The sequence below is a fragment of the Pipra filicauda genome, unplaced genomic scaffold, assembly GCF_003945595.2.
Source record: "Pipra filicauda isolate LSUMZ 115617 unplaced genomic scaffold, ASM394559v2 scaffold223_size1779592_pilon, whole genome shotgun sequence".
Classification (NCBI taxonomy): domain Eukaryota; kingdom Metazoa; phylum Chordata; class Aves; order Passeriformes; family Pipridae; genus Pipra; species Pipra filicauda.
The window spans coordinates 254377-398555 of NW_024104336.1; the positions used below are offsets into that span (position 1 = coordinate 254377).

At 37.7% G+C, this 144179-nt stretch overlaps 1 protein-coding gene across 5 annotated transcripts; it reads left to right on the forward strand.

Annotated features, from left to right (window-relative positions):
- Positions 1-1326: 1326 nt before the first annotated feature.
- STIM2 (stromal interaction molecule 2) lies at positions 1327-68152 on the forward strand. Of its 5 annotated transcripts, none has more exons than XM_039381437.1 (13): positions 1327-1677; positions 37783-37913; positions 49826-49940; positions 57070-57181; positions 57844-57959; positions 59103-59280; positions 60203-60380; positions 60930-61097; positions 61299-61399; positions 61653-61891; positions 63585-63671; positions 65471-65678; positions 66480-68152. In XM_039381437.1, exons 1-13 carry the CDS (start codon positions 1470-1472, stop codon positions 66958-66960), a joined length of 2322 nt encoding a protein of 773 aa, XP_039237371.1. In that variant the 5' UTR covers positions 1327-1469; the 3' UTR covers positions 66961-68152. The 5 variants fall into 5 exon arrangements, with proteins under 5 accessions (XP_039237371.1, XP_039237370.1, XP_027568146.2 ...); XM_039381436.1 differs by lacking the exon at positions 63585-63671 and adding an exon at positions 65950-66098 and having other exon boundaries at positions 65474-65678; positions 66480-67026; XM_027712345.2 differs by lacking the exon at positions 63585-63671 and having other exon boundaries at positions 65474-65678.
- Positions 68153-144179: the final 76027 nt, after the last annotated feature.

The following is a 144179-nucleotide window of genomic DNA, read 5'->3' on the forward strand; positions in this document are numbered from 1 at the left end:
CCCTAAAGTTAAACAAACTGAACAAGCTTTCTTAAGATACAGGCTTTACATTGTTCCCTTTGCACAAGATCTGCTCAGATACTGTTGGTCTCTAAAGGCTGTTGTATTAACCAACAGAAATAATAAGGCTGTGCACGGACTTCACAATTCAAACACAACTCATTAGGTTTAGACACATTTTCCGAATCTTCATATGATATATGAGTACTTTAAAGTTTTGGTATTTTTTTTTCCCATAAAAATATGATTCAGCTGGGATGGAGTATGCACGCCAACTATGTTGCTAGAGAAATTGTTTCCTGCTGCATTTAATACTATTATAGGATTTCACAGTTAGCTTCACAGATTTTGCTGACCTGCAGAAGTATCTTGTACCACTCCATTTCATGCTCCTGTCTGCTTAGGGTCTACGAAGCCCATAAAGGCTTTTCTCAAGACCCTTTCAACCCCCTTCTGTTATTTCTTAGGTAATTGCGACAGTTAATAGGAAATGTAATGTTTATATAGTTTTTGGCATCTGTGCTGCATTATTTTCTCATGTATTGTGCACCTAAAATATTAGATTGAATTCGATCTTTAAAGGCTATGTTATTCTCGTTAAATGTTTCTAAACAGAATGGTGGAAAATCCCACAGGTTTCAACAGGAGAAACAGATTTTACTCCCATTCAATGACTTGATGGAAACACCTTAAACAAAAGCCTTTTTTTTTAGTCAAGGTTTTAATCACAATGAAATCGGGGTTTAATCTCTGTGAAGACTTAGTTTTCTTGATTTCAGTTTGTCGGATCATATTTGAAACACCTCTTTTTTTTTTCGTTTTGTTATTGTTTTGAGCGTGCTGCAGCACACATCGAAACTCCTTTCGTACTTCCCGTTCAGAACGCTCCTCTCAGGTGCCTGACCGCCGGCGTAAAAAGGGCAATTTTAACAAAGTCTAAGGTCTCGGTTTTGCGCTGTAGCCCAAAATGCCTTGTTTTGCCGTTGTGCCTTTCCTGAATTCGGCCAAGCACCCGGTTTGCTCTGAGGGGTTCAGCGGCCCGGGAGAGCGGCCCCTCGGCGGGGTCCGAGGCGGGCTGGCCGGGGCCGCTTCTCCCGCAGCCGGACACCGCCCGCCGGCACGGCCCCGTCTTGCCACACTCCGGGCGCGCCGGTCCGGTGTGCCCGGGGCTGGGGATCGGGGTCGAGACCGGGAGCGGGACGGGAGCCGGCACCGAGAGCCGGCACCGGGACCAGACCCGCGCTCCGCCCGCCACCCCCTGCCGGTGACGTCACGGCGCGGTGACGTGTCGCCCGGCGGCGCGGGGGCCGCCGGAAGCGGCGGGTGGTGGCGGGGCCGGCGCGGAGCGGGTTCGACCCGCCGGGGCGGCAGCGGCGCAGCCGGAGCTCCTGCCCCTTCCTTCCTTCCCTCCTTCCTTCCTTCCCTCCGTGCTCGTGTTCCTGCCTTCGCTCCGCTGCAGGGCGGCACCGATGAGCGCGCTCCGAGCGCCCGGCGTGCGGCCGGTGCCGACCTGGCTGCTCCTGCCGGGGCTGCTCCTGCTGGCGCTGCTCCTGCCGGGGCTGCTCCTGCCTGGCGCCGCCGCGGGCGCGGGCTGCGACCTGGAGGCTGCGGCCGGCGGCGGCGGCCGGCGGGGAGGACGGGGAGGTGCCGCCGCCTCTGCGGCGGAGCCGGCGACAGGTAACGGCCCCGCGGGTCCCGCCGGGCTGCCGGCGAGGGGAGGGAGCCTTTCCCGCGGTGTCCGCGGCGCTCCCGAGCGCCTCCGAGCCGCCCCCTTTCGCCGCGGGGCAGCCGCGGTGCGGCTCTGCGGAGGGCGCCGGGCCGGGCTGCGGGGGGTCCGGCTGCGGCGGCGGCGGCACTGCGGTACTGCCCGACGCGGCCCTTCCCGGGAAGGAGCCCGCCGCAGGATGTGTGCCGGGTCCTGTTGAATAGCGATATTGTTGGGAGCCGGAGCCTCCGCTTCCGCGTTGGCTCCCGCGGTGCCGCCCGTGCGGGGTCTGTGTGTGAGCGCCGAGCGCGGCTGCGGGGCCCGGGGCCGGCGCGGCGGGACCCGCCCCGGCACCTCGCGGGTCCCGCGGTATCGGAGCGCAGCCCCGCGCTGCACAGGCAGGGATGTCCATCCCTGCCCTCAGGGGCGTTCAGTTCTCCAGGAAAGTGTGGAAAGCATTCCAGCCTTCACTTAATTCTGTTAAGAAAAGTGAGTATGTTCATACTCAAGTACTTTAGGGCAAATGGTAATGCCTGCAGTTAAAACCAGCAGTTGGGCTGAAAACGTTTAAAACAATCTAATTTCAGCAGGCTCTGATGGCTTTGAATTGCTTAGACGCATTCTGAATCTGTCTTGTAATGAGTGGTAGGAAGCTTTACAGTTTTTCAGACAGTTCACTTAGGAAAATGGGATTTGCATGGAGGGAAGTGCTGTAAAACATTCAGGAGTTTGTCATATCTCATAATGTGCTTTTTAAAAAGCTCTGTAATTGGAAAGAGGAGCATGGAAGGTGGAAGAAAAAGAATAACCCGTACCCCTTCATAATCACAGTAGTGTGGTTTCTTATCAGAAAAAACTTCTGATGTTGTTTGGAGTAGTATTGACACCCTGAGCTAAAATGACTGAACTTCAGCGGATGGGACGTGCATGATTTCTTCCCAGCCTAACACCTTAAAAACGTGAATTTTAATTATAACTAATGAAACTTCAGCAGTATTCACGAAATAACTCTGAGATGGAGATGCAAGGCTACGTGATCTAGCGGTCTTGTTTGAGGACATGACACTTCTGAATTCTGAATTGTCTAATCTGTTGGCTTGCTGTATAAACTAAGGAAGTTGGAACATCCGCAGTCTGTGAAGCAGCAGTTGTACCTCCCAAGGGTGCTGTGAAAATGCTATATCGGAACAGCTCGATCTCTCTTGTTTTTTTTTTTTTTTAATCGTAATTAATCTGGTTGTAGGTGGTATTAAATGTTTCTTACTATGTATAGTGCTGATGCTTTCTACATTTCGTGCTTAATCAATTTTGATGTGTCTGTATGGAAAAAAGTAATTTTTTTTTTTTATGTTTTATGGACTAAAATACTGAGATACCTGTCAGCCATGCCCTCTCCCTCTCAGCAGTGAAGAAATACAATTATTTGAGAAATCTAACATGTTATAAGTGGGCTTATTGTGTTACATAACATTTTGGCCTGGAAAATAAATATGGTTAAAAGCCATCTTAGAATCAGTTTTAAACTTTAGGAGGTTTCAACGTAGTTCCATGTTCATCTGGTTGATCGATACGGTATTTCAGTTGATCCTGTAAGTTTGCATGTCAAGTAACTAATCCCTAAATAGCTTTAAATTACTTTTTGCAAAGCTGGAAGATCTCTTGAAGGTTGGGAGAAAACCAGATGACTTGTTCTGGGGGTGATTTTAGTTATATTATCTATCATTTTCTTGAAAGTTAAAAATTGCACATGTGCCATTGAGTTAGGAGGGAATGCCAACACTTGTCTGGAGAAGAATAGAATAAACTTTTAATTCAATCATTTTAACAGGTTTGGGAAGTACAACCCAAAAGTTAAAAAGCTGCTATGTACAAAATGCCACACTAGGAAGAGGCTGTAGGATGCTCAAATACAGATGTTTGGGAAGCAGAGGTGTAGGAAATAATTCAGGACTCCTAGTCACAAATTGGTCTGTGAGCAACATGTGGATGGCAAAAGTGGATGTTATCCTTGGATATGTGAAATCGATTTAAGTTACAGAAGGCTTTTATTTTTTCTTTTTGATTGCACTTTTGTGTGTAGTCTTGAGTATTAAACAACCCAAAAAGTACAGAGGAAAGTAGCAATGTGGATTGAGAGGCTCCAAACCCATGAATAATTTCTTTTTTTTTGTTGAAGTATCGCATTATTTTGGTGTGGTGGAAAAGACTGTGGGATGGGTATGTATGCATGCAAGAAATAGTTCACAGAAGCACAGTTTTCTTTTTAAACTTTTTTTCCAGGTTTTTTTTTTTTTTTTTCTGTGGTTCTGATGTAGATTAAGAGGAAGTAAATTTTAGTGGGCGAGATTTAGATTAAATATAGGCTGGAAAGTTTTTACCTATAACAGTCAAATTACTTAGATTTTTAAACAAGTTCCCATTATCAGAGGTTATTAGTGGGTTAGAGCAGAAGCTGGCAAAGATAATCTAAACACTTGACAGAAAAGGGATGTAAAATGAATTTTAGGACTAGGGAAGAGCCTAAGATTCTATTTTTGCCGTATTTCCTCAGGTATTCAAGGATTTATTTATTTGTTTATATAGATTATCATTACTGTTGTTTTGCCTGTGTATACGTGCCTTTTTAACAGTATTTTTAAATGACAGCTAAATAGGTAACATCTGGCACTGTGCTTGAAGGTATTTAGTTGTGGTTATGAAAGTCGGATCAACAAAACTGTGTCTCCACTGGATGGAACACCATGAGGCTGTTTCCCTACTCACACTGGCTCTGCTTGTTCCCTAGTTAATTTGGTAGAAAGTTTTAAGGAACCTTCTGTTCTGAGCCTGCAGATGACACTGGGTTTTTGCATGCTGTTTATTCATTGACTTTTAAGTTGCTTTGTAATTCTGGATAATTTTGGATAATTCTGGATTCTTTTCTTGTTTAAATTTAATCCATGACTGTGGATTAATTTGCTGCCTTTGAGGTGAGACAGAGAACCTGAACCTGTATTTGGCTAATAAATTTCTCTCAAATTATGTCTTATAATGAGCTAGATCAGTTTTTAATACAGCACTACACTGTATTTACTGAAAAAAAAATGCACTGCATAACATAACCTTTCCTTAAAGTAATTCAAAGATTTTTCTTTCAATTGAGTTTCTATTCTGGAATTAGCCATCATCTTAACACTCCGAGCTCTTCAAATTAATCAGAGTTTGGCATTTGAGAAGTGAAGGTTTCTGGAAAACGGGTTTTTAGATGCAGTGTTACAATTGGCTTGAGCCATTCTCATGTGGGTGACTGTTGAAGTGTGGCTTTTTTCTCTGGAGTTGACCCCAGCTGGCCATGCAAGCAATATTGTTAGCACAGGAGAGCTAGTAGGAGTAGGCGTGCTCATCCCACTACTTGAAACCCACGAGGAGGGAAGGAGTTCATGCTCCCTTTCTGCTTTGTACCTGGGTTGCCCCTAGTGCCGATGAGCACTGTCTGTTGCTTTAACTTGCTTGGATGTGAAAAAAACCACAGGCAACTGGAAAAATTATGAATTTCTTATCCTGACTTGCTTTAAGCACTAGCACCAGTGCAAAGAAGAGGGAGGACCGTGTGGGTAGGGGTCAACAGGGGTGAACAAGGATGGTCTGCTCCCTGTGATGGCATCAAGTGATGGTCTGAACAGAGCTGCCCGTAGAATTGTATCACTAAGGTGCCTGTGAAACTGTGGCAGTGACCTTTTGAGGCTTGAATAATGCATTTGGAATTTGGTGGTTGTGTGTTAGACTTCATGTGTGGTGGACTAATATAAAGAGGATGATGAATTTGGTCTCATAGCACAATGCTTTTGCATGATTATTTTGGCATGCACTGGTCTTAAAAGTTTGTGAGCTGTGAGATTTCTGCTGCTTCCTTAGTAAACTGCTTTTTACGGCTAGTAGATTTTGCTAGTGATGAAAACTCAACATTACAGGTTTGGGATATTTTTAATTCCATTACTTCTATTTGTTTGTCTCTAGTTAAACTTATCATGATCTGGTCTTACCATTTCTGTTGAGAGGACAGAAATTTCAAGTCCTCTCTCCTCTAAAGGATGATGACTTCAAGCTGTCCTTTACTTTTTGATAGCATCTCAATGCAGTCATCTGTCTTGGAAATCCAATTAGTTTCTCAGTTTAATTAAGTTTTTAGTTTCTTATCATATTCTTTATTTTTAGTGATAAAGAATAAGAGAAATTCAGGAGAGATCTGTGTTTGGATAGCTCAGTCTGCAATTGACTTGTTGTAACTATGGCATATAGCTAAAAAAGCTGTGGATGACTGGATTTGCAGAGGATTTTGAAGCAAATATGAAAAAACAATTAACCAGGAAAATTCTTGGCCTTTAAGTAACTGAGTGGCATTGGACTCCCATGCAGAGTTAAGATATCAAGCACTTGTAACTTCCTTTGCCCATAGTTGAGTATTTTTGCCTTCCAGCCTTCCAGTGTTTTGACTGTAACTCTTCTGTGCTTCTGCTAGTGCATTTTGCATCTTCTGGTGTCCTGTGAGCTTTTTTCCTTGACCATCAGCTTCACCTCTTCTGAAGATTCGGTCTTACTGTTGTGATTTAGTCAGATTATTTAGCTGGTATTTTGTTCTCATTTTACAGTAGTAATCTGTAGTGGACCCTTTCTTAAAACCCCTCTCTCCCTGAAACATTTGGACTCTGTGTCATCCCTCCCTCAGCAGGTTTTTGTGTTGCCCTTTCAGCTATAAGCTTTCTGAAGACAGCTCTGCTTTTCTGAGGACCTCCTACCAGATTCTGGCTGACTGGTCCTACGCAACTTGGGCATGACTCATTTTCTTCTGCCTAACTCCAGGGATACTGATCTATCATGACTAGATTGAGCTGCCATATGTTTGTCAAAGGAGGACTGTACCCAGTGACAGGCACAGTTGATCTGGATAAGATTTCCCATGATGATACTATCACTATGAAAAACACCTAAAAATACAGGGGTTTTCTAATATTTGTGTGAAGTAAGCAGTTTGATACCCTTTAATTGATTTTTAGCTTACCTGCTCTAAGTTGTATATCTTTTTTGTATTTAGGATCTGTTTTCAATCAGCGTTGAGGAACATGTAGCAAAGAGTTGTGATGTGTGAAAGCTAAGAAAATTAGTAGTGCTCCCTTTTTTTTTTTTTTTTTAAGGCATTGTCAGAGAATGCTCAGAAGTCAAGAATATCTTATTTTAGACATAAGTGCTGAGTAATTTACTGCAGAAATCCTGATGTCTGAAAAGACTTCATTGGGATTAGTCTGTGACATCCTATCTGTGAAACTGACTTATTAAAATACAGGGATTTGAGATGTTTATTTTGACCATAATAGGGTGTGTGTAAAGAATAAATAGCCACTGTGTTTGTTGTCCTAAAATAAGCACATATACATTTTAGAAACCAAGGTGAGTTTCAAGTTATTACATAAGTTAGTGCTATTCTGCCTTTGGTTACTACTAAGTCTCTCCTGTTACTATGGAAACTGTCTTTGCATATCTGAAAGGGGAGGGGTGAATAAAATGATAGTGCCTTGTTAAAATTTAGAATCAGCATAAACAGAATGTGATGATTGTGTGGGTACTAGAAAATTTGCATTTGTTTACTTCATTCCTCTGAGCACTTCAAACAACTGAAGGGAGTTTTATTTGTGATAGCTTTCTTCCCCCTACCCTTTTCTTCTGGATCTTGCTCATTTTCTTTCAAATCCAAAAATCGTGGCATTTTTCAGAGACCTGGTACAAATATCTTGAAATCTGTGTAATGAGAAGTACTCTAGAGTTTTAACTAAAAACTGTCGTGGAAATTGAAGGTAATGTGCTTGTCAGAACAGTTAAGAATTTGAGCTCACAGTGCTCAGAACTGTTGACTCATTTGATTCAACAGAATTTGAATTAACAGGTAAGAACCACTGACCTTTTAAGTCTTATTCCTGTGGTCCCTTGCAAAGATCTTGAAGTATATCTGGAGAAAATTTACTCTCTATGCAGACAGTGTTATGCTACTGCAGATGAATCTTGCTTCTCCGGTGATTCCTGGATGCTGAGGTGGGAAGGAAATCCATCATTGACTTATTGCAGCTTGTATTGCCAACCACAAGCAGCACCACAGAAGCTTGTGTACACTGGAATGGTTGTTGAGGCTACTTGGATTGTGTGAAGCTTTAACTTTTGCAGTAGCTGAGAATTTATAGGAATGCAAAGATAGATTTGATCTTTTTCCTCTAGGGAACACTTTCTGTTTTCTCCTTTTTCTTCTGCATCATGAAGCTTTTAAAAGTGAACAGCAGCCCAGCCCTCTGGTACTGTCTCCAGTTAAAATTTTAATACCTGATTTTTTTGTGTGTACCATATTTCTGTGGTTAGTGTTCATTTGTAAGAAGTTGACATGTTCTCAGCTTCTAAAACAGAGATGAGCAATAAACAGTAGTTTATCTGAACCTATTTAAAGCTGTGTTTAAAAGCCAGCAAACCTTGTGGTAGAGTATTAATTTTAGCAAGATTATGTTGAATAAAAAACTGGTGAAGACATTTTGGTTTTTTAGGTTCTGTGTACTTACTCCTTGGAAAGGGAAACCTTCCATACCTGAAGGTGTTGTATGAATGCTTTCTTGCTTTGTGGGTTAGAATAAAGTAAGGAGTTAATTGTATGTAATTATTAAGCATGTGTAGTAATGTGACACAGATAAAGGAGCAGTTTTTCTCAGTTCCATCTAGTGTCTCTGTGCACTGAATTACTTAAAATTCAGAGTTTTCTGCAAGTTAAATATGTTATTTAGAAAGGAAATTTTCACACAAATGCTGTTTTATTCCTAATAGTAAATACCTCCTCTTGGCTACCCTGGAGCTTGGTTAACATTAATTTCTGAATGTTTCTTGTTTGTGTGTTTTGGTTTTTTTTTTTCCTATGTGTAGCATTTGATGAATGAGTGAATGGCTCAATAAGTGATTTTTTATTTTTGAGATTTATTCTGTTTACATGTAGAAATATGTTCAGTCAGCTTTTCTAGGAAATTATCAATTTTGACTAATAACTTCTGTCAGTCTGCTGAATTTTTTTTTTTGCCAGCCACAGATTTTTACTTGAAATGCATTCCTACCCCCTGCCCTCACTAGATACAATAAGCAGGTGAATCTTTTGTTTGTACACCCATATCTAAAGCAAATAAAAAGAATGTCTTATGTTGTTTCTCTCTAGTAGTCTTAAAATAACAAGCTTGATTAGTTTTTCCTCATTTTGAAATGCTACACAATATTTTTATTTGAATAACAACATCCAAAAAATACTATAGTGTTAACAAATAAAACCCACACCCAAATCATGTGTTCTGGGATGATTTTGAAACAAATATGAAAGGTAGTTATTCTGAGTAGGAGACTTCCCTCTACTGTAGTTTTAATTCTAGATTGCTATATATAGAAGGTTGGAAGGTAACTTGCTGTAACATTGTATGCCAAAATACCTTTGTCTTAGTTATTTTCATTACCTGAAGTATTAAAAATTATTTTGAAGTGAAAATTAAAAGACTTTTTTAGTGCCAAGTATTGTTTACTGATTTGCTAAATATGAAAATTGGACTATACAGTGTCATATAGTTCCAAAATTTATATTGTCATGTGTCAGGAAGGGAAAATATATTTATATCCTTTCCTAGTTGTGGTTTTTAGTTGCAGATGAAATGCGTGAAGACAGCTACATCTTTCTCAGCATATATTTTTAATTTTTATTTCAAAAACTTAACTTTGTCAGTATGTTTTTTGAACACGGCTGCCTCAGTCTCTTGTTCATACCTGGTTTGTGTTCCCTAAATATATTTACTGAAACTATCAGTGCCATAGAGGGTATTGTAGTTACTTTGGAAACAACACAGCTATGTGTCAGTCTAAAGTACAGATAAGAGCTCACGAAATGGATTCTATTGACTTCAGTGTACAAACCTCTATTATGTATTTATTCACTGGCATTTCTAAGGCTGCCTTTTGGTTTTGGTCTTGTGAAACTCCACTTACGATAATTGGCCTTACTGCGTTAGTGTTGCAGGCAGCAGTGCCAGACCTGTAGCTCTGCAGCCTTTAAAGGATGTGACTTCCTTACTGGTTTAACCTGACCTTGGAATCGGCGGTTTCTCAGAAAGGGGTGCTCCTGCTTTCTGCTTGTTGCTTTCTCTCTCTCCCTGCCTATTCTGTTGCTCACTTATCACATCTGGAGTTGGACTGGTGTGGGGGAATTGATCAAGATGAAAGTTGTGACTGATTTTTTAATTTATTTTTTTTACATCAGTGTCATGTCAACTGTGAATCTGAAAAATGACATTCAGAATTGATAAGGAAATACCAAACTATCCATAATATTTGCGGAGGGAGTAGAGCCATGATTTTAGTAGGGCTTCTTAAAGAGATTAGTTATTCTAGATGATAGTAACTGATGTTAGATGATAGTAGGTAGTAAGCTTATATAAAAATCCATGCTCTGGAATGAAACCTGTGTTTCAGGAAATAATTTGGGTTTTGCCAGTTGATTTATTGTAATAGAGGTCACTCTCAAAGTGTTTTACACAGGTCATACCAACTGTGAATCTGAAAAATGACATTCAGAATTGATAAGGAAATACCAAACTATCCATAATATTTGCGGAGGGAGTAGAGCCATGATTTTAGTAGGGCTTCTTAAAGAGATTAGTTATTCTAGATGATAGTAACTGATGTTAGATGATAGTAGGTAGTAAGCTTATATAAAAATCCATGCTCTGGAATGAAACCTGTGTTTCAGGAAATAATTTGGGTTTTGCCAGTTGATTTATTGTAATAGAGGTCACTCTCAAAGCTAAAATTGCATGTCTGGCATAACTGTTTACTTCTGTAAAGTAAATCTGATGAAATATGATTTTATTAATACAGGATAATAAGAACACGTCCCATTCTGATTCAGCTGTAGATGTTTGAAAGAAAAAAATTCCACCTATCTGAACTCTAAATGCATCCAATTGACTACTTTTAAGCACTATTATAAAAGAATGCAAGTAAAACTGGTTTGTTTCCTCTATGAAGTAAACATCCTAAGAAACTATGCATCTGTGATGTTTCTCTCTTGTCTCAGAAGCACTGGGAAACTTGTTTTATGTTGTCTCATGTCTGTTTATAGTATCCTATGAACAGTAGTCAAGGCTCTAATTTCTCTTGATGTTGAGGAGTGGTAAGACTTCCTTGTTCCAGCCAAATGGAAGCTCTGTGTGCAACCTGGCCTGTGAGCAGTTTCACGGAAATCGCAATTTCCTTACGAAAGAGTGATGAGCAGTCCCAGGTACAGTGTTATCTTAATGGAAAGCAAAAGGATGCATCTTCACAGAACTAGAAGGTTACAGATGGAGCATTAGAAGGGAGTGAAAGTTTGGTGTGTAGCAGGATGATGAAGTGGGACTCAAGATAAACTGCTATTGCTTGCAGAGGTCTCTGGTATTTCACAGTATGTGTGACTGTGACAGGGTGATGAGATGGTAGTATTGAAGTGCAAAAAAGTGGTGCAGGGAGAGAAGAGAGGAAGGAGCTTACTTTAATCAGTACTTTCAAACCATTAAGTGTGTACTTGGACTGGATTTAACTGATTAATTAGATCTCTGATTAGCTGTTATACTTGAGATTTTTTGGGAGTAATAGTGGATTGTTCTTTGGAAAAAGCCTAGTTATTGCTCAGGAAGAAATACTACAAATTATGAAGACAGGGAAATAAAATACTAATCATTGTCACTTGAAAGGATATGTAAAACTAGAAAATGTTTGAATAAAGTTTGCCAGTCAGTGCTTTTATATGTATGTTTTTGTTAAGAAAAGAAAGTAGGACTTCTTGGTGTTAAAAGACCTGCCTTGTGGCTGTAGTTCTTCAAAAGCTTAAGACATGTGTTGGCAGCTGTGGTTTAGGCCTTCAGCCTGTCCTCTTTCTCATGCTGAGCTATTTCAGTTTAGTTGTTGGGTTCCTTTTTTTCTGGAATAATATGCTGAAGTTAGCTAAACAAAGGTTGAATGAACAGTGGACTGGCAGCAAGGAAGGCCAAGGAGAGGTGGAGAGGGGGATGGAAAAGAACTGTGGCAGCCAGATGGGTTTTGGGTCTTAGGAGATGATAGGGAGGATGTGGCAGACCTCTTTGAAATCTTGACTATTGTAAGGGAGGCAACTATAGGAAGACTGGCACTTATTTTCATGCTGTGAGGCCTGGAGGCATTAACTGAAAATCAGGAGAATGTTTAAAAATAGATATATCCCCACCCCACTTCCCAGTTTCCAGGGCAAAGGGGCAGAACATGCCTGCATGAACAAGTAGAATTGAGCTAGAAAACTCATTACAGCAGACTGTTTTGCAAAATAAAAAGGTGTTGTTTTGGGGAAGGTTTGTACTTCCATCAGCCTTTGTCCTGCGCCATTTGCTGCTAACTGGTCCTCTGCAAGGCTGAACTAGATGGACACCTTTGAGTCAGTGTGGCCAATTCACATGGTTGTGCTAGTCGGCTGTGAAACTGTAAGGTATGGTTGTGTTGTTTGAGATAAGACACTTTGACAAAATAGTTGCTCTTTCCATTAGCACTTCAGTTTTGGTTTTGTGCAAATGTTTAAGTTAACTGCTAAAGTGGAAAGCATAAGGATAAAATGCTTAAAGGAGAATGTCATAATGTTGTAGTAAGCTGCATCATAATTTATGTGGTTAGTTTTTGGGAGGTGTAACTAGGTGAGTGTTTTCAATTTGAGGACTGGCAAAACTTTCGCTGGCACTGGCTCACTTTTTAAATTGATTTTATTGAACTGTGTTTCTTCTGTTGATTTGTATTGGTTTTCAGTCTCCTAAGACTGAAATTTCTTTCCTGCCAGGAGTTAGCAAAATTACAATGACTTTTTTGGTTTTGATTTTTTTATCACAGTTAGTCTTCTGTGCCCCAAAGGTTGTCAGAAGCAGATTAACATTCTTACAGAATCCAAAGAACAAGACAACCATTGTCTTGTTACCCAAATTATTGCTTTTATTCTTTAAATATAAATATAATAGTTGATTATTCATTTGAATTTAATTTTTTTGATGCTTTAGTACAAATGTTTTAAAAAATGTTGCTTTAATTCTAGTAATTTGTTGTTTTGATACTCTATTTTTGGGATCTGTGAAGTGTTTGAGAAGGCTTTAGGCAGAGGACTAATCATACCAACCGAATATACTGAATTTTCAGAATACTGTAATAATACTGTAATTTTCAGAATACTCAATTAAAGACTAGATATCGTGCCTTGCTATCTGTGATGGGAGAACCAGTCTCTGGTCTTTCACCTTCCGATCTGACTGTGGGTGAAGATTTTAGGTGGCTGTAGTGTTTTAGATAGAAATGTGGCAATTTTAGAGGTTGATCAACCCATTTTTGAAGATCATTCATCCAATTTGCTTTGGAAAATGGGCATTCACTCTGGTGAATGCTAGTTCCTACCAGGACACTCATATTTGCAGGGTGTTGAGGGAAAATCACTAACTGTTCAGACTTTGTGACCTCTTGTATCTTTTATTCCCACCACCATCCCCCCCCAAAAAAAAAAAAAAGGTTTAGAAGGCTTCGTGGAACAAAAGTAATTGTTTCACTGCTTCTTGTATGATTGTCAATACTTGAAGTGAAACTGTCTGGTCTTGCCTTGGGTTCTGCTCTGAAAACCGACTGCAGAAACGTTTCATGGATGTCTGGTTTAGTTTGCCTTTTTGAAATTTTTTTTGCACACGATTAAAACGAAAGTGGAAGTGAAACAATCTGCTGGTAACAAGGACATTTTGCACATGAAAATTAAGAAAAGTATGGTGTTCCAAGGAGAGAAAATTGAGTTTGCTTTTTCAGGTCCATGCTGTATATTTAATGATCGTAAAGTACAAGCTTAATTCTAGTATGTTTAGTTTATTGGGAGTGTAGTAAGAGACTGGTTAGCAGCTGGAAAGGAGCATGTACTTCACGATAAAGACAGAGCTATAATTATATTTTCCTTGGCAAGTTTTGCATTCAGAATTTTGAAGAAGACTGACATATATAAAATTCTTCAGTGCTTTCTGCACATGGATGAAAACAACAGCTTATGTCCTGGGATCAGCACAGAGGCTGCCGTTTGTACAACTGCTTGAATGTTTCAAAGAGCTCCTTTTGGTTGGCTAGGTAGTGAATTTAACATCAGAACTTGACTATGGAGCATTCCGTATTGTGTGGAGCTAAAGCATATAAGGTATTTCTTAAAGTATTTTACTTAACCCCAGAGTTGTTGGACACCTAGTGGAGAGCATAGTTCCTGAGTATTTTCTTAGTGTTGGTGTGTGAAGTAAGTTAGAGATGTTGTAAAGGGTGAATTATGACGTTCATACTGGTGTCAAGTAGAACCACCAACACCAATAAGTTCTCAAAGTATTGCAGTTGGAAGTGCTAGGGCAAGGTAAGTGCTGTACTTGTCCTGTGCATCTTGTCCAAGAGCTGTAAGTAGCCTGTAATAGTTGCATGAGTCCTGAGCCATTGGCTCTGACATGTTCACATGTTTTATGAAATACCCTCACCTGATGGTCTTGGATTTCTCGCTTATAAATATTTTGAAACTGGCTACCTCTTTGGCCTATCTTGAACTGTTGTTAAATAGAGAATACTTCAAAGTACAAGTTTGAGTTAGTTGGTTTGTTAAATAGGAGAAATCCCTTGATTTTACTGATTGTAATTTTTTGTTTAGCAATTAAAATGGATATGAAGTTTAATTGTAATGAAAATAACTTCAATTATTTAATTCTTAACTGAAAGATTTTAAAGACAATAGGTATACCTATATATCTGAATATTGGTTAAATACTTCTATGAGAAATTATATTTTATTTTTCTTGAGGTGTCATCATCCAAAGGATGGCTTTCATGCCTCCTGCAGCTCTTGTGCAATTGTTCCTTTCAGAGGAAATAGGGAAATAATAGTTTGCATTTGGCAGAGCAGGCAGGAAGTTTTGCTGTTGGCCTCAGTGCTGGGTGAAGCATTTGTGGTGGTTACTGGTGAGGTACAGAGCCCAGAGTAGAGGAAAGCAGCCAGCCCAGCAGCAGCTGTCACTGCCCACACTGGATATATCCAGCAGCGAGCCTGCTTCCTTCTCCTTGGCTTTTCTGAATGGCTGTTGCTCATGCCAAGGCTATTGTTGTTATACTAATGCAGAAAGAATCGTGTCTTGCAGGATATACCACCTAAGGAGTCTTTCTGCTGTGCCTTTTGCAATCGGATATGTCTGTCTCGTATTGGCCTTTTCAGCCACCAACGCGCTGGTAACAAACGTAGGTAGAGCCCTTCCCAAATCTTCGTTTGCGAAGCCCAGCCATGAATGAATGAGACTTTGAGAAAGCCAGCATCATTTGGGAGATGGTGATTCAGACCATGCAAACTTCAAGATGTGGTCAGAAAAACATACTTGGGTTGCCATTATTATGCACAGTTTCTGCTTCACCTATTCATATTACTTTAATTTGGTGTTTTAACATTGTTGAGTTTATAGGGCCCAGAGGTGTTGAAGCACATACCCATGGTGTTACTTCATCAGAAGCTTTAAGGATGGGATTCATTTCACATCTCTTGAGGTGTCACCATCTGGGCTCCTTCTCTAACAGAGCAAACTTGTTTTGCCATGAGGTAGAAAGCCCTGTTTTGACATATGGATCTTGTCACTAAGTCTGCTCACTGTTAGATTTCTGTTGAGTGTGAAGAGGACACTTAGTTCAGACACAGTGCAAAAATATTGCTCTTCTGGCTTTATATATAGAGAACTGTTCTAGAAGCAGTGCCTTATTCTGTTTAAGGAGCCTCTAATCTGTTTAGGTTTATATGTAAACTTAAACTCTTTTTAGTCAGGTATTTTTGTCATATTTCTTTCACGTCTTTAAGTTTTTTGAATGCTACAGAATGAATAATTACTGCTCAGGCTGGATATTAATTTGATATTTATGTTTGCAGTGCTTTCTAAGTGCACTTAAGCTTTGTTTTCTATGTGATTTAGCTTTCAAATGCTTCAGGATAAGGTTTCAGCCAATCAGTAATACTACCTAGGAAGCTATAATTAATATGTTACTCAGGGAAAGGGAGGTGGTGTTAACTCCTTCTCCCCATCTTTGATAGCCTTGTTAGAAATAATTTATCACTTTCAGAAGGTTTGAGACTTCTTAGTATATGACTTATTTACTAGAGAAGATGATCTATGTTTGCATTCTCTTCACCTTTTGAACCGTTTTACTGACTTCATCTGAATGTTTGGATTGCAGCATAAGGAAAATTTTTAGTATGTAATGTTTCATAATATATTTGGTAAAATTTTTAAAAAATGTTTTATCTGTTGCATTTACCTTGCCTACTTCACCCCAACAAATCCTGTGCATGTTTTGTATGTTCTGATTGTGTACCCCAACCCTCTTTAACAGGCTTTCTCAACTCATTTGATTTACCCCTTATTTTTTGCTCCAATTTAAGAATGGAAAAGGAATATTGAAAAGCTAAATACAGCATTTCTCTACCGCTAAACTTTTGCTGCAGGAGTTGTGTGGGTCTTGTAAGAAGCTGTGTGCAGTACTACATAACTGAAAATGCTGTGTAGGTTCCAGAAAGAATTTCCCTGCTTTGCTAAATTTATTTTTTTTGTGGGTGTAAGATGCACAGCTGGTGCTGCCTATGTTCATAAGGAATATCAGAAGTAAAGAGTAGCCATCAGCTAATGTAGTTCTGAAAACTCTTAACAGAAATATTTTATATCTGTAGATAAGACTGAAGCACAGCTATGGAAAAAGGAAAGAACAATTCCACCTCTGCATTAATTGCATCAGGGAAATTCAAGTAACACTTTGTACTTTGTAGCAGAATGTTGTACTAAATTAGAAGTAGTGATATCCTCGCCCACAATTGTTCAGTATCATGCAACTGTGATTGGTTTAGTCACAAGCAGAATGCTGTGCTGCCTACTCTGCTTTTGAAGCTACCGTAGCCCTGGAGTTGCTCTTAGTGGTTCATTCCTGTTCAAACGTGTTTTGCAGTTGGAAGGATGAGAGTTGTGGGCAATGACTTTTCTTCTGATGGCATAGGCTTGTCTTTGAAAGATATCAGAGAGACAGAGAAAACCCAGAATCTTCAGGAATGTTCAGTGACATATAATCTGAAGGTTGTTAGGAGGCTACAGTTGTTCTGCCTTTGAGGATCTTTTAAAAGTTGTTGGGAATATTTTATAGGATTCTCCTGAGTGTCTGTTCATTTTTTTTGGACTAACACTGGAATCTGCAGAGAAGTCTTATGTGTTATCTCTGATTAATGCAAGTTGTAATAAGTGAACACTTATGCTTAAGTTCTGTACTGTAATTTTGAGCACAGCTGAATGTGTTTCATGTAATTAAGACTTCTAGAAATCTGCAGGGTAACTCTTTATATGCAAATATTTTAATAACTAAATAATATATTTAGAAATACTGTTTTTTCTAGTATAGAATGACTTATTCTGTCATGTAATTTTTTAACTTAATGACTTTTTTTTTTCCTTGGGCAAAACTCTGTCTTTGGATGCGTGTCCAACATGACCTTTCCTTTTGGTCACACCTGTTATTTACTTCTTCAGTTGAATGTCCAATGGAACTTGCTAAGCGAGGTGTTCAAAAAATATTCCAGGAGTAAATTTCTATGCAGCTTTTGCTTTTATGTTTATGATATGAGGGTGAGTACTTGAGAAATCTGGAGCTTGTTCTTAATAAATATGATGCAAAGCAATTTAGGTTAGTTAAGGCCTCATTACTATCTGAACTTATTTTGACTTTTTGTGATTTCTGCCCAATTAGTGAATGCCTGTATCATTGCAGTCGGAGTTTGATGATTGACCCAACACTTAATGTTGGAAATGATTTTTGTGTTCAGTTTAACACAATATATGCAAAAGGACCTTTGTATGTTGTGTGACTGTGTTAATATCTCCTCTGAACTGGGACCTTACTTAGGTATAGTAATGCTGAATATTACATGAATATTAAATATTCTGTAATTAAAAGTAGCATAGTCAACTTTCAGCAAAAAGTATGTCAAAGTTAAGTCTTCCATTCTGTCCATGCACCTGCTTGGACTAATATGTGATGTCTCAAGCAGCTGTCACTGTTGCCCTACCAGATTGTAGAAAGAAAAGAGTAACTAAGGAGAGTTTGCCAGTCTGGCCTTATGAACGTTGAGCAGAAGATGGATACTGACTGAGCATGGATAGAGAAACTAAGTAAAAGTTGCTGGAGGAACAAGGGATGGGTCGGGAAAAGCTCTGTAAAGGGAGGGTAGCAAAGATTGTCCATGATGCACAATCCATTGTAAAAAGGCTGCATGTGTTTAGAAAAAAACCCTCTTGGCATTAACAACATGCTATCCTAGAGAAGTGCAGGTGTTTAGGATAGCAGTGGTGACAGATTTGATTTGTGCAGGGTTTAAAAGGTTGCATATGCAGTTCCCAGCAGTAAACGAGTCAGGAAGCTGTGAAATGTTGCTCAGGATTATTCCTTGTCTGTCATTCTTTTGGTGTGTTTGTTCATGTAATTAAACAATAATTTTTTAGCTGTATAAAGTTTATAACTGCATAAGAAACAATTATAAAGCAAAACAGAAGTGCTAAATTAAGAAACATTTTTAATTACATAGTTTATTTTTATGTGAGAAATGGGGTGATTCTGAAACTTTCCACTCTGAGGGCGCCCGGCAGGTTACATTTTGTATTCTTTATTCCACTCATGGCATAGTCTTGCATACTTTTGTTACGTGACTGAAAGTTCTTAGCTAATTCATTGACAAAGCACCTTTGTTTTTAGGGTAGGTTTACTTTTTTAAAAAAACCTTCATTTAGCAGAATTTATGTTAGTGTATGCATGATAATGGATTGTTCAAAAATTACTAGTACTGAAAATACACTGCAAAAAACCCTAAATGCTTTTTTCACTTTTCTGTACATAATTTAGCTTTACTTATGACTATTTGTTTACTCCAAAGACTTGGATAACAGACAAGGACGATGCATGTATCACATTCTTCTGTTACCTCGTTTTTTAAAAAGTATTAATGGAGTCAAATTTTGGATGTGATTGTAGATCTTCACAGACTATCAAAATATTGTGTTCAGAACAAAGTGGTCTCGGGCAATATTTTTACTGCTTTCATAAAAGAGCCAACTTACTTGCATTTCTACAGAGCATCTATCACTATCTGTTATTCAGAACCATATTGGTAAAACTTCACTTCCTGATAGGAGAGAGGATTCAATTCCTGTGGGATCAACTTTAACTAAATCATTGGTGTCTGCTTCTTTAAGCTAAAAGCCATGTATATTATCCGTGATGGTGTAATGTAGAAATCCATGGAGACTCCTTAGGGAATTGTATTTTTTTCCGAAGACTGCTCTTTCAGACAATGATTGATGCTATTCACAAGTAGGCTTTTAGGCATATTATGGTGTGCTTCTCCCCCCTTGCTGGGCCAGAAGTAACTGGTTAAAACCTTGTTTAAGAACCTAATAATTACCTTACAAATTCAGAAAAATAAATAGTTTATCTAATATCTTGAAATAACCTCTCCCTGGAGCTTGAGAAAGGATATTGCAGGAAGTCTAGCACATAGTTGCAGCACAGCAATTTAGTATAACTCTTCCTAACAAAAAACATTCACTAGTTGCCTTGTGTCCTGAAGTGTGAAGACTTGTTCCAGACTGCTTGATTTTTTTTCTTATCTAAAATAAACATGGCTTTATGTTCCAGCATGTAGATCTCACTTGGAAAAAAGTTTGATGTCTTGGACATGATGATCAATTGAACTTATTGTCATAATGGTGTATTACACCATGTAAAGGCAGTTTGTCTCTCTCTCTTTTTTTTTTTTTTTTAATTAGTAGCTTTTCAAAATACTATCAATTCGAAAAAACCTCACTATTTGGTTTACTTTCCTCTGTTTTCTATTGTATGCTTTTTGCATATGAAGATCTCCCCTTTCTTCCTCTGGAATTATGCTCATTCTGTTTAGAGATGAGCAGAACAGCACACAGTACTCAAGCAAGGAAGGTGTAATTACCTCTGCTTTTCTCTGTTTAGCAACTTTTAATAGCTGCTTATTAAGCAAATAACTTAATGTAGTTAACACCAATTAGCAGTCTTTCTGGTAAGAAGTTCTCTAAAACATTCCAATATGTTTAATTACCTTGGGTGACTTAGTATGGAGATCAGCAGTGGTCAGCTGTTCTATCCCTTCCCCTCCACATCTCCCTCTCTGCAGCTCAGGCTTGGATTTCTCTGCAAATTGTCATAGACGGCATTTTCTGTTAACATACTTTCCTTTGTCAACAGCAAAACTCAGTAGGAAGGAAGAAGATCATTATGCTCAGTGTCATTTCTGCAATTGAACTTGTAGCTTTCCAGCACTGACAGGAAAAAAGGAAGTCTCAGTGTTTGTTTCAGGTATAAACTGCATGGTTCTAAGCCTCTGAGTACAGAAGATCTGCTCCATATGTTGTGTTCAATATTTTTCTTCTGCATTTATATCTTGTCTCTGAAAATTGTCTTTTGTTTTGTTTTACGTGTTGTACTCTCTCTTCTGTGGAGTACAACAGCTTATGACAAGGATTTTGTATGATTTACTGGCTGTTGAATTTGTCTTCAGGTAAAATACTATCTCACCTTCAAGAAACAAAGTTGAAGCTTTTCAGGCAGAATTGAATGTAGCTGTTTTTCTCCTAGAATATATTTATGCAATATTTAGGGTATTGATGAGCGAAGAGAAAAACTCAAGGCACTCTGGTAGGCTGAGTAAAAAAAGGCATTAAGGGGAGAGGTAATTTTCCCATATTTGGTAAATGTGTTAAATAGCAAACAAATGGAGGACGTCGTATCAGGAATCTGTGGCTCTGTGTGTCCAAGAATTCCTGTGGATTCAAACTGAAACAAGGCAAAATTTTCTTGATTTCTGCTAATAAAACATTTTACATACCAAATGAGGAATGGTATGGTTTTTTTTTTTTTAACTAACTCCTATTAAGAAGCAACATTTTATTTACATATTATGCACATTTTTCACAAACCTTCTTTGGTAAGGTTGCTTAGATTCTAGTGAGTTACAGTATATCCAATTGAGTATGTAATTATGAGGATATTATTTCCTTTAGTTTCAACACATTTCTTGTCTCTCTTGTCCCCTAACAGAAGAGAAAGTATTTTCCTACCTGTGAATTGAGCATTGTGCAAAACCACAGGCTGGTGGTTCTAGTTGTACTGCTCAGCGATGTGCTAAAAGTGATTATGTTCACTTTGTAAGTCCTGCCTGAGGCGTGTGCAAACCGAGTTAAATATTTACACCCATACAGAAAATCTCAAGACTGACTTAGGAAATCATCTTTCTGTTATCTTCCTGATTAGTTACTGACGCACCAGAGGCTGCAGCTTCAGCTTGGACTGGGCTTGTGCTGCAGTTTATTCTCCTGTCTCGAGCTTGTGCCAGGGACCTGGGAGTGCCTTGGCAGTGGGGCTTTGGCCGGACAGGAAAGATGCTAATGAGAAGAGAGAGGTTTTTGAGTTAGTTTGCAGTCTCAGAGGTGGCAGGAAGACATGATGCAGCAGACATAGCTGTATGTTTGGCCTGATTTCCTTGTTTTTGCTTGAAGCCTCTCTGAGGTGTGGCTTCTATCAGCCACATCTTCATGTGGGTGGGTAACTCTACACTGCAGAGACAGATTAAACTAATGTAGAGTGTGCAGGCAGAGCTGGGGTGGCATTTTTAGGTTTGGATCAAGATCATGGGGATGACTGAACAGATTCTAACTGACGTTTTTTGGAGGAAAAATGTAAAATGAAACTGTTGCCCAGGTGTGTTCTTTTTAAGTTGCCATTTGGCCTAATTTTGACAAGGTGGAAAACCATTCTTGCTTCTGTGTTTTACTGGGCTACTGCAGGTGTTGTTCATATGTAGGTCAACGGGCCTGTGCTCAGTTATTGTTATATGAACTTGGCATGTACTGATGTTGTTTATTGTGTAGCAATACCTACAGAAATAAAAATAAAATATTTTGAGGAAACATAAGTCTTCAGACCTCATTTGCATCAAGATGTCCCTGTGAAAAACTGGAGCTAAAATCCTGCTTGTCTTTAATTTTATGCAGTTGCTTGTGTTCTGTTACTTCAGATATCTTTTATTTAGCAATTGTCTACACTCTTATTTGTCCTGATGAGTATACTGGGTTTTTTTTGTGCATACATAGAATTATATTATTCTGACAAATGCTGATCTAATTTGAAAAGTGCAAGTGGGTGTTTAAGCATATAAAAGCTTATTTCTTTTTATGACAGCCCTCACCCTCGTGCTGTCTCTTTTTTGGAGTCATTTCAAATAGGCCCGCAGGTAGAAAGCCCTTTCAGATAAGAAAAGCGTGTTCTTGTGTTCATTTAAGGAGGTTTTTTTTTTTAAGTGAATATATGATGTTGCATATGATGGAGTGTGGGCAGGAATTATTTGTTACTTGTTTTTAGAATAAATGGAATACTTGCTTTTAAAATAAAAGGATGTAAAAATCCATGTTCTAGACTGATCCATGGAGCTGGGTATTTCATTTGTCACCTCACTGGTCTGCATTTATGGAATTTCCTGTATTTGTTTGGCCTATTCTGGAAAAGTACTGTAAATGACGGCAAAAGGAATGGTTTTTTTCAAAGCTGTGCTTTGGTAGCAACATAGGATTGTATTTTTAGTAAAGTAGATTTTATTTTTTTATTATCTCTGTAGGTATTTGCAGAATTTTGTTGTAATTTGAAAAATTGTACTTGGCTCTCAACTTTCCTGTTGTTAAAGTTAGGTTTGTTTTTTTTTTTACTTGTTTGACAGTTTCTGTAAGTTTTTGGTATTCTGTACTTGGAATAGTATCTACTTAATTTTTGCCGTGGTCTGGGAGTCTTGCAGTGCTGTCTGTGGCTTTAAGTTTGTGGTATAATATTTATTTTAATTGCCAAGGTAAAGGAATTCTAATAATCAGGTTTTACTACAACAGATAATCCTTTGTAAGGGATCAGTAAATCAATAACCATGTGATTTTGTATGAAACAAGGGAATTTAAAGAACCCAAGTGTTTAAGTTTGTTTGTTTGTTAAAACTTCTGTTGAAATAATTACGCTTCTTGGGGGGGGGGGAACCATCAACAACTGAACAAAGAAACCCTTAGTGCTGAGATTAAATTTTACTACGAGTAATTTACATTATCTACTGACTTCTGCATTTTCCAGACCTTTAGATTTAAAAGCTCAATGAAACTTGCTGTTGTTTACACCATTACATTTAGTAAACTTAAGCAATGTTTGCTGCACTGATTTCTCTGTTAGTTTGCTACTTGAGACTGATTAAATATTGGTACTTAAAAATGTTAATAGCTTTACTCTGCTTACTAGGTAAGCTATTCCTGGCAAGTGTTAGAGAAAAGGTTTTAATTGATTGCATTAAAGCCTACCCTTAAGTAATGCCCAAGTTCAGTGTGCAGTTACATGGAACAGCTGATGCTGTTCAGAAAAGGTTGGAATGAATTCTTGTTGGTGTTCTGTTTAAGCCCTGAGTGTGTTTCAGAGTTTGCACCTTCCCTAAGATGATGCTGTGGGTAGTTACACACTACTGAACTCAGTATTTTTCATGTTGAGGTAGAACTTGTTTCAGCTTAAGAACTGATCTGTTGGATTATTTGGATACCTTTTCAGGGTGTTGGTTGCATTAATTCTGCATATCTCCTTAATTTCACTTCAGTTTATCTGATTTTGATTGTTTCTCTTTCTTAGTGCAATAATATATGCAATAATTTCTACAACTTTCCAGTCAAAATATGGCTAAAGTCTGTTACCTAAAATGCCAAATAATTATTTTTTGTAAATATATTAAATGTTTTTTGTGAGGTGGTTTTTTTACACTGCTCTAAGTCAATCAGTAAAACTGATGATTTACTATCTTATCCACACCCTTCTCTTTCCCTTCCCCCTGCAACTTAGCTAACAGCACCTTGAATCTTATTTTTGATCAAGATTGCAGTTGTAGTGCAGTAACTTATGTAACACTTTTCATTAATTACTTTTGCAGGTTATAAAAACAGTAAAAGCATTTTGAAACAACCCTGTCTTTTCTTCCCTTCTTCTGCATATGAAAATTGCTAATAGTTCTCAAAATATTTACCTTTAAACTTTGTAAATGGCATACGGCCGTTAAAACTTTTTTAATGTATTAGTCCCTAGAGAATCTCAGATGTCTCAATTTTTAAATCACTGAAAGGAAAGGTGAGGTTTCTTACCAAAACAACATGGAATCTTACCGGAGCTTTAGAAAACTAACCGTGTCGATGTTTCTTTGCTCTAGCCATGGCACAAATGTAGACTTTTGCAGTTGATCTCACTTAAAAGTGTGGGTTGTCATTCATTTGTGGCTAGACATGGCCATGTAAAGTAGATTTCTAGCTTTTTTGCCTTTATAAGATTGTGTGTATAAAATGTCTCTGTGTAAAAAGTATTTCTTATGGAACTACAAGATACAAAGCAATTTTATACAACATAGTGTAGCTTTAAAAAAACTCCTCATTCTTGAAACGAATGTGCCTGTTCTTGTTGAGATAGATTTTCAAACTCTGGGCTTCTATGGGCATAACAATTCTTGACACCCTGTTCTCCTTAGCATGCCTTAAGTTCAGCTGAAAGTCATCTCTCTTCCTTATATACAATGTACTGTTTATAGCTGACGTGATGGTAAAAACATACAGATTTTACAAGGCATTGCTTAGGAGAAGTTGATTCGTATGCATGAATAGTTACTATTGACATGAGGAGTACATATACATGTTGAAAGGAAGTAAAACCTGTGCACAGATTTGAGATTTAAGTAGGATTTTCCAAGGGCTTCTTCAGAATTGCCTTGTTCTTTCTTCTGCTTGTTATTATTAGGTATTTACTTCATACTTTGGGATGTAGATATGCTGGGTAAGAGTGCTTCCTAGGAGCATCCTAGGAACATAGGGTGAGGATACAATTAAGATTTTGTAAATAAGGTTGGCTGCTGCAATTACATGTTTATTTGTATTTGTGAATTGGAGCCCCCAGTTTGGGGGGAAGAGAGCAGAAGTGACGATGACCCACAGTTGTTACTGTAGAATCGGCCTTTCAGAAGAGGTGATGGAGATGCTGATTGAAGAGGGACCACTGAATGTCAAACTTGTGCTTTGAGCAAGAATGTCACCAATGTGAGATGATGTCATCTGGCCAGGTCCTGAAAGCTGAGAGAAGTAAATCTGTAGACTTGTTTAGAAGAAAGGTTTCAGATTGAATTTCTGATATGCCTGGATGGAAGACTTTTCCTTTAATGCTATGACACTTCCTCCTTTCAACATCTTAAGAATACCAAATTTAAATTTTAAACTAGAAAGGAAGGACAAACTGAGAATTTAACTGATAATTGTGAAGCTAGTAGGGAAGTGGGTCAGTAGCATTGTCTGTCTGGTATAGGCTGTGTGTAATGTTATCATAGGTAAGGGGAGTGAGAAGATAATTCTGTGAGATTGTTGTCTGCTTACAATATGGTGAGCATACTAAGCTTTCGATTTGTGATGCTACCACTTTGAAGTAAACTATGAAAATCATGGTTTTCAAAGTTGGGTTCTGTTCTCTTCTTGTCATAGCCCCATCTTTGTCGCATATACACATATTGCTGTTCTTTGATCTGTCTCCAGCACGTTTTTCCAGAGAGAATTTCTGAGTAGGAGGGAAATTTTCCCTGAACATATCCTCCTAGTTTGAAAAATTTTAATTCTTTTTGTTTTGATAATGTTAACTGAGTAAGTTTAAAAATATTTTAGAGGCAGCGTTACCTGTCTTTGTTTTAGCATAGGTAGTAAAACTTCACTTGCATGAAGAGAACTTCAGCAAATGTTTTAAATGTCAGAAGAGGGTTTTTTTATGTTTCTCTCTTTTCATGGTAACTGGAAACTTTTACAAGCGATACCTTATAGATGTTAATTTAAATATTAGTAAACTAATGACATTTAATGAAAGAGGGAAACTATTTCCTTTGTGTTTTAATAGAACAAATAGAGAACATAGCATTTTGTTTTGGAGAGTAAGGCATAAATATGCTACCCGTTTTCTGGTATCCACTGTAGGTCTGTGATGCTTGGCATTCCTCAGAAATACAGAATAGAAAAACACTGTCCCCCTGCCCCCAGCTGATGACTTGGTATAAAAATTGCTTTAAAATTGTTACAGACAAAAAAAGATTTAAAGTAAAGTTTTATAACAAATCACTGTGTTAGTATAGAAAATATTAAAACATTTGTGCTGGTTGATAGATACGACTGACATTGAATACTTGATTTTTGAATGTCAGCTTTGTCAGGTATTGCATTTAGGGCATGAGAGTAGGCCTTGGAGATAAAACCTGGAGTATATATGTCCTTGTATTTGATTAAACCAAAGTGAAATTACAAAGCAGAATAGTATTACAAAACATGCCTCTCTGAGATGGGAATGAAGAACTTCAGATGCACTTCATTGTCTATGAAAACCATAAACCAGCAACAGGACACCTAACAAAACTAGACAGAAACCCCAACACTAAACCCTACGGGTTTAGTAAAGGTGTTTTTTCTGTCTGGTCTATTTGTAATGTGTTTCAGTGGGAAGCAGAAAGTGTTGTGTGAAATTAACTTCCTGGGTTTTCGAAAATGGAATCTAATTGAACGTATTGAAGTAGAATTAATCTTTCATGGTTCTGGTTTGTTTTTGTTTATGTTTAATGACAGGCAAATGGCTTTTTTTACTTTATGAGGTCACTTGGTTTTTGATATTGAAAATGATGGACTGCCTATATGTGTTAATATTTGATATATTAAAAGGAGGTAATGTAGTGGAAACACTTGTCTCTTGCAGTTTGACTCTGTGCCTGTTTTCCTACTGCTGTCTGTTACGGAGAGCAAATAGCAACAGAGGCATTGGTAATGCTGTGCATGAGACACACAGCTCAGCTCTGTTCACAGTATGTGTCCAGCAGAGTTTAAAAAAAAAATTAGGATATAAATTTTCATGGTTTATTATTTTCAAATAAGATAGATACAAATCAATATTAGTGTTTAAACTCTTATGTGAGAGTCTAAAATATAGACTGAAATTTTATGTTTAAATAAATTATATGCATATATGTCATAAAGTATTTGTAATGACTCTAGGAAGTAAAAGTAGTCATCATCTGGAAAAAGCATACTACCCTTCATTTCATCTTGACTTTTCCCAGTATATGTCAGGAGCATAAGACACAAGACTTAAGAGTAGATTATATATCACTTAGTGTTAATGGCTACCTTTAAAGATATCTTATACCGATATTCTTTTGCAGTTGGTTGTAACCTCAGTTATCACAGTCTTAAATTGTAAAAGATCTCTATACTTTCTTGTTCTTCCCTTTAAGCTTTCCCTAAGTATATTTCTGGCTGTTTCTTATCTTGAGAAAGCTGTCATCTCGTGCTGCCAGTAATAAAAATTTAAAAAAGGCTCCGAAGAAAGCAAAAAAAAACCCAAACACAAACTCATTTGGCTTTGTGTAGCCAAGTGTCATAGTTTGTTAGCCTTGGGATGGATTCTGCTATGCTGCTTTTTTTACAGTCCTGTGTATTTAATTCTTAATGCATGCTCTGGCGCCAAGGTTTTGGAAAATGAATCTTGAATGAAGGCACAACATAAATTACAGCAGTATTTGGGGCAGACATGCACTTAGCAGACACCTTGAGCTTGCTGGTGTGTGTTTGTAGAGATGTGGTGTCTCTCAAGACCTACTGTTTACAATGTGGGACTGACTACCACCAAAGCCGGCTTTGCCTGGAACTTTCCCCGGGCTCTCGGGGAGAGCCTTGGAGAAAGGACAAATTCTGATTTTGCTGGCAGTAGTGGTAGAAGTTGTTTTGTCAAATGTTGTGGAGTTTTATTTGTGTTTGCTATTACTTCATCTCCTATAGCGTTGCACAAGTCTGTTTTAGGTTTTATAAGGCCACAAGATCCTTGAAAAAAACATGGAAAAACACTTGATAGTTAGTTGCAACAAGTTGTCTCGGAGACAACCTTGTCCTATGCCTCCTAGTAGCAAAACCCAGGATCTAAAAAATGAGGTGGAGTTTTTCGCTCAAGTAGTGTAGATGTTGTTCCACTACATTAATTCAATTTTTTCAGTTTATTGGTCAGTTAACATGTTGCTGGTTAGATTCACTTGTAACATGGGGCACGTCAGGACCAGGGTTTAGCAGCAGAACTGGCTGTAAAGTGCATTTCTCTCTGCTTCTGCATGGATTTCCTCCTCCTCACCTGCTGTCACAAGTGCTTGTGCAGGCGCATAGAGAAAACATTCAGACAGAATCAGTTTCCTGGTTCTTCTTGCATCATGATTGCACAAATGTGCTTGTATTGGTACAAGAAAGGAGATAGTACAGGGACAGGAATGAATGGTGGGATGGTGGGGGCATGAACAATTAGGAATCCTTTTAGCATTAGTCTTTGGCTTATTCTGCCTTAGAGCATATGTGAAATTATTCCTTGGCTTTTCCTTGCATCCTGACTATGCTTGTGCTGTTGGGGAGCACTGATGGTGTTTGAAGCTGTGCAAGTAGTATTTGGCAATGTGTGTTGTTCAAGCAAATGCAGAGTTTTTGGGGACCTTACTGTTTCCTTCTCTATGCAACGATTTGAGGTTTATGTAGAGGGGCAATACTGTACTTTAAACTTGTATCCGAATTGTATCTAACTCATTTTGATGGGAAGAGCCATGTGTGAACTTGTATGAACTTTTTTTAAAAACAATCCCTCTGAGCTAAATCTCTAACATGATAGGACTTATTCTAGGTTTTGGAGTTCTTATTTAATTGAATTGAGTTTCTCTTTTTCTACTCTGAGTGATTCCAGTGCATGACTTTATGCACAGAGTATGTGCTGAGTGTGTGCTCATTCTGTAAGAATTGCCTTCTGTTTTATTCACCACTTTAACAGCTACAAAACACGTGTTGGAAAACTACAGCATTTCCTACTGTTTTTATGGGCCCAGAAATACATTTGTTGGAACGGTATCAACCAAGATGTATCTGAGATATGTGCAACTATGGCTTTTTCTAACGTTCTGATAGTTGTAAATCTTACTATTTGTGCTAAGTTTGAGCCTGAGCATAATGATATTTTCTCCAGAGATGTGTGAGTATCTAATTCTTAAATTTTTTTTTACTTCCTTAAAAAATTGGTTTTTTTTAAAAGGCTCTTTAAATCTAATTTGCATCAAATAAGCCAAGGTGAACTGAGACACCATAAGTAGATTTGTCAGCCTGTTTTATCACTTGGTGAAATTCATCATGAGAAAAATATTTAGCAGCATATTAGTAGGAGCAAAACTGCCAGTTATGCAATCTGGAGTTGGAGTGCTAACAGCAGAGCAGTTCACGTAAGCTTCTGGAAGTAGGTTAGTCCTTAACTAGCCAGCAGTCTGTACCACTAAATTTTTGCATAAGCTAATAGGACTATTTAAAGAAACTGATATTTATACATACTGACAATTACTGATACATTGAATGGTGCTAAAAGGAAGTGTTTCATTATGCTGTTATTGATTAAATAAAATGAATCTATGCACTCAGTGCCTCTGTATTTCTGAAAGTATAAACATAGGCTGGCACTTTAATACTCAAATGCTAGAATCCTAACAGACTGTGTCTTAAAAAAGAGGGTCCTGATGCTTTATTTCAATCTTCCTTTATTGTTAGTATTATGTTACATCTTTTTAATATAGGTTTCAGTTGTATAATTCTGATATGATCTCTTAAAGTATAAATACATCCTGACAACATGTTACAGGAACTTTGAGGGAACTGATGATGCTACAGATGGTGCTCACAGAGGATTAAATTTGATTCCTTGGTTGGAACAGTTAATAATATGCGTACTAGATCAGATGGTGTAGAAGAGTGAAGCAATTCAGTAATGCCAGCAATGTCATGCTTACATGCCTGATTCATGGATATAGGATATGATTATGAATCACATGTGAAAACAAATATATCAGAGGAAACAATGACGTGATTAAAACTTTAAAGTTATATATATAAAACATTTCATATGAAAATAATTAATTTGACTTTATTACACTCCTAATTTTAGCAAATTTCAGTTTATTTGTCTGAAAGTGTAAGATGGCTTTTAAATCTTAAAACTACATCTGTAAAACTTTTTATGCCTTTTACTACACTTTTTACAAAAATTTATAACATGATAAAATCCTTTTCCAGTGCTTCTCCCCTTCCTCTTTTTCAGTCTTAAAAGTTGTGAACTACCTTTTCAGTATGAATAAAAAAATTGTAAATTTTTAAATCATAAGCCATACTATCATGGTTGCTGTATTCTGCATGTCACTGTCTTCCAAAAAGGAATTTAGTGCCTCGTGCTCTTTTTAGCTCTTGAGCCATATCTGAATAGAAATTAGTACATTGAATATTGACTATAGGCTTTCACCAGGAGGCTGAAGATCCAGCTTCCAGATTAATGTGTTAACAAGGATGAAATTCTAAGCAAGAAAATGAGGTTTTAGTTAGAAAATGATTACTAGCAAGTTTGCTTTGGAAATCACATGAACATATTATCAGTCATTTGGAGATCACCTGTATGTCAGTCCTCCGATTTCCTGGCCAAATTAAGAAAGTGGCTTGAATGCTACGCTGCTGTTCTTTCTTAAGAACTGAAAAGCTCTCGGGCAGATTAAAGTATACCATCAGGGATATACTGCATCTTTTTCAGCTTCCTGATGTTAGAAAAGGGAGGAAATAGTTAGAACAGCAGTAAAGAACCAGTCAGACCTAAAATATATAAAAACTTAGATATGTGTTGTTATATGTGCTTAGATGCATATTATGCATTGTTACTGAATATATATGAATATACGTCTGTAACTTACTTCATCAGCTTAATGAATGTTCTACTGACAAATGAACTCAAAATTCACAATTGTATTTCTCAAATAGCTGTAACTTCTGAACACGTCTGGAATATAAGGCAGAGATACTTGACTGTCCTTTTTAATTTTGTCTGAGTTAAGGATGTGTGTTTATTCCAGGTGAAGTTAAGAATTTAGGTCATATTCGAACCCCTGTAAATTTTTTTTTCTTGGAGCTATTATAACTTTAGCTGTTGATAATTGCTCTAATGTGCAAAGAATACACCATACATTTTTAATGATGCATAATGTAGTTTTCACTACCAAATCATGAAAACTTAGATTTAAACTACTTTAAATACTTCCCCTCTTGGTCTTGTACTAATAAATACAAGTAAAGTGAAAAAGACCTTACTATTGCTGAGAATAAGAATGAGACATCCGGAACTTTTTTTTTGCACTGAATATTCATATATGTTTGCAGCTTTGTATAGTAAGTATCATAGAAGTACAGGTAAGGTTGGAAGGAGGAAAAAACAGAATTTTAGAGGGCTTGTGTAAGATGCGTCTCCCAGTTTCCTCTCATCCTGCTTTGTTAGGGTTGGCAGGAGTTCCTTTTCTAAATCAGTCTACTTTGACCATTGTATACAATAATTGTCCAACTTCCTCTTCCCTTCAAACTGTGTCATTGCTCAGGGAGGGTGTGGGAAGGAGATGGAAAAGCCATGAATCCATCTTCTCGATTTTTATATAGTCAGAACAGTGTTGTAATTTTATAATTAATTTTTTATCAGTCTAAATGAAGTGTTTATACAGATATTTTTGTCTTGTCAGAATAATCCTTGGCATGATTAACATATTCAAAACCCTTTTTGCAATTTCCTTTTAAAACAAGCATTGCTGATTTGGAATAGTTGCTTTTAATGTGGTTAAATTAAAGGAAAATTAGATTTACCATCAAATATAATTCTCTGGAGAATTCCTGTTGTCTCTTTTCCTTTGAGTAAATGTTTTTCTGGCTACAAAGTTCTTAAATAGTTATCTAAGATAGCTTAAGATGTTTTGAATGTCTTAACAGGTGATCAGAAAGTTAAGTGTCTGCTGTTCTGCAGTTTGTTTTGAGGCTTTTTATTTAGGAAAGATTAGAAAAACTTTAAACCTGTCCTAACACTTGGTTTTGCTAATGACATTATTTGACTGAATTTCTGCTTTAAATAAACCGATCTCACTGATTTCCTACTCCCCCCCCCCCCCGTGTATAGAAAATGAAGTTGAAGTTCAGAATTAGACAGATTTTTTGTGGGTGTGGAGAAAGCAGAGATGAGCTAGTGGTGATTTTAGAAAAAATCAAAGCCTTGCTTGCCTCATCAAGTTTCCATGTGGGGGAAAGGAGGAATATAATTGATCTGTATATATTAAAAGATACTGAAGTAGCAGAATAAATGGACACTTTTCAGTAGTGACAAAACCAGGTTTGGCTCCCTCATGCAAAGATCAGCTGTATACGTAGTGAAGTTGTAATGATTTATTTTAGAGTTGTTTGACATGTCGTTTTTTTAAAATGAAGAATGTTAAGTGGATTTTAAAAGAATCATGGTAGCTTTCAGGGGGCCTGACTGTAAATAGGTGGGATTTTTTTGGTGGTATGTATATATATATTTGTTGTTAAACTGCAGCATTACCAGCTACTAAGTATTACATCTGTATTCAGAAATAAGTGCTCCATATACCAGACTTTGCAGTCAGGAGTTTAATTTAGGAGTCTAATCTGCTGTTATTGAGCGAGTTTACAAACAGTTTCAGAAGTTAGTTCAATTTCTAATACAGAGCAGCAGAAAAACCTAATGTGAAACTTAACGCTTTCAAATTTTTTGGAGACAACATTGCTCTGAATCTCCTTTCCTGTTGCACCCCTTCCCCTTGCCCTGCTGTCATTAGGGTTATTGCATTTTCCTCTTCAGGAAGCTCAGTTAAGTAACATCAGTGTTGTGATTAGAAGAGAAGGTACTCTATGCTTTTTGTCAAAATTTTGTCTGTTTTTTTAAACTGTTTTTAGTGGAAAGATGCGTTGCAGTGATGAACTTTTATTGAAATGATTGGAGTGAAAAATAATGCCACAAATTACTTTGTCAAGTTAACTGTTAGATCCTGCTCAGCCTACTTGCCATATGGAGGAGTTTAATTATTAAGAGTAGGAGTGATTTGCTTTGGGAGCTTCTAATTGAAAGATTAAACGAAGCTCACTGTGAGGCTGTGTCTCAAGCATTTGAAGATTTTTATTGACAACTTATGTAAGGGTTCAAGATAAAAACATGTTTATTGCCTTTACTGTGAATAGCTGTTTGAATGTCAGGTAAAATTCTTGAAAACACTTGCTTTTTTCAGTAATTTCATTAATCCCTCTTGTATTTGACACTTAGATTTGTACTCAGGTCTTCAAAAATTTTTGTTCTTTTACAGGTTTTGTGCATTGAAAGGAGTCATATTTTGAATTGGTGATGAAACTGTAATGTATTGAAGTACATGTAAAACTAGAACACAACAGAAATATAAGGAAATAGAAATCCTAGTTAGGGGAAGATACATTTGGTAGGGGGTTGGGGGTATTGTGGATACCTTCTTTGTCTCTGGAAAATGCAAAGAAATCCCCTTCTGTCATCATGGCATGCTGGAACATGGTTATTTTAAGCTGAGAGTACTTACTTAGGAAACTGACACTGTATAGTGCTTGCCTTTTCTGTGAGGCTTCCCTTTATTCCAGATGGCTTTTTAGGAATGAGGAATCATAAACCTAGCACAACAGTGCTGAATTCATCAGTAAAAGGCAGTCATGGAAACACTGCGTGTTTCCATAGGACGGCCATATGTTATCGTAAAAACAGTGCTCTTCCTTCTTGGTGAACGCTCACAGAACAAAAGAGATACGTAGTAGTCGGTCTCCAAACTTCCAACTGCTAAGTTGCTCTGAGTGAACTAATGGGAAAATTTAAAGGCATTTAAATCTTAAATTTGATGGTTTGTACCTGATTCCAGGTAGCCCTGAAAAATCACGAAGGTTTTGTTTGTCCATTCGTTCTTAAAAAGGCTCCTTCAGGCATTGAAAACACTCAAAGGCTCAGGCACGTTGGGGACAGATTGGAACTGCAAACACCTGGTTGGGGTCACTGTCACAGGCTTTGGCATAGGCATAGCTTTTGTGATCCAGGGTCCACATGCAAAGGAAGTGTGTGAGAAAGAACTGCCGTTTGTTGATCTGTCAGTCCTTTTCATTCTGAAGTCTGTTACACTCACAGCAGTAAGTGCAGGATAGATGAAAGACTATGCAGTGCATATACCCTTTTGATTTGGAACCATTTCTAATGATGTATCCCTAAATAAATTTCAAGGGCTTTACTAACATGAGCTCTTGAAGATATCAAGATATCAGTGTAATTAATTTTCCTTAATGTCTTGTGTTGACAGTGTCACTTTCTAAGTTTAACTTCTGTTGTATTTTCCCCTGGCCTGTAAATACAAAGTTTCCTGTATCTTGGGTTGGTTAACTGTGCTTTGTTCATTATCAGACTGTCTCTTGTGAGAGACTCCTGTGGACTGGTGAAGACTTTCTGCCCTTGCCTTAGAGCTGAGAGGCAGTTTCTGCCTCAAGGCAGGAGAGGGGTTTGTTTCAAAATCCTATGCCAGGTTTGTTGAGCCATGAGTTTGGCATTTAGTTTTTAGTAAGAAATTACCTCCTTATTATGACCAGTAGTTCTGAAACTTTGTCACTTCTGACCAACATGAAAAACTAGGCTGTAAAATAACTGGTGCCTGGAGTGACATATGCTGTGCTTTTATGCCTCTTGTCCACCTTCTCTCTTTTGTTTGCTTTTGCTAATTCTTCTGTGCTTTTTGTTAAAGGAAGGCTCAAATTCCAAGCTATCTGTTCATTCCATGGGCGAATTTATCATCTCTGCTTTTTCCTGTGATGATCATTTTGGACTAAGTGTATTTATGACAACACACCAGACTAGGGCAGAGAAATTGGTCCAGATGTGAAATTAGGTTTGTCCTTAAAGTACAGTAGAAGGTTTGGAATCCCAGAACACCTTCAATAGGGTGGATTCAAAGTGAAAAATAAATTATCAACTAGTCTTATGACTTCTTCTGGGGCCTCAGGGCTATATCTATGGTGTTTGCTGTATCTTAAGACTTTTCCTCTTGGCTTTTATCTTGGAAACTTCCCAAATAGCCAGTTAACTAACCATACTTCATCTAGTATTAATTTGAATCGTTTTTACCATGCAATTGAGGCAAAATAGTGCATGATAGAATATTCTGCAGAGCTGCAGATGATTCAGTTTCTGATAAGGCTCCATAGGTGTGCTTGTGAAATGCTTTTCACTTGTTCTTTAGATTGGAGTGGCTTTCTAATTTGTTTTTGTTTTGAGATTGTTCTCTGAAGAAGGGGATGATGACCCGTGTTGTCAGTCTGGGAATGTTTAATTTTACCAGCTTCATAATAGTAAGTAGCTTCAAAGTAAATCTGGATTCTGTTTAGAGTGGGTTAATTTTTATTACAGTTAACATGTGGTCCTACTCTGTTTCTCAGTCTTAAAATGAGCAATTGGCACTCTATCGTTTCTTAAGAGAGAGATCAAGTGTTCTTGGAGCCAGCTCGTGGGACATTTGAAGCACTAGCAGCCTGTTTACTTCTCTCAAGAAGAACCATAGCTCCTTAAAGTGCCTTCATGCTTAAATATCCTAAAAAGGCATATTTAAGATAAGTACTCTGATTAAGGAACTGATCAGGCTCAACTGTGTGAAATTGTACTTAGAGAAAACCTTTTGATTTGAAAAGCTGGGCTTTCAGCTGAACAAAATGGAAGAACATTTGAGTGGGTGCTTGCAAATTGTGAACACTATCTGACGTTTTCTTCTATGTAAGAACAGAACTAAGTACAAATTAAGCAAGTTGGGTGTGTTTGGGGGACCTCTTTATCAGTTTTTGATGCTTATGCTTTCTTCTAACTTAAAATACAGTATAGATCTAAACATGTAATACAAAGATGGTTCTTCTAATTTATGGTTGCATTTTAAGTAAATTCATATCCCTTTTTCATGGCCACTGGAATTTAATTACTAGCAGAGGTGATTCATTACAGTTGCAAGGGAAGCCTTTCTACAGCAATTCTATATAGTCCTTTATTTCAGGGCTGAGTCCTTTAATGCCCCTGGCCATATTAATGTTTTAATTGCAGGGCAAAAATTTAAAGGCTGAGTATTGTGAAATTAAACCTTTTGTGATAAAACAAAGATGAAAAAATAAAATAGATATTTTTTTAAAAGTATAAAAAAAAATTACTTGGTTTTTCTTAATAAAATATTAGTTGCATTCCAAAGTTGAAAATTATAGTTTGCGATTGGCCTGGTTTAATATTTAGTAATGAATTATTTAGTAATATTTAATACCTAGTAATTTAGTAAAGAAGAGATTTAGAAGTTTGTCTTTCTGAATTACATGAATTATTTCTAAAAGCAGCATCTCTCTTCTGGGACAGTGTCAGTGAGGTGTTTGAGTTTTTTTAACGTTGATTTTTTTTGTTTGTTTGTTTTTGTTTGTTTTGGTTTTGGTTGTTCTTTTTGTTCATGGACATAGAAGACAGATTTCTGTTGATTTCTATATAATAAAACTTGACCATAATTAAGAATGCGTTGACTTGCATCTAGCCTTGGGAATCAGTTATGGTAATTATGCATCTGAGATTCCAACTATGTTGTGGTTGTTATCTTCATTCTTCTACTTTGTAGCCTTATGCATTCCATTATTTTTGATTTTTGATTATTTTAGAATTCATAATAGAAAAGCAGAATCATGATAATCCAACTAGTATGAAATAGTAAAACAATAAATTAGTTTTTCTGTGCAAACTCTTCATTCTCTCTATTTCTGTGCTTCCTTTACATTACTTATATAAATGTGCCTTTTAATAAATTCTGTAGCAATATGAAAGCTTAAGTGTCTGATAGACTACAAGAAGCAAAAATTACTCATATGTTGCCTCAATTTGTATTTGCTTTGATTAAAGTGTAGTGCACCAGTTTATGGGACTAGTCACTGCATTTTTATAATGGCTATCATGGTGGGAATTCACTATGTTATTAAAGCTGAACTTTCAAAAAATAATTTCTGTATCCTTCTCCACATTCTGTTCTTTGATGGTGTTGGATACATCAGAATTAATGACATAGTGGCTATTAGTTAATGCCAAGGTCTGTGAAAGACCAGTGTAATGATGGTTGATCATCATGCATTGCAGATTTTTGGAGCATTTGGCATGTGCCTTGTAGAAGGGAAAGAACAGAGACTTAACAGGCTGATGTGGTGCAAGCCGAGCCATAAGCTATGCACGAATCATGAGCCTTCAGTAATGAATGCAAATGAAAACATACTATTTTTGACTTGGAAATGTGCTCCACAGCGACTGCCGTTTGTAATCAGAGGGTACATGTGCGATATATCATGTATTGCATAGTCATATAAATAGATCAGCTGAAATTTTTTTGCAGTGCACTTTCTTCTCTTGCAGTCCTCTTTGAATATTTTGTGTTCAGTAGTAATACTACTGACTTAGATTTCTATCTGCAATGTGATTACCATCCCTTTCTTATCTGTTTATAAAGCTGTGATTGTATGACATGACAGTTCTTTTCCTTCTCCACCACCGCTCTCTGTGTAGCCCAGAGGTTCAGAAGGGAGGTTGGGAAGTGCAGCGACTTTATTTGCTATTGTAGTGACATGTTACTGAGGGTGGATGATAGAAGAAAAAGTGGAAATAGTAAGTTACTGGGGTGGAGAAACCAAAGTGTCAAAACTATTCCAGCTTATTTTTGGGGATTCCTTCCTGGATAAAAAAAAGAGTTGATTTACACACACCCCCCTTTCGCTTTTTTTGGTAATAATTATTATTTTACAGTTAAATTTGATGTCTGTTACCTGGTGATTATGTGCAATGAAGTACAGGTACACAATACAGAAATTAAGCCCTTTCTTCTGCTTGGGAAAATTATATTCTGGAGTGACTCTAACTAATGGTTTGTTTTTGTTTTTTTTTCCCCACTTTAGATCCCTGCAGTTCACTCAGCCCACCATGCTTTACTGAGGAGGACCGATTCAGCCTAGAAGCTCTCCGCATGATCCATAAACAAATGGATGATGACAAAGATGGTGGTATTGAAGTAGATGAAAGTGATGAGGTACGAATAAAAAAAATCTTCACTCGTGCATGCATGAAGTCTCTTTTTTCCCTTCATTGTTTTGTATAGCTGCTCTTTATCTTCCAGCACTTGAGCAGTTGTTGCTGTTTTTCTTAATGCAGCCCTTCCCTCAGCCAAATATGGAAGGAAAGTCTAATTTCTATAATTGTCTGAAATGGCATATTGTTGTCCATTGTTCTAGCCTACAGGAAAGTTTTGTATGACTATGTATAAAAGCTGTTATTTTTGTGATTGGTGTAAGAAGTAGGCAAATGGTGTTGGCTTAGCTTGCAATGAGGTTGATGTGATCCATCACCTGGTATTACAGTTGCTTTGCTCAAAGTTTTCTTGCTTAAGGCATCACTGGCTTTCCTATTTGCCTTTGATCTGTTGCAAATACTTCATGGTGCAAAGCAATACCTTTTACAGACAGCAGTTTAGAAAGATTTCTGGTTTTGCTTACATTTTACAGGGAAGTAGTAATCACCTCCTGCTGTAGGCTAATGGTAGATTAAGAGCTATGAACTAAGGAAGGTTATACAGACCTGCCTGAAGTTTTTTGTGTCTGCATTCAAATGAGTTTGGTAGGCAGGCTCCTGGTGGTCCTGGCAAAGGACATGCCCTTGCACTTACTCAACTTTACCATCAGGATTCTCAAAATTACTAGTAGGAGTGGAAATATCTGTGTAGTTTCGTTGTGTTTACTTTGCATTCTGGCAGTTGTTAGGCACAAGCTTGAGAAAGGAAGGAGAGTGAAGATGTCCCCTAAAAATAAGGGTATTGCCATGTGTCTCTGATACCCATTGTCACTGTAGATGAATGGCAGAAGAATCTTGCCCTTCTTTGTCATCCTTTTTTATAACATCTAGGGGAAGATTGCTCTCCCGGAATGAGTTAGGTTATGAATTATCATTTGTCAAGTTTAATATGATGCTACTTACTTTTCTATGTGCCTGTGTGCAAGCAGCATCAACAGGCCCCATCCAACCTGATCTTGAGTTCTTTCAGGGATGGGACATCCACAGCTTCTCTGAGCAACCTGTTCTGGTGCCTCACTGTCCTCTGAGTAAAGAATTTATTCCTAACATGTAATCTAAATCTCTTCTATTTTAGTTTAAAACCTTTCTCCCTTGTCTTATCACTACTTGCCTGTGTAAAAAGTTGTTCTCCCTCTTTTTTATACCCTCCATTTAAGTACTGAAGGTCACAATAAGAGCTCCCTGGGGCCTTCTACAGGCTGAACAATTGCAGCTCTCTGTCTGTCTTCATAGGAGAAGTGCTCCAGCCTTCTGAGCATCTTGGTGGCTTCCTCTGGACTTGCTTCCTCTGGACATTGACACAGGTCAATGTGTTTCTTGTGCTGAGGACCCCAGAACTGGATGCAGTACTCCAGGTGGGGGTCTCACAAGAGCAGAATAGAAGGGGAAGATCAATTCCCTTGACCTGCTGACCACTTTTTTGATGCAGCCCAGGATATAGTTGGCTTTCTGGACTGTGAGTGCACACTGTTGGCTCACGTACAGCTTTTCATCCATGAGAACCTCCAAGTCCTTCTCCGCAGGGCTGCTCTCAGTGAGTTCTCTCAGTCAGTGCTCATGTCTGGCTTGGCCCAACCCAGGTGCAGTACCTTGCACTTGGACTTCAGGAGGTTCTCCTGGGCCTACTTCTCAGGATTGTCTAGGCCCCTCTGGGTGACATCCCTTCTTTCTGTTGTGCCAACTGCACTGCTCAGCTTTGGGTCATCTGTAAACTTGCTGAGGGTGCATTTGATCTCACTGTCTGTCATTGATGAAGATATCACAGAGCACTTGTCCTGACAGAAGTCCCTGATGGGCACCACTCATTACTGGCCTCCACCTGGACATGGAGCACTGACCTCAACTCGGGCTATGTCCATTCAGCCAGTTCCTTATCCACCAAATGGTCCACCCTTTTAAGCCATCTCTCTCCAATTTGGCGAAAAGGATGTTATGTGGGATCATGCCAGAAGCCTTTCAGAAGTCTAGGTAGACAGCATGGGTTCATGTTCCTTCTCTGAGTGCTGCAGTCACCCTGGGGCCACCAGGTTGGTTAGACACGATTTGCCCTTAGCGAAGCAGTGCTGGCTGTCTCGAATCACATCACTGTGTGTGCCTTAACATTGTTTCCTTGAGGATCTGCTCCAGACACAGAGCTGAGACTCACTGTTCTTTAGTTCCCCTGTCTTCCTTTCTTCTCATTTTAAATAGGAGTGATGTTTCCCTTTTCTCAGTTAGGGATTTTACCTGACTACCATGGCTTTTCTAATATAATGGAGATAGTTTAGCTCTGTTATTGCAGAATGTTGGGTGGTTGTCATTAATGTTTGGGATAGGCACAGTCCAGTCTGAAAACTGAAACATCAGTGATGGAGTGTGATCTTCCTAATGAACTTCCCAGCACTTTGATTGATTCTCTTGACTTGTACTGCATTTGTTATACATGGAAGCTGAGAAAGTTAGAAGAAAATACAGAAATATTTATACATTGGAAATTTTTTAGTAGTATTCAGAAGATCTGTCCTGGTTTTCAGTGGACCATCTTTATATCTGACCTTAAGTTTCTTCCTGTTCCAGAGGAAGCAACAGAAGCTACTCTTAAGACCTGTTTAAGAGGCTGAAATTAGAACAGTTGATGAGGGGATGCTGTTTCAGCTGCGGTAGTGACAGATGAGTGAAACTGTGTATTCAAACTACTCATTGTGCATAAAATAAGATGACTGAAATGTAGCCCTTGTTTCTGCTAGTTCATTTTAAACTATTGAAGAAATATTTAATAACCCCCTCCCTGCAACGTAGCTCTACATATATTTTCCATGCAAATTGGTGATAAATATGTATTTGCATAGGGTGTTTTCTTCTAAGACATTAAATGCAAGTCTGAAATTAATAAGAAATGCAGTTTAATTGCAAGTTCAGCTAGTAATTTGTATGTTCTTCTTTTACTTAGTAGTGCTTTTACTGGATCTTTACAATAACTTAAAAGATCTACATTTCAACAACACAGTTACATAGTTCTCTGATTACAGTAGGTCCGAATATACGCTAAGTATATCCTAATATACACTATTTCAGAACCAGATTTTTTTTTGTTCTGTCACAGTGGGTAGTGCTGCTTGCCTTGATTAAAAATGAGGACTGATAATTAAAAAATCTTTATTAGAAGTAAAGCTTACATGAAATGCAGGGATTTTACTTAACAGCAGGGAATGGATTTTCTGTTTTATGCTGCATGGTTTTTACTTGCAAGAGTCCTGGAAGAGCAGCATATTGAGTATGTTGGTTGGATATTCCTCAGCTTTATATTTGGCAGGAAGAATGTCACAAAGTAGAATAACTTTCTGCTGTTTCACCAGCACTACAACACTATTACAAGTGTATATTTACACCAAGGAAGGAAGTTCTTGTAAATAAGTTATTTTGAGAGGGAAGGTAAAAAGAACTAAAGGTGAACTATTTATTTTAACTATTTTAATTTGCTAATCCAGTTAACTCCCAACGGTGATTTCAGACACTTCATCTGCACACAGTTTATTTTTCCTAATGTTTTCATGCCCTGTTTTATGTTGTAGTTTGTTTTTCCTCTGTAAAATGAAGGGTCACATAAAATCATTCTGTAGAGAAGGAGTTTTTTTAGGATATAAGAAAATTTGAACTTGTTAGAAGAAATTTCTTATTTTCTCAGAAATGATCTGATACTGGAAGCCTCTTGGACCTACTTTATATGGGCTGGAAAGAAGCTTGTATTTGACCTTGACGACATTAATGTGGGGAAACCTGATCTACATTTTTAGCACAGGATTTAATAGTTATGGAAACACATGAGGGATTTGTTGAAGTCTTCTAAGGAAGTTAGAGGGGCTCTAGTCTGAGCACAGACTAGTTAGATTTTTTTTTTCTTCTTTATTTTTTGGTATGGTACGGCAGAGAAAAGGAAAAAGGAAGGAGGTGAAAAAACCCCCAAACCTATGCTTATCGTTAGGGCAGTCTAATATGAATTTTTCTATCAGATCTAGATCCTGCTGTTATTTATTATTAATATGTACAAGATTGCAATTGTTTAAACTGGTTCAAGAGATATGCTGTAAATGGTTAACTGAAAGAGAGAATGTAATATTACTAACTGAGATTTTAGTTGTGTTGTGGGAGGTTATCCACCTCAGGAAGCATCTGTTGCACCATGTGAACGTGACTTGTTTTAATGATGAGGAGGCACAAGAAGTAAGGCAGACTTATCATATGTTCACTATTTACATAGGTTCTTCCTGTTTCCAAAGAACCTCCATATGTAGGTCGTACATGAAGTAATTTCCTCAAGGAATCTCTCTCTAGTACTAGAATAAATTGACGTTTTTGAAATATTAGTATCTTACTGTGTTTCTGTCATACCAAGCTAATGCCACAAATTTACATCTTTGCATGGGATATTTGGGTAGGTCACTTAGTGTATTCATATTTTGTTTAACTTCTTTTAATGAGGGAATTTGCATTATTACTTAACAAAAAAAAAACCCAAACCAAACAAACCCCACAGAAAACAAACAAACAGAAGACAAAGTACAGTATGAAGAGGAAAAGACTGCAGCATTGAAAGCATTGAATAGCTTTTAACAGAATGGTCAAAGAAGTTCAAACTGCAGAGATGATATGCAGAAGTTCCTGACTTAAAAATGTTGTCTGGAGACAAGAATCAAATAGAATCTAGCTTTAGTTGCCTAAACCAGGGAAGATGATTGTCTTCTATACAGTGATTAAAGCAGGAAAATTAACTAGTATGATCTGATCTGGAACAGTAATAGTAACATAGCACTTTGGCTATAGTAACTCTACCAGGGGCAGAATGTTTGATAACCCAAGATCTTCGTTTTGAACTGACCCTTTCTGAATGGATGGACTCTGTGAAGATATTGTCTGAGGATTTATGTTCATATTTGCATCCATGATGCAAATAATCTGAGAGGTTCAACAAATGTGATGTCTTGAGAGAGAGCATGCTTTGTTTTTTGAGAGAAGAAAAAAGGTCAAAGGAAGAATCCAGAAGGAAATAGAAATTGATAAAATACAGAGGTCAAGTGTAAACAACTCAGTTAAAAATTAATAATTTATAGAATTGGGATGGGTTCAGAAGCATATGCTTCAGTATATCATGCCTTTAGTGCTAATTTATGATGCAAAGTTTTATAGTAGAGGAGAATCAGTCCATGCTGCTAATACTTATTTTTATTACGTAATTAATTTGCTAGTCATATTTTTGGTTGTTTATGCATCCTTTCTTTTAGCAGTTAAAATGGTACATGCACTGGTACATCATAATCTATTTTATAAGCTTACTAAATTAAATTATTTTGCACTAGCAATACTATTTTTAAACAACACAGAGAAATAAAATATAACATCTAACTTCGCAATGTGAAATTATTTTCTGAATTACTTCTGAAATAGATCTGCCTATTCAATTTGTATGACGATGAACTGGTGAAAGAAGACTGTAGATATCTTTCTTCTTTATTTAGTTCCTTAAGAGATATAAAAAATGAATGAGACATGAATTACTACTTTGGACCAGAGACCTATTCATTTGAATAATCTGCTCTGGACAGTAATGAGCACCAAACACTTAGGGCAAAATTGCAAGAAATTCCATGACAGGAAATCTTGAAGAACTAGATGCTGAGCTGGTGTGGTGCTCCCATTTTAAGTATGTGTATTTTGGATATTAGGAGCATAAAGTGTGAGGTGAAAAAACATTTTGAGAATTTAACATTAAACTTGGAATGATGCTAATTGAATAGCCCTTCTGTCTTATTGAACAAAAGCAAATTCTTGTGCAAAATTTGTCTTTCTTTTGATCTTGGGGGGAGTAAAGATTTAGCAGAAGATTTTGAAGAGGAGGAAGTACTGCTGTGTATGGTGTAACAGATGATGTAGTTCAGAAGCTTGATTTCCATTTCTTTAGTGCATCTTAGGCCCTGGTTAAACTTCAGGAGCCTACCTCAGGTGTTATTTCAGCAGAGAGAGGTTCTGCTGTAGACCAAGTTCTTACTTCATTTTGTTCTCTGCAAATATGCTCTCATTAAGATGTTAAATGTCCTTTAAAATTCCCTTAGTATTCTGGTTTTGTCCTTGTCATTTGTATAATAAAGGTCCTTAAACTGGTGTTCATATTTCTGTAAACTGCTTTATATTTCAGTGTCAGCTGGTTAGGCACAATTCTGCATGTGGAGAAATACCTGCTGCAGTGGTTCAGAAACTGAAAACATTAGAACTGTTCTTTTCACAATACTGGAATGGCTCTTGAGCACGTTTTACATCTCACTGTACAAGAACATTCTGTTACAAATGCTGATCATTCAAATAAGTATTTTGAACTTCCTAACCAGTGTCTCAAACCCTTTCCCCCAAAGCTATTTGGTTACTTTGATTCCCTTAATTTCTTGTGACTCTCTTAATAGAGGCCTTTTGTGCATTAATTTTTTTTCATTCGACTGCTAATGTATTTGTCCCCAGGCAGAATGTCTTTTAGTCTCCCGAAGTTTTGTGAGCAATTCTGAATGTGTCTACACGGTTTGTTTTTTCGGAGCAAGATAAGGAGCCAGGACTTGTCTGAAAACATTATGAGAATGTTAGTTGACAGCTAACTTGTGCGAAGTCCTGTAGAGAAGCAGTGTGTGTTATCATGGGTACAGTTGCATGGAAACCTATTCCAACGTGATTTGGATCAGACCTACCTCATGCCTTGCCTCCTTGGAGGTACTTAAGCTAATAATATGTAGCTGTCTGCACCTGTTTATGTAGCACTGCGGGCATTTAGTCCCGCTACAATGGAATGCCCCCTTGGAAATTCTTTGGCTTTGAAGGGTTGCAAAGTTTACTTTGCAGTAGGATAGCTGCAGTTTGTTTTGAGCTGCAATAAGTTTTTTTCAGTAGAATGTGTAGATTACTTAAGCTATACTTGGTAGAACTTTCCTTATTATGTCCTATGTTTTTCTAGTAATGTTTTTATTATGCTTGAATACATTTTCTTATTTTACTGTGTAACACTTTTAGAAGCCACTTCTGTAGGGTAGGCAGTTGCAAAAGCTGTCATACCTGAATTATAGTATGTTGCCTTTTAAAAGCACATTTGCCATTATAATTTATTCAGTACATGTGACATTGCAATAGCTGCAACAAGTCTGGTTACAATAGATGAGAAGGCTGTCTAGCAATGACTTGGGTGTATCTGAAGGTTTATAGGAAATCTGAAGGGTTATAGGAGAACTGAAGTTGTAACTTTTGGAGGTTTCCCTTTGAATCAAGGAATAAAACTGAAGGAAATAACACTGCTTGAGGAATAGAGTCATACTTAGGCAGGAAATATGAATTACTCTTAAAGTAAACTTGTCAGTTAGAGGGTCTATTTTATGTTGATGAAACTGAAAATCATGAACTTGAGCCTTCACCCAGAACAAAATATAAACAGCATATGAATGCTTCCTGCTGCTGTTAGTGAGTGTGGTTAATTTTACTTTTCTGCTGGGATTTGCAAAAATGTGCAATTTCTCATTTGCTCTTCAAGGAACATCTCTTACAGCTTCCATATTTTAACTTGAGTTTAGTTTGTAAGCACTCTCTTCGATACCAGTCAAACTTGTATTGGATTTTGGGATGTCTTTTTACCTCTTTTACAATGGTCAGATTTTTTTTCTGGTGGTTCTTGCTTCAGGTTGGTCTTTGTTTATGAGTTGACTGAATTTTGGTGAAAGTTACAGTACTAAAGGCTTTCTGAAAAGGAAGGAAGGTGGCATGTACCTGACTCTGGAACTTCTCCAGGGCTCCACAAGTCCTGTCCCCTCCAGACAGGCAGAATTTTCCTCTCTAGCTATTACACTGCCTAACCTTGGACTTTGGGATGTTGATCTTTGTAGAGGTATAGTTGTTAGGGAGTTTTGGGATCAAGACTCCTTTTCAAGTCTAGGTGTGGTGGTTTTTTTACTGTCTACTTGTTTTTGAAGTAACTACATTGACAAATGATTTTTTTTTTTTGTTTCTCACAGAATTTTTAGGTAACTTATCTATTGCTTTCTTGGTTTCAACTTTGTAGTCTTAAAAGGACTTCTCCTTCCTGAGTAATTATGTTGGCTAAGATAATCCCTAGATGTGTTTTTGTTAGAGCTTATTCTTTTAACCTCCCTATTTAGAGTTATTTTTCTAACCTTTTCTTTGTATACTTAATGACCAGGGCAACAGAAGAGAGATTAGCTGCCATGACAAGGAACAGAAAAATCCTCTTTTTACTAGAGTTGTTCTGTTTTTGTCTTTCTTCAATTTAGGACACGGTTGTTTTTCATGAAGAAGCACTTCCATATTAGGCCAGTTTCAAAACGAAGATCCTTTAAACTAAAGAAAGATATTTGATGTTGTTATTTACCTCCTCTTTAGTAAATGCATTCATTCTTGGAAATACGATGGCCTCTTTCTAGCTATGTGTACTCTTAACTTTAGTGCTGGGACCATGTGGTGCCAGAGAACCTTGTTGAGGAAGCCATCGTGATTATTTTCACAGATCTGGGAGTAGCGTAGGTAGGATAGAACAGAAGAGGGGCTTTTCACTTGGGAGAAGTTCTCGTGGGTGTAGAACCTCTCCCCCTGAGCAATAACTGTACTGGTTACTGACTGCAAGCTGCTCACAAGTTTGAGTGCTGACAGTCCCTTTTTAAAAAAGGACGCTAGTCAAATCCATCTGTCCGTGTAAACGAGATCCGCTATCACCCTCTCCTCCCGGGAAATCCCGTGTTGCGGGCCTGGATCCGTGCTTCCCGGGCCGCTGTGGGCGCGGGGGCTGCTGCGCCCTCTGCGGGCGCCGGGGCCGAACGGCAGGAGCGGCTCCGGGTCTCTCACGCTGCTGCCGGCGCTGCTCGTCCGGGTGCCGAGGCACCAGTGTCCGTCCCGTGTTTAAATCGCAGTGCTCTCTTAGAGTTCCTTGTAGTGCTTAGTTTGGGGTGAGATGTAACACCTTGAAGCTTTTCTGTTTATCATTTGGCATCTTCCTTCTCTCCTTTACTTCTGACCACGTATTAACCATTGTTAAGAGCAATTCAGATTTTCCTTGACAGCACCTCCAACTGCACAAGTGTTCTCATCCTTCAATATTTTACAGCCTTTGCTGACAACTAGCAGTAAAGATAGGAACAAGTTTGTACAAACAAAACTGCTCTGAGTTTGCAGATCTGAGAAGATGCAAAATGGGCTCAAGCCTGTACATGCAACATATGTGCATGTATGCATTCTGTTCCTCTTCAGAAATGCCATCACCCTACAACAACAATTTGTTTTTAAAACAAATGTCCATATCTGACATTTGGAGTCACCAAGGACAATCTTATCATCAATCACTAGAAAGCTGAAGAGTGTTAGCATTTACCTTAACTCTCACGTGAAGAGAGACAATCTTTACAGGGTGGGATGTAGAATATATTTTTTTGCTGAATTTTTAGTATACTTTTTCCAAGTTCACAAAAGATATGCTGGGGATGTCAGCTGATAATAGGTACTTGAAGTCTGGAGGGAAAAGGTGAGGTGGGCAAACATCAATTCTTTCCTGATGTTTCAGCTGTGAGACTACTTTAATCTGGAAAGGCTTACAGACACAAGTGGATAAGAATATTATTTTGCTTGTTTTCTTACTGTTTAGTTCCTGCTTTTCAGTTTACCCCTTAATAAACATGGTATGGGAATGAATGAGATAATCCATCTTTGGCTGCACATTGTAGAATTTTCCAGCTTCATGGTAGTATTGCCAATGTGGGAAGGTTTCAGAGTTCCTGCTTGGACTGTGGAATATGCGGCAGATATTTCTACATTTGCATACATTTACAGCATACAGTTCTGTGTTTATTAAACATTTTTACTGCTGCTGATCCGTAATGTTTCAGAAGTTCTGTAATAGCCCTTGCCCAACAGGCTGCTCTTTTCAGTTCTCATATGTTTCATAAATTTCTCCCATATTTCTCATGGATGTGCATGTTTGTGCATATATATTTTTTTATATCTGAATTTATGCCATTCACATGGGGAAGAGGAGTTGAAAATGCTTGTGCAGTTCGTATGGGCTAAATGGAACTATTTTAGGAATCAAAAGGCTTTAGAAAGCTAATGTCTGACAATCAAAAAAAGTTTTGAAGTAATAGATAAATGAGAGAGGATTTGCATCTAATCTGTATTTGGATACTATGGCTCTATGGCTGGCTTAGAGAAAGCAACTCGTATTGTATCCCAAGTTAGAGGAGAAACTTGAATCCTTTCACATAGTTTTAGATTTCCTTACATCCTAGTAAAAATATTCTAGTAAGGGAAAATTGATAAGTGTTAGCTTTTGCTTGCATATTTCTGGTCTCATACTCTATATCTTATTATAAAGAGTTAATGTTATGGTTTAGCATTGGCTACTTTTCAGTCTCTCCTGCAATTTCTTGAATTATATAACCTCTAGATTTGTTAGAAATGAGGCCTATGCAGGAAGCTCTGCACATAAATTATTCCTTGGACTAAATTTTAAGAATTGGGCTCTTCTGCAGTGCATCACTAACTTGGCCTTCTTCCTCCCTTCTGCTTGAAGTGGTGATGACATATGACCAGCCACATAGAAAAGCTGTTTTTTACTTAGCTGTTATGTCTATCTGTAGCTGGTTTTGTTTGAGCAACTTCATCCTTCAGGAACTGAAGAAAACAAGCTCTCTACTGTGGAAGATTACTTAGTTTTCTGGTGCTGTTTGTACCAAATGTTATTTATCTGATACGAATACTAAGGTCTTCACTCATGGAGACTGCTCATACTGTGATTTTAGGGACTGATACCTATGCAAGGTTTCCACTATTAGTGGGAGGTTGTTTGCCAACCACTATTCCAACTTTTCTAGGCCTGTATGAAATAAAAATAGAATGGGTTTTACAGTTCTGTGGGGGGGTTTTGTGCATGTATTTGGTGAACCTGTTTGTAGTGACTTGTGAAATGCTAGTACAACACTGCTGTCATAAAATCATAGAACAGTTTGGGTTGGAAGGGACCTTAAAGATCATTTAGTCTCAATCTCCATGTTGTAGGCAGGGACACCTTCCACTAGATCAGATTGTTCAAAGCCCCATCCAACCTGGCCTCAAATACTTCCAGGGATGGGGCATTCACAGCTTCACTGGGCAACCTGTTCCAGTGCCTTACCACCCATTATGTTTGACATGATTGCATGAACTTCTTTTATCATGTTTACTAAAAGGCTTCTTGTTAATTACTGAGAATGAAGCAGCTTTATGTAATGCTTCTGTACTTGGAGTGTAACCACCGAGGAATGATTAGTGAGAAGAAAATTGACCCTCAGATGGCTTCTGTTGTTTGATTTGATGAAATAAAGTCAAATTTTTGTTGTCTAATTAAAAGACTTTACTAATACTTAGTCAACAGTTTACTTTCATCCTCAAGCAGTTACATTTAACTGGTGTAGCAGGATTCAAGGATTACTCATCCATAAAGGAGTGATGCACTTTCAAATCTTACATGGTCTTATTTTCAAGTAGACAAAGTTGGTTAAATGTCTTCAGAGTACAGAAGTATGCAGTATGACTTGTGTGGTGCATTCTTGTAATCACTTTAAATCTAAGGCATACTAAAAATGTTGTTAAATCTAGTATACTAGCAACTGAACCTTCAGTTTTTCTAGGATATAATCATGGTGAAAACAAATCTTATAAGAGATTTCTGATAATGTACTTTCTGAGTCTTTTTAGAGAACTTAGATGAATTCTGTGTCGCTCGCATGGGAAAGAGATAGCAAAGAACTCTTGTCTACCCGATTTCCTTCTAGTTTCTGTTCAGAAATTGTTATTTTAGTATTTAAGATGACGTTTTTCCTTTTTCTTCAGTTTCTAAGGGAAGATATGCAGTACAAGGATGCCTCTAATAAACATAGTCACCTGCACAGAGAAGACAAACATATCACCATTGAGGATCTGTGGAAACGCTGGAAAACATCTGAAGGTAGGTAAAGAAGTATAGCTAAAAATTATGGTGGTTACTGACAGAGACATAAGTCAAGAATTTTTCCACCAAGTATAGAGTAGTAAATGAATGACTTGAAGCATTTTCATTAATCCATTTTGATACTTTTATTTATAGGCACATGTAAACCTGACTAAGAACTTATTTAGTACAGCTAGTGTTAATTTTCTCTGCATGTCCTTGGTGCATTGTAAGTAAACTAACATAGCTTACACATTCATCTGTATAAGGTTCTAATTTATCAAGGTGACTGGTGCAAGTGCTGAATTCCAGATTAGCATATTTTTAATTTAATAAACCCTAAGGGTTGCTCTCAAGCTATTTTTAAATATTTATTGCATGTTGTATTGAGTTAAAAGTTCAGTGTACTTCTACTTCAATGTAAATTTTATTTGGGTTATGAAGAGCTAGAATTCTTAGTCTAAAGCATTTTTGAAAATCCTTTTAAACTTGAGGCACAGTAAAATGGACTGACAACACCACCAGCCCTCCCTTATGCTGTTTTAAATGAAATAAGTTGAGCCAAATATTCCAAGTATCAAAAGACAGTATTTAATGTACAGTACAGTGTTCATTGCCAAATATGTTCCAGGATATAGTGATTTAAAAAAAATTCCAGATATCTAGAATGTTAGAACTGTTAGGAGAAAAATACTTAACTTTTTTTTTCCCCCTCACACCATTCTGAAGGTGTTGTGCTGTCCTGGTTCTGGCCAGGACAGGGTTAATTTTTTCCAGTGGCTGGGAGGGTGTGTGGCTAAGGCCCTATGTTGTCCATATGCCCTAACATTGTTGCTGGGGGATGGGAAAGGAACTCTGTCTCTCTTCTGGGGAGAAGGGGTTCCTTCTATGAGAAATGTGGGGGATGGACCCATATTTGTTTATTGTGGGGGGGCTTTCTGTGTAAATAGTTTCTTTTTCTTATACCTTTTGTTATTAATGTTGTTGCTGTTACTGTTAGCTTTCTTATTTCATTGCCTCTTACAGTAAATTGTTCTTATCTCAACCTCTGGCTTTCCTTTTTGTGCCTTCAGTTGGAGCTGTAGGGAAAACCAAGTACTATATATGAGAATACCTACCTAAACTAGGACATATGCTAATGGTGCACATAGAGAGATCTAAAAGTTGGTATTGGTCAAACAACTAGAAGTAGGAACAAGAGAGGAATGGAGCTAGGAACATGCCATTGTTCATTCTGCTTATGTAGGAAGTCATTTAAGTGCAGTCTGAAGTAAGAGGTGTTTGCTATGTAGTAAATATCTGTTTTAACTAGTGATTTTTAACCTCATCTCTTCAAATATTCTGTAAAGACTTATTTGCTGAAATTCTTGTTCTATGAAAGTATTACAACTGAATTACCAGAAAAAATTATCTCCCCATAATTGTTGATTTAACTCATGAGTAACTCTTCAAAAATATAGGCTATAATGATCCCAGAAGTATCTAATTTGTCTATTGCGTATATCTGTATTTCACGTTTCTTGAATATAGTGAGTAGCGTGAGTAAGACTCAAAAGACATTAAGTGGAATGTCATGTTTCATAGTGTCTGCATATAGTGGCTTTACTGGGCATGCTGTTGAGAGAACTTAAGTTGCACCACAGGAAGACCTTTAGAATGAGACTCCTGAGCTGTGTTACCAGTGCTGTGCTGACTGTTAGAAAGCAGGAAGCCCCTCAGAAAAAGAACTACCTTCATTTGATTTTAGGTGACATGGAAAATACTGTTTTTCCTTTCTAAATGTTTTAGGAATTTTGATTGATTTGTTTTCTTATGTGCTGCTGTTTTATAGTGCCAGTTTAATGCAATTTGACAACATCAAACAAGAGGAGGGAAGGTAGTGTAAATGACAGTATCAGTAATTTGAAACTTTTAAGTACTCTATTGAGACTGTGCGAGAATTACAAGCTCTAAATAGCGCTCTTGGCAGTGTATGCAGAAGCATCTTATGGATCTATTGCTGCCTAGTTTATGCTGAGTAGAATTGCACATTCCTTGCCGTAAAGCTGCTTTATGTGAATGTTTTGTCTTAAGTATTTGTCAAATAGCTTAAAGGTGCTTTCTGTTTAAGATATTGGTGATGCAAGACAGATAAGATTTGAGGGAAGACAGTGAAAACGTGCCATTGCTGTTTGGTGTCTCTTTTTAGCATTAAGGAAAACAGAGTTTCCTTTTAAGTAATTGCTTCGGAAGGATCTTATACAGTGAGTAGAACCCTGAGGATTGGCTCCATTCAAAGCTTTAAAAATTGCCTAATAAAAGAAGGAGCTTCAGAATATTGCTTTTTAATATTCCTGACGCTGGGCAGGCTTTTGGTGTCCCTGCCTGGTGCAGAATCTTCAAGGCATAGTCTATGCTGGTGCAAATTAAAGGAATTTCAAGGCTGCTGTAGGTTTTACCTGCATGGAAGGAATCATATCATAACTTGAATCAGCATCCAGTATTTTGTTGCTGTGTTGCCACACAGTTTAAATGAGTCCTTGAGTACAAAACAAGATTTTAATTTAATTTAGTTTAGTTTAGTTATGATGTGCTTTTTGTGACCTTTGAAATTTTCTAATCTCATAGTCTGATTCTACAGAGTGCTCTATTTAGAGGAGTGACTATGAACTAGCACACTGTTTAAAACAGAAAACGCTGCTCTCTGAGTCATCTGACTTACTGTGTTACTGCTCTTTAAATGTAAATGCCAGTATATGCTTGTTGTATTCTTTGACTGCCTTGTGTTCTAACTAAGCAGTATTTATACATGCATTAGAGAGCCTTTCAGCTATTCAAAAGTAATAAGCTTAGTAGCTACTGATAGGTTAAAATCAAAGGAGCATCTTCAGTTTTTTTTCTACAAGATCCTTGAAGAGGTAGAGGTTTTGAGTGCAGACAAGGGGACAGATGAGCATTTGTTTTGATATCTCAATACCAGTCTCTGTACAATTATCTTTGAAAATTCTCTCACTCAGAAGTGCCTGCCTTCTCTTTTTGCCCCTGTGATGGGCCTTCTCTTTTTGCCCCTGTGATGATCATACGAATTTTCTGTCTGTGCAAGGTGGGTGGGTAGGTATTTAGTCTTGGTAGCAAGAGAGACTGTAAAATCAGTGCAGGGCCTTCAGCTGGGTAGTTCTCTGACATGTCTCTGAGTAGGGTTATGGTTCTTGGTGATGTAGCATTGTCCCTTGGGACTTGATTTTGTAATAAAGTAAACCTGGAGTTCATGAATGGCCAGCTATTGTCAGACTAATTTAAATCCTACCAAACCTACTTGTTACAAACTGCCTTAGAAAAAAGTAACTTTTTTTACCATTATGGCATATTTGAACTTTAATGTATAGTATGTCCTGCAGACTGCCCTATAATACAAAAAACCTTCTCCCTTGCCTTGTATTTGTACCTTTTTGTTTTCTTTAACTCTCTTTCCTTCTCTGTGAAAAACAGATAGTGAACTAAAGTCCGGTACCTTATTTATTAGGGTAAAAAGATAAAAAAATGGTTTTATGTTTGTATGTGTGATCATCTGTTGTATTCTGATTTACTGTTGCACAAGTATTGCAGCAACTGGGACTAAACCGTGTATCACAAAGATGTTATGGTTGCCTTGCACTTTAATAATTTGGTTTCTCAGGTTTTAAATATATGGAGGTTAGAAATGTATGCAAGCAGGGGTTGGCTAAGGATGAGTTACATAATGCTGTGTACTGCTGATTTTACTGTTGAAGGTCCTAAAAACTAAGTTTTGAATGGTTTTGTATGCTTGATACAGAACAATCTTGTGGTCAGCCTGTTCTCAACTAGTGTGTGGCTGTCATTCACTCCTTGCCATGAAATACTCCTATAAAATGTAATTTGATTTCTGAAAGGAGTAGGAGGCCCATAAGAGTACTGAGGCTGACACTGCAATGTTATTTTACTTCAAGCCTCCCTGCCTGGAAGCACTGTGCTATGTGATAAATATTAAAAAATGATCTTCTAATCGGCCATTAATGTGGGTTAGCAAGGACGAACTTCCAGACAGGGCCAGTTTAAAGCTACTTTGGCCATCTTCATCGTCAGCATGTTGATAGGGCAGTTAAAAAAAGTAGGAAAAATCCCAACCCAATAACTTGTGATCTGAAATAGAACAGCTGATGCAACTCTAGAGACTGAGTGCTGCTCGGAGGTGTAAACACTAGTGTGGCTTCTACACCTGCCTTCCCAAGGCATGTTGTTGGCATCCTCTCTCTCAAGATATCTGTCTGTGAAAAGAGGCGTGAGAAGGAAGGATGTTATATGCTGTATATAACATATACATATGCATATATATAAATGCTGTATGCATTTAACTTGGAGTAATTGTGACTTGCTACTCCACTGTCTGAGACACTGTATTCTTTTTTGGTGACTAAATTAAGGAAAAGTTACAACCCCACCTAATTAGTAGGAGTTGGCACATTATAACTGGCAGTGCTGATTAAGATGAGTTTCAGCTGACCTGCTTGCCCTTCAGTACACCTGGTGTATATCACACTTGCCTTGTGTCGTGTTTCAGTGGGCTGGAACAGCTTCTGTTGAAGAAAGGCCAGTTTGCTTTTCGGTACTGTATGCTGTTGTAGAATAAACAAATATGTGTTTCATAAGGTCTTATTCGAGATAAGTGAAGCAATACTTTTTACCAACACAGAGCATATAGAAGATACCAACAAAAAGAAACTGAATATTTTCACTGATGGAGTCAGAAAGGGAGAACAGAGTAGTTTAGTCTGAGTCAACCTGGAAAATTTGGGGATTTGCAGACACCTACAGTAAACTTCTGTGAATGAAGTATTAGTTTACATAATAAATCTAAATTTCTTGTAAAATACGTGCATGAGCAGAGATTCAGACTGTGAAATCTCAGAATAAGAGATGACTATGTATTGATAGCCTAAATGATGAGTGGTTGTTTAAAAGGACACAACATAATCAAAGAAGTAATTGATATTAATTTTTAGGTAAACAGGTAACAGTGTAAGAAGAATACAGGAAGTACAAGTTCTGATTCTATTTTTGGATAGACTTTAGTTGCTTCATTTTGCAGTCTCTGTACTAATGGAATTATCTGATAGATAATGAATAATAAAGTTTTCCTGAATATAACTGATTTGTTTGGGAAAATATCCTTTATATTCTATGAAGAGAACATCACACCAGTCTAGACAGTAGAAAAGATATGATTGGTTCTATGGTAAACCACTTAAATATGTACCTAATTTCTTACAAAATAATGTGTTTGAAATTACTACTTACTTGTAAAAAACCTACGAATTTATGTAAAATTTAATGGAGTGTCTACAAAATACTTTCAGCAACAAAAGTGAAACGTCTCAATGGTATTTTTTTCCCTTCCCCAAGATTTATGAACTCAGCGAATTGTGTGGCTTCTGAAATTGCATGTTCTGTCCTGTCAGTGATAGTCTGTAGTGTGTAGTGGCTATTTTAGGTAGGTTTTTTTCACATGTCACATCAAAGCAATGCTTTTGCTTTGGATCAGTCTCTGAACGTATTTCTGGAATGCAGTTAAGGTGATATTTTTCTGGATTATTTTACCACCCTTTTGAGACTCATAATGACCAGTCTTGAATGACATGTAAGTCTGATTGCTTATTATTCACAAAAGAGTTAAGAATCTTTGCAATGGGAACACAGTCTGTTTACAAACAGAGCCCAGACGTTTTGCATAAAATCTTAGAGTAATATGATAAAACTTTCAAATCAATACCTGATTGTGGCTCAGGAGGAGAGAAGGAAATGGGACAGTACGCTGGGAAGGTTGTGTAGGCATTCATATGGATAGAAAACAAGTGGTTTGTACTGCAAGTTTGTTTCTTAAAGCTATAAGTGGGTCTGTGGAATGTGTTCTGTCTCTGGTTTTCTGGAACGATGAAAATCTAAAATGTTTGAGCTTATTTTTCAGCTATGCTAGTGTAGACAAGAGACCTAGAAGTCCTTATTTCAGTTTCAGTGTGAAGTGAAATATGAATTTGAACTCACAAAAACTTCCATTGCCTGCAGGTTTACCAATCAAGCTTTTAGCAGCTCTTTTGAAAGGGTCATTGTCAAAATTCACCACTGAGAATGTGTCTTCATGATAAGGTTTCTACGGAAACCTCTACCTACCATTGTCACCTGCAAGTAGTTCTAGGTAGAGAAATATTTAAAAAAAATTAAAATTTTTTCGTGTGAATTGTCTTGAAAAGGAGGCTGTCACAGTTTCTTTCATGTGTAGACAAACTTTTGCAGAGTCATAAATGGAGCAAACAATTTCCCTTCCATTTTGTCAGTGTGAAGCTTTAAGCTGTAGCAGGTGGCCTGTAAGGACCACAAGTGTGATTTCCCCCCCCCCCTTTTTTAAAATCTCTGGGTAGGATTTTCTTAGAGCATTTGTAGGTATGAAAGTTTCTGTAGACAATTGATGTTACAGAGGAAAACTGTTAATTATTCTCTACATACTTAAATAATTATTCTTAGTGGAAGTATTTTTGCATTTAAACCTGCTTTTTTGGGCAGGTTTGAGAGAGATTTAAGTGTTTTCCTGTTATATTATTACTGTCTTTTGGTGTTTTCTTTCAGTCTCCTCTATTCATCTCTCATTGGCTCCCATTTTGTGGTTGGTAGGCATGAGCCTGTAAGAAAATTCTTGTGAAAACAAGTACTTAAGCCACCATCCAGGGAAAGATCTTGGTGTGTTGCCTCAAATGACTACATCACCAGCTGATGTGTGTTTAGTTCTGCAAGGGTAGCAAGGACAAAGGGATTGAGGCTGAGATCAGTTTAAGTAGATCAAAGTCACAAGAGATCACAAAATGCTGTCCTGATTTAAACTAAAGCAAAAGACTAAATTATTCTGTGGAATTTTTAATAAAGAAATGTTTCTATTTGTTCCATGCTTGTTTTTTTTTATAGTTTGCCTAAACTTTTACTGAGAAGCATATAATGAAAAAGGCAAAATGCCAGAAACACCTTAGTGCTAATTTTTCTGCAATTATGTTTGACTAAACTCTCTTGGTCATTTTAACCTGCTTTTCTACTGCTTGTCTTCTATGTCTTGCTGTTAAATTTTACAAAAATGTAAGGTAATTAAACGGAATTTTTCTTTCAGTTCATAACTGGACTCAAGAGGACACTCTTCAGTGGCTTTCAGAATTTGTTGAACTGCCACAATATGAAAAGAATTTCAGAGAGAGCAATGTCAATGGAACAACACTTCCCAGGTGAATGTTTCTTCAGGATTGGTTTCAAATAATTCCTTGTAGGTTTCTCTTTTAGTCTGTGTGTGGGAACAACGATGTGAACCTAAAGTCTAACAAGATACAGTCAAATGCTAGAAAAGAAAAACATCCTTGCAGTTTTGAAGAAGTGGCTGCATTTTTTTTCCTGCCAAAATATTTTAAAATATGACTTTCATAAAAGTTTTGTTTCTTGCTGTGGAAGCTTTTATCAAAGGTCACATAATTCTGTGTGGTAGCAGACTTTCTTTTGAACATCTTCCAGTCTATTGTATGGGTATATGTAACAAACTATCTGTAGAACCTGTTTCCTGGAGTGTGACTACCACATCTGAGTATGTTGCATGTATTACAGAGTTGGTGTCACAAGTCTGCAAATATATCTTTACCTTTAACTTTGTTAAATGGATTTATTTCACGATTTTTCCAGAAAGAAAAGAATAGGTAAATGATTTTACATTCCTTTTTGCCACATTCTGATATGCTTTTTTTTCCAGCCATACTGTCGTATTATATTTCTCACTCTTAATTGCTTATCTGTAATCTATAGAACTATGAGTGAGAAATGTGGATGTCTTTTTTTTTTGCATAGACTGATTCTGAGTATAATTTATGGTATAGGTAATGTTTTGTCTTATCATTAACAGGATAGCAGTAAATGAACATGCTTTCATGATCTCTCACTTGAAAATAATTGACCGGAGCCATAGACAGAAGCTTCAACTTAAAGCCTTGGATGTGGTTTTATTTGGACCTCTTACCCGTTAGTAACTTCTTGGAGTTTTTTCTTATCTCTTAATTATAAGAATTCAACAGAACATATTTTCAATGACACTTGATACTGTAGATAGGACAGCTTATCTATGTTGTGGATGTACTGATGGATTGCTTGGCATGTGTTGTGGAAATCTGCAGTGAATTAAAAAAGATTGTTGAGGCGCTGTGACCAGGACAAAGGTTCACTTCTGTATATAAGATCATGTAGAAATTTTAGTATAACCCCACTTCAAAGATGGAAGTCGGCTTTTGTGTCACAAGAAGTGTCCTCTAAATGTTTTTGACTGTTTAAATTACAGTTACAGCTAATGTTACATTCACTTCCCAATTAGCTTGGACAGTGCAGCTGGGATGCTGAAATTAGAGGGGATAACCTTCCCCAAGAAGAAAAAAGGAGAGGGTGGTGCAAATCCAATAACTGTGTCTTTTGTGCAGAGTTGAGTTTAAGTGTGGTTAAACTTAATGCAGCAGTTCCACATCTGACCTATTTTACCATATGCAGACATGTCTATACCACATCACCAATGCTCTGCATTCTTGCTTGTACACAGCTACAGATTTGTTGTGGTGCTGTGCATGTCTGGTGTTCCTGAATCAGTCAGGCCAGATCTGAGCTGGGGATTTTTAGGGGGGAAAAAAAGCTCTTTTTATTTGTATTATACCTCCTTTAATGCTAGCAGAAAGTCTTACAAAAGTTCAAATGACCAAAATTGTACTAACAGAGATGTGTACGTGAATCTTGGATATGATAATTTGACGATCCAAGTTTTACTTTTAAGAACGGCTGCTGTTAGCCACTCACCATTTTAAAATGTACTTTATTTTTTCCAAGTGCATTTTTAACCCAGCATAGGGTATTCCAGAGGGTGCAAACTGGGGAAAATTTGCTCAAACATAATTAAAGCTCTTACTGACCTGATAAAGTGTAATTGGGGAACTCTATTTAAATAAGTAAAAATAAAGATACAGAGTATGTACTGTAAAAGTTTAATAAGCTTTTCTCAATCTAATGAATGTTGTAGTGTAGATTAAGTAAATTGTATTAGAGCAGAGCTGCTTATGTTGTATGGAAAATGCTCTGTTGTCTTTATCAGTGAACTAGTTAATGATGGTGTTATTCTCTGCACAGGTCCCCCTCACAACTGGATGAAGGATTTTATATTAACAGTTTCTATAGTTATTGGTTTTGGAGGCTGCTGGTTTGCATATACACAGAACAGAACCTCAAGAGAACATATCACAAAAATGATGAAGGACTTAGAAAGTCTTCAAACAGCAGAGCAAAGTCTTCTTGACTTGCAGGAAAGGTATAAAACCTAAAAATAAAAAAAAAAACTAATGTCTAGTTGTCCTTTTGTTTTGAGGTTAAATACAAACATAGATCCTTTACAGTCATAAATTATTTGCATTAAGCTGCCTTTGGATTTTGTTCATCTTCCCTTTGCATGGAAATTGTGATTTCATTGATACTGGTTTTATGGGTAGAAATTGCACCTGGATATTTTCGCAGGCAGTACGAACTTGTGGATGAAGGTAAAGAATAGAGGCTGTCTTTTTTACCTACAGATTTACAAGTATGTATTGTTATTTTCATATAATTACAGTTTACTTTGGAATATTTACATACAGGGGAATGAGCACATTTCTCCTGTTTTTAAGCTCTTAAGATTGAAACAAACCAGGACTGATTACTTTCTACCGCTTATATAGCAGTGTGAGAATTGAAAGTCTTCTCCAGTGCACCTGTAACTCAATTGTATATAGAGTCTTGTATTTTGATATTACACCTTTAATGATGGTTCACTTAACAGCTTGTGTATTTTGCCTGATGGGGATATCACAATGTGTGATGCAGTTGCTGCTGATTCATGAAGCTTACAGAGCCTTTATTATCACAGAGAGGTTGAGGTTGGAAGAGACTTCGGGAATTCATCTTGTCCGGCCCTTCCTGCTCAAGCAGGATCATCTGGAACAGGTTGCCTAGGACCATGTCCAGGTGGCTTCTGAATATGTCCAAGGATGGAGACTCTACCACCTCTCTGGGCAACTTGTGCCAGTGCTCAGTCACTCTCATGGTGAAAGTGTTTCCTGATGTTCAGATGGAACCTCATGCTTTGGTTTGTGCCATTGCCTCTTGCCCTGTTGCTGGATGCATTTTCTTCTTCTGACGACTACAACTTTTAACAAATATGCTGTGTATTTTCTTATATTTTTTGTTCAATTTTGAAGGCTTGAGAAGGCACAAGAAGAGAACAGAAATGTTGCTGTGGAAAAGCAAAATCTGGAGCGCAAAATGATGGATGAGATCAATGATGCAAAACGGGAAGCTCATCGCCTAAGGGAATTAAGGGAGGGAGCTGAATGTGAGCTCAGCAGGCTCAAATATGCAGAGGAAGAATTAGTACAGGTATCTGCAAACTGTTTATAACTTTAGTGTTGACTTTGAATTGGTTGTAGTTTTATTAGATCCTCAAATGCTAGGTTTTAATGGAAAAATTCTAAGCGTGCTTAATGACTGTCTTTCAATCATACTAGATAAAAGTATGATTTTATCGAGTAAAATAATCCTGAAACTATAAAAAGCCGTGAACTTTGTATATTAGCTTAATGTAACGTTTTTGGATTCACTGAAGAAAATTATATACAAAAGCTTTTTTTATCTTGTTATCAGAAGAGAGATAGTAGCTTTATCTCCTCTGAAAAGCAATAAATTTGGATTTATTGTACTAAAAAAATGCTGTCTTACAAAAAAATTTAAGCTTCAAATTAGGAACCATATATCAAAAGAAAAAAAAAATCTGATTATAGTACAGTATATGGAAGGTCTTATGCCAGATTTCAGAAATGCCAGATCTGCCTTCCTGGTATAAGGGTACTTATACTTCACTTTCTTCTTCTTCTTCTTTCAGTTCTAATGATACTCTTGGTGACTCTCTTATTTCTTATTGATTGCTAGGTTCGCATGGCTTTAAAAAAGGCTGAGAAGGAGTTTGAGTTGAGAAGTAATTGGTCTGTTCCTGAAGCTTTGCAGAAGTGGCTTCAGTTAACACATGAAGTTGAAGTACAATATTACAACATCAAAAGACAGCATGCAGAAATGCAATTAGCAATTGCCAAAGATGAGGTAATAACTTATTCTTCAGCTACTTAAAGACTTTTCTGATCTGTTGCTAGATACATGAAATAGTAAACACAAAGCAGATAAGCATTTGGGTGTTTTTTTCTTCTCTGAATTGTTTGCTACCTCTCAATATTGCTAATGTTTTATCATCTGTTATGTATATTACTCCTAGTTTTATGCATTTCATTTTATCTTGCCTTTTAGGCAGAAAAGATAAAAAAGAAGAGAAGCACTGTATTTGGAACATTACATGTTGCACACAGCTCCTCCCTGGATGAAGTGGACCATAAAATTCTTGAAGCAAAGTAAGAGGATTACCAGGACAGGTTGCATAGTCTTTTGTGCTTACTTATTCCTGAAACAATGGCATTTTTGAGAGTTACAGAATTGAGTGTCATAGTGGGTTTGCATTTTAAGAAAAGCAGTTTAAAATATGTTAAAATCTGAATATTTGAACTTCCTGATGGATCTTCTGGTATGCTGGAATGAATGCACTTGTGTTGCTTTGCTTTATCATTAAGAACAGCGTGTGTAATTTTAATGTGTGCTTTTCTTCAGGAAAGCACTCTCTGAGTTGACAACGTGTTTGCGAGAGCGTCTTTATCGATGGCAACAGATTGAGAAGATTTGCGGGTTTCAAATCGCACACAATTCTGGGCTACCGAGCTTGACCTCCTCTCTCTACTCTGATCACAGCTGGGTAGTTATGCCTCGAGTCTCCATTCCTCCTTACCCAATTGCAGGGGGAGTTGATGACTTAGATGAAGATACTCCTCCAATAGTTTCACAGTTTCATGGTAAGTGGTGAGCTCAGTAAAAAGAAGGGGAAAAGTTGTGGGGACATGGGAGTTCCCAGTTAGGAGGAGAGTGCTGAAATCAAACAGGATTAGATCAAAGTCAAAACTCTATCTAGCATTTCAGATGCTAGGTCATGTGGGATTTAATGAACTGAAAACTGAGTTTTGCAATAAACTTAACATGAAGAAAAAGCCTTTATTCTGTTTCAGTGGTGGAGTGGGGCAAATCCAGCTAAGGTTTTGAAAGTGCTTGTCAAGCTTGGATTGCTACTTACAAAAATTTGTAATGAATAATGCTGAATTTCTATTTGCACATTTATTTTTTCAGATGGAAGAGATAGTGTTAATCTAGAGTCCTTTGAGCTATTTGGAAGATCACACCCTTTGAGAGGCCGCATGCTACATAGATTTGCAAATGATCACACCCTTTGAGAGGCCGCATGCTACATAGATTTGCAAATGTTCTTTACTGGTTGGAGCAAAATCCTGTTGACAAGGAAAACTTTCAGGCAGACTGTTTGTGTTTGGATACAGTGGGTTGTTTGAGTGCAAGGCAAAGAAGCCAAGTGCTGGAGGGAGGGCAATTCAGCTTTGGTTAAACTGTGATCAGAAGATATACACTGGGGACTCAGACCACCCTGGTATCATGAGTCATTGTGTCAGTACAAGAGCCTGTTTTGTGGAAGCTTTGATTAACTGGACTCTAGAGGAAAATCAAAAAGATGAACTCCCATGTAGCTATTCAAACAACCAATATCAAGCTGAGGACTAAGTAGGGAAAAAAGCTATCATATATTTTTCTTCCAGGGCTGGGATTCTCAGAAGTACAAACTGTATTTTAAAATAGCTTAAGATCACCACTTCGCTGGCTTCATTTAGCGTGCCTTGGGCACATGTTTTTCTTCTAAGTGTACTAACCTGTTTTCTACAGACCACATTGAAAAGTTCATTGATCCCCTTACAACACTGCTTACTACAAGTTCTGATCACTTTTAAGGCATGCTGTTTCTCTAGTTGTCTTCACTGTGAAGGCTTTGATTTAAACCCTAGCAACAAATTTATTGGGTGGCCCAATACAATATGGATGCCTAAACTTCTAATTCAATATAGAGAAACCTCTGGTCTGATTTCAAAATGAAGAGATCCATTTATTATCATGATTTTCCAGGTAGTCTAAAATGACAACACTTGGATATATATATAAGACATCAGACTTGTGGGGTTTTTTTGTCACTCTTCTCATTCAGCTCTTGCTTAGAAGTGAAGCCAGAGAAGAGAGTGCAGTTGGTTCAGAGCAACTACAAGTAGAAAAGGACTGTAGTTTGTACGAGCATACTTAGCTGAAACTTTATGCTTTTTCAATTATGGTTTAATTTCTGTGTATTAAAGTTCAGTTCATTTGGAAGTGTTTCTGTCTCAGTGATGAAAGTTATCTGAATCTTAATAACACTACAAAAACTTTAATTTTAGTAAGACCCAAAAGCCTGATGTTGTTAAAGTGACCACATGAAGGAAGTAGTTTATCCTTAATTTACTGGCTTTTAAAATTTCTACTCAGTAAAAAAAACCTGCAAACATTTGGGAGTGGGGAAGGAGAGGGAAAATATGCTAAGTGATCTGTTGCTGAAACTAGTTTAGGAGTCAAATTATTGTAGGTTAGTTTGGTAACTGCTGAATTACTCCCATCCTTCAGAGAAAAATAACAAATGCGCGCAAGGAAGGATAGAAGCAAAATGGCTTGTCATGCTCATGAGGCTTCAGGGAAAATGCAGCATGCAGAAGGTCAGTTAAGAGTGAGACTATTACAGTCTCTGGATCTAAACTGAACCGGACTGTTACCTTGCCCCCGCCCTTTGATCTCATAAGATTGACAAAATTTGAAGTCTGTCAGACAGGCTTCTTTGTGGCAGAGCAGTTGGGTTCATAGGCTGAAATGGTGTCAGGTAATAGAGTGGTTTGATCAATCTCAAGCTGAAGAACAAAAGGTGATAAGAAATAGATGTACGACACTGGAACAAAGACCTTACAGGAGGGTGATAGTGAAACTTCTATTCTTCCATGGACTGATCAGGATTCAGCTGGTTCCTGGATTTAGTGACTTTCATTTGCACTAGAAAATTCTATATGTTAAATTGTCATAGCTGAACCCTTCATATATACACCTACAAGAAATTAAAATGCTTGTAACTTCTCTCGAAATTCACTAATGGTGCAATCTTGGGGTTTTTTTTTATACCAGTGAGTAGGATGGCATCTGATTTACCTGGACATGTAGCACAAATTTACTAAAGGGATTCTTATTCCTATCTCAGTTCACATTTGCTCTTTTAGGAGTACTGTTATAATGACACAAGATGATTTCTGAGCTCCCAGCATCTGCTTATAGGGTCAGTAGGGAGTTCATCAAAAGTAAAATGAAAAGTTTGAGATACATGACAACTCTCATGTTGGGGCTTATGAACCTTTCTTTTCTGCTCAGGAGTGGAAATGAATTTATGTGCTGGCAAAAGTGCAGTTACTCACTGTTTTCTAAAAGTTGTGATTTCCTGTACTAAAACGGACTGACAACCTTTTCTGAGATTCTAGGAAGCGAATCTATAACTTACCTGATGCTAAACTGGTATTGCGGAAAATAAAATATATTTTGTCAGGCTAGACAGAAATAGTTGAATTTTTTTATCGTGTTGTGTTTGTTAAATATTTTGAACATCAGTAAGGGTCTGGTGTGTCTAACGTAAGCAGTGATGCATTCTATGGGACAGTTTGAGGAGGGGTGTGAAAAATCCTGAGACTCATAACAGCTAGCCTGAAAACAGGTCTGCAGCTTTATTTCTGTACTAGTATTGCTGCCTAATAACCTTTTGAAGGAGGAATTGGATTAGGAAAATTTGAGTTTGTCACTTCCTGTTGAGACTTTCCTGGTCAAGTCTTGTGTTGCTGTTTCCTCCATACTTATATTTTTGTTTCTGGAAATTCATAGTTAGCCTGGCAAAAGAAAGTGTTATCTGAAAGGAAATTCTTGAGCTTAAAAAGAGGTTGAATTATATATTTTCTATCCTGTTACATAAATGAAATTGGTCTTCCATGTCTAACCTACTTTTCAACTAATGCAGTGTATTTCAGTTGGCTGTTTGGTTAGGCATACCTACATTGCAAAACTTTTGCATATTTTTTTTAAATTCCAAATCACCACACAAGTAAAATTCAGGACATTGTGTAACATATTAATTTCAGCCCTGCTATTTTTAGTGTATAAGGGGTTGTGAGTTTCAATAAAATCTCTTTTTTTTTTTTTTTTTTTTTTTTTCTCAAGAGAGCATAGTGAGCCAGAGCTTTGGTGTGTGGTTAGTGTAGTATTTGGCTGGCACAAAATCTCTGCAGTTGCATCTTGATTAGCTGCTGCATCTAACTGTAGAATGTATAAGGTGTTCAGTGTTTCTTGCTCTGGAACAGTCAAACAATGTCAAAGTTGTTTAAAAATCACTGTCACTGAAGCAGATACCTGCTATTTAGACTTCAGAGTAGATATTGTTAACATCAATGTAACTTGGAGGGTTATGGTTTGCTTTTTCTCTGCCTCAGGGTCCATTGTGAAACCTCCCAGCAGCACACTGGCAAGAAGCAGTAGCTTGTGTCGATCAAGACGCAATGTTGTGCCATCATCTCCGCAGTCTCAGCACGCTTTGCACTCCCCTGACCCTGACATCCTTTCTGTGTCGAGCTGCCCAGCTCTTTATCGAACTGAAGAGGAGGAGGAAGCCATTTACTTCTCTGCTGATAAACAATGGTACGGAGATTAGCAAACAGCACTCGGAACTCTGATAGGATTATTGAGACTAATAGTTTAGAATTAGAGGTTAAACCAAGCCAAAAGTTAAAGTAATCTATAGGGTAATATAAACTAATATAGTCTACGTGGAACAGAGAGTTCTTGTCTGGTATGTGTATGTAAATAGCTAGCTTGTCATATACAGTTAAGTATGTTACAATCCAGGGTGCACTGAACTAACCCTGATTCTCCATTACAATATGTTACTGGCTTTTACATCTGAAACTAGGATCAAAAGCAATGTCAGCTACTGGGCGAAGAGAAGATGGATGGTAACACAATTCTTACAGCATGTTGAGCGTGTACCTACTCTTGTTACATGGCCTCATAGGAAAAGGTTAAATTCCTTTTGGAAGGAGCAAATGAGCTTGTTGAAAGGTAGGGACACTTGTCCTGAAGAAACTTTTTATATATGATAGGCTTAAATCTCCTCCTTTCATTTCATAACTTTTCTGACTTCATGTGCCAGAAAGACAGTTTCGTTCTTTGAAGTGAGATACAAATGACTGATTCTGGGCAGATGCTGCTGCCCACAAAAGCAAGATTGCACAGATTAATGACCTTAAGTTTAGATAATAAAATGATGTAATACAAGTTTTAACTTAATGTTTAACTTTATGTTTTTTGTTTAATTAACTACTAAGGAAAAGTGTGGGTGGTGCTTTTAGACTAACGTTATTGATTCTAAATTAATTTCCTTTTTAACTGTATGAAGGAAATAGTTTCATTATGTTTTCTCTTCTCTTTGCTCTGACTCAGGGAAGTACAGGAAACCGGTTCGGAATGTGACTCCTTAAATTCATCCATTGGAAGGAAGCAGTCTCCTCCAGCAAGTCTTGAGATGTACCAGACAATTTCTCCTCAGAAAGTATCCCCAGAAGAATTCTCACTGGAGGAATCATCTACAGGAGACTCCTCTTCTTTAACTGCAGATATTTCTAGGGGCTCTCCTGACTGTGTAGGCATGGCAGAAACTAAGAGCATGATCTTTAGTCCTGCAAGCAAAGTTTATAATGGAATCCTGGAGAAGTCCTGCAGCATGAACCAGCTTTCAACTGGGATCCCAGTCCCAAAGCCTCGGCACACCTCGTGTTCTTCAACCGGCAGTGATAGTAAACCCAGCCATGAAGCTGCTTCTGTCCCCAGGATAAGTAGCATCCCACAGGACCTCTGCCAAAATGGTGAAAAAAATAAAAAGCCATCAAAAATAAAAAACCTCTTTAAGAAGAAGTGTAAGTGAGATGGGCAGAAGAAAACCTATAGTAATGTTATGAGAACTCTATTTTTTACACCTTTAGGAATGTAATTCCATTTGAGCATTCCAGACTGGATGCCCTTGTGGAATGCTCAGTAGGTCACCTATATTTAACTGACTGTAACGGTCGTGCCAGCTGTCAATGAGAAATCCATTAAAAAGTTCAGACAGTTTACATTAATTTCTGCCTATTTATTTCTTTTTTTATTTTAGTTTGTCTTTTTCAGTGTGATTTTTTTTTTTTTTTTAAATTTGTTGGTTTTTTAAAGTTTATTCATAAACCATTTTTAAGCCACTTTGGACTCCTAAGCTTTAATGGACTAGTAAGCCTTCCTGGGCTTGCCAAAGTTTCTTGTTTACTGGAGCATCTTCCTATCTTTCCATAGAACTAGGACATTTGTCTACTGGACTTTAACACAAATAAAAGAAGTAGAACTAAATGAATTGCACTACTGTTATACAGACTGGAACAGTCTCTGCAAGTGAAACTAAAAGACTTGTGTTTGACTGAGAAGATAAATCTTTTCACTTTTAGATCTTTTGGGGTTTTTAAGTAGAATTTAGCATTTCTAATTGACTTGATTTCTGGAAATGGAAATGTCATGCTTTTATTATGGGAAGCTTTGTTAGATGCGTTTATTATTAGAATGGTTCAAGTCCTGCTGTAAAGATCATTTTTTTCCCAGGACTTTCACTGTGATTTTACTTCACTGCAGGCTGTATGACAAAAAAAAAAAAAGTAATTTATCAAGAGAAAAGGCTCTTGATTCCTTATGCAAGTGATGGTTGTGAAACTTGACTGAAGACTGAAAATATTCACTCTCTAAGTGAGGAGAGGAAATAGTAGCTTTTGTTTACAGACTGAGAGACAACGGACATTTGGGTTGTGAAAGTTTGTACTGTGGTAAAGATAATAAATTGGAAACATTATTGTGCTTGGGAATGTTCCAATTTTAGCTAATGCTTGTTTCAGACATGTTTCAGAGTTCCTGTTAATTGAAAGCTGTCGTAGGCTACATTGCTTATGCTTACTGCTGTGTATAAGTTATTATTATATTTTTTGAATTAGCTATTATTGTCTTAATGTCCTCCTTTTGTAAGATTTCATACACTTTATTTTTGTATAGTTTGAAGATCTAGCTGTTCAGACATGTCTGAAGTAAATGATATAATTTTATAATGCATACTGTCATACTAACTCATAATTTCAGATATAAAGATAGATATAAAGGTGAGACTTGACATGCTTCAGATTAAAGCAATTTTTGTTAGGCTTTTATTGGGAGAGATGAAATGACTGTGAGGTAACAAGGAAGCCTTCTTAGGGTAGTAGTAGTAGCTAGTTGTTCAAAAACATCTTTTTATTTTTTTTTAAACAGTTGGAGACAAGAAATATACTGCTTAAGCAACAGTGCCTTTTATTCAGTTTGAAAATATTAATACTGAGCAGGAATTTCTTTTGAGACAAATTCCAAAGAAATATTCCCTGCTCTAGTAAACACAAGCAATTTACCCAATGATGACTAAACGGTTTCAGCTCTTCCATAGGGGTGTTATAGTTGCCTCAGTAGCAGGTGCCATTGCCAGGGACCTGTGATTAGGGCCTCACTTCTTGCCAATATGTACGTGATGTACTGTACGAAAGAACTAATTCACTGAATGCCTAAATTTTTTCTAGCACGGAGTCTTCAAAACTTGTAGCTAGTTGAAATCAAGTGATATGTGTATTTTCTGTCATTCTCTACTTAGGTTCCACTGTACATAACCAATGTGTTAGTTCTGTCCTTGAAGTGGTGGTGATTTTAACAGAAGGCATTTACTGTGGCTAGTGAAATGGTTAGAAGAGGATGGTTATAAAATGGGATGGAAACCTTACATGTGCAAGTACCTTAAAAGTCCTGGTACATTGATTAATTCCTTAAGAGAACACAATGAATCCCAGAATTGTACTGTCTAACAAAGAATGATTGTATGCCATCTATGCAGAAAAGCATAGGAGGAATCAACTGTTTGGCAGAGTTTGGAGAAGAAAAAATTGGGGGGAATAGAAAATAATGACAGCATAATATTGTTCCATTATTCTCTGAATCATCAGATTGAACAACCGTAGCTTCAAAAAAAAGTCATCACAAGGTAACAGTGGTCCCTTTGAACAAAGATTGTACACCCTGTACATGGCGGAGGAAAAAAAGAAGCGATGCAAAAAGACTTGTGCTAGAGAACCACCTCAATGCTAAGCCTTCAGAGATGTAGGTAAAAACCTGATGAAGTACTTGAACATCTACAAAGGGAAAAATTACTTTATAAAAGTAGGGAACTTATTGTGCCTCCCTGACAACCTGGAGAAGGCTACTACCAGAAAAGTGTTGATGCAATTGAGAAGTCTATAGCAATAATTGAGTTTAAAGTAAGATCTGGGACTGAGTAGTAGATCTTGGTGTAAGGTTTGAGGAACTCTGTCTCTATCATTATCAAAAAGATGAAGTGGCATTTTGATACTGGAGAGAAAATATTTACACATGAAAAAAAATCTGGTACCAAGGAGTGGGAGGTCAGCTCTTCTTAATCCCGATATCAAAGTCAGGCAAACTCAAATACTGAGAAACCAAAACAGGCAAATTCAGTTTTCTGTAGTAAGTATAATTAAAAACTTAAATGGAGGACATGTTGAACTCATCACTGGCTGTGAGTTTAAGTGTTAAGTATCTTTTTAAAATAAACAATTTAACTATCTTAAAAAAAAAAATGGTGTTATACAAACAAATCAGATGAGAATATATCATAGTGATAGATTTTGGCTTCAAAATAGCAAACCTTTGGAGAACAGACTGCTCTCAACACTCAGTTTATTCCCAGCTGTCCTCTTAACTTTATAGCTGCTTCTTAATAAATATTAGATATCTAAAAGCTTAAATTAATACAATCAGAAGTGGTGAGTATTGTATGTTGGAGCACAAACTAATTTTAAGTTAATTGAGTTAGGTTTATATTTTAATTACTTTAATAGACCGCTTTCATTTCTTGCTGCCTGAATTTGTCTGCAATGTAAGTGGCTTCCATTGCTCCTACTGCGGCTAATGCAGAAATTCCTGTCTTGAACCAGTTAGTGTCCTTTCAGTAAGGGGATGTTGAGAGCACTGGCACTAAGGTAGATCCTCATTGGCAAACGTCAAATCCAATCCTGATGTTGAAGTACCTGGCATGGATCAACACATCAGAAGTGAGACAATGTGCTTCGAAGGTCCTCTGTTCTGACTCCATTGGCTTACCAGTGTATCTTGAACTCACTGGCAGTCAGTGAGTCTAGCCAGCATTCCAACCACTGGGATTTCATGAGACACATCAGTCATCCTAGACAATCATCTAGTATCATTAGACATTTTTTTGTTTGTTTTGGGTTTTTTTGTCCTGTTTAACTTTTATAGCTAAAATCCGTGTTTTATTTTAAACTCTCCAGTATTTCAAAAGGTGAGGCTCTTTGCTTTCTTCAATATTTTGTTAGAGTATTTTGTCAAGACAGCAGCCCCTTTGTGGAAATTGCCTAAAAGGCTTCTCCCTGAAGAGGTTACCGTTTAAGTCTTTTACCGGTAAAATGAAGAAGTGTCAAGTGTGTGGTTCTATACAAAGAAGAAGAAAAACCTTTCCACAGTTCTTACTAAAGCTATATGACAATTTTTTACTAAAAGCGTAAAGATTTTAGGAAAGGCATTTCTGCTTGCCATGGGAAATACTTTTGACCAGTTTACAGTGGACTTAAAGATTAAAGCAGTTGATTTTTTTTAAATTTTATTTTTTTTTTCACTGCTTGGTGAATGAATTTAAAATAGATCATTGACAGTTCCAGGCCTGTGTCAACTTTTCTTTCCCCACTGGTACCTACGTAACAGATTACCCTCTACTTCCTGATGGACAGTTTGCTGAAAGAGGAAAGATTCTCCATCATAGTCTAGGTAGTATTGTTGTAGTAAGCATACAGTTCCTCCTTTGGAAGCCTTGAGGATGGTGAAGCCAAGAATATGTGACTTCAGTTTTGGTATGATATTTATAGATGCCAACTGGAGTTAGGCATTAATTTATGACTGATTGTCTAAAAAGATAAAATTAGTTAGAAAGCTTTCAAGATTTTGCCCTTTTGCTTCCCAATATATAGTAACATGGCATGCTCAGGAGGGAAATGAGCTAATTAGCATTTCTCATACCACCAACTTTTAGAGCTTCTGGATAATTTCATTCCATTTCCAAGATACATTGTTGGAGAGGGATTACTACCTTACATAATGTATACAAAGAAATATTTGTTTTTCATTTACTTAAAAGTATATTTACAAGCAGTGGAGAATGTAATAAAATACATTTTTTTAAAAATCAAATAGAGGGATTACTAGTTCTTGGACCTCTTGTCTATTTGCTTATCTCCTTGTACAATATGTTAAGTAGGGTGAACAACCTTTCTAATCTGTTCCAGTTGCTCTCTCTTAAGGGGTGTGTGGGTGCCTTACTATCATGTTTGAAACACTGCTCTGAAGTGCTCGTAGGCATTTTGATCCTGGATGTTGCATCTTCATTGATTAATAGTTAAGCCCACCATGGCTGTTTCATTCTAACTGCTGCTAAAATTTTCTACCAGTGGCAGAGATGTTGGGATAACTAGTAACCAAAAAAGGCTTTTGCCTGTAGAGTTGGACTGCCTGACAGTGTAAATGTTTAGGTAACCATTCTTTAAGGCTTCAGTAGCTGTTCAAAGGTGTCATACATCTGTTTCATTTCCAGACCAGTAAAGATGGTGTTTATCTGACACTCCACTTAGTTCTCTGTTGCATAAACAGAAGGTACTAATGGTAACAATGGTAACAATATTAACCTTTAAACTGTTATTCCTGAGTGCTCTTGCATCTGACATTGCTTAAGCAAGATGGCAGTACTCACAAGTCCACTTCAGGCCTTCAGAAACACAGAAGATTTCTGTTACCTTTTGATTTTCTCTGCAGCTTTGAATCTCAAGTTTACCAAATTGTGTGTGTTCTGTATATTTAATGTTCCACTGAAATGAAAGTGGGAAGGTTGTTCTCAATTTAGATGTTAGGGAAAGCACATTTGAGCAAGGTAAAAAGAAATTCCTCTTGCTCATTGCAGAGGATGAAAAAGAGTTCAGAGGTATTTCATCTGCTCCTAAGTCAGAAGACTAAGGAACACTCACAACTTAGGTTGCTGGAGGTAAAAGGTACACTCAATCTCAACCTTTCCGATCAGTAACTCTTTATCCAAGAAAAAAACCCCACTTTCTTCTTTAGGTGTATTCTTCAGGGCATTACCTTTGTATTTCTAATTTCTATTCTATTTTTGACCTAGCATTAAGTTTGGTAGTCACAGCACTAACTTAGGTGATTGCCAGACCTCAGAGCAGTTTCAGATAAATTTCCGTAGCGTGTCTTAATTTTGTTTTAATATGTGCTAAAGACATCTAAATTAGAACTTTTCCCTTCACATTCCTTTTACTTTAATTCAACTCAGTTCTTTGGGATCTCTCTACTGTTAAAAAAATAAACAGGTACTGATAGTTGTTTATAGTTTAGAGTACTATAATTTTTTTTCAGTTGGGAATTACTAATAGATAAATGGTAAATAGTTGCCTTTTAAAGACTAGATCATGGTTGGATATTATAAAAACACTACTGTACTTTAGTTGAACTAGGTAGAGCATTGACTGGTGCAATTTGTGAATGAATGGTAAATTTATCTTTCTTAAATAATCCTTTGATTGTTTATATGTGTCTAAAGTTAATGCTGCACAATTATTTTCAGACTTGAATTCATTTAAAATTAAGGTCTGTATGTCCAACCCTACAAAAGTCAGTCTTCAGTTGTCAGCCATCACTCCATTCTTACAGAAATTAATTACAATCTTGAATATTTGTACTAGCATATTAGGTGGTAGAATGGATTCCTGTAAGTCTTTGGGTGGAAGGCAGAGAACTTCTGAAGTGAACCAGGTAACCTGTGTTCTTTATCAGCTTTCAAATCCATCTCCCAGTAAGATGGAGTCTCCCCAGGGGAATGTAGATGTACTTACTGCTTGGAACTTTGTAGTTAATTATATTTGGCTCTCTAATTCTAATAACTTGCATGTGCGCTATGCTTGCTTGCTTATCAATGGCTGACAAAAGCTATAGGAGATCTTGGGGGTTTGTTTTAAAAAATTGCTGTGGGGAAAAAAAAAAAGACTGGCAAGAGAAATCTGTCACGCTGTGAACTGAATAGAACCTAGAACCAGCAAAGATCCCAACTATTTGTCAAAAAGTACTATTTAAGTAATTCTTAATGAAATGAATTGGGTAGCACGTGTATTTTCACATTGCTCTTCTCCAAGCAACAAATGTAATTAATATACCCTAGACTTCAGCAAGGCTATTTGGGAGATGTCTTGCCCTGTTTTTATTTTTAATTTAAATAACATTGAGTTGTAGTGAGTGTTCAACATATTAATGCCTGACTTAAAAGATTAACAGAATTTGAATGACTTGCATTGTTTTGTTTAATTACTGCTTTATAAAAATGTAGATACTTGCATAAAGCCCATCATTGGAGCTGGGTATGTTTCAATGACATAACAAGAAGAGGACCAAGACAAGTAAATATATGCACAATTTGAATCTTAAGATGCTTTACTGTTCGGGGAAGAGATGTTGTTCTCCATGCAGGTTCTGCTCTTCCTCTGCTTGCTCTTGGCTTCTGTTTGTTTTCATTAGTTGAACTAAAATAAGAAACAAAACCCTCAGACTGACTAGTTTCTGTCTCTAATATATACACTGTACTTGCTTTTAACCTCATTTACTGCATGTTGTTAATGCTGTACACAAATGCATTTGGAGTATTTCTTTGGTGTTGTACAGCATGATGCATTTCATTCCTTTTTCTAGTTTACCTCCCATTAGCTATATATTGCTTTACAACTGGAAAAAACTGAGTTTTTGGGAATTGAGTCTGTTTGCATATAAAAATATTTTTTTTTCTTTTCTGTGAGTCTTATGAGAAATGTCCTGCTTGGAGAGTCTCAGACAGTATTTTCCTGTGTTTATTCATGTTACTTTGCTTTATTTTATAAGTGGAAATTGATTTTATTGATTTCTGATGTGTTGTTACACTTAATGTTGAATAAATCTGACTTCCATTTTGAAAAGTGAAACTGTGTTAGTGAAAATGTTATGTAGTGTTAATCTTAGACTATTCCCTAAGTATAAAAACTTTGATTTAATTTATTTTAAATTTTATTTTTTTATCTTGAGATAAATTTTCTTTGTTCTGCTTAGGATTCTGGCCAATATTTCTTTGCTTCATGCTATTATTAAAGCTTGACAGCAATATTACTGGGAAGGGAAAGGTGGAGACAGTTGTTTGGCAACCAGGGTGCTACAGTTAGGCTTAGAAATCCTGAGTCTTACTGCTTTTGCTGGAAAGAGCCTTTCTGAGTAAGTTGCTTAACATTTTGAAGATTTGGGATTTTGGTTTTGTGAGTTGCTTTTTTTTTCCCCCGAACAAGCTGAAAAGCCTTTCCAAGTGACTGCTGGAATAATGTGTAACCTTGTGATTTTGAGCATGAGGATTAGTTTGAAAGCCTGTGGCTCTCTACCAAAAAAACCAAACATCTCTGTTGTTGTTTAATATTCCTTTTAACTTGTAGTGGCTCTGAGAAGGAAGAAGCTCAAGCAGAGCTTTTTAAAAGTGGCTTCTCTTGTAACCAAAAATCCCACCTATGTGGAGGTGACAAGATTGTAGTGAGGTAAAGGAGTGAGTGGCAATTCAGGTGTGGACCGTGGGATCACTATGAGTCATGTTTAGAGAACTTACAGTGCAAAATAAATTATTTTTTTCCTGGATAAAGAGAAAGGATAATTGAATCTGTATATAAATTATTTTCAGCTGTAGTTTTCTAATACAACCCACTTCAGAAGCAATAACTTGATGTGTGTGAGTTGATCACTACTTTCACTTCGATTTGTCCTTAGTGTTCTTGATTAAACAGTGGTAACTGTTTATCAGTGGGAAAATCATATAGGCTGGCAAAACCTATATCAGCTCCTCATCTTCAGAGCTAAATGCCTTTCTGGTAATTTCTTCTGCAAATTTTGATTGAGCTATTATAGCACAGCTTATGTTAAATGTCTTATTTTACTGTAAGACTTGGCACCCAAGCAAGTGGAACACAGAGCATTCTAATCCCATAGGACATTACTGAGCTTTGGTTAATTAACAGCTTTAATAAGCTGGTATGCAGTTACTGAAGTCAGGGTTTGATTCGTTGTTTTTTTTTTTTCCTAGATGAACTGCTTTTGATTACTATTGAATCAAAGTCTTGCCTTACCCTGCCAAAACTAGGCTTTTAAACTGATAGTTTTTCCAACTCCACTGGGTGATGGAATCACTTGTGAAATTCTATAGCACCCTGCTTGCCCTCAGTGAGATGGAGAAGGTCGAATAGGGTTGAAATGGGACAGGTAATCTCCTCTAAGGTCCTTTGGGCATTTAACTGTTCCTAGGCACAGAGTGCTCCTGATAAAGTCAGTTCTGGAGCAGTTTCAGAAAGGTCTTTCAATACTTCCTGTTATTTTGAATGCCTTATAAGGATGTGCTAAGTATTCACAACCATGGCTATACAATGGAAAATATTTCTTTATTCAATGAAGTTACCTGTATTTGAAGAGAGGTTTAGCTGAATTTTCTGTTGGCTTAATGCTGCAGTACTTGTCTGCTTCAATCCTTTCTCTCCTACTTCTGTACTTAAAATTATCACCTTTTCCCTAGTGTTTGTAAGAGGAAGTTAAATAGTTGAGTTCCAAAAGCCACATGTATTCTAAGAGGCCTTATCTTTCAGCTAGTGGCTGGTCATAGTCTGGAAGTGATTTCTGAACCTCATGTTGGATTTCCTGTTTGTTCTGTGTACTACTAAGCTACTCACTCTCCAGTTTTTCTCATTGGTTTTATACAGAGGACACTTAGCAATAGAGAAGTATTGCAGAAATTGTATGTGACAATTGCAACATGGGGGTGAAGGCATGTGAATATGTGTTTGGGTGAAGAAAGAGACTGGGGAGAGGGACACAGGAGAAACAGTATACCATTAATTGTTTGTACTCTGAAATGCAGGAGTCTGGAAGAATGATTGAAGGGATAAGGTTTGTGTAAGGGAAGTTTGAAGACAGACTATGCAATTGTAGCTCTTGTTTCGTTTTCCCCTCCCTTACTCCTGCTTTCATGAAATACACCCATTTTTAAGGTTTAGGTAGAAAATCCTAAGGAGGATTGTGAATTGAAATACTGCTTTGTGGGGGAAAAAGAAAGGTCCATTCTGCTTTCTCCTTAGCCTATAGTTTGTATAAATAACTTGTAGCAATTTTAGATAAATTATTTTAAGAAAGATAAATAAAAAAACAGAAGTAAAATCTGATATACCACTGGAGATAAAATGGTTTTTACCAGGAACACTCCAAGATAGATAACTACCCTAAATTTCTACAACAACAACAACAGCAAACAAACAAAAAAGCAACAACAAAAAACACACACCAAAACCAAACCAAACTCAAACAAACAAACATTTATTAGCCATTGCTAATATTAGCCATAGGCAAGTATATTAGTTGAGGCTCTGCAGGCAAATGGGGAAAATTCTCTAATTTCAAATCATGCCAATATAAATTAAGGAAAAGCCTTGAAGGAGTTCTAGTTATTGCAGTCTTGAATTAGGTTCTTTTCTTGAAAAGAAAAAATTAGTATTGTTTTGTTCTTCAACATCCCAAAGTAGTGTGAGTAAAAGGAAACATAGCAGTTCTTCTGAGAGGTCTGCAAGCTCTGTGTTTGTGACAGTGTTCATGACATAGCAACCAGGAATTAAGAAACTAAAAGGAGTAATATGCTTGCATAGCTGATAGGAACAGTGAAGGCACCTTGATAGATTTACCAGTCTTTAATTTCATTAAAGATAGGAAAGATGGAATTTGCATAAAAAAGTGTAGAAGAGCAATTAGATGATCAGTTTTGATAATGTCAACTACTTTATTCCCTAGAATGCTCTAGATGTCATTTAGATCTCAGGAAAGAGACTTGGCAGCCTCATGTAGGATTTGGTGTTGAGCTGCTAATGAACTTGAACTTGCCTAATGTCGGGATTGGAATTAGGTGTGTAGAAAATATGATAGACACTTAGAGTGTTCCCAGTTGAGCAAGGCAATCATTAGCTGCTGTGATACTAGTTTCTCTTTAAGAGTTAACTTTACTCTTCTTGAATAAATCATATTGAGAGATATAATGTATTCTTCAACATTTACGCAAGCTAAAGAAAAAAACAAATGGGGCTCCTCCACATTTCTGAAGAGACTCCTGCTGTTCAGAGCCTCGTTAGTAACATTGAATGGTAATAATTTGAGAATTATCTGGAGATTCTGTAATTAAAAAATAAAGGTCCTGCAGGAGCCTGTGAAGGAGAGCTGAACAAGAGCAGAAACTCCAGCTGGCATTTTCACAGCTTAAAGACTGTATACTTTTCAATGCCTTGGTTTTGGGTGTGTAGCAGAGAATACAGGTCTGCTGCTCATGCTCCCCTTTTTGTCTAGAGCTATTGAAATCAAGTGTAAGATGCCAATAACGTATACTCATTCAGTCCTTTATCTAGATTCTCTTAGAAATGTCCTTTGCTGAAATCGGGAAGAATATTTGCCCCATGCAGCCTTCTTGCCATACGCATCCATAGATAAAGGTGGTGTCTTTTGGTTCAGATGATCATCTCATGTCTTTTTTGGCTTCTGCCAGATCTTTCACTATTCCTGTGGAACCAAACTGTTCTGAGGTTTGCATGGAAATAATTCAGCCTTCCTAGCTACTAATTTGCTGAACTGCAAAGACTATTTTGGATTTGTATCTACTGTAGTTAAGTATTCTCAAGTGTCCTATTTTCCAGGGGAGCTCAGACAAACCTATCATCAAAGAACTGTGATTGATTTTTTTTTTTTTTTTTTTTGTTGCATTACAACCAAACATCATTTTCTTCTTTTGTTCCATAGGGAGAAGGGGATGTATGTTTTCCATGTCTTTAAAGACACACTCCATCTCCAAGCACTGTGTAAGCCGGCATATGTTAAATTTCGAACATCAATGGAGAAAGCAGCACTGTAATTCACACATTTTGATTTGACAGTTAGGTTGCAAATATGCTAACGTTCAACTTGTTGGTTATTATTGCTGCTCCTTTTCACAAGGGAAAATTAATATGCGCATTAGAAGATGACTTCTCTGCAAAGAATTACATCAACTAGGCAGGCAGCTCCATTTCTTAGCTGTTTGTGAAAAAAGCCTTTTACTTCTTACTGTATTCCCTGCCTGGGAGAAGTCAAACATTCATTTGAACAGAAAGGCTTGGAAATTAAACAAATAGTTTCCTCACTTTAAATGCAGCCTGAACTCTGCTAAAACATTAGCTATTTCCTCTTTTTTTCTTCAGGGCCTTGCACTGGTGAATGACTGTTTTAGTGCTGTGTTCATGATATGGCACATTCATAAATTGCCTGCTGAAGACTTAGGGAAATCTCTGTGTCCTACCAATAGATGCTTTTCTAGATAAGAAAAGAGGATTGTAGCAGTAAGAGACACTTGCTTTGATCAGTACTCTGCTGTAGGGTGTAATAGGAGCAATGAAGAATTTGGGGGAGAGAGAATAACAGAAATGGCATGAATTCAAAGGTCACATTGATATTACTTTTCAGGAAAATACTATTGGATTGTGAAACTATAGTTTGAAGTATCCTTGAATTTTTATGGTTTACTGGTGTAGACACCAGAAAGATTTACCGACACAGAAAGATTTACTAACACCTGTCATTTTTAAGTTGGTTTAAAATATTATCCTATAAATTGGAAACACTTGCATAGTGCTCCATCAACTTGCTGACTTGAAATTATAGCTTATGTAATTTAGCTCAGGAGTTTCTTCCAAATAACGTATTTTCCAATAGGATTATTACTAATGTTTCTATTCACTTCTACCCCCCATGTGGTCAGCTGAAATCAACAAATTCTTGCCGAGTCCTACTGGAAGTGTAACTAAAGCCTTAGTTACTGAATCTTTATTTACACTTTCCACAACACTGTAGAACTGGTTTGTAGAAGTACACAGGAAACATCTCTTGTGTATGAAGACACAAAGTGCAGTCTCAGTGTAAGAGTATAATTTACTCTTACATATATTCTGCACTATTGCAAGTCATTCCCCTGTCTTTAGTGAAAATGAGGTAGAGTGGTGTTTATTTCCCTTTTTTTTTTCAGTGATAACACATAGCAGTAATGCCTTGCTCACAACTGGGAAGAATTTTGCTTTGTGAACCTTTCTTTACATAGCTCTCTTCGGCTTATGTGGTGTTGGCTGCTCTGGAAATACTTGAAAAAATACAGGTCTTTCAAAGCTGCTTTTAATGAACTGGCAAGACCTTGTTCTTTCTATTTCAGGAGCCAGATAAAGCAGTCCCAGCTGAGGTTTCCCAGTGCACTCCAGCTTAGCATTTGATCGCTCTGCCTAGGCTGCTGCTGGCTGTGCTTTGTATGGTTTGTGAGCTGTACCTGATAGAACCCAACCCTGAGCAGATCAACCAGGTTTAGTCTAGATGAAATAGCTACCGCCTAACATGGCAATCTTCACAGTAACATGACAGGAAAAAAAAAGAAACCAAACTCCAAAAGCTTCCTTAAAAAAAATTGACATTGTCTACTTCAAACTCCATCTAATGTGTGTGTACGTATTTTATATATATATATATACATGTACATATGTATGTATAAAATAAATATAGGGCTAAGTATCCATATAAACTGCCACTTATACTTTAGAGCAATGAATCTTTCAAGTGAAAAATTCTGTTGTTTTTTCTATTGTCACTTTGAAGTGAAAGATTTCTTTTGTCTTCTGGCCCTTCAAAGGTGACTATCGGCAAAGGTAGTGCCTTTAGATCTTTGCTCTAATGAATATAAATAGATAACATAACATGTTTAGTTAAACTTCAGAAGTTGAAATCTAGTTCTCATTGTCACTTATTTGTTTTGTGACTTTTAATCTGACAGTTCAATTGTTCTGTAACATAAATGCAATAGTGACTGGCTTCTTGCAAGGGGTTGAATGAATGTTAAGCTTCTGTTAATTAAAAGAACTGTTCTGAATTCACCAGATTAAGGGATAAAACTCTTCTGAGAGCTAAGCATTTTCCTTTGCGAAGAGAAATGTTGATCTTCAAAGATAAATTAAACTCCCTTCTGTCTTTCAGAATACTCAAACCTATTCATATTTGGGGAGGGAGTGGGGGGAGTGAATGGAAAGTAAAATGAAAAGCCAGGAAGGAGTATAATGTAAAAAGCAGGTTTCACCTTCCTTCATCTTAAACAGGGACTTTCATAGTGACATGATGGGGGAATGGAAAAGACACAAAAGTATGAGGATGTAAAGCATAAGTGGTACGAAACCATCAAAAAGACTTTCAATAGTGCTCTCTATGTATTTCACATCTATGTTGGTAGTTAGTCTAAAAACCTCTATATATTAATGGAGTACACACAAATAGGAGAGAGGAAAGCTCAAGCTTCCCTGTCATTTCTGCTCATTAGCTGATGCCATTAACATAATGACTTTGCTAAAGCATAGTCCCTGTTTCTGTAGTTTGTATTTCCAGTGAAAAAGTCTTGCAGCTTGACTTAATTGCAATTCAACGTGCCCAGTGAGCCCACCTAGTGTTTCAAAAGTGTTCTGACCTTTTATGGTATAGATGTCTGATGGCTTAACCTGCTGGTGGATTGCAGTTACTGTATGAGAATGTCTAACAATCTCTGGTCTCTTGCCATATGTTGAATTTGAAACATATTGAGGAACAGTCAGTTTCCTTTTTTAAGAAACATTTTATTTTATTTTCATCTTACTTGATTACCAGAACATGGATCACAGAATCACAGAACCTTTAGGATCAGAAGGAACCACTGGAGACTGTCCAATCTAACACCTCTTGCTGAACACAGGGAGTTGTTCCTACAGCAAGTTGTTCAGGACTGTATTCAGTTTGGTTTTGTATGTCTCCACAGATGGAGACTCCACAATGTCTCTGTGCTGTAATTACTCCAGTTTGTCCATCCCTGCCTTGTACTGTGGAGTGCAGGGGTGGTGACAGCACCTACGATGTATATCAACAGTTTAAGTACCTCTACATGCTGGCATGGCTCTGCCTAGTGCACCCTGAATGTTTCAAGGGTACAGTGGTGACTCAAGTTCAATTTCTTGTCCACCAGGATCCCCCAACCCTTCTCTGCAGAGCTGCTTTCCTTCCAGTTGCCTCTCCAAGCCTGTGCTTGAGATTTGAGTTCCCTGAACTTCACAGGTTGCTGTTGTCTCATTTCTCTAGACTGCTGAGGTAGGTCCCTTGGAATGGCAATATAGCCACCTGGTGTATCAGCCACTCCTCCCCAACATTTATTGTCTGCAAGCTTGCTGACAATAGCAGTTGGCATGCTCTGTTCCATCTTTCAGTTCTTTAATGAAAATGGTAAACAGTACCGGCCCTAGTATCAACCTCAGAGATATAACATTAGTGACTGGCCTTCAGCTAGGCATTGTGCTGCTGACCACAACAACCAGTCTGAGCCTGGCAGTTTAACCAGTTTTCAATCCACTTTATTATCCGTTTATCTAGTCTGTATTTTGTCAGTGAATCTATAAGAAAGTTATGTGAGACTGTCAAAAGCCTTACAAAAGTAAAGATAAACCACATCCCCTACTCTCTTCTCACCTGCTAAGCTTATCACTTTGTTGTGAAAGACTATTAGGCTGTTCACGTATGATTCCTGCTCTGTAAGTAAGGATTCATCACCTTCCTGTCCTTCATGTGCTTGGAAATATTTTCCAGGATTATCACCTTGCCAGGGTTTGAGGTGAGATCAATTGACCTGTAGTTTCTAAGATCTTTCTCCTTGCCCTTCTGGAAGATGACACTTGCTGTCTTCCAGTCCTCAGAAACCTTCAATCACTATGACCTTTCAAAGATCACTGTTTGTGGTCTCACAATGACATTGGCCAGCCCTTTCAGCACTTGCGGGTGCATCCCTTCTCTATTGACACTGTCTTCCCTGCTCTAGACTTTTCTGCTAATTTCAAGAAACTGAGATTTATGAAAGGCAGATTTTGCTAGTAAGGACCTGTTGGGGAAGAAGAAAACGATTGGCAGAAATACCAGGCCTGGAGACAGATCTATAACCCCTGAAATGACAAATCTACACCGGAATGGACACTAACTCACTGGAAAAGACGCTTATTTACTGGATATGACGACCAATGGACTGACAGTTTTTCCCCAGTTTTCCCCAGTTTATTGTTATACTGTTATAGTGTTGTATGTACCCCAGTTGGTTGTTTTAGAAATCATATCCTCCATATTGTCTCCTTCTTCCCTCACAGTTTTCCCACCAAAACCTGTTGTTCTCCCCTGTTTTCCCGCTCCTCTGCCTGTGATTGGTCCCTGTTTGGTGCAGTGCAGAGGTAGCTCCTATTGGCCCATTCCTGTAGTGACACCCCAACTCCGCCCACCTCTACCCTGTTGCCCTATCCCAAGAGTCCCTGAGATGTCAGTCCTTCACTCCTCCCCTATCCTGAGTCCAGCCCCTGATCCAACCCTATATAAGTCCCTGTTGGTTCTACTAAAGTTGGCATTGCTTCACCGACCTCCACTGTGTCCTGAACCCTCTTTGCAGTGCCCGGTCCCATTCCCTTTCCCCGCGGGCCGTGGCAAGGACCAAAGTGTAGGAGGCATTGAGTACCTCAGCCTTATCTGTGCTGACTGCCACCATAGACTGTGTCCCCCATTCAGCAGGTCCACACTGGCCCTTGTCTTCCTTAAGTTGCTGATGTGCCTGAAGAAGCCTTTTTTTATTGCCTTTTCTGTCCCTCACTGGGTTCAGCTTCAGATGGGTTTTGATGTACCTAGCTCCATCACTACACACTTGGACAGTGTCTGTGTATTCATTCTGGGTCACTTGTCCCTGTTGCCATCACTTGTTTTGTTTCCTTTTTGATAGATGAGTTTTTGCACATTGAGATAGACAATTATTGAGCTTGGAGGAGGTGATCCTTGAACAAAAATCAACCAGTTGCTATCAACCCCTCTTTTCTTCAGAACTGCACTCCACATGGCTCCTCCAAAAAGGTCCCTAAGGGAACCAAAAGTAATCTTTCCTGGAGTACAGGATCCTGCTGTTTGCCTTGTTTCCTCCTTTCTGGATCTTAAACTCCACACCTCATGATTGCTTCCAGCCTTCATACCCCCCTTACTGGGTCTGACTGGGATGTAGTTAATTTTCCTTACGGCAGACTCTAGGGTGGTGTGTTTTGGGTGGGTGTCCAAAGTGATGCTGATTGCATGCCAATATTTTCACTATTACTGAACAGTGCTAAAACAGTATCAAGGCCGCCTCTGTTTCTCACTGTGCGTGCTGCAGTGAGTAGGCTAGACATGGACAAGAGGCCAGGATAGCACACAGATGGGACAGCTGACCCCAACTGACCAAAGGGATATTCCATAATGTGACATTGTTCTCAGCAGTAAGACTGGGAAGGAATTTCCCAGGTAGTTTCTGTTGCTAGGGGACTTAGCAAACAACTGCTTTTGCTAATTTTTATCTCAACCTTGTTTTGTATCTCAACCTACAATTTTTCTTATGTTTGCTGCTCTTCTAATTCTCTGCCTCATCCCTCTGTGGGGGTAGTGAGTGAGAGGCTGTATGGGGCTGAGATGCCTGTTTGTGGTTAAATCATAACACCCCCAATTATTTTTTCTTTCTTTGTAAGTATGAAATCCAGCAGAGCATCTCCCCTTGTTGGCTGCTTGATTACTAGTATCAGAAAGTCATCATTAATGTGCTACTGAAACATCCTTAATCTCTTGAGCTCTGCTGTGTTGTCCCTCCACCATAAATTGGGGTGATCAAAGTCTGCATGAGCACCAGGGCCTGTGCATGTGAGGCTTCTATAGTTGTCTGGAGAAGTCCACAAATATCTAATACTTTGGATCAGGTGGTTGATAGCAAACATTCACTACAGCACTGCCAGTTTTGGTCTGCCCAGTGATTCTGACCTGTAATCTGTCAACTGGTTTATCATTCATGCCCAGGCAGAGCTCTTATTCAACCTCTGCACTGCTCTCGCGTCAAGGGCAATTCCACCTCCTTACCGTCATGCCCTGTATCCACTCCTTTCAGCAGGTGAGCTGTGTGAGCCACCCACTATGTCTCCATGGTCCCAGGGAGATCGTAGCCCTGCAGACTTCGTGCAGACTTCTAAGTCCTCATGTCTGCACACTGTGAGTGTTGGTGTAGAGGCAATCCAGAGAGGTGCTCTGTCATCCTGGCTTCTTGTTGATAACATGACTGATGCTATAAAGACCTATCATAACACGGAACACCAGTTACTGAACAAGTCAGGACACATTCTTCAGTGTGTTTCTGCTGTAATGGAGAGGAGAAGAAAGGAAGTAGGAATGGACACTGAATGCTTACTGCTCTTTGCTCCCAAGATCCACTATGTCTATTTACTCCCTGTTCCTAGCAATAGGAAATGATTTGCTCCCCAGGGAGTCAGGAATGATCAGCGCAGTATTGAAAAATGTGGTAAAGGTTGAGAAAGGAAAAATGTTCTCTGACTTCTGGAGGGAAATGTCAAGTGAAAGAATTTGAGGTATAGGGTGTTTGGAGGAAATGTGATACTCAAAGGTCAAATGATTGGAAGTAGGTCAAGACTAGCAGATTTGAAAAGAAATGTGTATGTATTCAAGGTTAGAAACATAACAGAATATACAAAAATAATAGTAGGACTGGGAAATGCTAATAATATATAATCCTGCAAGTGACAAGAAAAGAAAGAAAGGTCAGAAGAAACCAGTACTTTTAAAAAGTATCTATGCTTCATAAATCACATAAAAATCACCTGCTCTGTTCTGAGTAATCCTTAACTTTACTTTCTTTGTCCTGTAGGTTGATGTGAACTGTAATGGAGTCATTGTGCTTTCAAGGGCTTGCTTCCCTGTACTTTGCTTCAATGGCTTTCTTTCCTGCATCCCTTGGGTGTGATAATGGCATTCTGTGAATCATATTAGCAGTGCAGAGCTTAATTAATGTTTGCAAAACACTTAGATCCTCAGACGGTGTGCTATGTGCATTCGGTGCAACATATTATTGCCAATAAGCACAGGCTTTTATAATTCCAGCAACATCTCATTTTTGGTGCTTTTTTATCACAAAAGCAACCACATGAGGATGGCTAGGAAGGGTCGTGCCAAGGTTCAGCTATCTCACAATCTCAGCTTCAGGAATAGCAGGTGTTTTAAGGAAGAGAACTGCAAAAAAGACAGATGCTTTATCTGGCAAACTCTCCTGGCTTCTAGCAACAAATTTTTAAAGACTTTGTGATCTGAAGGTTACATCCAATACCTGCCTCTGAAGGGAATTCTTGTGCATGTCTTTGCAACCAATATGTGGTGAGCCACAGGTTTAACCCTGCATACCCTCTATAGGGTGTTCTTCATTCTCTGAGATAGAGAACCTAGAGGAAGAAAATAATATTTTTAGCCTGTTTAGTTGCAAGCAAATCTCCATCTACCATAATGACAAATGTATTTGAGTCACTAGTGGAAAAATTATGTGCTATTTGGTACTTTGACATAACTGCTCATGGAAGAGCTCAGCATATGTTCTTTCAGCCCTCAGAATGGGATGATTTATTGCTTTAAATTTATCAGAATCCTTAAAACCACAGATTTATATTCAAGGAGACATAAGTTCTTCATCCCTGTGAGATAGAAAACTGGGTGTAGATGCATTAATTCATACTAATAAGATGTTAAAATCCTAGCTTTTATATAAATTAAACTGAAGATCATCAGCTCTTTGTAAGGAATTGCTTTGCCTTGTCATTGCCTCACTTTTCCCCTCCCAGCTAACAGGCAGTGTTTTACATATCAAATAGTAGCAGGTTTTGGCCTCTGAAATAGGAATCTTTAGAAATATAACACACACACACACACACATATATATATGAAGGAATGAACTGGAGCCATTTTTCAGTTCAATTGGGTTATAATTTTCTGATTTGCCCAGATAGGCTAATTCCTAATTTAAAACCTTGTTAAGGGAATTCTATCCCATTTATATGGGGAAATGGATAACTATTTTGTGAAGTTGTGGAAATATTTGGATATATATGTAATGAAAGGGCCAATAAAAATGTAAATTATCTCAACTGTATTTATTATATATTTCACCTGGTTCTCTGGCAATGCTGCTGATTTTGATAGCAAGCTGCTGACTAAATATTTGTAGCATGATTTAAAAAAAAAAGGTGAATAAACCCATAATATTTGCATTTAATTATCTGCCACAGAAAGTACCTCTTCCATTTCAAATTAGTCAAGCATGTAGTGCATGTTCACCAAAATCTTTTTATCTTGGACCTGGATTTTACTCTAGGTGGCAGAATTGCTCTACCTACAGCACATGAAGAACAGATTAAGAAACAAAAAATGGTTAATGATATAGATCTCCCTAGTGTTAATAACTCTTGTTTCCTAAATCAGCTGCCTTATTTTTCCAATAGTGTCAAATGTACCAGTAAGCAGGTAGAATTCATAAACTGTGTTTTTTACGAAGGGAAAAAATAATAAAGCACTTTTCTTTGTAAAAACTGCATGGCTCCATTAGAAGCTGCAGAATTTTTTGTAAAGTATAATTGCTACGAAATGCTGATATTTGAAGCAACTTTGAGGTAATGTGTATGAACTGCCACGTGTATATAGTTTCCTACGAGGGGTTGAGGTTGGGGGAAGAGTTAATCTTTCCAACAATGTTGTGTCAAATTCTTTGCATATGGAGGAATTAAATTCTAACACAAAATGCATGCTAAACAGGGAGATGGGGCACTTCAGACACTGTAAAGAAACTGTTCTTTCAGCCTAAAATACATGTGCATAAACTGAGTGAGTATGGGCTCTATCTGTTCTGTGCATTGTAAGAGCCTAGAAGGATTGAGCTGCTCTAATGATTACCTAGATTAACACTTTGACAAAAGCTCCACCCTGAATCCTCTAATTCCAAGAATATTGTTTTGAAATATTGGATACTATTTCTTTAGCCAGTGTAATATATTTTAAGCATAATCTCTTGTGTCTTCCTGACAGTGTTTCTGAACTTTAGATTACAGAGAAAATAAAATAAAAAAAAATTGGCAATAAAAGCTTTCAGGAGAAGGGAGGATTAAGTTAGACTCTTTAGGAGATCAGACATTTGAAGTCTAGAAACTCTTTCTGGAACTGTGGAGTGGGGTAGAGAATTCCAAAGATGTCATGTTCTTCCTTCCCCAGTTTTAATGACACTACAGTTGTTTAGTATGTGTTTTCCCTGACTGAGTTGTTAGACTCCCTGTCCATCCTTGGTGAGTATATTATTGCTACTCCTAAATGAAAACTACTTAGAAAAAAAAATCTTCTCAGTGTGCTTACCATTTGTTCTGGATTTTGTAGCAGGGTTGCTGTTGTGGGAGTTGTAAGCACTATTGTGTAGTGCTACCCCTGAAACTGATATTGCCCTTCTTTGCAAGGTGAGGAGAGTGAGCTGGGCACATATTGAATAGAGAGTTAGCTGGGCAAATATTGGAACATGGGGGAAAGAAACAATACACTCTTTCAAAATTATGCTATGTTTTACCAAAAGCTTTCTACATTTTTAGGGATTTAAAAAGAGAGTGAAGTGGTTATAGCATTGGTTTTCTTGAAGTTGGAGAAAGTACAATAGTTTTTTTCCCCCTCCTTCTCATAGAAAATAGAATTGTTGACTACATGCTTGTCTTTGGTTTGTGGACTATGTAGACTTTTTTTTCCCCCTCTGAATGGCTGTTGCTGTATCATCTGCATAATCTGCCTTGTATTTTGAGTCGAAAGCACCCTTTACTCATGCTGAGTGTTACTTTCCTTCTTGGAGGATCCATTGGAATAAAATGGAGCTGCTTTGAAAGTGCAGGGACTATAAATTCTCTACACGAGTGTGAATGCAGTCCTTGCCTGAGCACACCAGAAGTGAGAATAAAAGGTGGAAGACTCCCATGACAATTTATCCATGGATACTTTTGAAGTGTATTTCTTGATTTCACTTCAATCAGCAGTTTGTAAGGCCATGCGGGAGAAGGTAGGGGTATGTCAAACTAACTGATAAAGAATGTGGGGGACATGGGAACACTTATTTCTGTAAGATTATCTGGTTAAGGGCCTTCTCAAATGTGATGTAAAGGACAAGGGGGAAGCAATAACTGAAATAGAGAGACAGACCTGGCAGACAAATATAATGGTACAAAGACAAGAAAAAAAATTAATGAACTATTTTTAAGCAAACTGGGACATTGTAACTGATAAGGTTGTAAAACCTGAGGGTCCAGGATGTTGCGGTGTGGTACTGCTCAAACTGATGAGGGAATATGCAGGGGAAGAGGGTCAGGAGGAACAATGTGGGTGTAGACAGAAAGGTGTGTGAAAGGGATTGGTCACTTGTAAAACAGAGCTGGTCAGTATGTTTGCCTGGCTGAGCCCTGCACCTGATCACTGCAGTCTGTCCTGTCTTCTGGTTAAATCCTGTTTTAAAGATTTCTCTCTATAATCTCATTGTGTGTGAGGGCTGCAAGGAGCATCTGCCAGCTGCTGAGGTCCTGTGTGAATGGATTGGGGGCGGCTGGAGTCAGACTGGGGGTGTGGGCACACCTGACCTGTGATGTCACCCACTGGAGCCAGTGGCATCTTTGTGCCACCCACTGGAGTAGGCAGAGAGGTCTCATCTCCCACCACTGGGCCAGGAGCAGTGTGAGTGAGGCGAGTGAGGGGCTCAGCGCCCGCAGCTGGAGGGGGAGTGTGGGTCAGAGCCTGTGTGCCTGGTGCCGGCTGCTGCTGGTGGGGTGAGCGTATGTCCCCCAGATCAGGTGTGAGTGCGTGTTCACTGGCAAACCCCAGGCAGGACCGGCTGGCGAGTAGAGACCCTGTGGCGTGGGTAGTAGGGCACAGGACCTGGGCAGGGGAGTTGGACGGAGAAGCTGTGTCGGTACTTGAGCGATCCACAACGGGGCATGTTTGTGTGCTTTCACTAGTGACCTTCTGTCTCCACCAGCTGGAGAGGAGGAGGGGACTTGGCTGCCTGGCTTGTGTTTTGTGAGCTCAGTATGTAGGTGCTGTTGAAGGCAGCACCTTGTCTGTGCCAGCCTGTGTGACCGGCTATGTCAGTGTCCTCTGACTCTGTGTCTGTGTGTGTCTGTGTGTCTGTGTGTGTGTGTGTCTGGGACACGTGTAGCTTCACTACTGGTTGAACCTGCAACTTGGAAAGCAGCAGCCATGTCCCTTGGGCCGGGCGGAGCCATGGGTCCCTAAGCATTGGGCTGGGCTTCAGCAACCAGGACAGAAGGTGCTGGGCTGGAGATGCTGACGGTATCTGCAGCTCTCAACATCTCTTAACAAAGCTCTTTTTTAAAAGAAAAAATTAGGAGAACCATACTGATGAGGTTTTTGTTTGTTTGTTTTTTTAACAGTGAAAAGCGAAAGGTAGTATAAATAACTAGAATTTTTAATGTAAAAGTTTCAGGAAAATATGAATATTTGAATTTATGAAAAATCTATCATTCAGCTTGGCTCAAAGACTCTTAAATATTTTTAAACAGGAGTGAAAGGATACCATGCCTATTTCTGAGCTTCATCTTTATTTATGTATAAATCCTCAAAGCTTATAAGTTTTGCATTTCTATAGACTATAAAAGCAGCATTTTATTGACTAAAACTTGTATGAATTTGTACTCTTATTGCTTCTTAAAAAAATAAATCAACCCAATTACTAAATAAAATTGAGGACTGACTTCAATTGCTCAGTTTGTTTGTAGGAAATCTGTTGTGTTTACTTTCTAAAACTTTCCAAAATCAGTGATATATATTTGTGGAAATATTTTGGCTCTCAAGGGATTTTGGCACTCTGCATGCTAACTAGTGCTACTACAATGCAACCATTTATCATTAGGGAGTCTTGAAGGTCTTCAGCATTAATGCTGCTATGCACTGCTTGATATGACAAGACTGGTGTTTCTATAGATTACTCATACCCTGTTGTCAATGGGAAAGGTCATACAAAACTGAATTCTTCCTAATGTAATCGTATTTCTTAATTTGTAGTTTCTTAAATTTAAACAAAATACTTTCTCCTTGCTATAGGAGAATTGAACTAATCCTCCTTAGCTAGTTACTGCAATTCTTGTGCTGTTCTATTTTGGGAGAATAGGTTTATATTATCACTTCTCTATAAAACTATTCAGAGGTCACCTTTTGCGACATCATTTTTCTTCTGTCTTGCTCTAGTCACCATGAGAAGATTCTGTTCTCTGTGAAGCAGGAAGCTCTATGCTAATATTGTTTAATGTGTTTTCCACAGGGGTTTGCTATCAAGTAACATAAAGTGATGTTCAGGAGGTGAGGGTTACTACCTTTGTAGCTGTTCTCTGTACAAGAAGAATGTCATACTTTTACATCTTTTTAATGTTAATGAAACTATCTCTTACAAAAGGCTTTTGACTGTGTTTTATGAAGCTATTGTACAAAAGGTTTTTGACTTTTCTTTCTCTGGGAGCAAATACATCAGCAAAACCTTAACACCCACTACTTTACCAACTATTGCATACATTGTTATTTATGTGAGCTGCAAACAGTATTGGTGTCTATTCCACCCCTTATTAACATAGCATTAAATAAAAGTGTCTCAGCTTCTCCCTGAGATGTCAGTTTGTGCGCTTTGACCTTCCTCTGTATCAATGTTTCCCTCATTTTCCTTCAGCAATATTCTTTCAGTGTTTTAGTACTCAAACACAGTGATTGAAATGATTTGTCTGGCTTCTTGAAAGCAATGTGCTGTGCTGGTGACTTCCCACCTGGGTGAGTCTCTGTGCTCCTGTGGAGCCCATCAGGGAAAAATCTGTTGAGATATGTTTCCAGAACCTAAAGCTGGTGTCTGTTGTGGCTGCTGTAATTTCACTGAGAAAACCTGAAGACAACTTAGTAATAAATATTTGCTCAAATATTTTGCCTTTTAATCAAAAGAGAGAAGTTGGTTTTCAGAGATTTTTTTTTAATTTTAATTTTTTTTTATTCTCAATTTGAAGCTTTCTCTATGGAAAACTCATTTATTTCAATGGAGTTTGATGATGCTGAAATACTGCTTAGTTATTAATTGACACATTTCATCATTGTTAGAGTACCTAAAATGTGTCCCTAGCTAAAGTTTACCTTATAGCCTTGCCCTTAAAAATGCTGTTTATGGGACAGTAACTCTCCTTACATTTTGAAGGAGGAGAAGGTCTGGTCTTCTTCCTGCAGCCACTGGCAATCATTGCCTGTTCTTCTCCCATACAACGGAGATATCACAGAGTCACAGAATGTTCTGATCATTGAGTCCGACTTGTAAGTGATCAAACACGGATCAAACCCACAACCTTAGCATTATTAGCACTGTGCTCTAACCAACTGAGCTAATCTCAGGGTTGTGTGTCTGGTTTGCCTGTATTTTTGACCTGAATTGGTTTTCTCTGTCTGGAAGAAAAGAGAGCATGTGCCTGTGTCATTACTTTCATTTTAAGGGACAGTTCTGTTTCAAAGGGAGGTGAAACTAGGATTTGTCATATTGATCATATTGCAGGGACATAGTTTATCAATTTACAACTCTTTTAAGGAAGGTAAAACCGAGAAAATCAGCTTCCAGGGATAAATAATGAACAGAGTCTGATATATTCTTGTCCTCATAAAGAGGAGAGGAGCCAAGGGATTTGCTTTAAAAGTGCTAACTGTGATTCCTTGACTGATGAAAGAAGTAATTTAACTCAGTCTAGGCCCAGTAAGGTGACATGTTTGTGGGAGAGGGGGATCACCTTGCAGCAAATAAAGACTCAACCTTCTACTTCAAAATCCATGCAGATGCATCATTCATCTGTTGTTGAAGAATGATTAATATTAGAACATTATTAATGATTAAAAACGGCAAAGTTGAAATTGGCTAGGTGGCACATGTTGGAAGCTGAAGGATCGTGAAGGATTATTGTGTCAACAGGGGATTGGAGATCCTTGAACAAATTGGATCCATTTATGGGATGGATTTTCAGGAGTTATGGAAATTTTTTTTTAGCATTTCTTGATGGTTTTTTTGTTTGTTTGTTAAAAAAAAAAAGCAATCCAAGCAAAGATGCTACCTGAAAACTAAACAACTTTAAAATTTTATTTCTCACAACATATTTTTCCTGACTGAGAGAGGCATTTGCGCTTGCAATCTTACTTAAAAAAATTGTAATGATGAGTATTTAAAATCCAATTCACGGGAAAACTAATTCTAAAAAATGAACTTCTGGAATAGAGATAGAATGGGCAGAAACAGAAAATTATGTGGGGGGAAAAAAGAATACTCCATTTTAAATCATACTTAGTCTCATAAAACTCTCAGAGCAGGCTGTGGCTGCAGGCTGTAGTTTGTAATTTTTTTCTGCAAATGGTACAAAAATGGGATTTTTAAAGTTTGTGCAATATGCTAAAACTCTCTTCATCTCATCTTGGAATGGGTTTTTAAGATTCTCTTGATGTAACTCAATCCCAATTTGCTTGTATTTTGGTAGTTTTTAGCTTTTCTAATGGCTGCTAAGTAATACATGTGAATACTATGTTAGTTCTTGAATCACTGTGGAAAAAAAACCCCAAACATTTCAAGATATAATTGCAAAAATAATTTTCATGCACTTCATCTGCACAGATTCTTAGAATACAATATTTATTCATAGTATTTGGAGTAGATGGATTTTAGACAGCAAAGAAACCTATCCTTCCTAATATTGAGGATGCCCGAACTTGTCTCAGGCTCTTTTATTTCTGGCAATGAGGATCTGCTTGCTTTTCTACATATCTAGATTTGCTATTTTGTTAATTTTTTTTTTGTAGGCTTCAGGGATTTTCTCATTTTACATTCTTCCTCTTTTTTTGATGGTTACTTGAATGAGGAAGGTAAAAGCAGAGGGCATTGCAAGCAGCCTGGTGTAAGCCCCAAAAGCAGCTTACCTGGCATATTCACCTCTGGTTTCAATGGGTCTGTGTGTCTCCAAAGAAGCTCCTGAAGCAGCACACGTGGTCGGTCGCACAGAGCAGGGATGTCTGTATAGTCTGTGGGACAGCTTATGCCCACAGGGAGATGAGTGTCTTTGGAGAGACTATACAGGTCACATACACAAAAAATGAGAATATAATAATATCTAATACAACTACCGTGGTTGTAGCTTGATATTGTATTTTCACTGTCACACCTATTTTTTCAGATTTTTTTTCTTTCTTTTCTAAGGTCAAATCCTATTACTTCATAAAGTCATGTGGTGTTTTAGGTATCACCTGCACTCTCTTGTGTGCATATGTCTCTATATGAGAATTTACTCACACAAATTCTCATGATTTCTGGGTACTGTTTTTGAATATTTTGGTGACTACAAGTTTGTATTCATTGCCTTAATCCCAATACGTGCAATGTTACTTCTATAACTGAGGTTCTTTTTATCAACTATGACAACTGAAGAACAGCAATAGGGAGAACAAAATATGTGGGTAGGAAAAGGGTCTAACATGTTCTTTAAGCTCCTACAAAAGTCAAGCAATCATCTGTAAAGACTCCCTTCTGCTGTCGACCAGTAATTTGGACACTACCACTTGTGGTGAATTTGTACCCTAGTCGTACCTATTCAGTACTGAAATATGTTTTAAAGCAATTATTCCTGCGTATTAAGGTACTGCTCTGTCATGCTGTGTTAAGAGTATAAATACTCTGGTGGGAACAGGAAGGGAATAAAAAAACCTATTTCCTATTCTACACATAGAAAACTTCCTAAAATTTGTTGTTGTGGTGTTTTGGGTTTTTTCTTTTCTTTTGCTTACTATTGGACATACAATTTTAATGCAATTAAACTATACTGTCTAAATTGGAAATCCTATTTTTTTAAAATTATTTGTGAGAAGAAAGGGAATCTAGCTCATCTACAAAGAGAACTCCAGTGCTGGATCAAGCCAGACTCTCATGTACTCGGTTTATCCATGTGACACCTTGAAAAGCAGAGAGAATCAATAACTTTTGGTTTTGACTTAATCTAAGTGGTGTTCAGTCATGTGACTCTGAATGGGGAACAAATTTGCCTGAAGATCTTCAATAGGTCCCTTCTGAGGGGTGTGTCAGTCTGTGGACAGAGCAGGATTTTGCAGCCAGTGTAATTTTCCAATGATGCCAGAATTACCTTATTTCACTGTGTTAGAAAAGCTCAGAGATTGTCACTAGAACTACTTTTTATTTGGAAAGACTCCTTAGAGTTCAGGAGACTGTGCTCCATTATTGTTAATTAAAAAAAAAATTCTCACCCATATAGCCAATTAAAAAAACCCACTTATGCTAAGAATACTAAAGTTGGCATTAAACACTGCCTGTAGCAACGTTCCCCAACACTGCTGGCCCGGGGGTAGTGATACTGAATGAGTCATGTGCTGCAGGCCTATTGTACTTTGTTCTTCCCTTCAGCTAAAATTCAACTTTATAATTTCTTCTGCCTGTGAGGGGTGTTGGAGGGTACCATGGGCAAACAGCGTTCATGAACTGTAGGGATGGAGGGGTGGCCTACGGTGCCTCTCCCTTTGCTGCCTCTGATCTGTCACATTTGTGCTACTCATTATGGACTTATTCCCAGAGTTAACTAAATTCCATGAAAAGTTTCATAAACTGAAAACTGAGCTGGCAGAGAAGTGTGTGGCATGTGCAAGGTCTGTCGTATGATGATGTTACTATTGCGCACAAGTGGGCACAGTTATGCTTTCCCATGCAATTCTGATGTCTTAATAACATCTCAGGAAATTAAGCAAACATACTCCTGTTCTCTGAAAATACTGGGGTGTTTAGTACAATAGTATGTTAAGCTGGAAGTCAGCTTAAAGAAGACAGAAGTTCTCTATCAACCGACACCTCAGGAAGTCTTCCTTTATCCCTGTATCACCATTGGCGAATCAGAGCTCAAATCAGTTCATCAGTTTAATTACCTAGGTAGCCTCATGATATGGTTTGAAACTGGCTCCCTGCCAAGTCTCCAAACCTTACCACCAGAAGTCCCCCCCCACCCAAACCTCAGGGAGAAGAGGGAGAAAAAAAACTAAGAAAACCCGAAATGAGAGAGAGACAACCAAAGTGAGATATATAAATATATTTACACTTATATACAATTAAAATATACAATTTCACAAGGGAAAAGGGAAGGGGGAAGGGAAAGGGAACAAAAACTAAAATAAAAAATATATATATATCCCAATTAGTGACCCAATATCTAACAACTAAAAGAGTTAGCAAAGAAAATAGCTCACTACTCTCCTGGGACAACCGAGAGTTGCTCCGGAACGATCGCCGGCAACCTCTGTCTCCCAAGGTCGGCAAGGCCTAACCAGGCCTCGCTCCCCAACACGGCAGACTCAACAGCAGGGAACCTGCACCTCCAAACCGCCGGAAGGAAAGAGAACGAAGGCCTCTCCTCCTTTCTTCTTATAGTCTGGCTTACGTAAAAATCGTAGGGAATACTGGGTAAATCTGGACCCTTCCTTGGTTACAAACTGGTCACCAAGGAAGGCCTAGCCCAAACCACCACACCTCATCTCCTCGGATGGTGAGATTGACAGAGAGATAGACAACAGGTTAGCAAAGGCATAGAGTGCTTTCGGAAAGCTTCATAAAAGAGTTTGGCGAAATAAACACCTGAAGAAAAGTACAAAGATCAGTGTTTACAGAGCCATAGTGCTGTCTACTCTCTTATATGGTTCTGAATTATGGGTCATCTACCGCCACCACCTGCAACTCCTAGAACGCTTCCATCAACGCTGTCTCCGTACAATTCTAAACATCCACTGGTCAGATTATGTGACCAATACATCTGTTCTAGAACAGGCAGCGGTTATGAGTATTGAGGCCATGTTGCTGAGAACACACCTGCGCTGGGCAGGGCACGTCTCCAGGATGAAGGACCACCGCCTCCCCAAGATCGTGCTCTATGGTGAACTTACCACCGGCTGCCACAAGAGAGGAGCCCCGAAAAGGAGGTACAAGGACTCCCTGAAACAACATCTCAGCCTTGGCCATATTGATCAACATAACTGGTCTACTCTGGCCTCCAATCAGGAGGTCTGGAGACACAGCATCTATAACGCTGCTGATGCTTTTGAGAAAGCACACAGGATCACCCTTGAGGAGAAAAGACAACGCAGAAAGAATTGTGCCTTGCAGAATATACCACCTAAGGAGTCTTTCTGCTGTGCCTTTTGCAACCAGACATGTCTATCTCGTGTTGGCCTTTTTAGCCACCAACGCGCTTGCAACAAACATGGGTAGAGCCCTTCCCAAATCTTTGTTCGTGAAGCCTAGCCATGATGGTGTTAAGCTGTCCAAATTCCAAGTTGTCTTTTTTAAAATGCTAAACTTGTGTTTAAACTCCATCTCTCTAAACAATTACTAAATCCAAAAATAGATTTTGGATCTTGTATGAGTAGAGCCTGTCACATATAGGTACATTGCACGTTAACGCTGCACACTAACTGTGAATTACATGATCAATTCCAAATTGTTGGTTTTTATCCACATTAAACAATTACAGATGATTGTCATGACTTTCGTTCCTCATGGGTTGTTGAGGCAGGTTAATGTCATAATCTGTATCCTCTTAAGTGTCTCATCATCATGTTGTGTAGTTTAATATTTACATAGATCAAAATATTCACTTTTTCTCAGGTTCTCTGATGTCCAAAAACCCGATACTAACCCAGCACAATTCATAGTCTGATGGAGAGTTGTTGATACTACTAGAAATGAGTTTGGCACATTGATTCATGAACACTGTTTCTATTGTGAACTCATTGGAAAGCTCATGTCACATTAATGTATGCCATCATTTAAATGAAGTGTTGGGTAAACCTGGAGCTACTAACACTTATTTTCCAGGCAAAAATTTGCTCCTCTAGAAAAACCCTATGGATTTGGTTGTGTCTGCTACTTGAGGCCAGATCAGATGTAGTGTCTAGTTTAGAGTCAACGATGTTACATCTTGCAAATGTTAAGCTAATTCAACCCCAAGTGGTGGAAAAGAAATTCCTTTCAAGTAAAATTTCAAGGATGCCTATTTCATGAGCTTTATTTAATTGTTTTTTTCTCTTCACTAGAGAGTTGGTTCAGATATGAACAGATTTAGGCATGAAAATTTCATCCTAAGTCCTGAAGCTTCTAGACAGCAACTTAAATATATATATATGGGGGTGTGTGTGTATATCTTTCTATATCTGTCTCTAAATGTGCTAATTCCTATTGTCCTCAGTGCTGTATCTTGTTTTCCAAATGGCAGTAAATTGAGATTTTTTTTTTTTTACATGCACTGAAGAAAAAGAGTTGTGCCTGAATTGTCTCTGTGGCAATTTATAAGAGTATGCAATTATTATTTTAAATACTGGCCAGCTATGTATCTTACTGAAGGCCAGCAATAACCATTTTCCCTACCCTTGGTATTTCACTGCTTTGCTTGGGAAAATAGATTTGTGTTTCACTTGGAAATGTACTGAACACCTTTCTGTGAACCTGCTACAGAAAGGGCTATTTCTACCTATATTTGGAAATGGCAATGTACAGTAGAAAGTGGTGTTGCCCTGGGAAGGTCAAGACTTCAGTTTAAAAGCAAAATGCTTTTGCCAATAAAGCTGGTGTAAAACAAACTTGAGTTTTTAGATGTTTGCAAATCTAGGGCCTGCTGACTGCCAATGCTTCATGGATGCAGTATTGTAGCGTTGATTTAGCCTAAAAGTGCTGATACGTGGTTTGGCACAGGCTTAAGCTTTTACTGTGTGTGAGGTCTAACTGGAAACCATTATTGTTGAAGGAGAGAATTATTTATATTACATATTAATTTATATGTAATGAATTTTATACAAGACAAAATCATTTTATGCATATAAATAATTTTCAATATATATACACATGCATATGCTTGTCAGTGCAATGCTATTAATTATAGGCCAACTGTGACCGTCTGATCCTACAACATTATAGTATTCTCAGGTGTAACAATTTATGCGTTTTGTTGATGGGGATTTCTGCAGTAATGTCTGTATTTCTTTCAGACATAATGCCTCAGAGCTCTATAAGAAAGTCTAAAGATTCTGGACTTTTACTAGCCTATTACAAAAGACCACCATTAATTTTTAGGGAATAATTGAAATAAAGTTTGCAAAAATCTAGGCATACCTATGTTATTATGACCGTACAGATGCAAAAAATCCCTTCATAAAATCAATGGGTATGGTTTTGAGCAATAGATAGACATTTATAATTCCTTTGAATGCAGTGAGTTTTGGAAATAGGCTGTAACACAATGGAGTTAGTGGCTTGACTTTCAGGACTGTTGAGGTTAAAGCTTGTCTTCTGTTGTCAAAAAGAAACTCCTATATGACAAAGATGCTAGCAGTTTCAGGACAAGAATCTTTTTGAGGGGAAAATGGTTAACCAGTTTTCATCTGTGATCAGTATAATATGAAGCTGATGCGAAATCTTTGCTATAGCAGTTCCCATGGAGGTGATGAGCTGCTAGATAAAGGGTTTATACTGGTGTTATTTTTGCTCCTTCACTTGTGTATTATGTGTATGTGATATAAAAGGGACTTGAATGCTTTCTTTGTTTCTTTTCTTCTGCCTAAGGGAGCTTGCAAGCTTAATTTTTGGTGCGTGCCAGAGAGTCTCCTACTCTGATGACTCTTTATTCACAAGAATTCGAGTGATGTCTCCCAAAGACTGCATGTAAGTTGATGTTGTTGCCTGAACAACACCAACTGAAGATTTTTTTGTTGTTGTTGATGAAAGGAATGCTTATCTTTTTGGCTATGCTTTTTGTTGAATCTGAAATTATCTCTGAAATGATATTTATGTATCATGATTGTATAACCACATTCAGAGCTTGGGGAGTATACAGAGGCAAATTACTGTAAACAGTAGTCAGATAAAGAAAAAAGACATACCCAGATGGGCTGTGATTGCTAACACTACAGTCAAGCACCATGAACATGCAGATCAAAAAAAGTATGGCTTGTAGCTGTTTATGGAAATAAAGCTAGGAAGAAGCTGTGAGGAGCAAAGTTTAGAGATAAAAATGTGTAGGAATCCAACTTGCAGTTGAGGGCACAAAAATATCTTGGGGACAATAGATATTCCTCGCTTCTGAAAAGGCTTTTCTCTTCTTCTAGTCAAATATTTAATGAGAAAAATACCTCACCTTGGAGCAGTAATATGTTGTAATATTCCTTAGTGCGATGAAAATCTAGGAGGGTTAAGGCAACTTCTCTAGATGAAGTTGATGGAAGCTGTTGTGTCTGATCAAGAAATGATCAAAGGGAAATGATTTCTAGAGATGTGAGCTTTCCTTTTCTCTACTACTAAGCCAAAGAATGCCTAAATTGTCTAGTTTCTGAGAAATATAAGTCTGGAAGCGTTGTTAAAACAGATTTTGCAAGTGTTCACTGATCTTATTGATCTTTTTAGATAGCGTACATAGTAATGGTAGAAACAGCCTTCAGCAAAAGCTAGAAGAGACCATCAGAAATGATGGAGGGAGAAGTTGAACCTGGTGACTCTTGCACTTAATGAAAAAAACTTCCCTTTTACTAAAGTCCTGTCCTGTCTACATGACTGCTGGCTGTAATAACTGAGTATGTTGTGTTTAATCAACTTTCTTCATGGAATCTGTGAATATCCATTTATAGATTTGTGGAAGAGGGGAAATAAGTTACTCAGTATATTTGAGCATCTCAGGGTCTTTGCTCAGGATAATAGCAATTTGATTCTCTGTTTAGGCAGAGCTCTCCCTGGTTTCGTAAAATTCTTGATGTACATGAATGGAAGTGTTGGAATTAATATTTTTCTGTGTCCCAACCAGAACAGCTTTCATAAAGCCAACAAAATTGGAGTGAGTGCCTTATGTGGGTGTTTTTCTGTGAATATGAAAATGTTAGTTTTCAGAAGTTTTCAAACTGGCTGATGCTGATATTGTGGTGTATCTGGCAAATATTTAGGAAGTACTTCATTTAATGACAAGACTGTCTGAGCTATGAGCTAGGACTAGGGACATTAGCTCTGTCCTTGAATTGCAATCTTATCTTGCCATCTATTTATTCTATTTGTTACTCTATACTTCTACCTTTAAAGTGGCTTTACTATCTCTCCTACTGGATGTTTTGAAGGCTGGCACATGTATGCTGCCTTGAGCCTTTTGGATCGACAGCAAAATGGAATTGCAAAGGTTACTAGCTTTACTATTTGCTGGCAATCTGGAAAGAACTTGTATTCCTAAGGGTTAATACAAAAATAACTTTAGCTTAGCACAGTTGTCAGCCAATTTAAGGTGAAGATTTCAGAGATTAGTTCTGACAATCCTGTGGAACACACCATATGTCATCTTTTGAAAGCTGAAGAGAGTATTCCTTCTGGTCTTTGTTGTGAACTTAATGAGGTTAGAGAAATGTCCTTTGTCTTTTACAAGACACAAGGGTAGAAGGCCTTGATTTGAAGAATACTGATCAACAATGTATCTTTAGTGAGAACCAATTGAATTATGCTGCTGGTTTTGTTCTATGGTGCCTCTCAATAACAGTTTCATCACAGAATTGTTTAATTGTAATTGCTCATAAACCCCACAGTTTGTTACAAGCCAAAGTGGAATCCAGTAAGGATGACTGATTATTAGTTTTGTGTTTGCTTACTGCATTTTAGGATATCTAAGCCTGATGGGACAGACTAATAGCTATAACAAAGGTGTAGGATCTCTCAGCTGCAGAGCTGTTTCTGGTTGGGAATCACTGGAGGAATGAGCCACAATCTTCCTCTGACTGAAAGAACTGACATGTCAGCATCCCTCAGGCCAATTACAGCACGATGATGTTTTCATTGTTTCACGGCTCCAAATATAATGAATGTTGCTGCTATGACAGAGAAGTAGTCTTTATTAGGAGAAAAGAGACTGAAAATAAATTGTGCATCCAGCTGCCTTGCTGACTGTATTTTTTTACTGCCTGGGTCTCTTAAATGACAGCTCGAAAGCTACCTAGTTGCTGCACTACCAGCTCTGATCATTTTGGGTATTTGCATCTCTTTCACCTACCACCTAGTTAGCCAAAAATGCTTCTAAGTAAAGTTTTGAATATTAGAAGATCCTGAGGAATGAATCTTTATGATTTGACTGTTGTTCTTATGTAATTAATATTATGTACACCAAATTGAACTAAAATGTTTGTATCTATCTCTAGCAAGTTACTGTTAACAAATACTTGTAGATATTTTCCTTCCTTTTTTTAATAAAAATTTCCTCATTTTAAACAAAAAATGTTCATAATTTCTGCTATTTATTTGATCTCTTCTTTTTTAATCAAACTTAAATTTTGAAATATAGGATGTAGGGATGATGCTAGGTTCTTCTTTTTAATTTAAAACTAAACCAGGAAAATAAAGGACAGCTTGTCACTTATTTCTCATTCCAGTTGTTTGAAATACTTTCAATGTGAAATTAAAAATATGTCATAAATGAAACCAAGGTGATGTTAAAAATAAAGCACTTCTTGAGACTGTTGGATTTAGATCAAGTGATTGGAAGTTTTTCCAACTTTCTGATTTCCTAGGTGATGGTGTTTAACTTCTCTGTGTGTTTCTGCAGCCACTCTCATAACATTTTCTTATACTTTGCATCCGTATTTTTTTATTAAGTGATATGTGGAGGGAGGGGAAAATTAAATAAGGTGCATCGAGAGACACTGACTCCTTACTTATCCAAATGCTATCAGACTATGAGAAAATGTACTTTCTGAAAAGAGTAATAACCTGCAGAATACAACACTGATAAATCAAATGGATTGAAGTCTGTGTATATTTAAGATGAATGATCAAAAGAGCCAAGTGGCACAAAGCAGAAATGGGATGAGAAACAACAGTAATAATGATGGCAATTAGTTTACTTTCTCTGAGAGAACAAGATGCTTGCTGCCAACTGAATATCAAATTGCCTGGCAGCTGGGGATGGTGCATGAGGGGCAGGAGCAGAGTGGTGAATTGGCAGCAGTTATGCTTTTCTTTGTTTCCCAGAGAGGTTCTGGGCCTGGAGCAGATGGGAGAAGGACATTCCTTCCTGCACATGTAGGGCTGACCTGCCTTCCAGGACAGAGAGGTCTTGCGCTGGTGAGCTGAAACTTCCTGCAGGTGGCACTTCTCAGGAGGTTCTTCTGGAAGTGCCTGAAGCCCAAATCCCAGGGATGAATTAGTACTTTCCTAAAAGCCAGAATATCAGGATGCCTTTAAGTCTGATGAGATGAGTTCTTGACAAGGTGAATGAGATGGGGAGAGTTTGATGAGTAGCAATGGATGTCTTCCAGAACACAAGATTTGGATGTCTGATTTCTACATTGAAAATGTAGCTCAGGGTGATGGCTCAGTCTGCCTGTGATGTGAAACACAAAGTAAGAAAACAGCGATGTGCCTGCTGAACAGAGAAAAGATAGAAGGCTAGAAATGGTGCTCTGGGGCTTCTGGCTTGTAGGAATGGATTATTAGTAGTTAACTATCAACGGAATTTAAATTCTCTGATGAAACTGTCCTTGGACAACTTTGTAGGAAATACATTTGGGTCTTAAAAGGCAGCTAAACTAAACTAAGTCATCCTCTCATATTCCAGAAGCTAACCTGTGATGAAAATTCTTTTCATTGAGCAAAGCTAACAAGAACAGCTTTATTTTTTTGCTGATAGTAAAGAATGTGTGCAAGGTATGGTTTTTTTTTTTTGTACCAAAATTATTTACCACATCTTTATGATGTAATCACTCAAAAATGGCAAAGTTCAGGGCCTTCCTAGCCCAATTTTAAGTAAATGAAGTGCATAAGACCTCTGTCTGCTTAACAGAAACCCTTTCTCATGTGGAATTATTATCTAAGTTAAAAGTACTTCGATGTAAATTTTGTACAGAAAAAAGCAGGAACAGAGAGATGAGCCTTTGCTTTCACAGCATGCATATGATTTATCATGCGTTGCATTCTTTCCCTGGGGAAAGGTAGGTCAGCTGAAGCATGCAGTGGGGGATGTAAGGTGTTTTTATGGGGTTGCTTTTTTTTTGCCTCATTTCTGTTACCATCAAGATATGCTTTGTACACACGCATCAAGATAGCTTTTGTTAAGACTGCTTTAGAATTAACACTATTAAAAGCAAACTATTGGATTTAAAATTTCTATGTTGCTAAGATGAGTTCTCTGTTGTGGTAAAAAATTATAAATTATTTTCACAGAAAAGACAAATGCATGAAAATACTTGTTACTGTGAGAGACGACAGTTCTATGGTATTATATTTCGAAAAGCTGCCAAAAAATACTGTATGAATAACTAGCAATGCTCTGAAATGTCTAGTGCTGTGCCTGCAAATTGCTCCTTGGCATGAAATGTGTTTTGCAGCTGTTATAAAGGTACATCAAAGCCTGGGCTGGGGGAAAATTCAAACTGGCAAACAAAGAAAAAAGTCCTGGGTGCAAAGAGTTGATCTGCCCAGAGTGAGATGAAGCCAAATATTGTTTGTTCTGCATTGTCTGACAGAAGCATTGAGAAAAACTACACACAGGCCAAATTCACTGCTTGCGTAAACAAGCTGAATGTCACTGGAGTCAGCTGTTTGCACCAACAGTGAATTTGCCTTCCAGGTTTTAAATGATTCTTACGTCTTTTAATGTCAGAACATAAAACAACACTCATTAGAGGGTTTAAATTAACTAATTATGCATGTTTCATGTTTCTCACTGCAGAGGTGGGAGTAAGGCTCCTTGTTCTACTGGGGAGCCTCCTGCCCTGGTTTGTGTCACTTGAATCTGGCACAGGGAGGTTCTCTGGGGATCTGCTCAGGGGAAAATGGATATAAAGGGTGGGGATCCTTGCCTGAATGCAAAGACAAACCCCTGGAAAGGCCCATGGGGTGCAGAGTGGGGGTCAAACTGGAGAACACAAATGAACTGTGAGGCTGCAGTAGGGGAGGTGAGGAAATGTTTTGATTCTCTCTCTCTTGACTGGGTCAGACTTGGGGCCCTTGGGTGCTGCTTCTCCCAACTTGTGCACATGCCACAGCCCTTAGCTCTGCTCTGTCAATTCAGATCAGTCCTAGGGATATTTTGAACAGACTGCTCTAAGGCCCGCCTTAATTTTGCTTATCTTTAGCCCTGTTGGGTGGGTGGGTGGTGTTGGGAGCCTACAGGGAGGCTCAGTGAGGGGCCAGAATTAGTCATAATTAGTGTTGCTGCCACCCATGTCAGCCTCCCCTCTCTTCCCTGCTGTTGTCCTGTTATCCTGCAAGATGTGGAGGTAGATGAACAGGAGAATAACTTCTAAGTAGTTAATACTTTGCAGGATGCATCCTGACATAAGGGACCTGATCCTCACCACATGTAGAAATATGATGGTAATTGAAATCTGGTTTATTTTTCAAATCCCTAAGTATTAATACTAACACATTACTTAATTTACAAGCAAAGAGAATAGTTTTGCCTGATAACAATGGCGTAATATACCATCCACATCTGTTAGTAAGGTCCTCTGGGATCTTCTCTCTATTTAACTCTCTGTGTAATCATCTTGCTTTCACTGTTGTTGGGTTTTATTTAATTACCTATCTTCCGACAAGGGCAGAAATTAGTCAGGGTTTTTTATTTTATTTTAATGGTTCTGCTTTAAGTGACATGATATTTTCGAAGGACCGATTGTTTAAAATGAAACAATATCAAAAACCCCTCCCTTCCTAAAACAACTAAATTCTTTAGGAGGGACAAAAGCTTGTTTTTTTTTATTTTCCATCTGGCCATCTGCAGAATAAAAATGTAATTCTTCTTACTTTTTGAACATAATTAGTTTTCTACAGAATTTTTTTAATACATACAATTCTGTGTTTTGCACAGGCACAATGAAACATTTTGCTTCAGAAAAATAATTCATAGTTGAAATGTTTTGGGATGAATTCCACTTAATCTTGTTCTTATCAGCTTCCAGATGGGAACTAGATGGAACTTATGAGCGATTACCTTGCTTTGCTTTGTCTTCCATGGCATCATGTCCTGCAGGAGGGAAAACCAATAAAAATAAATTGGAAATCCCTATGACATTGGGAAAAAGTATTTTTCTGATTAAATTGTCTCTGCTTCTTAACCTTTTATTACATCTTTTATTGATTATTGGTGTATACTGTGCTTTATAAAACATATGACAAAGACTACCCTGTGTGGCTCCTGTAAAATACCTGAAAAATGAATGAAGGATGAATGAAGCTTAGTGAAAGACCATGGACTTAGTCCCCCACAATCACGTTTCAACAAGGTGAGTTTTTAGGAAATATTTGAATGAGAAGTAATAGTTTGATATCTGTAGAGTGCTAATGAGGGGAACAGCAGTTTTCTATTTGCCTGGCAACAAAAATTTAAGCTCCCAAGTGAAAACTTGGCGCTGGGGCAGAAATTGTGATTTATTTGAAACTGATTCTGTATATAGTTAATATGTTTGTTCTAAGGATTTAGCTTCAGTAAAAGACATAAATTATTTGGCAGATGAGGAGCGTTTGCAACATTAAATAATGAAGGTTAATGTGCCAAAGCCGATTCCCATGTCAGTGCTGCCCTAGAAAAAACAAACTCTGCTTGTGGAAGCTGGAATAGGACTTTGAGAAACAGGCAATTACCCTCTGATTTAGGATGAATCCCCGTCCAGAGCCACTGTGAAACACACTGGTGCCACTGATCTGAAATACTGACGTTTCCTTGAAGGAAGCTGTAGCTTTTTATCTAGGAATGGTATAGAGACAAATATCTCAGTAGTGCCTGAGTAAGTAGGAGATTTAAGAGATGGGGATGAAAAAGCTGGTTATATGAACTTTGTGTTTTGGCTTAGTAGCTTCCTCTACTGTGACAGAATTGCTGTTTGTGAGCATATTTAAGGGCTCAAATTTCCGTATATAAGTGAAGTTTAATTCTGTACATCACATGCAGGTACTATGAGGAAAACTACTTGAATGACTGAAGTGATCCATTTATCAGTAAATGTTGCTCATTAGAAATGACTCATGGTGAACGCAACCACTAGAAAAAAAACAACTAAATAAGCCCTCTATTTACTTGTCTGTTTCTGTGTGATTTTTCTTTTGCACATAAATCACAGACTCAACCTGTTGAGTTTGAACTGCTTTGGATCAGGCCCTTAATGTGATATACTCTAATGGAAGTAGATCTAAATCTACGTGGAACAATGATATTTTGAAAACCCTGTTGTCTGTCAGTAGGTCCCTTCTTGAGCTATATATCTTGATTTTGAGACCACTACAGTCAATACATATATTTTTCTACAGGCTACCATTAAATCAGTTGTATTTCCCAACTGTTTTTTACTGCAAAGTGATATAAGAAAGAGCTATAATTTTTTTTTTTATTGGAGACAAAGGCAGAACTGCTGGGAAGAGGACAGAGAGGCAACCATCAGAATTTCACATAGAAATATAAAATCAATTTGATAAATAAGGGAAAACTCTGGGACTTTGATCATTATATTTTCTGAATAGAATCTCTCTGGAGCCTGTTCATTTTACTTGGCTTTATTTCAAAAGTAATACTGTAAATTTTGGGAGAAACTGGAGGTATAGCCTGCAGATTAATGGCACTTTGTAAGGAAGTTGCGTTCTATGTAATATGAATTCTATGTAATATGTGTAGCTGGATATTTCTAAAGCAATTCAAAATACCTTGTAGATCTAGGTCTTAAAGTTTCATTTCCATCTGCATTGACTACTTTAGTAGGTCTTTGGATAAATGTCTAAAGAGCTTGGAAAGCAGAATAAGTATTTGATCCACTGAAATCTTCAGCTTTCTCCCAGAAAAAGATCAAGTTATGAGCAAATACTACTTTTACTGCTGCTTTCACATGTATGAATACTGCTTAAAAGACGTCTATAATAATGTTCAAGGAGAATGGGTGTTGCATCTATTATGCAAGTATTATAGTGTTTCTAAACCAGATAAAAATAATGTACTCAATAGACACTACAAAATGAACTCCAATCTAATTACTCTCAACACTATATTATATCACTCCCATTTGCACCTCGCTAATGATTTCAGATGTTCAAACAAGCCATTTTTAAACTGATCAAAGTCTATTGCTGTTTTAACACTGATTCATTTCACCATCTAATCAGGTCTCCGACAAATTTTTGAGTACTCATTTCCTTGGAAGTAATTTGCAAACGGTGATATTCAGGGTATTATGAATTGGTGCAACATTCAGCTGCTTGTTAAGAGATACAGTGAAAAACCTGTGTTTAGAAGAGCATAAAGGATACCCTTACTTGGTCAAACTCATTTTTCATGTTTTGACAATAGAGCAGACTTAGCATGTATACTCGAATGTGGCTTTGCACCTGTTTCTCTGTGTGTTTTGTAGACACACAGCTGTCACAGCGTCTCAGGATATCAATGTCTTTAGCATTCTTGCTCTTTGAAATGATCGACCACACTGAAGCTTGTTCAGAGGAGGGGCAAAATGAGGCAGCATTTCTCTGGCACCATCCTGTACACATGTATGACAGATGTATGAAAAGGATTTATAAAAGTCTAGCTTTACTGGACAGGAAGCAGTTTCTGTGTTTGTGTATTCCAGACCTTCTAAGTCTATCACTAACTAAAATTCTCTTGGGCTTCCACCATTCCTTGTGTCAGAACCTCACGATCCCACTTATTTTTCCCAATACTGCATTTGCACTAAATTCCTGGGGAGTTCACTCTCACCTTGCCTACAAGTTGTGCTCAGACTGTGTTTTACAAATTGCTGTCTTGCACAACAGCTTTGGGTTTTGCAATGTGTTCTTAAAGGAGTGTGTATTTGTTCCCTCATCTGAATGGATTGGCTAGTGATTGCCATAGATAACACATCTTTCTTTTTAAGAGAAACATGGCATTAGTTTGTGCACAGTAAAAACCTCTTAACTTGTCCATGGAGTTTGCTATAATTGTAAGGTTCTGGTCTTCAGTTTATACTGTTATTTCATTAGCTCTTTGTCTTTCACATTGAAGTTCCCTCCACAGAAGACTGTTTAGTTTTGCATATTGAGGAATTTGCAGTATTAAATTGAGCAAAGTAATGATTTTCCAAGAATTTGAGACTGCTGTTTTTCCAAGGAAGATTCAAGTACAGTTTTATTTAAAGTTGGAAATTATTGCTTTTCATATCCATTTTGCTCTTTTTATTGGCAGTGCAACTTCCAGCATTTTAATGGATTCAAAAGTGAGTTTGCCGTAGGGAATTTACTGATGTCAGAGCTGAGCTGACATCACCAAAGTAGTGTGTGCTAGCCTGCCACTTCTTCTCAGGAAGTGCTAATAAATCAGACTAGAACCACTTTGGATGCCTACATGCAAAAATTCTGGCTGTTCTTCATCACTTGTTAATTAAAGAGACAAAATTCTATCCATAGTTAAGGTTAGATATTGTGTTAGCTAATGACTTGTATGTGTTGACTGAAATACTGCGGATTTTTTCTCTTAGTGATCTTTTTAAAATACTTAAAATTGAGAGGAGATTGCCAACTAGATAATAATGGTATCTGCACTTCAAATTAAATTCAAATATGCCAAGCTGTTTACTTTGATTTAGGAATGATTTAAAGTTCAAACTTCATAAAATAACACACATCAAATCTGAAGAACTCAAAGAATTTTGCAGATACAAATTATTTAGATAGAATTAAACACCAGTGGGAGAGGATTTAAAACAGGAAATACCTTTAAAGAAGAAACAAATTACAAAAACCAGTAAATGGACTCTAATTTTGCTGTAACAATTGACAAGGTAGTTAAAATGCCTAATGAAGAATACAGAAAATTACATGTAAAACCAGTGGAATTGTGGGGATTTTTCATCTCTAAGTCAGGACCACTTCACACCTTCATCCTGGTTCCCACATGCACACGCATTTTGAGAGAGTTCCTTCTCATGGGGAAGTAGGCACCATCCAGGGCAGAAACTTTCACACAGATCTTGTAGACTTTATCTTGTAGAATTAGATTCTACACTATTCCTTTACTACTTTGAGATGGGCCTGAAAATACAGACACAAATTCACACGTGTATTGAAAATACTGTATTTCCTGTTATAAGCACAGTGAAATATTGAAGCACATGAACAGCATGAATTTGCTGTTTGATGAACAGCAGTAGGGTGAAAGCTGTGGGTTTTTTTTGGTTTTTTTTTTTTTTTTTTTTTTTTTTTTTTTTTTTTTTTTTTTTTTTTTTTTTTTTTTTTTTTTTTATGATAAATCCAGAGCTACATTGAGAGATAGGTGGTGTGATTGCTAACTTTCCTGTAGTCTGGCTTTTCTAGCCATAAAACCTCAAATATTGTGAACTATATTTACACTTAAAATGAAATAAATTTGATTTTTTGCAACAGAGGGGTTGCATGGATGTGGAATAGTGTACTAGCTGTACCTCCAGTCACAAAATGGTTTTGTGGACAAGTTACACTAAGCCTATTATGAGAAGAGCTACAGCAAGTTGTTATGGTAACTGGATCTGTACAGTAACAGGACAGGATTAAATACTTGATTTTTTCCCCCCCATGTGGACTTCTGTGAAGCATTGTTTTCCACATACAAGGAAGAAAAAACACTTCAGAAGAAAATTAATGAGAAAATAGGCCAGTTAAATGTTTGGGTAAATTGGCTGTTGTACTTAGATGAAAGGCCTTGCCCCTCATAAATGATAGGTCTTGCTTCCTTTCAGGCAGAGATGAATATATTTACTCCACTGAAAGTCAATGTTTGTTTCAACTGTATGTTTTTAATACATTGTCTCATTTTGCCATTCCAGTTTTATTATTTCTGGTATAGTGATTCATTTACTGTTTCCATAGTTCGCTTAGAGGGTGTTTGCATCATGAAATTTTGTGTCTCTGGGAAATCATGCTCATGTTGCCGTATCACTGCAACAGGGGCCTGGAAGTCAGAAGGACTCAGAAAAGTGGTGGTCAAGACAACAGCTGCTCCCTCCATCCTTCTTCCAAAGCCTGTTGCAACCATGTAGCGCTTTGGTTATTTTGAATTGTCTTTGATAAGGATATCTTTCATAGCTGAAAACTTGCTTGAACCATGTTTAGCAGTGATCATATGTTTCTATGATCATTTTCAGTACAAGTAATTTGTTTGGCTCCTGTTTTTGTGTATAAGTGTGTAAGACTGTTTGTTGTCACTATTGTTGTATCTGTTGGATCTCTTTCATGTGTTTTTATACATTATTTTTGAGGTAGATGTAATTTTTTAAAGCAGTATATCACAAGGTTCAATGTGTTCTTAGTAAGTTTGTCTTATGAGAAGTCTGGTTACTTTTGTTTTATGAAGCACCGTTTTAAATTCATTTTGCAGATTAAATATGTTGACAAACCATACAGCACATATTATCCGAGTTCTGACCCTGGTGATCTGAGGCTCTTTTACATTTAAAATGATTACTAATATGTTGCTACAAATGCTGAGCTGTTTAGAATTCAGGTTGCTAAACAGACTCCACAAATTGCCTTTAACCCACTGATTACCAACTGAGCTGGATTTGAACTGATCAATTTTGTCATGAGTGTTTTTTCTAAAGCACTTCACTCTTCACATTTGCAGTCCACTTGAATTATAGCACTGCTCAGAAATAAGAGTTAAACTTTACTGACCATCGGAGAAATCCTCTGGTACCCTATTAGTTTCTCTCCTCTTTGCATTTAAAGCTGTAGCTATATAAAACACTCTACAGCTATACAAATCAAAGGTTGAGTCAATGTCTTGCAAAAACAAAGGAGGTCTCCATTATGTTGGTATTTCTTGCAATGAATTCCCGTCTTCATATGCATAAATTTAAGCATGTGCCACTTAAAAATTTAGGCTTACAGATTAGGAAATATAAAGCAGACAGTATATATAAAATATGCCAAGAAATAAGAAAAGAATAACGATGTAGATTACAAGATATCATCCTGGTGGAGAATGATAAAATATGCATGGTTCAGATGACAATAACACAAATAAAATGAAACATTTTACAGAAGTGAACCACAGCTCCTGACATAGCTCTGGCACTAGCATGAGACTGGTGATTATTCCAATGTCTCCATGATTAATTCAGTTTGTATTGATGCAAATAATCCTAGAGGAGACCTGTGAGAGCTAATGCATTTTAGTTCTGTGGCTTTCCATTGATAACACAAAACAGCAAAGAGGAAAGTAATTTTCATGATATTAATAATGCGATTGCAGAATCAGGTCATTTAAAAGAATGGTGCTGACTCAGCTGTAGTAGTGCAGGGTTGAATGTGAAGATTAATTCTTGAGCATGCTACATAAAAATCCGCTGCTGGATATCTCATTGCACTAAAGCATATTTCCTCCTTTGTAGGAAATATTTAAAATGACAGCAGTTGATTTGATGCCTTCTTCCCTGCTGTTACGAATTCTTTTATAACATCAGAGCTCTTTCTGTTGAAGTATTTACCTTTACACTGTGAGAGGGGGCTTGCCTTTCTCCCTCCTCCTTTCCAGGAATTGAAATTGGTTCCTTCTTTTCTAATTCCCTGAAGGTCAGTGAAAGTCTGAGGGGATCATAACTGCTGTGCATGAATAGCTGTCTCAGCCAATGAATCTTATTAAAATCAGTGATGAGAGGGAGCAAACATTTCTTTTTTTTGAAAGGACATCTTCATAGATGTCACTGGAGGCAGGCTCCTGGCTGGCTCTTGCTACCTTAGGTAATTCTAGCATTAGACATCTGTTCTTTTATTTTACTTTTTCTTTTTTGAACAGGCCAATAAGCTTAACAGATATGCTGAAAGATGATTCTTGCACAAGTTCCTTGGAGAGAGAGAGAAAAGAAAAAACACATTGCCATTGATTTTGTTTTTTTTGAAGTGCAAGTTACAAATGCACCACATAAAAATTTTGTTCCTGATGTTTAAAAGTGCAGCATGGAAAAAGAGATGTTTAAGTAAAAAATACTTAAAACAAGCCTCTATTTGAGGTGGTTTTTCTTAATGTGGAGTTCTTGGGGACAGGCTAAAAGAAACAGGGAAAAAAATTCTATACATTTGCTATATACTGTTTCTGCATTAGTGATATTTTTGCTTGCTTTGATGTAGAGAGCAGGAAAAGCCTATTTTCCTTTGTGGAACTACAAAATTAAAAAATAGTTGAAAGTTAAATGCACATTTGTCCCTTTATTATTTGTTTCTAACATTACATTTTTCTGATCCCAACAAATTTATGTTTAAATAATATATTACTGCTAAAGTAAATAAGAAAATAATGTAACACAATCTAGAAAAAACCCCATTCCTATATGAAATGGGGTTGGTTCATGGTACTTGTAGTTTAAGCTTGCTGGTGATCAGTGAAAAAAATGAGAGGAGAGCATTAGTGAAGGATATTAGGAACATCATCTAGTAATTAGAGACATGAATATTTTTGAGATTCTATAGCAACACTGGAAGCTGAGAGACTTATTTTCCTCCTTAACATCTTGGGTGGTAAATAATTGAACTACTTTGGCCTCCCTGCACTTGCAAGTTAAGCTCATATTTTCTTGCTGAGAGTTATTTCCACATTTTGTGGTTTAAAATAGGTCAGATGCATGCCATTGCCTTTGGCTCTGCGTTGAGTCATATCACATAGCTGCAAACTCACCATCTTTTCTGAGAAAGTTGCAGTTTGCTGTCCGGGAATACAGGCTTTGGCTGGGAGGATTGATTCTTACCAGGAGCGCAGCATGATGGTTCCACTCCCACAAAGACTTCCTCCACAAGTATCATCTTAAGTTCCCTTCCTGAATGCCAAGATACTTTTTGGGTAGGATTTGGATAGGGGATTGTGATAAAGCCTTTGATGTTGATTCAAATCATCTGACGCTTTCATCACTCTCGCCAGGCTGGATTTGTACCTTGGTGCGTTGCCAAACCTGTTCCCAGCTGCCCTGCTGATGCCCAGCCCATAACAATCTCAAATGCTCTCCGTTCAGCTTCACTGGCCTCACTGACCCCTTGGCATTCCTCCTCTGAGAATAGGTCTCACCCGCTCCTCTAGCAGTGTTGGAGAGGGTTAACACTGTTGTGTGCCTTGTGACTGGCTCCTGCAGTCCAAAAAGGGTGAAATGCAAGCCCTTTTGAAAAGCTTCTGCTCTCTATTGTTAATGTCCAGGCCATAACCATGGTCTTGCTTCCCTGAGGGCTGTCACAGGTCCATGTGCAGCCAATGGGGAAGGGAAGGCAAGAGCCTTGAGAACCTGTACTTCTTCGTCTTGCTCAGATTTTTGAAATGAGATTTACTCATGAATGGGTCATGATTTTATGAAAAACATAGTTGAATGCCAAAATACTACTATGTCAGCCTGTACTAAGCTTAGACTGAACTAAACTGGGGTTCTGTACTATTGAATGCTGAGATGTGTGAAATTTGGCTGAGTCCAGGACAGTTGTTACCATATTTGTCTGTGCTGAAGGACTGGAAATTGGTATATTGCCTCAAAGTTTGCACAGGTGGGAGAATGATGTGGAAGAGTGAGCCACATCAATTTGAAATAGGAAAGGAGGCTAAAAAGGATTGTTTCAGTATTTGTTTTTCTTGTTGGTGTGACTCCATTTTTAACTACTTTATTATCCTCTGTAGTTATTTTTTGCAAAGACATTTGCCAAGGATTAGTTTTTGTTTGGTTGCAAATACTGTATGGCAGCTGGAAGACTTTTTCTGCAGCTTTCAAAAGCTGAGAAACTGGTTGTCAATGTGTGAAAAGTTCTTTCCTGGTATTGTAAACTGCCTTTCATTAGGATGTTGTATACTTAATGATTGCTAGCCCAATGGGGCATGTAAAATTTCCTGCTGTGGTCTTCTGTAAAAATTTATTGGATAAAGGCATTGGGAAATGTTGCTAGTGTGCAATGATGCATAGAAAACATTCACATTTGTGTAAAAGTGATGCAAATCCTCAGGAACAGTTGCTAGACTAAAACTAAGCCAAAACCTTTGTGATTCTAGATGAGTTATCTGCACACAGATACTGGCAGGTAGGGTAGATGTTAGGTTTTTATCACTGCCTTTAGGCAGCCAGAAAACTTTCAGATCCAGGATTAAACTGTTTTTCTTTTGGGAGAGAAAATTAAAATGTTGTTTTCTCACTTATTTACATGCATGTGCAAAATTACAGAACAGCCAGTATAAATTGGACATACAACCTACAAATAGAAGTCCATCTTTCAGTGCTTAAAATCAAATTTTGGGATGTGGTGTCTATCATAAATCTTGTTGCAGCTTTCTCTGTTTTTCATAATTTGTTATTTGTTAGAGTCTGTGATTTTGTTTGTTTGTTTGTTGCCATATTGGAATAGCATGGCTCTCTGAATGCAGATGTCAAAACAACCAATGAACTGGATGCACTGGATCAAATAGGTCTGACTGAGGAAAATATGATATAGCTCAGGCTAGAGTGGAGCTGACACAGTTCTGAACTAAAGCTACTTAAGTGGTTTTCTGAAGTCAAAATTTTCAGGGATAAAAAGGCAATTTTTAGACCAGTGACTGGAAAGGAAGTGACTGACACAAGAGCCACTAGAAGGACATCTTATGTTAGCCTAAGCATTAGGTGGTATTCAAGGAGTACTTTCCAGGCCAGACACTGCTGCTCTTGCTTTGAGCTAAACAGTAGATTGTATATTGAAAATACATCCCACATTCTAATTTCTAGCCTTTCAGTTTGATGATGAAATTGTGACTGTGGTTATTCTGCTGATGCATTCACTTCAGATTTTAGTTGTAAATACTGGACTTGTATATATTTGATCAAGACAAACAATAATATCAAGAGCAGTATGCTTCTGCTAACTGATCTTTCACATGGCTCAATCCTCTCAAGAGGGTCAATTCTCTCCCAGACCTACTGAAAGTTTACCTGGAGTTATTACAAAGATCCATTATAATGATGTAGTTGACTGTGACATTATGCAACCTCAGAATATCTAGAAAGAGCTGAGCTATGATCAATTTAATGCATGGCATATGGCATTGTTCAGTTGTGTAAGGTGTTATGACTCCCATCAAAATGATCCAGGGGTGGGTGCGAAGCACAACTATATGACATGTTAACAAGATGCATGCAAGGATTTTAGTTTAGACTTAAACTGTACTTGAGGTAATATCAGCCACTGTGTAGTATTCACTGTGGAGAGGATGAATTTCTCTGTGTGAGTTCTTGCATAATAGCATTTGAAAAACCCTCTACTATTCTCTGTACTGTCCTGCCCAGCAGATGATGCCTTAGCTGCAGCTTTGGAGTCTACAGCATTACAGTATGTTTAAACATGAACCTCAGTGACTTAGGAAGTTTTAACTCAGATCACAGCCATGTTTCAATTAAGTAAATACGTAATTTATTTAGTGAGAGTCTGTCAGTGGGCCATCAAGATGGAGTACAAGGCATGTGCCCTTTGAGGGAGCTGGGCTTGCACATAGTCACACAGAGTCTAAGGAGTGATCTAGTAGATGTCTACAACTACTTTAAGAGGCGGACTTATGAAAATGAGAGAACCAAACATTCCTCAGAAGGTACAGATGATACATCAGGGGGTAACAACCACAGTCTCTGCATGGGGAGGGTCAAGTTAACCATCCTTTCTTCTCAGGAGTGCAGTGCAACACCCAGCTAGGTGACCGTCTTTTTTGGGGTTTCTATTGATGACTTGATTCGGTTCTGCTGATAATTCTGCTTGGAGGGTGAGACTGGACTGAAGAGCTTCAGCAGTCTCTTACAAGCAACACGTCAGTGATTCTGTTCTCAGTCTTCTTTACCAAATTTGAACCCCTTGAGAACTTGAAGGTGTTTAAAGACTGAGTCCATGCAGCACTCCACCAAGCACAAGTTTAAGAAGAAAGCATTCAGACACAGACACTTTGTCTCTTCTGGCAATTAAGGTCCTTTTCAGCAGAGGTATTTAAATGATCTCCTATAGGAAACTCAGTGGGAGTTGCTGCTTCAAATTGAAAGTACACTTTTTTGACCTTGACTTCTCTAATATGAGCACACAGCAGCATGTATATATTTATGCAGAGAAAAACAATCTTACCAGATCCTACTTTGCATATGTAATTTGGTTACAGGGAAGAGAATGAGAGAACAAGCTGCTTGTGGCAAATATAAATAAATTAATTCATTACTGCATAGCACTTCTTGCTGTGACATTATAGGGTGTTTTCAAACCTTGTAGTACAAAGTCTTATTGTCTTGACCAGATGGACTAACAATCTTTTGGGTCCTATTATCTGTGGTCTGATGACGCTTTTAAATATTTGGATTCTACACTAGACCAATTTTAAATATACCACTAAAAGACACATATAAAACTGCTGTTGGTAATTTTCTTGGCATTTTTTGGGTGTGATTAGTGGTATATGAATGTAAAAAGGTGATTGCTGATAAGTCTTTGTGAAGGTGGTACTAATATAGAAACTTAAATGCAGAAACGAAACCACTTGCCATGGACCACACAGCAAGTCAGGTGCTTTTCTCTTCATTAATTCTGATGATAAAATGGATGTGAAATCAATTTTTACACTGATCTGGAACAGCTGTTGAAGATATTTTAACAGAACACAAGTAGGAATAATGTCAAGCCAAAAGAGCTCTATGAGTAATTAGGCACAAATTAATAAAACCCCAAAAGGTAGAGTCATAGTATGAACTCTGATTTAATCCCAAAGAAAAGAGAAAACTGAGAGGTGTTAAAATATTCTTGATGTATATGTGCAGTGGCTTTTGCCTGGGAATTTATATTCTTATCATCGGTGTAAATGCTAAATATCCAAACAGGCAAGATCGAAGTGGTTACTGTGAGGGAGGGATGGGGAAAGCAGATGCTGCTACCCTAATTATAAGGACATCTTTTCACAGAGTTTTGCCAGCTGGATGTATTTATTGATCCTCAATTGGTTTTGGGTTTATATGTGATAGTGATGTCCAAAGGACTCTCTTTTTTTTTTTATTATGCAGCTGAAAATGTTGTAACAGTTTGTTTACATTTGACTTCCATACTGCAGTATAATTTACTTCCAGGAAAGCTCTGCAGAAGAAATTAGCTTATCACAATGTATCACAAAAAACAGGTAGATCCCTATACATCATGAGCAATATTTAAGCATTTAGAAACAAGCTCTTTCATACCGCTGCACTGTTAAGATTATCAGTAAATGAAAAGCAGAGATCATTTTGGGTGTACTCTGTTTTGTAAGGGAGAGAGAAATCTGTGGTTAAAGCAAAAGTCAGGTAGCTAAAAGCTCAGGGAATTTCAGATTTTTTTATGTAATTCTTGACAGGATTTTAAGCCACATCTCTTTATTTTTGTGATTAAAAAAAGGGATAATCCCTCTTTTGTTTTCCTTTACTGTGTCACAGAGCACTAGTGATTTGTTCACTCCCGAGGAAAACACAAGCAGTTAGGATGATGTGAAATGCTATGTCTGCATGCGGTTAAATAACTGCAGTTTTTAGCAGTATCTATTGCTGTAGCTGCTTACTTTGATGCAGCCAGCTGTGACTCTATGAATGGTATCAGGCCCTGTCACTCTGTTCCAAAGCTTCAGAATAGTTCAATCCATTCCATAAGTTTTGTTTTCCTAAATCCAAACAGAGCCATAGGGTCTTATCCTTTCTTGCTGAGTAGAGGAGAGAAGGTCTGGGGTCTGGATTATTCTCTGTGTGGCTGTTGGCCCCTGGGCAGGGTCCAGCCTGCCATGTTGGGTTGATGTCACTGCAAGCATCCTGGTGGGTGGGAGCCAGTGCTGAGAGCTGGTCCCAGAGTGCTCCAGCCTTCCTGACAAGCTCTCCCTCCTCTGTCACAGCTGTGCAGGTTAGAAAGGACTAGTACCTCTTCTTACTTTACATCAATCCAAGGCCTTATTGGATTAACTTATACTAATACACATTCCCAGAGATACAAAATCCACTTCAACCACTGAAATTTGATGAAATTGACCGTAGGGAGATAATGAAATGTTCTTACTTGAAATAAAATCTGCCAGAATGTTCTGTGTGCTCGGCCCTGGCATTGCTATGCTAGGCTGGGATATTGCCTTGAACATGCACTAGGCGGCACTTTAAGACTGGCTAAGAGAAGCAGAAAACTTTGCAACTAATTCCACATCATCATGAGCAGAGTAAACAGTCTGGTGCAAAACAAAATATAAAAAAAACATAAGCAATTAAATATGTATTTAGCAGCAAGTGTGATTCGATTTCTGTTTTTCCCGCAGCAACTGCACTTGCTGAAAGTGGACATGCAACTGAAAATTACATTCTTGTTCTAAACAGATTGTATCTTTGTCATCTTGTTCTTCTAAATAAATGGACTTTGCTTTTCAGCATCTAGCCAAACACAGGATCATATGCTATATTTTTTTCGTTAATCAGCCTGAGTCTCTACAGCTATCTGTGATGGTAGGTTTGCAATTTTTTCATTTCTTCATAGGACCTGCTGAAGTTTCTATTCTAGTTTATTTTATTTCCTTCAACTGGTTTTATCAGATTTAAGCCCATTCAGAACTGAAGTTCTGTTCCAGGACAGCCCTCTAGGGTGTCTCCTGAATATGAGAAACTGGTTTTGCTGCCGTGTTAATGTCCATTCCCCTGCAATGGATATATGTTGTCAAAGTGTTTGAATTCCATAATGATTTGTCTTTTTAAGCACATTTGAATGACATAATAATCATAACTCCTAATTCTAACAGAGTTTTTTCCTTCTGAATAGTTTAGGAAAGCTTAGAAGTAATCAGATTAATTTGCTAGATGCAGATAAAGAAGCATAGTTTTGTGATAGATTACTTTCCACAAAATGACAGACCATCCTTTTGTTAAAAATTTGATTTTGTAGTATCAATAAGATATATAAACTGTGAAAAGGTAGATAATAATAACCTATTCAGATCACAGCAACAGGAAAATAAACAGTAGTAGCTGAGGTGACTTAACATCTTGCAACAGCAATAGGTTTACACTGGTTAACAGATAAAATAGCCAGGCAATAAATGAAAACCTTTTTTTAGTTTAATTTGTGGGCTACATTGTCACTTTTTACCTTTTTTCCTGCCTCTACTATGCATTTGACTGCAGTTCATTGTTTCTGATACCGATGCTTTTGCTTATTTTAAGAAACTGGTAGAATTTTTCAGCATTACTGGATGCACCATTGTTTTGTCAGAAAAAACTATTTTGTAGAAGCTGAAACATTTTGTGGAAACAATGATTTTAAAACTTTGTCAGGAAGATGTCTTAGCATCAGGAATACTGAAGTATTGCTAAAAATATATTCACCCAAGAACAGCTGACAGGCACTCACTGAGGATGACTGTTTCTTTGAGTTTGGTACTTATACTATACAGAGGCATCTATACAACCCCTATATAAGGCGTTATGTAGCTATAGCTACCCCAAGTGCCGTCCCAACCTGTTATGAAGAATTATTCTAAGAAAAGTCTGAAAACGTCAGAAAAGTAATGTGAACAGAGAGCTCTGCAGGCACAACCCGAGGGCTGCTTTCTACTGTAATATCTGCATAGTCAGGTGTTTGCTCTGAGCCAACTTCAGCCTGAAGCTTTCAGACCTGTTAGTGTGCAGCTGTGCCTGCAATAAAATGCCCTGCTCCTCACGTGGACTTCTGGGTTTGGGCACAGGCAGAGGCAGAGCCGTGTGCTCATGGGGTTGCCAGGGCTGAGTTGGAGCAGGCTCACAGCCAGCTGCCGTGGGGCACATGTGGGGTCACAGTTACTGCTTCCTCTGAGCAGGGAGGAGGCATGTCTTTACAGTAAACAAGAAGAGTGGAAATCGATAGGTAGAACTTAGCAGATGAGAAATGAGGTCTAATTGGTGATTAAACAACAAGGTGGTTGAAACAATTAGATGTTGATCCATTTATCTCTCTCCTTTCTGGAGGAAAGCTAGATTGAAGAGCTTAAATTTGATAGCTCCTGCCACATCCTAGGATCCTTAAAAGTATTCTGGGCTTTGGGTCTGCTGGACTTGGGAGAGAAACAGAGACTGATCAGACAGCTGGCGTAAGAAGGGATCCCAGAGGACGTCTGGTTAATGGGCCTTGGTTGATTGAAATTAATATCTTGCTCTTATAGGCTCCCCATACCTCTCTGTGACTGCTTCTTAGCCAGGTGAGACTGCATCTTCTGAAATATTGTGATGTGAACCTTTGAACAAAGATGCAGATAGATGTTTCTTAGGTGTTAGTAAAAGTGGTATAAATTTACAAAGTTGCTGCCTCTTTGACAGCTCTATAATCTGCTCCTACTCTTTGTCCATGGGTGATTTAATGTTGGAGAATATCTTTCAGTGGTACTAAATAAGTATGCCTTGTGACAATATATGAGGTTAGTTTTAAACATTCTGTTCCAAACACAGTTATTATTATTGCTTTGGAAGTGTAGGTCTTGGTAGGGATTACCAAAGGGTCTTGAGTAAGTTTCTCAAGTAGGTCTCCCAGTCTGCACTGAGATGCTGTGATTATGCTGACAATTACCTAATTAGCTTAAAGCTATCTTTGGTGTGTCTATGCAAACAAGAGTGATACTGTATGTCATTGTGCATATGTGTGGGTAAGTGTATATATATCATATAACTAGAATATGTGGATGTATAAGGTTCACAAGCAGCTATTATATAAATTATTTTATGTTCTACCTTTCTGATGTCATAGGTGCTTATTTTATCTTGTTGGCTTTTGTTCTTAAAATTAACCTAGTTCATCCCACAGATGAACTCCTTTTTGCTCTCCTAAAAAGAACTTCTGTTAACATTGTAATCATCCTGTGCAATGTCCCTTTAGATTTCAACTTTTTTTGCTTATTTTTCTGTTTTCCATAAAATGTTAAAAAATTATAATGGTTATTTTCTGCTAAGAATCTAAAGTGTGCAAACTTAGAACAGATTTATTTTAGTGCTTGATATTGTAAAGGCATAGTAAAGTCATATTAGCCCCACAGACTTTTTCTTTGCCTAACATATTCCACTGAATTAACCCGTAAGGCATTAACTGGAATTCTGAAGACCAAACTTCAAGTCCCTGCTTTGTTTAATTCAGAGCAATAGAATGATCCTCCATCTCTACTTTCCTTTGCAGGTGTCAGAGTCAATAGGATAGACTGAAGTGAGATTTTTTTTTGTGTCCCCCTCCCAATGGTTTCTGGTTCAAAAAAGTGAAAATAATTTAAAAAAAATCTGAAAGATAGAAATATTTTGCAAACTAGACAGGTTATTTTTGTTCATAGCTGGTTCTAGTGAATGTGTGTTCAGTCTTCCTAATTCTTTTGTTAGCAAGTACAGTCTTGTATGTAATCAGACTAGAAAAAGAATGCAAAAATATTGCAAAAATATTCCAACACAGAAAACCTTCCTCATCTCTGCTATTATATTATGAATTCATAAGAATTTTTTTTCGTGAAGTTTGAAATCCTCTGTGGAAAATTACTGTAAATCAGAGTAATTCTTCCTTGGAGTTCTACTACCAGCAAATATAGCTTTGAATCCATAGCTAATTATAACATCTCTGCTTAGGCTTTTTAACTAAAAGAATCCACTCGATCAGCAGTTCCCAATGTTTCTGGTGCAGTGCGGCATACACATGTTCCTACAGCACTCCAGGGCTTATAGGTCATGATCCTCTTCTGTTATGGATATGAATGTATTCTTGTAATACAGCTAAAACAGAGGAGTGTTCCCATCAAGTGAACACAAATATACACATGACACAACAAAAGGTCCCTGCGTTTTGGTCACGTGTTTGGAAAGGCAACCAAACTGATCACGGAACCACAGACTCATTGAGGTGGAAAGGGACATCTGGAGATCGCCCAGTCCCGTTTCTCCAAGAAAGGGTCATCTAGAACAGGTTTCTCAGGACTGTGTTAAATCTGATTTTTAATATCTCCAAGGGCCAAGACTCCACAACCTCTCTGGGAAACCTTTTCCAATGCTTAATCTCCTTCACACTAAAAATGTGGGGTTTTTTCCTTCTATTTTTTTTTTTTTAATGGTTAAACAGAATTTCATGTATTTGAACTTATGGTTGGTATCATAACTCTGTCTCCATCTTCTTTACTGACAGGATCAGGTGTGAGCCTTCTTTTTCTAGAGTCCCAGCTCTCAGCTCTTCCTCATAGGACAGACACTCGTCTCTTAATTGTCCTCATGGCCCATAAATGGAGTTGCTCCACTATGTCCATGTCTCTCTTGTACTGGGGATTCCAGGAATGCATTCAGTGGCTTCACCAGTGCTGAGAGAAAGAGAAGGATCACCTCTCTCAGCATTCTGGCAACACTCTTCTTAACACAAACCATGAGACTGCTGGCTGCATTTACCACAAGGGCATGTTACTGGTTTATGGTCAGCTTGTTCATTCCCTCCTTTGCAGAGTCTCTGCAGAGTTGCTTTCAAGCTAGTTGGCCCCCCAGCCTGTGCTGATGGATAGGATAATTCCTTCCCAGATGCAGTACTTCTGCCCTTCCTTCTTCATGACCTCCCTGTTGGCTCAATTTTCCGGGCAGTTGAGGTGGCTCTGAAATGGCAACACAACCAACCAGTGTACTGGCCACTCTTCCCATTCATGTGCATGTAGGCTGATGCTCCAGATCATTAATGAACATGTTAACCAATGCTGGCCCCAGAATCAACCCCAGGGGTACACTCTTAAGGATTAGTCTCCGCCAAACCTTGTGCTGCAGATCACAGCCCTCTGAGGCTGGCAGTTCAGCCAGTTTTCAATCCACCTTACTATCCACTCATCTCCTCTGTATTTCATCAATATATGAGAAAATTACAGGAGAAATTGTCAAAATCCTTGCTAAAGTCAAGAAAAAATGTCATCATAAAAGGCTCTTAGATATCTGCTTCATAAATGCATACTGACTGCTCTCTCCTTTTCTTTCATATTTTTGGAAATTGCTTCCAAGGTTATTTGCTCCATTACCTTCCCAGGGACTGAGGTGAGGCTGACTGCCCTGTGCCATATTCAGCTCCGAATGGGTTTTGGTGTACCTAACACTATCACTCCACACTTGCACAGTGTCTGTGTATTCCCCCTGGGTCAACTGTACCTGCTGCTATCTCTTCTTTTTTTTATAGTTGAGATTTTCAAGAGTTCTCTGCCACCTATGCTTGACTTTCTGCATATCAGGATGGACCATTCTTGAACGTGGAGTAAGTGATCCTTGAAAAATCAAACAGTTCTTCTGGACTCTTCTTTTCAGTGTCACAGCCTATGTGATCGTTCCTTGAACAAGCCCATAGTCTGCTCTTCTGAGTTCCAGGCCTGTGATCCTTCTATATGTCTTCTCCCTCCTTCATGAATCCTGAGCTCCACACCTCATGGTCACTGTAGCCAAGGCTGTCCCCAGCCTTCACACCCTTGATCAGCTCTTCCTTGTTTGTAAGTATAAGGTCCAACCAATCATCTCCCCTTGTTGGCTGCTTGACCATAGATGTCAGAAAGTCAGCATTAAGGCACTCCTGAAACATCATCAATCACTTGTGCTCTGCTGTATTGTCCCTTCAGCAGATACTGGAGTGGTCAAAGTCTGCATGAGGACCAGGGCCTGAGCAAGTGAAGCTTGTTAGAGCTGTCTGAAGAAGGCCACAAAATCCAGTATTTCCTCTTGATTAGGTGGTTGGTAGCAGACATTCCCCTCAGCATTACTGATTTTGACCCGTAAGCTGTCAACTGGCTCATCACCCATCTGCTGTTCTCACATCAAGGGCAACTCTACCTCCTCACCATCCTCACCTTCCAAATGGTGGATCCATCTTGATCCACTATTCCCAATAAGGCTTCCTAATAAGCCTGTATCCACCCATTGCAGCACCTGAGTGTACTTCTCCACATCTCCAGCCAAATGAGGTTGTAGCCCTGCAACTGCATACAGGCATCTAATTACTCCTGTTGTTGTTCCCTGTGCTGCAAACTGTGGTGTTCAGGCACTTCAGAGAGGTACCAGTTTACTTATTTCAGAGGAAGCGTGCAATCCGCTGTCCTTTTGGCGCTTCATTTTTTTGCATATACTTGGGGCAGGCTCTTCATCTGAGATTGTGTTTTCTGTCTATATCACATTGCACACTTTACTTGCCAACCCCATCCATCACTTCCTTTCTGTATTGGGTGTTGCCATCTCTCTTGGTCCCCTTGTTCCTGGTTTAAAGCTCTCCTTACTAGGCTGTCCAGCCTGTTGGCAAAGATGTTTTTGCTCCACTTGGTTGAGTGGATCCTGTTTCTTCCAAGCAGTCCTCAGTCCTCAAAGAGGATCCCAGGACTAGTTGCTCCAGTCACTGGTGGGGATTGTGCCTTATGTCATGTCACTACTGCTGGCTAGGAACATACAAAATTTTTTTTGCCCGTTTTATACAGAAACTAATGCACTTTAGGTACCTGCTGAAAGGGTGCTTGACCCTTCCTAATATCCTGATCAGAACTATAACACCCTTTGATCAAGAGCAGCTGTGAGATCTTAGAAGCTGCTAGAGCTTGCTAGAGACTTCAGTCTCTGTAGCTGTCTTTTCCTGGCAGCAGCAGGAACTTTGATGACCCTCAGAGTACCCAGGAATTTTCCAGCATTCCCATGTGTTCAGGAAGATCTAAAAGGAGAGTCCAGAAACTGCTGCGCAAACCACAGTGTCTGAATTCAACCCTGAGGAGGTCAGCTAGAAGCAGGTTGTAATTGCCTGTTTGAGGCATTCGTTTCCCCTCCTGCCTATGCCTGAGGTGCCCTGACTGCAAAACAGCAAGTGGAGAGGTAGATGAATTGTACTTACGCGCTATCTCTGATCCAAGGCTGTAGGTTGACTGCTTCTTTTGTGTTTATTGAACACAAAAGGATAGGATGTGGAATGAAAGACTACCCTTGAATTTTGTCCTCAGTTGACTAGGTCTTTTTCATAATTTTCTGCATGTTTCAAGTTGCTCAGAGGCAGCCTACTCTAGATTTAAGAAAACTAGCAATATACCTAATACTGTAGATGGCAGGAGACTTTGTCTACTGCTGACACTTTGTACTGTTTTGTCATCATAAGTACAATGAAGAAGCACTCTTGTTGTTAAAAGTTTTCTTTCCATCTGCTCATTCTGACTTCAAGCATAAGCCTGCTTAACACAAAGGGAAGGCATCCTATTTAACAAGGAGAGGTTCAGGAGGGTTCACTGTAAACAAAATGATGGGATGAATGTAAACAGAAGCAATGTATTCTACTACAGATGGCTACCCCTCTCTCTTGCCTTATAATTTCCATGTTCATAATGAAATATTTTTGTTCCTTAGAATCCTATAACAAAATGTGAGTTAGCAAAAAATGGAATTTTGCATATAGGGTTGAATTCTTCATCTGCCACCAGTGATAATAGATGACTGAAGAATTAAACCCCTGACTTCACAGCTGACCTTGCTTTTGGAAGGGGTTGAACTAGATTGTCTCCTAACTGGAATTTTTTTGTGATTGTATGAATTATCTCCTACATAAGATGCTATAGCAATATTTTTCAGTGTAGTAGTTTGGTATTTGACTGCACCAGTATAGATCTTAGCATCACCAATAAAAAGTGTATCTTTCCTAATTTCTAACCTTTCTATTGCATTTCTTCCATAAGTTGTTACTGGATAAATGAAGGAATTTTTGATATGTTCTACTTCTGTCTAGAAGCTAATTTTCAACTACTTTAAAGATGATGAGGGAGCTGTAGCACTTGTCCTGTGAGGAGAGACTGAGGGAACTGGGTTTGTTCAACCTGAAGAAGAGATGGCTTTAAGGACACCTAACAGCAGCTTGCAGCAGGAAGAGGAGGTCATTGAGAACATGGAGTCAGGTTCCAGGAGTCTGTCCTCAGAGTTGGCTCTGCTTTGAGCAGGAGGTTGGACTAGAGACATGCTGAGATCCCTTCCAAACTGAATTACTCTGTGATCCTCACATAACAGTCTCTATATGTGTTCAGAAGATAATCATAATTCCTGTTATGAAATATCAAATCTTAGCCTCCCCCTGACAATTATAATATATAAGGCTTATGACTCAGGATTTTTTTTTTTATTTGTTTGTTTATTTTTTAAACCTGGTAATAATATGACTTTAATTAAGCTTGAATCTTTGGCTGTCATATTTCTTGCCCCCCTGGTTATGAGAGGAACCATTGTAATCTGTGCAGTGATGTCATCAGAAGTTTGTGAAGAGAATCCAATGGAAGGAAGGATTGCAGTCGATGAATTCAAGGGAGTTGATGATGGTTACCACTTTTGGCCCCAAGGAGAACAGACCTCTCAACTTTTGATGTTATGGTTTCTCAGTTTAGTTCCTAATTGGGTATTCTGTGTCAGCCTGTGGGGAGAGGAAGAGGGTGTAACTCACACTTTCGGGTTAGTGTTGCTCGTGGAAGGAATAATTAGTATCATAGCTTTTTGTTTCTGATCTTCCTGCATCTATGAATTTCTTTCTTGCTTTTTGAACTTAATTCAAACTTAAGGGATTTCTCTATAATTGTGATGGCCAGACCTGTGCTTTTTTTGCCTCCCCCTCCTCCCCCCTGCCCTGAAGATGAAATTCCATAGAATCAGAATAAAGGTGCAAAAATGTGCAGAAATCATGCATGATCAAGGATAATGCATAATTTGAACTCTCTCTCTGCTTTTCTTCCCCCCACTGCTCAATACTTATTTGCCTTGTTATATCTCAGCAAAACACTGAATTTTCATGCTGTTGTTGCTGACGTTGACTTGCAGATGTGCACAGTCAGTACCTGGTCTGCTGAGAATTTTCTGGAATCACTTTGAATCATTGAGCAGCTGATCTTCAGCTTACCTTCTGGATTTTCAATCTATTTCTGGACTAAGTTGTTCAGAGAAACCAGAGCTGCTGTTTTTCAGAGAAGGGTTAGCACAAAAGTACCAGTTCCACTCCCTCTCCTCTGCTGTGATGCATATATTTATTTTATTTAAATGGTACGTAGCATCTACCACTGTGCAGGGTGTAGGAGAAGCTGTTGCTTTTGTGCTCCAATTTATTTCCTTGCTCCATACAAGATGGTGAGATGACTGGCAGATCTGCAGTCCTGTCTGTTCCTATCAATGATAATCTCTGCCTTGCTCTTTTCATTTCTGGGTGAAGCCTGGGCTATTGAATTTGGAGTGTGGAATCACCCACATATATTTGGAGACACAACTGAGGCTTTATTGCTGTTGTGGTCCTTTCTCATCTTTGTTAATGATCCCTGTAGTGATGAAGAGAAAAGGAATAAAGTTTTCTCTCCTCTGAGATTTTTCAAAGATGGGACATCAGTCTGGATATTAGCAACTATGCTTCCCTTTGATTTAAAGGGCTATTTATAGGATTGCAATGAGAAGGTTTTGTGAACTGCGAGCAAAAAAAAAAAAAGGCATTTTTACCTGTAGAAATCCTTATTGGAGCACACAGTATTTCTTCCAGGTGAGTTCTAGGACTTCTGTATGTTGTGTGTTTGTCTGAAAGGAGTCTTTCAGCTGCTCTGAATTTCTCAGAGCCAAACTGGTTACATTGCTCTTTCAGTGTGCTCTGGCTTTGACTTCCAGTTACTAAAAACTTATAAGCAATAAAAGAATATTATAATCACATTTATTCTTAAACCTAAAAGTGTTGCAAGTTAAAGAGTTGTATTTTTTTTTTCACATTTATAGTTTAAGAAGCCTTTTTCTAGCTCTAGGTCCTCATAAAGATCGAAATATACTTGATAAAAGGAAGAAAGGTTTTAAATGGATGAAACATATCAACTTTGTCTTTCTGTCATTCCAAAATGTTGCCATTTATTGTACTCACTCTGAGGAGCTTTGCAGATATTTTCTATAACTCTTTTATTTAAGCTTGGGTACATTTTGAAATGATACCAAGTAGTTGACTGAATGGAGGCAAAGCGAGGATTTAATGAATAACCTATTGCAGTAGATATGCAATCTTACTTCCTTTTGTCCCTCAAATATGTGTGTAAATACATGTATACCTCCCCTCATCTTTCCCTGTCTTGTCCAAAATTCCTTGTATTCTAGCCTCCAACTTCTTTGATTGCGACAATTCCAATCTTTTTCCTCTCTCCCTCATCCTCAGGAACTTTTTAATACTGTCTCTGATAGAGCCAGCTCTCTCCCTTGCCCTTGATTCCTATTACTTCAAAGTAACAGTAAACTTTTGGTGTGAAGGAGAAACTTTCAGGAGGAAGAGAGGTGGATGCAACAGAGAGGGATAGGAGAGAAGATGCAGAGATTGAATGACATTTTCCTGGGAAGTTTCCCAGCATAATAATCCTGAAAGCTATTCTCTGAAGGTATAACTGCAAAGTAAAATGTACGTGTGATTATAGCACACTAAGAATAAAATGAATATATTTATATCCCTCTTTCTACATATGCAACAACACATGGACTATTAACTAAAATTCAAGCTGGGTATTGAAGTACATGGCTGCCAGTCTGTGACTGCATCTCCATGGCTGTAATACTGTGCACATTGAAGCCAGCACAAAAGATTTCATTCTCTGATGTAAAGTATTTTATGAAACTGGAGACCTTGGCTTAACTTCTCCTTGCTGTCCAATTAATGATAAAGGATTTGATATTCCAGTGGTTCAAGGTTCCACCAATTCTGTCCTGTAAATAGGGATTTGCCCTTATGGAGACTGTAATCCTGGGTAATCCGATAGGAAGGAATCTTGGTCTGACAGACTTTACCATACTTTTTTTTGGAAATGCTCAACATGCAGTTTGTCCCTTGGCCCTTTAAGACCAATTGCCATACACACCAGGGTGAATTTTGCACAATGCACAAAAGCACATTCCTAATCACATGACGTATTTGGAAACCCTCTTATCTTACAAATTACAATTCAATCATAGTCACTTTTGGAGATGTGGTGGTGTGCTCTGCTTCTCTTTTGTGGGAGCCATTAACTACAAGAGTGGATTGTAAGTCATCCTCTTTTGAGAAGAAAAGTTTGCAACCACTTTGGAACCTCTTCTTTAGCATCTTGAGAATTTTGAACAGCATTTGAATTGGTTGCTCTGACTTAGGATATTTTTGAGCCTCTTTAGATAGTGAATAACTCAGAATTGCTGAATGTCAATTAGGAGTAAACATTACAATTAAAGCTAGTTAGACAGAAATCAGCTAAAAGACCAAAACCAATACTTATCTTACCAAATTAAATTGTAGAAAATTGCATCTGGGAAGATAAGTTAGATTGCTTTATTTTTGAACATGATACAGTTTCTACAAAATACTTGTTGTATAGTTTACAATTCTTATTTTTAATCTTTCCCCATGAGGCTGGGTTGAAGTTTATTTTATGATGTTTTCTAGTGCACTCGTAATTTTGAATCTATTTAATTTCTTCCTCTTATCCTTTTTTGTTTTAGTATTTCCCACAAAGATTTATTTAATTTGTTTTGCCTTTTTTTTCCTCTACTGTCTCAAATGGCTCTTCATATTCTTTCACTTCTTTGTTAATTGTATCTTATTTTCACCTGTTTAAGGCTATTTCCCCGAGGAGTTTGGAGGATTAAGCTTTTGTTCAATAACAAAAAATTAATTTCTCAGATTATAACTAGACACGTGTGCATATGTATAACAAACTTGAGACTATGCTCAGATCCCCTGCTCTGTTTTATCTTTCAAGGGAGCATAACTTGAGCTTGTATTTCCACAAGGTGTCTGAATCTAACATGTTTATTTGGGGTTATATTTACTTCAAATATTAACACTTTAAAATTCTGTGTGAATTCAGTGTTGTAATTTTTACTGATATCTATAATCTTTAGTTAAAAAGCCCCCATTTTAAATGTCTTTTTCAGTTGAAATTGAAATATCTTCTAAACATAATTGGAAATATTTTCCATTGCACTGGCAAATCGTGGTGCTCCTACCTGGGTAAAAATGCAGGAACAGCAGCAATATCACTGAAATAACCTTTTGCAAAATCATCTGAATTCTAGAGCAAGTATATTCTGTCTGTGTGCTACATTCATATTGTTTTTAAATGCTGCATATCTTATTAACTCAGAGATGAAAAAAAAATTCCAGATAAATTATTAAACTTTTTTTAAAGATGCAAAAGAAACTATATGCTGTACTTTGCTCTCAATACCATGGATGTAAACTGGTTATGGTAGAACACATCATAGTATTTCAAGGTATATTTTTGTTTTATTAAAATAGAAAGACGTGCCATTTATAAAACATTATGATTAGCATAATTTAAATTTTTTTTTTAGGTCCCTGTTGTGCAATTGGTTTCTGTAGGTCATAACTGAGTTTTCTTAGCAAGCTCCAACACCTACTGCTAATATTCTACGTGCTTAAGCCAATCAAATGATAAGTTAACCTCTAATTTTAGAGCTAACCCAGAAATATTATTGTATTCCTTTTAGTAACTATAATATGGCTTTAATATACTCTGTACAGTTCCTCTGATCTATCAAACATGGATGATGCATTTCTGACAATCCTCTTTGGACCCATGCTGTGATCATAAGTGCTAGTAGATTGCAGGACACTTTTGTGGCTATATTCTACAAAACAGGACTGCTTTTTACAAATGCATTAAACATTAATACAGACAAATGTGAAGTTTTTTAGTGCAGAAGCTTTATTTGCTTGGACATGTATTTATTTTTTATTAATAATTTTTACCATACCACACATTTTTCTTTAGAATTTAAACTCTGAGAAAGATTCCTTGGACTTAGTAAATGTTGCTTCATTTAAGACCAAGGGAACAAATGAAAATTGCTCAGATTTACATTTCAGTGAAATCTCATAAGTAATGCATGAACTGTGTTTCAGAACTGACTTGTACAGAGCCTTAAGTACCTCGCAACACTCATCACCTTCCATAAGGAAACCGCAGAGAAGAGAAATTCTTCCCCCTTCTATGGTGATGGAGGCAATCATTGGTCAAAAAAAGTCAAAATGTTTATTTTTAATTGTCAGGGAATGTCCTGATTTATGGCATATCACAGAAAATACTTGTATTCTTGATGCATGTTGTGCAAAAGTCACTGTCACTGTCAGGACTTTTCAGTATATGTTTAATATGAATGGATAGATCCACTACCAAGAAACCTGCTGATGGAAACAACTACACCAGTTCAAAGCCCTTATGAAAGCTTCTTTCCAAAGCTTCTCAGGTATTTTTCTTTGCTTTGTGAGGATTTGAGATCCTGACTCCAGCTTTAAATTGATTGTTTCATCTGACATGAAAATGGTTTTTCCTATAAGCCTACAGTAATCCACTACCACTGTCTGTCTATTGGTATCCTAAACTTATTCCTAAAGCATGACCTGCTTCTATAATAAATAAACCCTTCCTATCATCTACTACTTCTACTACACATCCTTTTGCATGTGAATAGTATGTATCACAGTTGACCTTTATTATGCTATATAATACTGCTGAATAGGATACTAACTTCAATACTTTTCATTCAAATATAACTTCTCTCTTGTGTAACATGTACTAGCTTGCCACTTTAAGTTCTTGTGTGCATAAATCTACTGCAAGGTTATAAAAACTTAGAAGAAATGCCAAATCATCAATGAAAAATGTGTGCACATAGATGCAATACGAAGAGGAGAGAAATTAAAGATTTCAGTGACAGCTCTAAGCAGCTACTGTTGACATTAGAAATGTAAGGATTAAAATGATATCTGCATTGAAATGCTAACAAGTATGATGATTTAGACAATGTGCCCTGTTTCTAATTATTATGCATAGCTTGCATATAACATAAGTAGTTGTAACCTTTGTGTGAAGAGCAAAGTCAGGAAATGTTGATCCATAGGGAAACCATCTCTTCTCTCCAACTGCCATACAGAAACTTTAGCTGAAATGATTGCTCTTGTTCTCCAGTTCAGGGGAAAAAACATCCTCTTCGTGGTTAAATACCCTCTTTTATGCTGTGTATGTATTAGTCAAATTGATTTTCATGAGAGTTCTCCAGGCTGACTTGCACTAAACTATCATTCAGTGCATCTTCAAAGGGCGAGATGGAGGGAAGAGGAAAAAATGAGAAATATTGAAAAAATATTCTCTGGAAACCTGGAAGCAGCAATTTTGTCAAAGCCAGCAAGACTTGAAACTGGAGATCCAATATACATGTTGTCTGGAAATAAGTGCCTGGTGGGAAGGATGTCCTGCCTTTTTAAAGTCTGTTCTGGCTACCTTTTAAATGCCTCTAGGGCAACCACTCCTTGACACTTCTGTAACTGACTTATGGGCAGTGGTTTCAGCTACAGAAAAATAAATACTGTCATGGATTTTGAGCGCTAGGATTAGAAATTATTATAGAGAGAAATAAGATGTGACTGGTTGCAAAGTACAAATAAATTTTTTAAGCAAGTAGACATCACTATTTGATAGTCTGATCATGATCTTCAAAGCTATTGTGCTTTTGTTGCTCCCAGCTACATGGTTACTTCACTAAGTGAGTATCTGCTTTTTGCTTGAAAGGATTTAGTCAGCTTCAAGTAAATAACTACTTCTTGCCCTGATTTTCATATTTCTGGTCAAGAACTTGTGATTTGTTTTCCTGCACATCAATACATACTGTTGCCATGACAATTGATTTTTGCAGTTGAATTTTTTCTCACTTGGATCTATCTCAAGACTCTTAAGTGTTGCACTGCTTTGGTCTCTTTCTCCAATGTAAACAGAGAATGCTAAAGAATGAAATACTTAATTTGGAAATTTTTTGTGTTCTTTAGTATTATCTTGTGCATCTCATGCATTTTACACATACACTCTTACACGTACACTCTTCAGTGCATGGGCTATCTGCCACTGTACAGTGCAGAGGTGTTATAGAATGGTTTGAGTTGGAAGGAAACTTAAAGAACATCTAGCTCCAACTCCCCTGCCTTGGGCAGGGAATCTTATACTAGACCAGAGCTCCATCTAGCCTGGCCTTGAACACCTTCAGGGATGGGGCATCCACAGCTTCTCTGAGCAATCTGTTCCAGTGCCTCACCACTCTCACAGCAAAGAATTTCTTCATAATATCTAACCTAAGTCTATCCTCCTTCAGCTTAAGGCCATTCCCCCTTGTCCTATCACTACATGCCCTAGTGAAAAGTCCCTCTCCACCCTTCTTATAAGCCCCTGTTAGGTATTGGAGCCTCCCCTTAGGTCGTTGTCAATGAGAAACAACTAAGTGTCTTCACACTTAAAGTCTCTAATATTCCCCAAACAACAAAATTTTGATTAATGAGCCATTTCTGGTGTTTATCTTTCAAATTCTACTCCAAATCCCATTTTACACCCAATTGTAGTACAAATGCTCTTAGCTGATGAGAGAATACCAAGGTTCCCTTTAAATTTTTATGCAAAAAAAAATAAAGCTACACAGAGCTAACTTGATTTCTGAAAACAAACTGGAAGGTGGTTCTGAAATCTTAGTTTCAAAAGCTGCATGTGTTCACTCACTCCAACCGTACTTCCCCATTTTGGAGGCTACAGAACTCCATGATTATTCTGTGAACACAGACCTTAGCAATAATCCTTATTTATATACAAGAAGGTAAAATGTATACGGCAGAAATAACAGAGAAAAATCAATGTAAATATATGTGAGTATCAGAGCTTCACAATACAGGTGCAGACATAGGAAGAACTGTGTCTACCTTAGTCATACTAGGTATGATCTGAGAAAACAAAGGGTCTCTTGAGAACTAACCTCAAAAACTATAGGTATTACAACACGAAAGTGAAAGCTTTGATTCCTACACAGCTGCTTGGGATTTGAGCCAGACATGGTGGCTACCGGGGTGAGCTAAATCTGTGGTATGGAAATGCTGAGCTCTGGGGAGAAAGTATATTTGAGGAGAAGAAACTCTTTTAAACCTCAGCTTACTTTAGAATGTATCCTGTATTTTAAAAGCATATCAATAACTCGAGGAGTGAATCTGTAGCTGTACTAGCAAAATCAATGCTGTGTCCTCAAACAGAACAGGATGAAAATTAAGTCTTTAAAAGGTAAAAAAATAAACACACATTAAAGATATTCAGGATTGTGGCATTTTTCATCAGGTTTTATTCCTAGCAGTTATTCTGACACTTTGACACCTTCAGTTTAGGCCATTGTTATGATTTTTTTTCTTAAAACCATTTTATTAGTGGCTCTTTTTCCATTAAATTGAACACTAAAAAGTACGTTCAACATTTATATGTGCATTCTCAATCTTAAAATATGCAGATGGCTGTCTCCTTGGAAGAAAAAAAAATTGCTCCTGGGATGGACTTGATATGTTAAATTTCAACCTGTAGTAAATTTTTACAGTTGAGTTATAAACCTCTGGGAAATGGTAGACTGGGTTATCACAGAAATGTTAATACAACTCTAACTCCAGCAGTGATGTTGTAATATATACATCATTAAGTTTCCATTCTCATGGAACACTTGGTGTACAGAATATTTACATTTATAGTACTATAGTGTATCTTGCAGTGTCCCTCCAGGTAACAGCAAACTGATAGTTTCATGAGGAAAATTATGTGACATTATTCTAATATACCCGTGCTGATTTAAACTCAGAAAAGCTCAGGAACAGGATTGTCATAATGTTTCCCTATATTAGCCTAGAAAGCATTCAGCCCCTTTTAACTGTTAGTTTAGCAGTTGCTCAGAAAATGGTGATAATTCAGAGGATTTTTTTATCCCTCTGGCTTCTACAGTAATTTTATCATACTGGGTAGGTGTTTTTTCTTTTTTTTCTTTTCTTTTTTTTTTTTTTTTTTTTTTTTTTTTTTTTTTTTTTTTTTTTTTTTTTGGTAAAATAAATCTAATATTCAGACTTGCTTTGTGTGAGGTTCAAATATGAAAACTTTATTCCAATGTGTTTTTGCTACCTGTTAGTATATTTACCAGTTTATCTATTTAGATTTTATACTAGGTGTCATTTACCCTCAAATGCCAGTGGATAATTGCTTTGCATTCTAACTGTGTCAGGAAAAGTTGTAAAGGGGAAATCATGACATTGTTTGATAGGAGATAATTAGAGCTACACCCTTTCTTGGGCTTATTTTAAGAATGGCAAGAAATAGGGAAAAAAAAAGAAAAGCCTTTGAAAGAGTGACTGTGATCTTTTGTTACCAAGGATGGACATTGAGGAGGAGAGATCCATTGATGAGGGCAAAGAAAGATTCAGATTTACCAAAGTCAGTAAGGGGCAATGAAATTTGTGTGAAGTCGCAGATTTGAGCCTGATGAACTGTTCTCTAACACTTTATGTTCATCCTGACGAGCAAGGCCGTGTTATTTATGCTTTGCTTTATTATCTGAAGATGAAGATGCATTTCTGTTTTTGAAAATACAAGCAGATTTATCTTAACAGAATAAAAAGCAAGTTTTATATAAGTTACTGAATGTCTTTCAGATATTTTGAATGTAGAGATTAATTTTGGGTTGATTTCTGAGATTTCATGCCAAGACTGAACCTGCAAGACTGCACAACAGGATGTGGTGCATGTACTGTTTACATGATGCAAGTTAACTAAACAGACAAGCAAGAGTTATTCATAACTACTCCACATGTGCAGAAGCCTAGAAGATAGGGGGGCTAATGTGTATGTCTCAAACACTGATAGCTGGGGAGCCAACCAAGGGTTGTTAATAAAAACACAGTATGAGAAAGGACAAGATGTGGCTGGAGAAGGGGGCCACACAAAGGTAGGGCAGCACTTGTCTGGGACAAACATGCTGCTTTGGCTCCTGGAGATGAGCACAATGCAGTACAGTGCAAACACAGGAATAACACTGAGAAGTGGACATGGACTGTACAGGTGCATCAAGACCACTGAAGACACCCAAAAGCCCTCTGACGCGTTTCCGGGAAGATCGAGAAGAACAGACTGCACATGGTAACCAATCTGTATAACGAGCAAGAAACTTATCTTCAGGGTGGGGAGAACTTATCTATAAAAAGGTACCCTCTCTCTCTCTTCCCTCTCACTCTGCTCCTTTATGGGAAACACACTGCTGTGGGCTTATACGAGGAGATAAGGGACTACCATACCAATTTCCATGCCAAGTGTAGAATTTACTAATAAAACTCTCTGGTTCTTTTATGAACCCTCTGACTTTTGTCTTTCCATTCAACCATAAACATCTACAAATCTTGAGTGCTCCTTTCCCATTAAGGGTGGGACATCACACCAGGTTCCAAAATAAGTTATACAGCTGTACTTTAGGTATAAATATTCTGGAATAAAGTTCTTCTGCTGAGGTATAATAGCCCAAGTAAGGATCCCATGTCTACTAAAAGGTAACACCTTTTGTTCTCAAAGTGCATGTAGAAAGGCAATAACAGATTGCTTCTAATGGTGAAGAAAGGGCTATGATGAATCTTGTGCTCTGAAAATGCTTTTGGGTTAAGACTTTTCCCAGAATATATCTGAAAAGCTACTTTGTAGCATTCCACTGCAATTAGTAATTTACAGGAGTTATGACTGTATCCCTGCAGAGCTTTGTTTGATCCAAAACACACAGCAGCTACCAAGTACTCTTCTGTAGAGTGCATGAAGCTATAAGAGAATGACATTTGAGTTAATTAATCTGTGGAAGTACTGTTAGAGAGAAAGAGACTAATGTTGATGACTTGTCAGATTCTGCTTGCTTTCTGAAAATACTTTTGTGACAAAAGATTCCAGCAACAGGCATCAGTACCAGCAAATCACCTTGTCAATCTGTTCTGTTTTGTTTCTCTGCATTCAAAGAACAATCAGATATTTTCTGTTGGAATTACTCTCATTTTAAATTAAGGACAACAAAATAAGAACGAAAATAAAGCTCCATCAGAGAAAAAGGGTGCATTTATTTTTTCTTCACAGACTTCACTAAAATTGCTGCTGGTCTCTGTAGACTACTCCAGCTTTTCAAAAGCTTAGCTTGTGGCAACAGCCACAGCACATATAGATATCTAATTGCCGTTATGTATATGGTTGTGGATATAAGTTTTCCTCTTTAATGAGATTTTCTCCAAGTACTGTCATCCATGACTTCATCTGCTTGAGGCACTAAATCTTGAGTTTATTTCCTTAACTTTGCCCTATCCTGGTGAGGGCACTGTCCTTCATAGAGAGGATGTAGGACATGAGAAGCGTGACCAGCATTTCACTTTACAGGATATAGGCTGTTACTGCTATAGAAGGGGAGCTACTAATGAGTGTATGGAAAGTGTGTTTGGTGGGTCTGGGAGATTATAATCATTAGAATAATCTCAGAGGTCAGATTTTGCTTTTAGAGGTGGAGGTTGCCAGCCAGTCAAAAATTACTGAATAAAGTATCAAAACAAAAATAGCTGAAGTGAGAAATTGCTCAGTGACTTATTTTACTGTGCTTAAGCTTTATCATTTAGAAATACAGAATAAAATGCTATGTCTTTCCACTGATATACACGTGTAAGATGTATGATCCTCTGCGACTAGTAACTTGCACTATGAATTTCATACAGTGTGTAACTCAACCAGAAACACTATGCTGGCAAACTTTGGATGTTTAACAATTTTTGAAAAAAATTTGATTTATTTAATCTCAAGGGCAGATAAGTATCTGATCCTTAATTAGGAGAAAAGTGCTAAAATGCACAAATTAGTGGAACTTCAAGAAATCATCTGTGATAGAGGAACTTCATGAATAAATTGAGAAAGTGGGTGTAAGAGTACGTTTAGATATAGTTGTTGTCATCTATTTTAACCTATTTTTATGCTGCTGAATATGTACAGTTACAATGTGTCCTGGGTATACACAGAAGCTGTCTTTTGATCTTCTATTGGAAGAAAGGAAGTGGTCTTGGGCAGAGAAGAAGTGTGACATACTCCAGTAGGCTCTCCCATTCGGCCAAGGAGTTCTCTAAATGTGGATTTTTTTTGAAGCACCTCCCCCTGCCCCATGATAAAATCAGTCATTAAAAAGAACAAGACAAAGGCCTCCAAAGCAAGAGCAGTCCACATTCAGAAAATATTAGGCATCAGATGGTTAAGAGGTAATGAGAGAATCCAGATTCTGAGTACTGACCTTACGATCCCCACAAATGGGACCTGTGAGAATGCTGCTTGTAACATTTCAGGAAGTAAGCTTGTCAGTAGTAAGGGGTAATTCTGAATGGCAGCATTACATATTCAGGATCAATGAGACTTGAATGAATCTTTTTCTCACTTTATGTAATTAAAGATTCTGCACTTATCATGTAGGTTGATTTTATATTCTGCATCTTTGCTTTTGCATAGAAGAGAGATGGTTTTCTGCAATGGAGTTAAAGGATGCGCTGGATCTGTGATGGGCTATCAGATTGCTAGGGCATTGCAAGCAAAGGTTATTAATTATTTTACAAGTTGTAACTGGTCAGAAGTGCAGGTCTGCCGCTTTCTTAGTGGTACTTACAGAGTGCCCTTTTATAAGTGTGCTCCTGAATTCACTGTGTCCTTTGGCAGTAGCTACCTTAAGAGTTTTGTCATTTCACATCAAGTAAGTTGCTTCTTTTTTTCCTCATAACTAACAGAAAACAAATCAAACAAAAACTTTTTATTTGAGACATAATTTCCTTCCTCTCCTCATTGCTTTCTAAGTAGTACTGACTTTTCTGTCTCTTCAGGTAGTGCCCACAGTGATACAATCCACATTTTTTTCTTGCTTGTCTTACCTTTCACCAGCCTTCACCAAATATAATTGTGCAATAAGGGTTTTTGAGAAAAGGTTTAATTGCTAACCCAGAATTGTTTTTCAGGCCTCTCTGTGTTCGTTCCTCTTGCTAGAGAAATTTCTTAAGGTGAAGAAGAAGAGAAGAATATGTTGTCTCAGTATGCAGTGTCCAGTAAGGGAAAAATGAGACAATTACTTTACTTAATTCTTCATATAAAGTCCATTAAACACAGTGATCTTTTCAAAGTCATTAAGTTGTATCATGTTAAAGCCAATTAACATTCCAATTTGTGGGGTTTAGTCCGTGTTTTTTTTTTTTTTTTTTTTTTTTTTTTTTTTTTTTTTTTTTTTTTTTTTTTTTTTTTTTTTGTAGTGTTTTTTGTTATAAAAATGCATAATAGAGAGTTGGGGATAACTAAAAAAATGGAAAGAAATCTGAGCTGAAAAAAACCAATTATCTTGAATATTTTGGTGTCAGAATTTTCTTTTCCCAAAGGCACTTAAGATCTAAAAAAACAAAGTAAATGTCTGGCTGTGGTGAACTCATGCTCCGAAGCAATGACTTGAAGTTACACTGTTGAATATTAGTGAATATTGTACTACACTATATAGGTAAGAATGAATGGTTGTCACTGTCTCTCAGCAAATTTTGCAAGATGTTTAACATTTTGATAGGATAGCCTCCTGCATTTTATTTTCTGTTATTGGTGGATTTGGCAAGATGCTAATCCTAAAAACAAAACATACCTCCCCAGCAGGAGGGAATAGAACTCCATAGGAAATGGATCCAACTTCATCTGCTGTGCCCTTTCTGTTTATGTCTCACTTTGTCTTTCACAACAAAGTTGTTACTTTTTACAAGTTTAGGAAGGTTATTTGCTATTCTGGAGACAATCTGAAATCTTTGGAATGACTTTTTAAGAAGCATAGTATTTGAGTATGAAAATTAAATGTGTACCTTACTTCTTAAACAAATTCTTCTAAACTGCTTATTATGTCTCTGTCAACAAAATGCTTACATGTGAGCTCAACTCTTGTGGTTCAAAGCATAGCTAGTATTATGTGGAGACACAGTTGTAAGTTTTGTCGAAAATATTGCCAGGAGATTATCTCAGGTTTGAAATGGAGTGAGAAGGAGCAGGGAGAAAGAGGCATTTGTCACAGAATATCTTGCAGCCTAGTGAAAAGGTTGCTGACCTTTGGGATTGAGGATCCTGCTTCAAATTCTAGCCTTGGAACAGGTTTGCAAGGTAAACTTTGAAGTTGAGTCATCTTTTTATTTTTCTACCATAGACTTTCTTGTGTTTCTTAAAATGTGACTGTAAAACCGTAGAAGGATGAACTGCCAAATGTAGACTTTTTGCATATCACCTCAATCAATTGCACAAGTACTGCAGTGGGTGAAACTCTCTGCCCTCAAACAAAGAGCATGGTGGCTGTTGTAAAATGTGCAGAAGCATTTTCTTTGTGTATGGCAGGGACATCTGGGATCTTCCTGCCTATTATCAAAGTGCTGTAGATACTATCTGGGTAGAATACCATGGTTTTTACATCTTCAATTTTACCTATGTATCTATAAGAAACCTCTCTGGAATATTTCATAAGATCCTCAACACTGCTATTCCTGTTTCCTCCATTTCCAGCCGTCACTTCATCACAAATGGTTTTCAATATACTGTGTTTTGAGCACTGTGAAGGCTAATATCAGAGAAGACCATGGATTTTATACCCAGCAGCAGTATTCTCAGTTACTGTGATGGTAGAGGCATATACAATACATTTCTAAGTACTTCAGAGACTAAAGCTGACCCCTTCTGGGATAACTTGCTGAAAGGTCTCTCCAGTGTCAGTTTGTCAGCATAGTTTTCTTTCTGAAACCTGTAATTGAGAATGGAGGGGAAAAAAGAGCATTTTGCAGGAACCCCTATAGAAATGTAAGTACAAAACTGAAGGTAGCAGTGAGCAAGGTTGCAATTGCTAGTGGAAGATGACTTGAGAATAAATCGATTTTAAAACCAGCAGTTTTATAGCTCCCTTCCTCAAGATAATAAAGACTTGGTGCAGGTTACAAAAATTCTATCACAGCAATAAAAGCTTTATAAAAATATTTGAAAACATCTTATTTTTATAGAGATATAGCTATGTAAAATCTAGTGCCAAGTGAAACATCTAGTGCTGGTTTAAATATATCACCCAACTAACATTACTGTCAGTGCAATGCACAGGTTCATATTTTGGATCTCTATGAATTAATTATCTATTTTAATTAGGTCTAGCTCCAAATTTCATAGGCAGATAAGTAAATAGATGTTGTTTTGGAGCCTGCAGGCATTTCTATGTATGTCTCGAAAACAGTATTGTTATCTGCCATTAGTGCTGGATTAGAAATTATTTATTCTTGTGTTCTCTTTTGTCTCTGTTGATCAAGTGTGTTTGACATGATTTTAATGCATAAAGAAATATATGTACGATGGAATGCCCTGTTATTCATACTTGGAGTTCAGTGGGGATGTAAGAAATTCTGGCCTTCCAGCAACAGCCCAAATCTCCATTTCTTACATCATAAGCAATGATTCTAACCCTAAATCTCCTAGTGTCTTTGGGATGGAAGATTATTTGTGTCTCCATGGTTATGAACCAAAATATTATTCCAGATTTGAAAAAATATTTGGTTTTTTTATGCTCATCTTTGGAGGGGTAATAGGGGAGAATGTTCTCTGTGAATAAAAGCAAACTGTTCCGCATCTTCAGTCAAGACTGGGTTCTTCTAAAATTCAGAAGTCAGTCAATATGCTAATAATATTGAAATTCTTGTTTGTCCATGTGCTTTTATTAACTTCACCAATAATTTCAAGGTAACAAAGTGTCAGCTGTGTTCTGTATATATATATCTCAGCATCCAACAAACCTGAACTTACTTCATCGTTCTCCATTACACAATATATTTTTACAAGCATTTTACATCCTCCCTGCCCAAAGGAGAGTCTAAAATTAGACTCCTAAATTGCTAGGTGGGTAGGTAGGGATTTTCAAAACCTTGAAGTGACTCATAATCAATTCTTAATAAATTAATTCAGACTTCTACATTTTTAATACAGGTGAGAACACTTTCAAACATTGGGCTGTAAGCCAATAAATAACACCACTGCTTATGGACACTTTTTTGAGAGAAGAAAGACTACTAAGAATACAATACATTATTAAGTTATAAAAAGTGGGGAAAAAATCTGTTAGAGAAAGATAAGGCAAAATGCCCTCTCCTACAGACCATCATGTTCAGTGTCAATAGACTACGTATCATATAAGCAAATAGCTCTTAGATATTAAAACAGATTTTCGTGGAAAGGTGAGTACCACATTTTAACTTGCACCTTTGGAAAAAGGTTTTAATATAGCATCTAAAACCTCTTCATTGGAATAAACTGAAAATAAACTATATCAATTCAGTAGTCAGTCTTCTGACAGCCTCAGACCAGGGAAATCCTTGTTTACTGGACTTTTTTTTTTTTTAATGTTTTCATGAAAGAGTTATGAAAATATCACATTTAATTTAGAAAAATGACATGTTCCTCTTAATCTTGCCATTTCATGCTGAGGTTGGTTAGTTGTAAAGCAGAAACAGACTATTAGGTCACTCTGTTTTAGTGTTACTATTTTGGTTTTCTTTACTCAAGGTGTTTTTCATATCTCTGATAATAAATGGAGTTTTCCCATGCTTTCTCAAGGGAATGGACACTTTCTGTGCTTTGCTGATATTGTGGAAATGTAGATGGAGTTAGTCACTTAGTAGAATTTGCCCGTCAAAAGTTTGGCATACTGTAGGGTGAAGTAGTGACACTCTAAGCATTAGGAGTTGTGTACTTCGAAATCATCCCTCTGTGTATTGCTTGTCTGTTTTTTTTTTCCCCCAAAGTCATCTTTTGTACCTGATATATGTTTTTATGTTAGAATAGTCACTTATGCAGAATAGTCACTTATGCAGAAAACTAGCAATTACTACATGAAAATTATTTAACTATAATTAATTCAATATCACAGAAACCCTCCAAAACCAGTGCTTTTTGTATTCTTTGACCATTAAATTTTAAAAGAGATGTATTTGTACCTCCAATTTTGCTTAAGTGCCTTATAACTGAAGCCATTCTCTATACTTTCTATTGTATTTGGCTTATCTTTTCAGAATGCCGTGATGGTCATGTTTCCAGTTCAGTAGGCAGACGCTTTCTGGAGGTGATTGGGTATTTCTGAGCACAGATAATGAATTGAGGGAACTTTAATCCATGGGCTGTTGCTTGAATTCTATATCAAGTGCATAGCTGCTGAAGCTGTGTCTTTCATGCACAGTGAATCACATTGAAGGACCCTTTGAATAAGTTAACTTGTGTACAAGTGAATGCCTACAGTATAGCTACTTAGCAGAAGATCAAGACTTGCTTTCATATTTAATTGCACTGAGAAATGGCAGGATTTCTTCGGTCAATTAATCAATTGTCTTCTAGGGGAAGATGGGGGAGATGCATATAGATACTAGGTTAATTTTGCCTAGGTACTGCAGAACTCACCCTTAAAAACTGAACAAACCCATGTATAAAAATGACATAGGAAAAATATCAGGTAGGGGCCAAGTTGACCTTGGAATGAAATTAGACTCCAAAAATTATCTATTCTCAAATAGCTGCTTGAATTCTGTCAACAGCTTTGCTTTCAGACTGTTTTCCAACAATGGGCATCAGCAGCACAAAAGGTATTGTCAAAATTGATTGTAATTTCCCCTTGTTAACAGCCTTAATAAAAAAAGAGACTTAATAATAATCCTGTGCTTTAGGATTAGGTATCTATTCTTTCCAAAGGTGGTCATCTCAGTAGATGCTGAAGAGCAATAATTTGTTGATTATGTATATGCTACCTGATGTGAAGAGCAGAGTGCCTCAGGCTGCAGCTTCACAAAATGGTAAGTTGGGCTTTTGAGTGGAGAGCAACAAATAAAAAATTGCTCAAATGCAAAGCATAGAAACAGTATAGCCTCACTCTGCTGTCTTAGCAGTTCTTGTTCAGTCATTTAGTGCCTGTCCTCCCACAGCAGGCATAGATTTGGCACATTGTATTGTTTGCTGTGTGGGTGGCTGGAGAAATATGTAATTGTGTGCTCGCACTTGATCCAGATCACATTTGTTCTGCCAGTGGTCAGACAATACATATATTAAGCATCAATGAATGTTGAACCGTGACTTCAAATGTGCAAGACTCTTTCAC

Excerpts from the sequence above, each read along its gene's own strand:
- STIM2 (XM_039381437.1), top strand. The coding sequence starts at position 1,470 with ATGAGCGCGCTCCGAGCGCCCGGCGTGCGGCCGGTGCCGACCTGGCTG. Across the intron at positions 49,941-57,069 it reads ACGCTGGAAAACATCTGAAG|TTCATAACTGGACTCAAGAG; the intron begins GTAGGTAAAGAA and ends TTTTTCTTTCAG. Across the intron at positions 61,400-61,652 it reads CATAAAATTCTTGAAGCAAA|GAAAGCACTCTCTGAGTTGA; the intron begins GTAAGAGGATTA and ends GCTTTTCTTCAG.